Source organism: Dromaius novaehollandiae, chromosome 2 (genome assembly GCF_036370855.1).
Source record: "Dromaius novaehollandiae isolate bDroNov1 chromosome 2, bDroNov1.hap1, whole genome shotgun sequence".
Classification (NCBI taxonomy): domain Eukaryota; kingdom Metazoa; phylum Chordata; class Aves; order Casuariiformes; family Dromaiidae; genus Dromaius; species Dromaius novaehollandiae.
This window is the reverse complement of record NC_088099.1, coordinates 164,402,436-164,544,490: the sequence shown is the minus strand read 5'-3', so window position 1 is coordinate 164,544,490 and position 142,055 is coordinate 164,402,436. Positions and strand designations below refer to the sequence as shown.

Below are 142,055 nucleotides of genomic sequence, written 5' to 3'. Positions count from 1 at the left end.
GTTCTGCCCTTCTTCTTAGATCTTCTTCTGAGTTCAGAGGAAGCCTGCCATGAGCACTGAAGTCTGAGACTAAAGATCCCTTCCAGGAAATGTTTGATATTGTCACTTCAAATAACTTTGGATGTTCTGCATAGCTGCAGAAATATACTTAAAAAAATAAAATAAAATAACTTGTTCCTCTCTTTCTGTCAGCCACTTCTTGGTTATGTGTTATAGAAAAGGGATGTCCTTCTTTTTATTTATTTATTTATTTTATTTTATTTTATTTTTTTTTTACAGCTTCCCGTCTTCCAGTGTTACTGACCCTTGTCTTGCTCATGGCTCATGAGGGGTGCATGCAAGTAAAAGATATTTCTGATTTGTCTTTCTAGGCTCTCTCCTGGAACTTTTTTCTATAATTAGTTACCGCTTATAATTAACTGCTAACTTTTATCAAGTTACCTCCTACTTATCTGTTTTTGAAGAGAAAATACCCTCTCCCTCTCAGAGTCTGCTCACAGTTTTTCAGTTTATCATGGTTCACTTTGATCAACCTTGTCATCTTTCTCGAATTTCCCTCATCTTCTGCAATATCCCGAGTCCCCTTCACTTTGCAACAGTTTGAGATGCAGGACCAAGACTGTAACAATAGTTCAGATGAGACCAGGCCATTTATTTCTATCAAGACATTCTAATACTGTCTTGTCATTCACCTCAGGTAACCTGACATCTTGTTTGCTATCTTCTGTCTGTAGCTGAACTTTGAGCAGCAAGAGGTTTTCACTTATCTATATATGTTGATGCCTCTTTTTCAGTTGGTACAATTCATTTAGCAGGCTGTAGAGCATACAAATAGTCTACATTTTTGCCTCCATCATGTGTTATTTTTTATTTATCCCAATTTTCCCTTGCCATTGCCCATTCATTTAACCCTCTGCTATTGACTAAATAATTTCATGTCATCTGCAATTTGTTTGCTCCCTTTGCAGCTTTCCAGCTTGCAGAGCTGTTTAACAAAGCAGAACCTCATCCAGATTTTGTGGTGCACCATAATTACTTTTTTTTTATCATGTTGAAAATAAACCATTTGGTTCCATCCTGCAGATCCTCTTGGCACTCCTTCACAGTACACTGAACTCATGGTTCCAGTCAGCCTGGTAGCGGTTGGATTAAATTTGTTGGCTCTATATGTCCTTCTACACCTCTATCTACTTGCACTCAGGCGCAGTCTACACTTTTAGTTAAATAGATACCAAGCTTTGTGTCTCTCATTTCTAAAAATATTAGCCTTAAAATATATATATGTATATGTATATTCACTGATTGCAGTGGAAAACTTTATTAGGTACAACATTATCCTGCAGGTAACAATTTCCCAGGCTCAGTTAATAACGCCGGCTACCTCAGGGGATCCTGACTGTTTCTGATAGCAGCCTTCTGACCAACCCCAGGAAAAGAACAATATACAGAAATGCATTTTTGAAGGAAAAACAAGTGAATCAGGCACATCTGTCTTCATAAATTCTACACTGTGAAGAGAGATGAATCTGTGTAACCAAACGCTGCTCAGACCAGCATGGAGGGGATAGGTTCCTTGCAATACTTCTGTGCCCTAAGTATTTTTAAAACGGCAAGACTTTCAGCAAATAGATGTGCATAGGACATGGGGTAGGATTGCTTGCCTTGTGGCACAAGAAAGCTGGTAGCATTTAAAAAAACCCAAGGTCAATAAGATGGTGAAAAGGTGCTAAACCAAAGACTTGGAGGTGATGAAATTAATGGTCAATGAAGTGTTGATTCAAAGAAATGGAGATGACCTCTTCTCTCTCTCTGTCAGGGAACATTTGGCAGGTTTTTCATCCACATCTTTGGATATCTCTTTTATCATGCCTCCTCGGACACGCACACACAGACGCATGTGCACTAAAGGCACGTAGGCAAGACTGGTGCTGCTGGCACCAGCTGAGGTGTGCGTAACGGATTTGGGCACTTCCTCTGATCAGACTGGCAGTGAGAATTGAGAAAATCCTGAATGAAGAAATGTTAGCGAACAGCTAAGCTTGGCAGGGAGGCCAGGCTGCCCCTGAGAAGGCAAATGACGAAGAGGTGGTCGGAGGCCTGGGGTGCCGTAGCAGTGGGCCAGAAAACAGCACCTGCCTACCCAGCCTTAAATGAAAAGCAGTTTCAGGGCTGAGTAAAACTAAAGACATCAGTTCCCTAAGTGTGTTCAATTGTAGTTAAAGTCTCCCGCAAACTTTTTAGAAGCTGACTTTACCCACAAAAAATCCTGGTTTTTTTCTGTTTTTTTTTAGCTGTGTTCTTTCAAGCTAAAAAAACTCCTTAACTCTGATAACCCATGATCATCTTTATCCCATTACACTCATAATTAAACAGTATTACATTAAAGGCTTGCTCAGTACACCGCATTTTAAAATACTGAGTGCCATTCTTTTCATTAGTAACTTTACCACAGGTAGTGGAACAACATTTTAAAGGTGCTTGGAAAAGAAATCAAATATAGATATACTTGAATGCAATTACAGGAGCAAATGATTGTGTACCAGTGAATCTTGGTTTAATCTAAGCTAAGCAATCACCTTCTGCACCCTTTTTAGTATCTTATTATTAACCTCTTGTCTATGGAAAAGCCGCTCTCAAAATGAAGGAGCAAATGAAAACAGTTATAATGTTAGGCTTTAAATCTTAGCTGGGTCTTTATTCAGTTAACAAGCACGGCCAGAGCTGACAGTGCAGCCTATAAAGTTGTCTATCACTTTCACTTATATATGACTTCTCTTTCCAAAAGTTTTGCCAGGCGTTCACACAATCGTGGAATAACTTTAACTGTTCAGGCTAAAATTTTCCATGATGGCTACCTTCCTCCCCCAGCCTCGACCCATGCCTTAATTGCACCAAAAATGGTTTGGCTGTAAGATGTAATAAGAATAAGGAAAATTTTGCTTGTTTCACCCAAATCCTGAGATTTGTTGGGCAGTCTAGCATCCACATATTCCTGAGCAGAGAAGACATCGCCCTAGTGCGAGGTATGTGCTTTTTGCTACTCCTATTAAAATTCATCCCCATTAATCTGAGTTGCGAACTGCCGAAAAATCTGTTTGCACATATTCGGTAGGGGTGTATTAGAGTCTGGAGGCTACATTTTGCTAAGATGCCACCCACCCTGAGTGTGCTGTGTTCCCTCATCATAATTCCTTGTTGCCAGGACTGGGCATATAACTTTCTATGAAACATCTGGCTATATGTGTTCATCTACAATGTAGACATCTCCAGCTCCATCTGAGAAAGCCACAGCTCCTTTATCATTAGTGCAGACCAGACTGGTGTGAACCAGTGGAGTTCAGGACATGCTTTATTTCATCCTACGTTTGGTCAGCTTTACCCAGAACCCCTAGCTCTCGATGGGAACACTATTAGTTCTCCAAGGGAGGTTAGCAGCTCAGGTGCAGACATCTAGAGTGTAGACATGTCAAATTAGCTGAGATGAATTGGACCTGAAAGTAACTGATTAATTCAAGGCTGTAGGGATTGAGCATGACTTGGGAATATGTCATAACTAAAGATATAGAGGGAGGAATTACAGTTGCCTGAACATTTGTTTAGCATAATTTTTGGATGGAATTTTTGACACTATTTCTCCCCAAATTAACTCAAGCTGCTAGGGATCTCAGGATCATTCCACTTTCTTTAATGGAATGAGAATAATAAGAACACCCCCCCCCCCCCATCAAGTATCAAGCTAACCAGTAGCTGTGAGATGCCAGTGGAAGTTTTCATTGTGCTAGGATTAAGAGCAAAATGAACAATGCTATCTGAACTGACGTTTTTTTCAATAAAGAGTAATATTTCTGTGATAGAAAATCTCTCTCCCACAAAATGTATGTAATTTAGAACAAGTAAAGGAGTTTAAATATTTGGAGAATAATAATGGAAATCAATGCTAGGAGGAAATGTGAGACCTGGACTCACATAAACTCTAGTGGGATTGCCTACTGTTAAAATACTTGTGTGACAAGTGACAGCATACTACTGTGACAGGTTAATTCAAGTATCAGGAGTTTATATCGTGGCTCTGGACTTGTTAGGCTCAGATTCTGCTGATATCCTGGTCTAGCAGGCTTGTTAACCTAACTTCGGTCCATCTGACCAAAGATGGAAAAGTCTGCGTGGCCACCCTTAGCACTTGCACTGAGCCTCCCTCCCCCATTTGCTCTCATGAGTAGCATGAATTACCTTCACTGTATTTAAAGCATTTATTGGCACCAGTGTGTAAGCCCAAACTCGCTTTGTAATCACACTGCTAGGTCAGGTGGGTGGGGATTACAGGGCTGGAGAAAGCGTGACCTTACACTCTCACTAGCACATGAGGTCTACTAAGATTGTGGATAGGCTCTGAGTGACCATGGCTGTGACTGGTTGGATAAGTCTTCCACTGTAACCTCCTTTGGGTGTATAACTTAATGCCAGACTTAAGCTGGACACTCTGCTGAGATGCCCTGGTAGTGCTGGGGTTTGGGATTTGTAATGACTAAGCGGCAGGTGCCCACTGGCTTGCAGTAGGAATGGGGACTGAATCAGGAAATACAGGGTAGACCCAAACAGTCACTTGTCGCTAAGTCCCTCCACATTTGTGCTTGGGGGTGGAGGTCACCCTAACAGTTGGCTGCAATAGAAGGAAAATCTGAAGGGCAGAACAGTAGATAGACAACACCAGAGAGCAGAGAGTTTCTAGTTTTATTTATTTATTTATTTATTTATTTTAGCTGGGGAGGAAAAGATGGGGATGAGAGAGAGCAGAGAAAAGGAAAAGTCAGTAGCATCTACCTACAGTCTAGAGAGGGAACTACTACTGCAGTCTCAGTGAGGGAAACTTTTGCAGTTGTCAGAGATATATTCATCTATTTTCTTTTTTTTTAAGGGTTTTCCCCCAAAATTTCCTATAGTTGTTTATTTGTTATGAATCCAGAGACAGGGGTGAAGGAAAAGGGATGAGACCTGTAGGGCATGTTGGGGCATAATCTGTAGTAGTTAGGGGTGACTCTATGACAGACCAGGGAAAATTTGATCACAGCTGGAAGGAGTGTGTCCCACTGACATTGCGCATGGGATGCTCAAGAAGACCATGTTGATTGTAGATATTTTTTGAGACCTGTCACATTTCTAGAGCTCAAGAAGATAAAATAGTACACCAGAAGAAATTAGTGAAGCACAGTGCTCAAGACCCTAGGTTCTCCTTTCTCGCAGACCTGCCTTTTAATTCCTTCCCCAGCTTCTGACCCCTTTGTGAGTTCCAAAAGAAGCCGAACACAGGGTGGATCCTCTCTTCTACAACAAGGAGGAAAAGCAAGAGCTGCAGGGAGGCAGAAGGATTGCTTTCAGTAGAAAAACAAGACAGAGAAGTGCAGCTGACCCATTGGAAGTGGACATCTATTTGCTTCATCAGCGCATGAGATAGCTGTGGTTAGACTTTCCTCTCCAGGAGCCAGAGAAAGGAAAAAGAATGGTTAATCCCCAGTTACACTTCCTAAAGACTAATTAAGGACTAACAGTAAAGAGCAGGCAGTTCTATCACTTTTGTGGGAGACTGAGGATGAAGATGCACAACCAGCAGACTCCCTGGTCTCTTGATATATGTCTTGTGCTTCCCTACTCTCACAGCTGTCATCCATCTGCATTTTTAGTGCTGGACTCTAGCCGTTCAATAGGCAGCGACTGCAATGCAGCGAGAGCCTTGGAGAAGCGAGCTCTGGCAGCAGAAGGTGGGAACCCTGACCAAACCAGTAGCCTCCGTGGCAGCCTCTGAGAACTGCTCATCCAGAAATTTCTCAACTGTTTGTTAGCTACTGCACTTGAGATCATGACAATCCCTGGTGTTGCTGAAGAGTGTGTTTACTGCTACAACCCTTAATGGGATACAGCATGTCTCCGCTGCGTGTTCTTCCAGCCATAACTGCAAGGGGAGGAGGGGAAGAAGGGGGTAGGGCTTTGCTCCCGCTTCCTTTTTCCATTAGGAGCGTTGGGAGGAAAGCAGTCTTCAGTTGTGCATGGATGCTGTGTGGGGATCCTCGGAGCTGGCAGTCCCTTCAATTTGCCCTAAATATATGTATGGAAGAAGAAATTTTAAAGGCCTCTAATAAGCTTTCTCCAAAGTGCATGCATGGGTCAGTAATACTGGCCAATACTGGGCACTGCATTTCCAGCAGCTTAAACAGATTCATTAATAACTTTAAATAATGTCAGTCATTTGAACATTGGTGAGTTTGTACAGAGTGTCAAGAAAGAATTGGAAAGCATCTGCTGATGCATTTTGCTTGGAGATGCCTTTCACCAGCAGCACCATATACCTGGAAGCTTAAGAAGAACACAAGACTGAATGGATTGCTGAAGATAGCAAAAGATCTCACCTATCGATCACCACAAGTGAAAGATGAGCCTTCAGCATCTACTGTTCTCTTCTGCAGTTGTTGCCTCCTTTCAACCTTCACAGGTACCGATAAAGTTTATTTATTTGTTATCTAAAAACTTGCAAAAAATGTGCTGTGTTTTGGGGAAAGAAAATAAATAGTTGTGATAAAGCTTCAATCCTGGTAGGTCTTACAAGCTTATTTAAATACGACACTGAGCGTGAGAAGAGCAAACAGCAGGATGACTAAGGGTGAGGGCCAAAGTGTTCAGATTCGGTGGTGAGTCACTCTGGCACATGTGTGTGTTGCTGTTTTTGTCCGTCAAACTTTTAATAAGACATAAGTGAAAATATATGACAATAGACATGACATGAGAACAGAGGCTTAATGGAAACTGAGTTTGGGAAACAGCATTGACAAAAGTGATCAAGGTTTCTGCAAAGCAACATCTCGTCCAGTAAGAAAATAATTTGAAAGAAGCAGCTTTGCTAACCTTGTACTCTCAAAACGAGTGAAACAGGCAACCAAAACCAATGAGTTTATCTAATAAAGCTGTGTTATATTCCTCTGGTCTGAAACTGGAGGGGTGTGCTGTCCAGTCCAAAAGCAAGAGAGTGCACCTGAAAGTGAAAATAACTCATTTTGTCCATTCACAAGGGATGTCCCTTGTGACATAAATTACATTAAATATGAATCCTCTTCTCTGGCTGTCAAGAGAGGACTTCACTTTTGTTCCCCTAACTGCCATCTGCCCTTATTTTCTGCAGCCCTTGCTACTGTTTTCCTCACCTTCATTCTCCCTCATGTATCCAAACTTTTCTCTGTTCCTTCAGTGTCTCTCTCTGATTTCTTTACATTCCCCCCCTTCTCACAGGCATTTTACATATAACTATGAAAAACAGCAGGAGATCGCAACCACCTTTAATACAGGACTATCTGACAGTAAGGAGGTGTGCTTTCATGGCAAATGTAAAAGGAAATCAGCCCCAAATTGCTAGAATAGCAATAAGATAATGAGTAAAATACAGAGTCTATGCCTATATTAGCAATTGATATGATATGTTATAGTAAATGGTAAATATATTAGCAATAGGAATAGATATGTAGAACCAATGAGCTGACCTGAGGACCTGACATCCACACAATGTAGGTGTTTTGGAGGGTTTTACATCAGATCTCATGAATCAAATGCCCGTTAATGGCTCAAGTACCTTAGGTACATTCCCAGAGGGCATCATTTGGTTCAGTTTAACCCAGAAGTCCATTTCGCCACAGCCAACTCCATGTTGTGAAGGAAGGTGCAGTGTGTATGACTGACAAATTCACTTCTACAGCAAACTCTGATCTAAACTAAACCTCTAATGCAGATAAATCTAGTATGTCTGTCTTAACTGCTGTGGTAGTTTCTACTTACCTCTTGGAAATACTAAACATTGGACTATAGAAGGCACTGGGAAATATATTATGGCTCAGTCTTGAAGTTGCAGGAAGTTGGAACTAGCTGGAGTATGTCTTCCAAGACTGTAAATCAGGTCTCTTGAAAAGCCATCATCAAGGTCTCTCTTCAGTGTTCAAATTCAGGTGTCTTGTGGGCTGGCGGACATTTTTTCCATCCAGAAATCAGTGTTTCCCACTTCAATGAGCTTCTTGTGACTGATGGGATCCTTATGAGGCTTAAAATCAGTTTTCAGGACAAGAAGAAGCTCCAGCCTTCTCATGAACTGTAACTTGGAATGGGACAAGCTGCCAATGATGAGTTGCTTGTCCCACTTGTTTGCTTTCTTGGTCAGAAGCAGCCAAAGAGGGCTACTGAAGAAATCTGCTGAGCTTTCAGCCTCCCTGTAGCTACTGGCCATTACTCTGATCAGCAGGGGATGGGGCAGGAGGGACTAAGAAGCAACGATACCGTAATGGTAGGTGTTTTACTTTTTACTTGATTAGCTTTTCTAGTGACTTACTGCTGCTGTGTTTGTCCAAAGCTTGTGCTAATTTCATTTATACCCAAATACAGTTTCCTCCTGATTCTGCACTAATCTGGTGTTGGTGTGTGGCTAAATATAGTCCACTGAGAGTAGACAAAGCTAATGGTATTGATTAATTTTCTGGAAAAATTTCTGGACATTTCAGTCTGGCTCTTGGTGCTGTTAAAAACGTCTCTCAGAAGCTTCACACAGAGGTGTTACCCTGTGAATGAGGAAGGGCTTGACCTGAGCAGTGTGGCTTTTTTCACAGAAGATACAGTGCTGATGAGGAGAAGGGGGCTCTCTCCAGCTGGGTGGGAAATTGTAGCTCCGAAGAAAGACACCACGTCTCCTCTCTTCCCTGCCAGTGGAGTGGGCTGAAAGGATTTGCATAATTACTAACTCTCACAGCCATCAGCGTGCTCGTAAGGTTATTTTCTAACCTGTTCCTAGCGAGTCCAGTTAGGTGGAAAATATTCCTTTCATACATGGCCTTGAGATAGTCAGCTCATAAATTAACATTTGTGTCGGCAGCTTCAGTATGTGCCTTTTAGGTCTGAGGGCTGCAGGTAGCGAAGAGTGACAGGAAGGCATCAGAGTAAGATGTGTAAAACATACCGAGGCTGTGTTTATTTTTCATGTCGCAACTGGGAAGGCATTTCAATGAGTGTTAAACCATGGTTTATTTAAATGTTTTATTATTAATAGCCATGACTTGGATAGTATTGAAAGCAAGATTTCTGCATGACAGCAAATTGGGAGGAAAGGTAAATAATGAAGAACAATGCAGTTAGACACAAAAGGTCTTAGATCATTTAAGTAATTGGGCAAAAAGATGACAAATTCAGTTCAGTGCAGATAAATGTAGAATAATGAGTCTTGGAGCAAGGAATATAAAGAGGGAATATGCTAACTAGGAGGATGCCGCAGCATACTGACTAGCAAAGAGATCTGGGGAGTTAATGGAGAGAAATCTCCTTAATGCTCAGGATATAACTGCTCCTGAATGGGTGGAGTAACAGAGGAATAAAAAAAGGGTCAAGAATTGAATTTTTCATAGATATAAAACCCTTTTAGGTTATCTTGTCCATCCCCTTGCACCAGATGAGAGACAAGTCTTTCTGTAAAGAACCCTATTATGCTGAATTAAGAAGACTGTCAAGGTGATTTATAAGACAGATCCGGTTAGAGTGTGAAAATTTTTGCTAGCCAACACAAAAGCTGAACATTTTGGATAAGTTTCTGACCTCACTGACAAAGATGTAAATAAAGTCACCTATGCAAATATGAACAGAATGTCTCATGCTGTACGGAAGTATATATGTACTTATTTATTCTCAGAACCTGAATTAAAACCAGGCTTTGCAATATTGGGGTTTTACTTACAGGTGCAGCGGAGACAATGCAAAACCTGTGGATTTCTAACAGGGAAATTCATAGCACCTCTAACTGCCCAAACTGATTTAAGACTGGGTGGCTGGAATCCCATTCCCTGTCCTGCCTGGGTGCTGCATGGTGACTCAGGTCAGACTGATCTGGGTGAAAGCTTATCACTTTTTTTCAAAGGTTTGGATTTCTGCTGGATCAGTTCCCTAAACTAGGTCATCTCATTATTTTGTGAGTGCCAGCACTGGGTAAGGGTTGGGGCTGCAGCAACCCTGTCTCATGCTAACCCAACCTACAGTGGAACTGCATGCTCTGTTTTCAGACTGGATTCAGTTCACCAGTACCAGCTCCAAAATGCTGTTTTTATTGCTGCCTATCCTTGAGATTTGCCTCTGCACAGATAAACTGGTACAACCACAGGGAAGGCAGGATTTACAACAGCCTTCTCAGCAGATCCATTGACTTCAGGAGATGTTATTGGAGAGTGAAAATGGCAGGAGTTCCCTCTTGGAGTAAGAAGATAATCATGACAAGCAAGAATCAAAGTACCTAAGTCCAAATCTGCGAGTTTAAAACCCCGTGATTGGCTCCCACTGGAAGCACACATCTTCTAGTGTCTGCTTATTTGGCACTAATGTTTTCCAGGTACTTGAAATTTTGCTCTATTCACATGCAGAACTGCTGGAATCTGCACCAAAATCCACCTGGGATCCAGAAAAAGGTCCAAATTCTTTGCCTTATCTGGGAGGAGAAGACCTTAGTTTCTGACCTTTCCCCAGGAAGTGCTGTCATGAGCAGGCTCTAGCCCTGTTCCTTCTTGGGCTTCTGCCCTACGGGTCAATGAGGCTTGTGTTCTTTGTTTTTTGGCCCAAGAGGTGGAGACCACCTTCCCAAACCTATCCCTCTGTATCTTGGTGTACAGCATCCTTTTGGGAAGCAAGAGAAGTGGGCGAGATACCCTTTGGTTTGAGCAGGGCACTGATCCCAGCACCTCTGCTAAGCAACATGGCAAGTGTGTGTGGCATGAGCATTTCTCTAAAAAGGAAAGAGCGAGCCCCACTCATGTCTTTCAGAGGATGGACCTATGCGTCTCCCTTTGGGGGCAGCATTCAAGACCCTCAGTTCTGAGGAGATGGAGGAATCCTCCATCCGGGTGAGGAAAGGGTGAGAAAAGATGCAGAGGCACCTGACTGCCCTTTGCGATGCTACAGGGACTAAGCACTCAGTGCTGGGTCCTGGATCCCCCTCTGGGTCAGGTGTCTGCACAGTGAGTGTAATGGTGTCTATGCCTTGCACTGGAAAATGCCCAAGATCCACAAGTGAGCTCAGAGCAAAACTAATAGGGTAATCTAATCAGAGCACTGCCATTTGTTAATTCAGCCTTGGAGAAACTTAGGTAAGCAATAGCTGCAATACCCTTTTTATGTCAATGAGGTGTAAATTCTCCTACTTCATTTGCCTCAGTCAGTTTTTATTTCCAAACCTTGCTGGGGGATCATAAAATGCTTACACTGTTAAACACAAGCAATTTAAGAAACAAACACTCATTTGGAATTTGAGACGTTAATTAAAAGATTCTTTTTCTGATCTCCAGACCTCACTTTCTTGTTTCTTTTCTGTTTGCATCAGGCTGGGCAGTACTTTTGAGGAGGCAAATCTGAGGCTGGGTGAGATGGAAATGTGTAATGCGAGGTGGCATGGAAGCAGGACTGCTATGCCACCGGCAGCAAGCTGGGCACATTGTACCATGGGCATCAAACAGATCCCTTTGCATGAACTGGTCCATTTCAACAAGGATTTCCAAGAGCCACACCTGAGATGTGGAAAGCGGAGGCAACCCCCTGCCAGCTTGCCAAGGTTGCATGGCTTTTCAACATATAAGTGAAATGTTTTTCCTGCTCTTTGAGCTGCTGTAGGTTCCAAATACCTGTTACTTGAATATCAAATGGATGCCAGTATTCAGTTATATAATTATCAGGTACTTGTTTAACCTTTTTTGACACACAAAAATGTCAGATTCTTCCAAGATGCCTACCAGTTTTGAATGCATAGCTACAGAACTTTCTCTTCTGATGTGTCATAACACCCCTAGGATGCTGTTACTTTAAATGCTATATATGTTTATAAAATAAAATGATACCCTGCTTAGTACTAACAGTGTTAAACAGCTCCTGGAGCCTAACAGTTATATAAACTAAGATAAATTCAGTTCTCTTTGATGGGAAATCTCTGACTGTAGCCAACCACAGAGACAACAGGCTGTTGAAGAAGCTTTCCAGTAGGCAGCTCGCATCCCAGCTTGAAAATTTATCTTCTTGCGAAGTGTAAGGAGCAACCCCTGGCATGGGGCATCAACAGGCTATGAACCCCGGATGTTTATTGGCATGGGAGAAAACCCTGACCTGATGAACTAAGGGAGAAATTCTGCATGAAGTTACTGTTAATAATTTATTATTTTCTCCATGAATGAACCCTTTCTGCAGAAAGCTGCATATAACTTCCTGCTTTTTAGAGGAGAGGTCCCGACACACAACTAATCACCAATGCATAACACTATTTATACAGGAACATATCGACCAGCCCAGACCTTGGCCTAATATCACTTTGAGAAAGAAAGTCCACATTTGAAAGACACAGTAAGATTCATCCTGGAAAAAAGCTGTCTGAGACATCTTGGTGGGAGGATATATTGTATTGAGGAAGTAGAAGTAGAGGCACATTGAACACTACAGGGGTGTAAAAGTCACTTTTGCAGATCTGTGCATTACAGGTAGCACATCTTACTAGAAATAAAGAGCATATCTCTACTAAACAACTGTTAGGGCCAGTTCTGTAGGGGCAAGAAGACAGTCCATTTTTTGAAGCTTTTAAATCAACAGCTGATATCTCTCCAAAAGGCATGACCTGTTTCAAAGAGAAAGGAGGAACCGAAAGCAACATTGCCAGATAGAAGTTAGTGATAGGTGGTTACAGTAGTTCCCTCTCAACTTGAAACCCCTCGGTGAAATCCTGGCTTCGCTAGGACAGATGAGGCCAGGACTTCAACATATCAGGCAATGCCTTCTAAAGCCTGAAGGCTTGTGGACATCTCTGCATTTTGTATTAAACTGAACTTTGAAACATAGTTTGTTTGTATCAGCTGGTTTCAGTTTGTATCAGTTGGTTTGTACAGGAAGAACTCAGAAATCGTCTATAAGAGAAAAGCATTACTAATGTTTTGATGAAAAGGTGTCCAGCAGAATTTACAGATGAATAAAGACAGCGGTTGCTGAAATGCTGGAGCTGACTCAAAAATGCCCAAGGACATTACCTACAGGCCTTGCTTCTGAACCTTGAAAATGGAATCAGAGCAGTGGCAGAAGTACCACTGTCACAGAAGCGGGGCAGCGTGGGCTGATTTTTCAAAGAATGGGCTAGGATCAGCTACGCCACTGTATTTAGTGTCAAAGGAAGCCTACTAAGTCTGGAAATGTCAGGGAGCAAACTGCCATGGGCTGGCATGTTTACAGCGATGGAAATGACTATTTAGACTTTACGGAGAGAGTATCAATATGCTTTGTCAATGTAGCATGTGCGTGTGTATAACAGATATTTTTTTCTCCCAGTGGCTTTATGAAGTTTTAAACCCTAAACAGGAGTTGCAGGTGCATGAGGCATTTGGGCCATTGGTGCCTGTTTTGTATCACTGAGTGCATGGGTGTTGTGTTCCAGTGAAGAGGGAACTGGACAGCAGCTAAGGGGACCCGACTTTCTCTACCAGCTTTGTTGAGATAACTTCACCTATGGAACCATCTTGGACAAAACTAGTATAACTGCCTCAATTTTACGGTCATTGAAAAGGTGACATTGTAGCATGCTCTGTGAATACAGTGAAATCTACAGTGACCAAAACATTGATGTCAGAGTTAAGAGGACTCACTTAGTCTGGATTTGTGGCACATGGCCTTATGGGTGAGCCAAAGATACACTCCTCTCTCCTCTCTCAAAAAGAGGATTGGAGCCTTTTCTGCTCTGTACTGCTCTAGCAGGACATGGCTATTGGTGAAGACTCCGATTAAGAAACAGTACTTGAGAGATCATACATTTTCAGTGATTACCATGGGAACCACAAATGTTCTCATAAGGGTGGAGAAATTATAAGAAGTTCTAATTGAGAGAGGATGAGGCTTAAAACAGTTTCTATGGAAACCAGAGGTGGCATCCAAAAAAAGTATGTGTACTAATCTGGTAGTCTGATTGGCAGGTAACTGGTTCAGTGTTAGAGTGGTGGAAGCCTTGGGGTGTGAAATGAAGTGTCCATTGCACAAATATATAAAATACACAGTCTTCTGAAGAAGAGCTGGAACCTCGAACTCTCTCTCCCAGCAGAACACGCTCATCACTCAACTGGTGATTCACTTTCACTCTTGTCTCTTTGCTCCGTGAATCCTGTTTTTTTTTTCCCCCCTTGCAAAGCAGAACAAATTCAACAGAAGGGGTGGAGCTGCTCCCTCACCACACTCAAAGCTTACAAGTCATGAGGATGCTCCTCTGGATGGCAGGAGATGTGGGCTCCAGTGCCCTTCTCAGACAAAAAAAGAAAAATGAAGCCTGGAAGACTTCAGTAAGCGCTCCGAATAGCTGGATGAGATTTTTGCCTGTGTTTTCCAGGATGTCACTTTCTTCTGACTGACTGGCTAACATCCAGCTAAATTTATTTCACAGAATCCAGAATTTCTGAAGTACTTTTACCTGTAGGATCAGAGTAGAACGCCCAACAGTGTCCTGTATGATCTGTGAAGGAACCTACACGTATATAATAAACCAGCTAGATTAGTATTTGTATCTATCAGAACTGTTTGCTTTTAAGGCAAGTAGAAGACTGTAATCTAAAGTTTTGGGGAAAGCATACAGTAAGCAAATCAAATCACTTTATTTGGTGGGGCCACAGCCCAAGTACATTATGTTGTCCTTCAGCTGATGCCTGAAGAAGGAAAATAACATAACAGTATTATCAGTAAATTAGATAAATAACAGGCTGTTGGCCAGCTGCAAGTTCCTAAAGTCCTTGGCAAACTCAGTGCCACCTCAGTGTTTTGTCAGGCATGTACCTATCTCCAGTGTTCTCTGAGGTCACCAAATTTATTTCTCCATTCAGAAGATGTAGACAGAAATGCCTAGCATTTTGAAATATTTTCCAGATCCAAGATATTTTGAAAGAGGATAAGCCATTCTGTTGGAAAAGCCATTCTGTTGGAAAGCCTAGCAGGCTGGTCTGCCATCTCAGTGGCACTGTGGTTCATTGCCCTCTCGCTGACATCCGTAATCAAGATCTAAAAAAAAGTAATGCAAAAGCATCAGGAGTAAAAGCATCCCTTAACTTAGCAAATGTACTTCTGGAGAAGGCTTTGCCCATTTTCTGACCATAGAATTACTACTGCCAGTGTAAATCTCAGCAGAGTCCAGACTGGAGCCATCTCCAGAATGGCCCTCCTTGCCACAGTCAGTGGCCAACTTTTTAGACAAATTTTTATCCAGAATGGCTGTTATATCATGGCCTCTGCACGCTCCAGCATGAAACAAATATAAAGACTGGCACAAAAAGAAAGGTATTCAAGGATATCAAGAAGATTTCTTGCTCCACCTTTGGTCTGGCCATTTTAAATTAATTATTATCTTGCACAAGTTTCATTCTGTGTCTTATGTATAGGACTAAGGCTGGATGAGTCTTATATCACATGTATCACACCTTTACAAAACACTAAAATGTCTGCATAGATAATGGACTAAAGCTGAAACCTTTCAAGGATTCTCTCTTTACAAATATTTGCAAAAGATTGCCTTTCCGTGTATAGAAGGGCTAAGGAAAGCTGTGATGAAGGTGGTGACATCCTTTTAAAGTAGACTAATGTGCTATTAGAATAATGGCACATGACAGCCACCATTCAGCTGAAGTGGCTATCGGGTTGTTGCCCTGCCTTGTGGTTCAGTGAATCCGTCGCTGCTTGTATCACACTTTCTTCATAGCAGCATTTCACAAAAACAAGGCAGTAAACTGAGTAGAAGAGCTAAGGAAAATGATGGGAGATGTAGCTCAGTGCAAGAACATCCAAGGCTCTGGCACACTCACTCACTCGGGATGGCTTTATAGGTGGGTCAAGGATACACTCCTCTCTCAAAAACTGTATATTTTTGAATTTTCTTATATGTTCTTACTTCTATTGCCACTAGTGGGTGAGGAGGCAATCAGAGCAGCAAGTGTGACCCAGCCGTATGTCTGGTAGGGTGTTTAACTTGCACGTGTGACATTTTCCTGGTGTGTTCACCGGTGGTGATGTCTTGGGCCCTGCCTATTATAAGCCCTGCCAGGTATGGCCATTTGGCAGAAATTTCCCAGAGACTGCATTGTTAATCCACATTTCAGTTCATCTCAGATGTTGCAATTGCATTTCTCAGAAATGCATGTCTGTATGTGGGGAGGTGTGTAGCAATCTTATTTTGATACACTCTCAATAGAAAGCAATAGGGAAAGCTTCAGGTTTACACAGGTGAACATTTCTGCCTGGGTTTTGCAGATGGTGCTTCAGCCCTTCAGTATGGCATGCCAAAAGAATTAAGCCCCTCCAGAGGCTCTCAGATCTTTTCTGTATAAACAAAATGTTACACTAGCTGCAGAATTATCTGGTAGAAGTGGGAAATAAGCAGTAATCCTCTACTGTAGTGGACAGAAGACAGCATCTACCACATTTTGTGGGATCAGCATGCAAGAACAACCACTGGGTCAAGACCAGGGGAGCTAGATGAAGGAACTCATCACTCCTGAAACTTCCTGGGGCTTGGACAGGAGATGCTGAGGCCTCTGAGACTGAAGGATGTCTGAACATGCCCAAAGCAGTTGTTTATTACCACTCAGGAGCAAGGTTTTGAGGCTAGGATGATATTTTGCGTATTTTACATAAGCATGCTGCTCAGTAGCAGTCAAAAATATAAATCAGATTTTGTAAAAGGAGTTGAGAATGTGAGAGAGAATTTTACCATACCCCTGTGTAACTAACTCCACACATCCTGAAGACTGTGTGGAGTTCTGGCTCGTCTATCTCAGAAAGATGTAGTAGAACTGAAAAAGGGACAGAAAGGGAGACATGACATGGAACAACTTCTGTATGAGGGATGACTGAAAAGACTGGGATTCTTCTGCCTCAAAAGGGAATAGCAGAAGAGGAATGTTAAAGAGGCCTGTAAAATCTCAAGTGGCATGGAGAAAATGAAGGAGGAGAGTTTTCTTCATGGCCTCTTTCAGTAAAAGAACAAGGGGATAATAATGAAGCTAGCAAGTTGCAGGTCCAGAACAAGCAAGAGGATATAGTCCTTTGTGTAATGTGTAATTAAGCTATGAAATTCCTTCCCATGGGCTATTGCAGGTGTGAAAAGTTTACGTGGGTTCAGGAAGTGATTGGGCAGATTCATACAAAAAGATCTGCTAAGGGCTATTCAATACAAAGACACAACCTCTGGGTCAGGAATTCCTAAATGACAATTTGCAGAAACTGGGCAAGTATCAGCACATGCTGATCTTGTTCTTGTTCTCTTTTGCAGGAATCCACTTTCAGCCAATTTCAAGGATGGTGACATGAGCTAAAGGAAACTTGGATCACACCTGGGAAAGCTATTCTTAAGTGAGAAGAAATGAACCTCTGCAGGAATCTAGCTGTAAGAAAGAGAAGCTGAACATGGAAGAGAGGAAGCTGAGAGAGGAAGACACCAATGATCCCTGGATGAAAAATGCAGCTCGGGGACCAGGTAGGATCTCACAGTACTATTCATTTCTGCCTGGCTCAAAATCATAACACTAACTGCACTGAAAGCCTTTCAGAATATTTTGCAAAGTTGTGAATATACAGCCCCAGATTTTACAAAGTAATCAATAATTTGCTGCAATTTTTTGAGCTCAGCTCGAGACATCTCCATGTAGCCTGAAGTTCAGCCCTGTTAAATAACATTGTTATGCACTGAATAAGCAGGATCCTGTTAGTAAATTCAACTGAAAGCAGTTCAGAAGTAGGTGTTTTTTCTGAACTATATCTTCAATGAAGAAATTTTCTTGGGTTGCATTCTTCTGTTATCAGATCACAGTGCGTCCTGTGTGTCCCAGAGTACAACTTCATGCCTCTTAGCACTATTAAACAAGTCTTGGGGATGGCTGAGTAAGAGAGTTTCTAAGATTTAAAGTTCTCATATGATCACGGCTTTCATAGAACAGCTGCATATGAAATAAAAATAACCTGTTTATATTTTTTGTCAGAATTTACCTGGTATATAGGCCTTAACTGATCTAACTAGACCATTATAGAAACCTACAGAATTTACTTGTAGATTTAAGCTAAATTAGAAGAATTTAGCTTTTTTTTTTTTAAATAGGAACATCTGTGATCAGTATAACCAAAGTGATATAAAATCAAACTTTAAATTAAATAGTGCCTGTTCTATTTGCAGACATGCCAAAATCTACATCAAAGAGAAGTCAATGTGCATGTTCCTGAAGGCTGCTTACAGTGATTTGCTCACTGAGTTTGAAAATATAGTGATTTGCTCATTTGTTGAGTGACAGTTAATATAGCAGCCTAGCTAATATATTAGCCTTCCTTCCTCCAAGCTGTAAGGTAAGGTAACATTAATGGAGTACAGGAAACAGGCAGTCAGAAGTGGGAGAATAATTTACAATCAATAATTTATCTGATAAATGCTACCTTTTCTTTCTTCTGTTTACAAACTGTCCATGAATAGAGGCTGTGACTGGAATTATGTGCTGAATAATTCCTGCCACTGAGTCTCCATCTACAATGCACATTTTTCTCTGCATGTATGATGGGCAAAGGTCAAGCAGCTTTGACAAGACACATATGTTACACGGACTCTTTCTTTTCCAACATTGGACGGCAGGAAATCTCAGAGTAAAGCCTTCTGGAAAGAAACAGTTGTAAAAACAAATTCTGAGTCTGCTTTCTGACTGATTCAAATATATTTTGGTGTTCCTTTAAGCTCTTTTTAAAAAGCATTATGTATTCCCTTCTAAGAGCCCTCTCCATTGGCTATTCACAAAGAATCTGGTAGCTCTTCAATTCAAAAGTGGAAGAAACTCTTGAGCTCAGGTCTAGAGGCCTCCAGATCCATCTTTCGTGCCATATAAAGTGAAGAGTGCTGCTCTTTGTCTCAGTGCTCTGGTCAATAAACTTGTCTCACAAATATATTTCAGAATCAGAGATTAATGTAGGTCAGAAATGACCTCTGGAGGTCTCTAGTCTTAACCTCCTGCTCAAAGCAGGGCTAATTTCAAAGTTGGGTCAGGTTGCTCGTGGTCTTGTTCAGCTGAGTTTTGAATATCTCTAAGGATGGAGACTCCATAGCCTCTCTAGGTAGTCTGTTCCAGTTCTTAACCACTTTATTGTGAAATACTTTCCCCCAAGGAAGTTGAAATTTTCCTTATGGCAACCTGTGTCCAAGTTGCTCTCATCCTTGCTCTCATCCTTTCATCATGCACCTTTGAGAAGAATCTGGTTCCACCATCTCTGTAATCTTCCATTAGGTAGTTAAGACAGCAACTGGATCCTCCCTTAACTTTCTCTTCTGTAGGCAGAGCCAACTCAGCAGTGTCTAGCTCTCTTTCTGCATCATATGGCAAGTCAGTGTAAAAGAAACCTAAATGTGATGGCAATTAATTATTTTTAATATTGAGATAAGTATTCACATCACTTGCCCCATCCCATAGTATGCCTAGCTCTACTGTGAGAGTAGATTGTCCCTTAAGAATATCTGAATGCAACGTCTTCAGCTTTGATAAGGGCAAATGTGAAACACTGGAAGCAATACTTGTCTGTATGAAGTTCTGTCCAAAAGTGAGACACTTATTTATAGAATAAATAATTGAGATATAATCCTTGCTTATAATGGCAAAATTTCTTAGTCAAGAAGCACAGATGTCATTGTGGTAAGTCAAATGAAAACATAAAAATAAAGAAATCAAACAGAGACATATTTAATGAATAGGATAGTTTCCATGTCTGTAGTACTTCTCACTAAAGCAAAGCGTTCTTTCTCCCCTCCAAAACTCCTGGTCCTAATCTGGACTGCCTTCTTGGTGTGTTTATGCAATGCAAACCACCACTTCCAGCATGACATGCCACTAGAGGGGCGTTCTGGATTCTTTCGGATTCTGGAGTTAGCTGCACTGAACTCAAGAGATCATCATTTGTCAAGTGTAAGAATTTATTAGAGCTAAGCAGTTCTACACAGATGAGGGACACTGGGCAACACTAAACAATTAGCATCAGACAAACTACAAGTATAACAAAGCTATAAAGTATAGTAAAGAACTAAAATTAGAATACACATGTTCTACATATATGGCTCTATGGTTAAGCCATGGATGCATGGTACAACGACCATTCTCAGATGCACACTACAATGACCATTCACTTCCCTCGGCTGACTAGGTTCGCTCAGCACTCGTGGGGTCATCAGAGCGCTACGGCACCCCTACAGTGTGGTGACTCCGGCCGTGGTGCACCTGGGGTTCTTTAACTCTTGGGGAGCACCCTGGAGAAAACCCCTCATCTATGGGCTGCCCCATCCTGAGTCCCGCACTTGTCTGTGTGGCGCCTATCATCCAGTTGAAACTGCAGTGCATGTTGTTGGCAAGTAAATTGCTCCACAAGCCATGCCATTCGCAATGTAATGGCACGGTAAACTCAGACTAGTTTACACTAGTCACTGCCACGAATGGGATCACCAAGGAGGATTTTTCAGATGAGATTGCATGGATATCAGGGATCTATGGTTACAGTATTACAGCCTTTGATAGGACTGGTGGTGCAGAGCTCCTGACTATCACTCACAGCAGAATGGCTCTGTCCCCACTGCCTACTTTGCTGATGCCAGAGCCCTGAGGGACAAGATATGTTAATGCTGCTGAAAAATGGGTCTAGAGTATGTGGATAGTTGTTTTCCATTCCCCTGAGGGCAGTATGAGCTCTACATCTATCTGTCCAGGGGCTTTCTCAGCTCTCTGTCTTAGCTCCCCTTTCCCACAGTGAGAACAGCCAGGACCCAACATGGTCCGGTTTCCTCAGTAATATTCAGATTTGCCTATGTAAAACAAGCTTTGCGCTTTATGTGCCACACTTGGACAGAAAAGAATAGCAAATCCTTTGGAAGGCAAGTTAGGTCAATTATTAATATCAGTATTGTGTGGTTCATTTTCAAGAAAGTAAAGTATAAAATAACCATTAAATAATAATGGAAACTTTCTTTTTCTGTGTATGCTAATTTCGCCCTTTAAGGAAAACTTCAGCACATATATGCCACTAGTCAGACCCATTCTCATTACAGCACAGCTCTTTTTGGTGCCTGTCCATAACCCTGATGGAGATCTCCAAGGCACTGGAGGATTCCTATGCAGCACAGAGACAATATATTAATTCTTTATGAGCTGTCCTGTCCAGGTTTCATAGCAGGGATCCTGTGGTAGGTCTTATGGGGATGAAGGTCCTGAACAGAGCAGTGCTGCATGCTGACTATTCTGGGCTGGTGGGATGACTATGACTGCTGACAATCTTGAGTCTGTTTTAATTAACACCATGAGCAGGCAGTCCAAGGACTATCACTGGGACCAGGAGGGTATGAAGGTAAGTCAAAACAATCTCCATGAGATGGCTGTTGTGCTGAAAGCAGATGGTTGGAACAGAGGCTAAGACAAGATGTGTGATATTGTCAAGCCCTGGATACTTGAATTACAGCAACTGGTGTAAAACATCCTTTTTCATCTCAGTTGTATCAAATGACGTCAGTTAGGTTCAGCACTAACTGTGACTGTAACTGTTTTTCCAGCTGATGCTGGCATATGTCAAGTGCTGGGCACATTTATTGCACTGTGCGCTGATGTTAAATTATACTAAAAGAGGGGTTCTGTTAGCAGTATGGCCATTGACTTTAATGAAATAGCTAATTTGATCATTTTAATTATGAAGTTGAGGCAAAGGAAGAGCATAAATGTTAAAATATCATTTCATGCCTGTGGAGAGAAAGGTTGACATTTACCTAAACCAAGGACTAGATTGCTGAGAATGAAGGAGAGAGATAATGAGCAAGTGAAAAGGAAAATAGGTATGAAAAGGTGAGACTATCTGAAAGCTGACAAGACACTAGAAGGACATGACCTGGAGCCAGAGATGGCTGGAAAAGCCTTCTGGCAGGGAGAAGATGAAAAGTTTTGTAAAAAGATTTCATGTGTTTATTTAGTTCGGGAAGAAGAGTCTTAGTGCTGGAAAATGGAGCCTACATTTCCTGCAGTGCTGAACCAAAGCACTGGATATCACATACACAATAATGTCTCTGGATTCTCTTCTGAGTGGAATTATTTCTGCATTTGTAAGGCTAAATTTGATCAAAATCCCACAAGAAGAAAAGCAGGCACACTGATTCTCTCTCTCTCTAAATAAATAATAAAAAAGCTGTATTTTTATTGTGGGAGGCTAGCAACTACAGATGTTAATAAAAACCAGGTTTCTGAGAGAGAAAACAAAGCGGGATTACACAATCACTTTGATACCAGAGGCAGAGTAGAAGTACTGAAGCCCTGCAATTGCAAACCATTCCAGCACCAGAGCACTTTCTCCTGCACAGGTCATCTGAGTTCTGCTTTTGCTTTAGCCATTGATTAGATCTATGGGCTTCATATGAATTATCTAAATTCTCTAAGGGAAATCTTGGCCCTACTGAGAATGTCTCCTCAGTGAGAATTTTAGCACTGGCTTCACTGGGGCCAGAATGGTGGTGTACAAATTTGAAAAGGAGATTTAAGAATGTTTACTGACTTTGCAGGGAAGTTAGTCACTCACTATTTGATGTTTATTTAGCACTTGGATGGACACAGTGCTATGGGAAGACTTCCTATGTTTAAGGGTTGACCAACTCCTGCTTTATGTACCTTGTGTTAGCACCAGATTTTCCAGCCTCTTTTTGGAAATGATTTTTGTCTTCTCAAGAAGAAAATCTATGACCTGTGCTGAAAGCCTGAATAATTGCCATGCTCTGCGTCAATACGTTTGCCCAAAAGCTGAGAGGTCAAAATCACCTTCAAACTTAAGCTAGGGCCTGCTACTCTCATTCCACAGCCAGAGTTTACATGGGTCTGGGGGAGTTACTGTTTATCATCACCCTCATCAGGAGATCCAGGAGAAGAGAGAAGACAGAATGGAGGAGAGTTTCTTCATAAGGAAGTTCTCAGGAGAACAAATTTCTTCACAAAGAAAATTCTATGCTTCTAATAAGTTTAGTAGCATTATCATGAAAAGACATGAAATGGATGTGGATTGGGCCAAATTCTCCGCAGGTGTAAACTGACATCCTTGGCAGCATTGAAGCTGTGCATCTACTCCTGTTTGTGTCAGCTAAAGATCTCAGCCAGGGACTTAGATTATCATATAGTGTTTTGGTAGCTCATTTGTGTGATTGGTTAGGGAACAGTCTCAGGGAAATCTTGTCCCCATAGGTACTAGGGAGAGGCACACAAGGGAGGCAGGTTTGGCAAGTGTTTATAGCCTTTGCGTCTCCATGACTTTTAGTTGAGGTTTCTGATCTGCATAGATTTTCTGTGTGATCCTGGAGAATCCTGTAATTTCTCTAAGATCCCGTTTTCTCTCTGTAAAATGAAGCTAGTAATACAGCATTTTCTCTTCATTTGAATAATGCAAGGAGAAATACATTAACGTGAGACATTTAGATAGTACAATAGTGGTAGCTACGAGCATCACAAATATCTGGGTCTAGTCTTACATAGGGATGCACTCTGTTGTATTTATATGGATATAAGAACCATGTTTTCCTATCTGCTATCAAGCTGTTTGATGTTCTGTGTTGAAAAAGCACAAGGCAGTGAAATAAATATCCTAACTGCAGTTCCAGGGAAGAATCTTGTGAGAATAAAGAACTGAAAACTGGAAAGTGCTGCCTTAACTTCTGTTGTCATTTGCTCTGCCAAGCTACAGAAAGGTTTTGAAAAATAAAAGTGATGTTTTGAGGCTCCTGCTCTCCCTCTGTAATCATTCCCTCTCCTTTGCTCTAAGGCATCATGACAGCCTGGCAGTTAATAATGATATTGCATAGGATTAAATTCTCCCTCCTCCCTGAAGTCCCTCACTCAGCTCCAGGCCTGACCTAGAGCTCCTGACCCATTCCTTAGCTACGCAAGTAATGCTAGGACCAATTTAAAGATACAGTAATAAAAGAATATTTGAGCTAAATCCTAAATTTCTTTTCATTTATTCTCAGTCTCTGCTCATGCAAACTCCCAGTGAAACCACGCATTTCTTCCAAATCCAGACTTCTGATTGACTAGACCTCAAGACACACAGAGAGTCAAGCATCTAGTCTTCACAACGTTTGGGTATGGCATCAGATTATCGGTTGTTCCTTTACCATGCAGAGATGCTGAGGCGTAGAGAAGTGTGCAGAGTTGTGCTAAGCCATGTAGCCAGCCTGTGCAGAGCCAGGAACACAAACCCATGGTGGCATGCCATGAAGGGCATCATGAGATTTTTGGCTTGTGTGTGACATGGCAGAAGTAACTTTTAGTGTGGACTTGCATGAGTTGGTGGGATGGGGGGGTCAGCACACAAACTGAGCTAAGGAAGGCGAGAGGCATGGAAGTAGGCATGGACTCAGGAGAGGAAGAGCAAGAAAAGTAGAGCACAAGGGCCAGAGTAACTGAGAGGTGGGAGTAGAAGTTGGACTGTGGAGGAGGATGTGATAACAGATGAGGCTGCTATAAGAAGCCTCAACTATTAGTAGAGCATCAGTCTTCTGTTTTACTTAGTAATTCAGTCTTGTGTAGCTTGTGGAGAGGCAGCTCTTTGCACATTTGCAATGCAGGAGATACAGCAATCTGGAGTGGATCTTAGCCACTGTTTTATCTTGCACACCTGACATTTACTGTTGAAGGAAACCTGCAGCAGGAAATGGAGTGTGGTTTATTTCACAACATTTATATGAAAAACATTCAATCATATTCCCTGCTGTTCATACAGTTGCTAAGAGGATGAGATTGATAGTAAGTGGTCTTATGAAGCCATCAAGCAGTTTTATATCAAGGACTCAGCTTTCTGCCTTTTCAATCTGCCCAGAACAGGCCTTTTTAGGGCTTTTCTACCTGACTAAGAGGACTTTTCAATCTGCCCAAAATTATTACCCTTGCCAAGACATGATTTCCCAGGAAAACCAAAAAGCCCAGCCCCCTCCTTCCCCATTTCCATTGGCTGACTCAGCAGGCCAGTAATTTGCCATTTTCTCACAGACTTTCGTTCCATACCTGGTGCCTGTTATTTAAAGTGTCTTCAGAGCAGGTTGAGTGAATGAGAGCTCAGCAGTGTCCTGAGCTCACACAGTGCAGAACCAGGGCCACCTCCAGCTGCAGCTCCAGCCACCCTGCTCGGCCTGCACTAACCACAAACTCTTGCTGGCCTAGTGACGTTGACCCGGGGGGTGGAGGAGGTGTGAACCGTGACTATCTAGCTGTGCTGGCACAAAATCCCCAAAGCAGTGTGGTTATATGGCTAAAGCTGTGTGTTTTAATAAGACAGCTTGCTTTGCTAATGGGGGAAGCTGCTAAGCTGGTGCAAAGCAGAACTTTGCAGGTGTCTGTGCATATGTGCAAAGATGCTTTGCCACTCACTGTAGTCTAGCTGTAGAGAAATGCACTTACGGTAGACACAAATTTAGTCCTGGTGAAATTGTACTTAAGCAGGAGATTTCCCTTCCAGGGCTAGTCTGCCCTGAGCAGTCTGTTCAGGGGGATGGAGGGAAGGATTGTCTGGGAGGTGCGTTAGGGCTAACGTCCCTCAGATACCTCAGAGCACACGGGCAATCTCCAGCAGTGCTTGGGAGAGGCTGGGATCAGAAAGCTGAGGCACTGGTGGAGCCCTGGCTCTTTTCTTCACACCATCAGCTTGACACGCAAGCAGAAGCAAAAGTCTCTGCACTGTTATCATGTCTATGCAAGACCAAAGTCTTAATAAGAACTGTGCTCGAAAATCTTCAAGGCATGGTACTTTGGAAACACACCTTGTGTGTCTGAGAGCCCAGATTGTACCACCGGTACAGTGGTAGCTCCACTGAACATGGACATGCATTTCCCAAGAATCCCCTAGATTTTGAACATTGCCAGGCAGACCATCTGGCCCTCTGGGAAATGCAAAACTTGGGTGCTATCTCTTCCCTTCTCTACTGTCTTGCTGTAGAAAACCGGTACTAAATGTGGTTTTGTCTCGACATTGCCGCCGCACCGCCATTTCCTGGCATTGAACATCCTGCCTCGAACTAAAGAAACCATCTTCTTCACACTTTAGAGGTAAACAACCTCATGCGCCTATGCAGGAAAAAAAAAAGGTGCAAAGAGGGCAGAAGAAGGCTCCTAGGGGAACAGCACACCTGGCATGAACCTCATGTACACATTTGCGATCTGCGCATGAGCAGGAGACCCCCAGATGCCCCCAGACCGTTTCTGGAAGGTTCCGAGAGGGTGGACTGCGCACGACAGTTAATCTGCATGGGAAGCGAGGAAGCACCGCCCAGAGGCAGGGCAGGAACCTATAAAACCCGCAGACTGTGTGAATAAGGGGTGCTTGCAACGACTGAAGATCTCCAACGGAGTCAGCGGAACATCATCGGACTCGGAGTGGTGGTAGCTAGCTTCTTCTCTCCTTTCCCAACTTTCTCTATCTCGTCCCCTTGCCCTTGTTCCCCTCTCCCCTTCACCCTTCCCCCCACCTTTTCTCCCCACTTCGTGAAAAATAAAGTTAAGAGGTTGTACGATATTTGACCGGTTATAGCGTCTTAATCTCGTCCTTGGGATCGTAACAAAACCCTCCCGATACTGGATCGGGACACTTGCCTTCAAGAAAAACTGCCAAGAGGATTCAGCCAGAGGCTCCAGACAGCTGGAAAAGCTGCAGACACAGCTGAAGTGGACATTTATAAACATTTTCTGCAGTTCTGACTGGAATTTTTCTGGACAGTTCCAGCTGGCTGATTGCACCAACTATCTCCCTCCCAGCCCCTTACCTTAGCTTCAACATGCATATAGCTTGTGAGCCGTCAGTGGCGGGCATTCCTAGCACAACAGAAGCCTATTCTTTGTTGGTCCTTCAAAATGGTCTAAATGAACTTGATGAGCAAGAGAGCATCTCTAAGCCTACTATTCAGCATGCTTTTTCAAACTCCCACCGGCTGCCTCAGAGAGCTGCCTAGGGTGTGGATTGCTAAGCAGAGCCATGGGCCATGGATTGACGATGCATCTAGATGTCATATCATGCAAGGATAAAGGCAGTAGTGCCATGGCAATGCTAAGCCATCGTTTTTGGTAGTCAAGAGAGGTGAAACTGCAGAAATCCTCCTTCATTCTCTTTTGTTATTATTATAATCTTATGTTATTCAGTCACTGTGGGCTGTATGATGCAAGCACCAGGAGGAAATGCTGTCCCAAAGCACTGCTGCATGATAATTAAGATACAGTGACCTGGGTTTGGTTCATGCTCTGCCACTAATTCATTTGTTGGGCTTGTAACCATGTAACCATGTTGCGCTTCAGAGCAACCATCTGCAGACTGAGTATAGTATTTACTGAATCACGGGGATGCTGTGAGGCTTCATCAATCAATTGCAGTTTTAAAAGGACTCTCAACTCCGGGCCTGAAAATGTAAATCATCATAATTTATGTCCTTGTTAGATATTTTTTATGCAAAGTCTTTGTTGCGTTCTTTTCTCGTAACAAATGTACACCAGTCAGTTCTCAGTGGGTTACTCCTGATTTCAATGTGTGTAACTGAGCTGAGAATCAAATCCCTTTTCTTCAGCCAGAGGAATGCTCTTGATACCACAGCCACTTACGCACCCTCGAGAATGGAAGCTATTTAAAAGCCTTATTTGACTTCAACAGTAGGCAAATGTGCACCTCACTTTCCTCAGTATCAATCCTTTTTTTAAAGCATACTGTGTGTTTACTAGCTGTCTTGAGCACTGAAATTGATTTTAGATAGGGGCAGTTATTAAAGGTTCATTTTCCCTCCCTCCTCCAGTTCCAAATTAAGTGATAATATGAGGTGGTGGGAAGTTCTCTCCATGAGGTGGTACTGCCTTTGCCCTGACTCTCTGAGTTTCTCAGAAAAGGTTTTCACTAGAGTATATATCCTGCTTGATCTCTACAAGTAAAACTATAATCTTCCTTTCAAAGAAATAGTTTAGCCTTGTGTGTATATACAGGCTGGAATTTGTTTTGGAAAATGGCTCTAAGAGACTTTGGCACAGCTAAATGTAATTGAATTAGTGGAGGTTTAACGTATTGCTATGCTTTTACTTCCATAACAATAAAGTCAGATATGGTAATAACAATAATAAGCACCCAAACTCTTTATTGCTAATTAGTCCAGCCAGTGCCTGAATTTGGTGAGATAAAGCTGACACTTCCAGCATGGGGATGGAGAAGAGGAAAGATGCTGCTCTTCCATGCACTTGACAGCAGGCAGGCTTGCTTTGCCCTGGTCTGTCCTATGTAGATTCCAATTTTGCACCCAAAACTGGAGTATTCAGGGATTATTTTGAACTATTTAGGTCTTGGAGGACTGAAATAGGTTTGCTAGAGATGCAATAGTGGGTGCAGTGGGAACACCCCATTAAAGTAAGCTGTGTATCACTGGCGAGATGCACAGTATATCCGTCTTCAGCTAAAGCTGCAGCTGGATACCTCACCTGCTACAGACTTTCTTCATGGCTTTAGTAAATCTCTCTCTTCCTCATCTGAAAAATAGGAAATACCGTATGAGTATGTTGGATGGAAAAAGTCTTTCCATTACTGGGAGGTGGTAAGGTTAAAAATGGTGGGAAGAGAGGCCAGCAAAACTAGGTTAGAACAGAATGCACTCTGCAGTTCTGGAGGTATCCGAAGGGTGAGTGCGTTCATGTGTCCTGAAGGAGGAGAAAAACAGAAGGAGGTGGGGAAAAGCCCACCCAAGCTCTTCTAAATATAAAGAATGTGTATACATCAATCATTTATTCAAAGGAGATAAAAGCTAGGTCCTGCTGCTCAAAAAATCAACACAAAGAAGCCAGGAAGGTAAATCAAAACATTTAATTCATCTCTATATTAAATGTTTCCAACTATAGGGAGTCTTTTCTCCTGACACAACTTTTCCACAGTCTAACAGACTTCAGAATCTGTAAATATTTCGGATAGTCAGTCTCTGTTTTCTCTTTTTTGGTTGCACCCCATTAGTAATAGTTATAGCCAATTCAACTAGCAAGAAAGCCCCCTAAGCAATTCATTTCCTCCTTCAGTGGTGATTTTAATAAAATGCACACTTCCATAAATTCTTTCAGAAGCTGCTGCATCAAATTATGTTGCCCACTGCTATGTGAAGACAGCTGTCTTTCCTGCAGCTCTAGATCTCCATTCTTTGCCGCTCACTTGCCTATGGCGATGATGAAGCCTGTACCAGGACGAGGTTCTGCCTTTCTGCTTTTCCAGGATTCCTCTTGACGACTCACTGTTCTTATTCAGCAGCAATTTCGGTATGCAAGGTACTCATCTGAAGTATGCATCAAATACTATGTTGAGGTGTCAACGACAGTAAATGCAAAAGTGATAGCCACACTGTAGGCAACCGGAAATCTGCAAATAGATCTGGAAGTCACATTGGCTCAAGAAACTTAGGTGAAATCAATTCTGTAATGAATGTGTCAATAATCAACACCTTTGCAGTATTAATTTCTCCAAGGCAGCCTGTTTCTCTACAGCATGCCTACAAGCCTTGCATGTATTACTGTCAGTGATTGACGCTGTCCCCTTAACTGCTCATGTTCAAAGAAACCTTTGTGCCTATACAGAAATTCTGTGTTTGAGTGAAACATCTTCCAAATCCTTCACAGCAGAGAAGGAAGAGACCTTTGGCTTGAATACTGAGGAGTGAACGCACCCTTTCTGTCATGCACAAGCTCTGCAGAATAAAAATGATACATGAATATAAAAATAGAACAGAAGAGGCTATTTAGGTTGGACCAGATGCTCACATTCCTGCCACCTAGGTTGATTAAATATTAGTGAATTCACTGTAAAAAGAAATAAGTGTGGGAAAAATACGAAGTGTAGGTCTGATCCTGTTCATTTTTCTCCCACATGTGAACTTGCTTCACACAAGCACTGTCTTCCGAAGTCAGTGAGACTATTCGCCCATGCTTTCTGTCACCATCAATTTCTTTCAAGAGGACTGTCATGTTGCAGGCAGAGGGGGAATGGAGGCAAGAATTAAAACGTTGTCTCCCTGTTCTGTCTTCTTCTACGTAAACACTGCTTGGGGAAGAGAATACTATCGAAGGATTTTGGACTGGCCTGAGCATATCCAGTAGAGGTTGTACAACAGTGGGAAAAGGTAAAAAGAATAAAATGAGAACTGCACAGGAAAGGTTCCCTTCTCCATCATTTTCCTGAGCTCCTGCACTAAGGACCCAGGTGCATTCACCTGCTAAGCAGAGCTCAGCTTCCTCTTGCAGTCAGCGCAATGAGTCCCTGTGCCACAAACACTTCACTGAGTGTGTGAATGCACAGAGCTGACAGAAACACAAAACGAGAAGAGAGCTTGTGAAGCTAAAGGGAGGTTTGCCTCCTTACAGTCCAGCGTCTAATCCTTTTTGCGATAATCTTTGCATTCGTGGAGAGTCTACACTAACAGCCTGCTCCGAAGACTGCCAGAGCTGATGAGAAAACTCTGACTATGATAGGCAGGCATTGCATTTTTATCTTGAGCCACTTCTCTATTCATAACATTTCAACGTCCTCCTCAGTGCTGCAGCTGCATTGTGAAACACAGTCCTCACTCATGGCCACATCAGTTCCTGAACTGTTTTTTTAAAAACTTACAAGAAAGAACTTTCATGGGGTGAGCTATTCTCAACCCCTGATATTTTTCTTACACATTCCTGATCTTCCAGAGTGTTGGAATTGCTGCAGATCAGAAAAATTCATCCCATGTAAACAGCGTGGTAATAACCATTGCCTGTGTGTGACCACCTTCCGTGAAGAACTGCTTATTGCCGCTTAAAAGAATAATCGTAGCAAATTTCATCACTCATCAGGTGTCGAAATATATCTCCTGCCTGACCATCTAAGCTTCTTTAGGTCATGCAGAGCTGGAGATGACAAAGCTTACCACAGTATTTGTATAGCAGCAATTCAAAGAAATCCCAGATAGGGCCAAGACACTGCACAGGGAGGAACCGAGCCAGGGCTGCACCTCTGTCTTGCTTGCCTGTATGCGAGGAAAGAATTGGGCATGGAGCCTCTTACTGTTATTGCTCGTGGCAAACAGATGGGGAATCCATACAGAGCTGTTGTGTTATAGCCCTGTGTGGGGACACGGACACAAAATGGGGCTGCCTTGCTTGCCCTTCAAAAACTCCACCAGATCATGAGGGGAATGGAGAAACTGCATAGACACCAATTCTTCACTTTCTCTTTCAGTACAGGAGTTGAAGGGACCATCGAAATAAGCCTGATTTGAACTAACAGAAGTGTTCTTCCCGCTGCGAATAAATAGATCTGTTGAACTCCTTGTCAGGGGATGTTGTGGATGCAAAATTTTAACCTGGATTCAAGAAGAGAAAGGATAAGTCCTTGGAGGAGATATCTATTACAGGTCACTTAATAGAGCAACTGCATCAGGCTCAGAAAATCCTCTGAATTAAAATAGTCTGAGGCTGGGAAAGCATTTGGGGCAGAGAAAAGAATCACATATACTTGTTCTGTTTGAATTTCTCCCTACATGTCTGCTACAACCACTGCTGGAGACAGGCTGCTGGGCTGAATGAACCCTTGCCCTGAACCAGTACTGCCATTCTTACCATCTTCTTGCCATTGTTTTAAGAGAAAGAAAATCATTTCCTGATAACCTGTGGAGAAAAATGAATGGGTTTGCTATTTTTCTTTCCAGTTTTGATCACTTCTTTCAGTTGTTTTTTCTGTTCTGATTTTTTTTCCTTATCTGGGATGTTGTGAGGCCAGTGTTTGAACTGGAAGATGGCTTGTGGATTGGAAGCTCTCGGCCACTTCTTGCAGAGACACAGACATTACGTCTCTGTCAAGCAATATCTGACAGGGCAACAGTAGCAACAAGACAGGGCCACAAAAGAAACCAGCAAGTAAGTTCCCCTCGCAGCTAGCATTCTCCTTCACTGCAGAGTAAACTCCAGGCAAAGCTTGAGCACCCACACTCTCTTATCTTGATTATGGGAGAGTTTTACCTCCCTTGGCTTCTTGCAGAGGGAGTGGGGGAAATCTTGGATTAGCACAGCTCTCAGCAGCCATGCAACCACTATCCAGCTCAGGGGTTCTCTTCCAGCCTGTTTGCTCTCCCTCAAGTTAGCTAATTTGAGAGCAGCTAAACTATATGTGGACACCTTAAGTCAACCTTTCTTTCAATGAACAATCAAGGTTCACTCTTTCAGTAGCTCTGCCTACAACTGTGCGGGTCCCTAGATGGTCAAACAGTTTTCCATAGGAGAAAAGATGTGATTTTTTTTAACGGAGAACAGTTTTGGCCAGGAGAGACCTTTTTAGCCACTTTCATTTACAGTAAAAAAGAAAAAGCTTTCCAGCCATCCCTCACCCCTCCAATACTTTCCCTGTCACATTTACACAAAGATATTTTCTAGCTCCTTCACCTTTACAGTTTCCTTTTCTCTCTGTTATGCTGTTTACACCCTTGGGTCCCAATCCTGCAATCAGGGTGACAACACACTTTCTGTTCCAGGGTGAGTGTATCTGTCTCTGCCCTTCACTCCGGTGACTTCAGCTCAGTCTGGCACTCAGGCAGAGCCAGTGAGCTGAGCCATCGATCAGCTTGTTGACAGTCACTCCTTCTCCCTCAGGTTTGACTGACTGCTTTGCTGCAGACAAAAACTTCTCTTCAGATGTTATTTGCACCACGGTTCAAATGTGGAGTTTTACTGGCAAGTCTGGATGAGCAAAGTCTGGGGACACTAAGAAAATAATACTTTCTCTGCAACAAGATCGGCAAACAAGAAGAAAATCCCAAATTCTGGGGGTTCCTGTGGATGCAAACATAGGTTTAAAAGGTGACTGTGGCTTTTATCTAAACAACGATGAAACCTTTGAGAGTACACACAACTACAAATGTTTCCTGCTCCTACAGCCTCACAGAAATACTCAGATATTCTTCCAGAAAGCACTACAACCGGTCTGCAGTTTGACACTGTCGCCTGAGCAGAGGAAGGCTGCAAGCCCGTGACCGTGCGTGCGTGCCTCTGCCCTGCACCTCCGTGACCGTCACGCTACCGTGTACCCGCAAGCACCACGGAGACCTCATCCATTCCCAGCTGCTCACAGGATACGCTTCAACCCCGGGCTAACCACCACTTTCCAGCTAAAGGTTAATTACTCCGGGGGACATTTTCATCCAAGCTGTTGCCCGCAGGTTGCAGTCCCTGCTGGAGCGCTATTTTTAGACCAGCTCCTTCGTTGCTATTGATCCCAGTCACCCTCTGTTAATTAGATACACACAACACACACAGCATTTGCAACTCATTTATCAATTCAGTTCAGCACCTCCCTCCCCTGAGATGTAATTTGGAGCCCTCCTCGAATCATGTTATTGATCTCTCTCAGCAACTTTGCTATAGGATTCTCTGTGTTGAAAACTATTTATAGATCTGTCTTTTTCTCCCGGTCTCCCTTGGGGAATCAGAAATGGGCAACAGCAATCAGACTTCTATTTTTAAGAAGGAGTTGATCGAAACCAGATATTTCCTCTTTTCCCTTTCTTTCCCCTCCTTCCCCCTGTTGCTATTACACACAGGCTTCTGTCAGCCAGCGAGGCTTTCTTGCTCTGTGCGGTGCTGTGACAATTTTGGTAACGCTTAGGTGACGTGATCCAGCCTTTGCCCTGGGTGAAATCTCCATCCCCAAATCAACAGATTGAATTCCCTCTCCTCTGACTGAAACCCTGCTCAGACTGAACCCCCTGAGTCCATGAGTTTCACGAAGGGCTTCACGGGGAGCCTGAGACCTACCTTTCAAAGGGTTTCAGGCTTGGAGGTGGCCTTTTCAGCCCAGAGGTGTGATCCCTTTTGAAGGCCCTGGGTTCCCACCGCCTGCTAACGTCTCTGCAAGGGCATCCAAGGGCCTTAGTGCGTAGTCAGGAGTGAGGCAGATGGAGCTGCTCCTAGGGACAGAGGGATTAAAGTAGCCTTCGAGGGAGACCTAAAACGAGAGATGTCATGAGAGCTGGAGAAGCCTGGAGAAGCTCAGCCTTCACTGCGGGCCGTTGCTTGGGTGGGGATGGGCAGGCGGGGGGAGAAGCGGGCACCCCCGGACGCCCTGCGCACGGGCGGCAGCGCGGAGCCGTGGAGCCGGGCCGGGCCCTGCCGACCGGTGGCCACCTGGCTCCTCTGAGTCACCGTGTTTGCGCAGCGGCTGTGGGGCGGCGCGGGCCACGGGCCGACCCGCGTGGCTGGGCGGGGGGTGTGGAGCAGGACGGGGTCTGTGGGATGGAGGCTGTGTGTCCCGTGTGGGATGGGGCGGTGTGCTGTGTGCGGAGCGGGGTGTGTGTGGGGCTGTGGTGCACGAAGGGGGCTGTGGTGTGTGCTGGAGGCCTGTGTGTGCACGGGGGTGGTGTGTGTGTGTGCGGGGAGGCTGTTTAGCGGCGCTGTGTGTTGTGTGTGGGTGTGTGGGTGGGGGGCTGTGCTGGAGGAGCTGTGGTGAGTGTGGGGCTGCAGTGTGTGGGGCTGTGTGTGGGGGGATGGGATGGGGTGTGTGGGGCTGTGTGTGGAGCTGTGTGGGGGCCTGTGGTGTGAGGGGGGCTGTGTGTAGGGCTGTTGTTGGGGGACTCTGTGTGTGTGGAGCTGGGGTGTGTGTAGGGCCATGTGGAAGGTTGTGGTGTGTGTAGGGCTGTGTGTGGGGCTGTGTAGATGTGGGGCAGTGTGTGTAGAGCTGCAGGGGTGTATGTGGGGGGGCTGAGGTGTATGCAGGGCTGTGTGGGGCTGTATAGGGGGCTACAGTTTGTGTAGGGCTGTGTGTAGGGCTGTCTGTGGGGCTGTGGTGTGTGTAGGGGGGACTGTGTGTTGGGCTGTGGTGTGTGGGGGACTGTGACGTGTGTAGGGCTGCATGTGTGGCTGTGTATGTGTGGGGCATGCAGTGTATGCGTGGGGCAGGCAGTGCGTGTAGGGCTGCGGGGGTGTGGGAGTGGCTGAGGCTTGTGCAGGGCTGTGTGGGGCTGTACAGGGGGCTGTGGTGTGCGTAGGGCTGTGCGTAGGGCTGTCTGTGGGGCTGCAGTGTGTGTAGGGCTGTGGGCGGGCTGTGGCGCGCGCAGGGCTGTGGTGGGGGGACTGTGTGGAGGGCCGTGTGGGGGGGTGCCGTGTGCACAGGACCGCGTGTGGGGCTGCGTGTGGGGCTGCGCTGTGTGTGGGGCTGCGTGTGGGGCTGCGCGTGGCCGCGGCGCCCCCCGCGCGCTGCCTCCGTCCCGCCTCCCGCTGCGGGGCGGCGGCGGCGGCAGCAGCAGCAGCAGCCCCGGGCGCGGCCGGAGCCGGGGCGGTCCCGGCGCGCGGCTGGCGGGGGGGGAGGGGGAGGGGCGCGCGCCACCTGTCCCGACCGTTAACGCTCCGCCACAGCCGGCGGCAGCCAGGCCGCAGCGGGCGCGGCCACCGGCCCGCTCTGCCCCCCCCCCCCCCCGCACCGCACCGCGCCGTGCCGAGCCCGGGGCAGAGCAGCCAGCGCCGCCGCGCCGCCACAGCCCGGCCCCGCTTCACCGCCGGGGCGTGGCCGCGCCCGGGGGGGAGGAGGAGGAGGAGGAGGAGGAGGAGGAGAAGGAGGGGGGCGGCGGGAAGGAGCCCCGCGGCCTCTCCCTGACAGGGCGGCGCCGACGGGGTTAAGGCGCTGCCCGCGGCGGGCCGCCCTCCGCCGGGGCGCGCGCACACACACACACACCCGCGCTCGCACACCCGCACGCGGCGATGGCTGCGGGGCGCGGGCTGGCTGTTCCCCGAGATGATGTCAAGAGCCTGGGAGAAGGAGGAGGAGGAGGAGGAGGACGGTTGCTCTTTTTCTTAACGGCTTTGTTCTAAACCCATCCGAAATAAAGCAGCGCCCAGCCCCGCGCGCCGGCGGAGCAGCCGTGAAAGTAGCTTTTTTTTTTCTTTCCTCTTTTTTTTTTTTTAATTTCTTTTTTCCTTCCCCTCCTCTCCGGGCTTGTGTCCGCGCGGGGCCGAGCCCGCTCCCTCCTGCCCCGGCCCGGCTTCTCCGCTCCTCCCGGCGGCGGAGGGCTGGAGGCAGCGCCCGGCCGCGGCGCCGCCCTGCCCCGCGCAGGTGCCCCGAGCGCCCGGCAGCCGCCTGCCTCCTCGGCGCCCTCCCGCCGCCGCCGCCACCCGGGGCGGCTCCTCCCGCTCGCCGCGGCTCCCCGCCGCCGCCGCCGCCGCCAGGGCCACGCCGGCGGCCGAGCGCGCCCGCCTCCCGCCGGAGCGGCGGGCCGGCCCGCGGCGCCCGGGGATGCTGCCCCCAACTCCCCGCCCGCCGCCTGACGCCGCCGCCGCCGCCGCCGTCCTCGCCGCGCCGGACGCCGCTCCGCTGCCCGCGCCGCGGCCACCTGCAGCAGCCCGCCTGCCCTCCGCACCGCCGCGCCGGCAGTGAGGCGCCCGCCGGCCCCCCGCGGCCGGGCCGCAGCCCGGTGGGTCCCCGCCGCCGCCGCCGCCGCCGCCGCCGCCCCGCCGCCCCGCGGATGGGCGCGCTGCCGCCGCCCGGCCCCCGCCGGCCCCGCGGCGCCGCCTGAAGAAACTTGGGACGGGGACGGCCCGCGGCTGCCCCGCGCGCCCCGCCCGGCCGCGGGCGACCCCGCGCCGCCTTCGCGGGGGGACCCGCCTCCCGCAGCGCCCCGGCCCGCGGCCCCCCCGTCCCCTCCCCGCGGCGGGAGCGCGGCGGGGCCCCGCTGCCCCCGGCCGCGGTGCTGGGCAGCGGCGGCCGTGCCCTGGATGGCCCTGCGCACCGGGACGGCTTGGTTCGGGCACGTCCTGCGCAGAGTTTCCCGGCTCCAGGGCACCTGGTCCCGGCGCTCCAGCAGCCTCCTGTGCCTCTCCTCCTCCCAGGAGCCCGAGCAGGCCGGCGGGGAGCGGCCGCCGCCGCAGCACAAGCTGCCCCGGAGCGGCGGCGGCGGCGGGCGCCGCCGGCCCCCCCGGCAGCCGCCCCCCTGCTGCGGCTGCTGCGGCCTGTCGGATCCCCGGGCGGCCAGGGGGGGACATGGTCCCCTCACTCGCCCCTTGCTGGCGGCCATGAAGAGGCAGAACGTGCGGACCCTGTCCCTCATCATCTGCACGTTCACCTACCTGCTGGTCGGGGCCGCCGTCTTTGATGCCCTGGAGTCCGACAACGAGATGCGGGAGGAGGAGAAACTCAAAGCCGAGGAGATCCGGCTCAAAGGAAAGTACAACATCACCAGCGAGGACTACCGGCAGCTGGAGTTGGTGATCATGCAGTCTGAGCCGCACCGGGCCGGCGTCCAGTGGAAATTCGCCGGCTCCTTCTACTTTGCCATCACGGTCATCACGACCATTGGTGAGTGTCTCACCTCGGGGAGGCTGGCCGGGGCCGGGGCTGAGATAAGAAGCCCCCGCGGCTGGGAGAAAGGGAGAGGGGCGGGGGGCTGCGGCTTGCAAAAGGTTAAGTGCAGGATGAGTCTCTTGGCTTTCCCCCCTGCAGGGACTGTGTTATGCAATTCACTGCTCTCCACGGGCACTTGTTGGACTTGGAGGTGTCCCGCACCTTCTCCCCTGGAGATGGAGCCTGTGTCCCCTGGGTGGGACTGGAGAGGACTGGGGCTGGCCAGGTGGGGGGACTGGCGCTGGCCAGGTGGCTACCAGCAAGCTGAGGCTGGGGTGGCAAGGAGGAGGGGAGAAGAGGCATCATGATGACCTCCTGGGGTCCCCTGCAAGGAGCACGAGGCCGTGTTGCTGTGCACCTCCTTGGACTGTGCATGCACCTTCACTTAAGAGGCACGGGGGAAACTTAGGCAAAAAGCTGTTGGATGAGGACAAAAATGCTGAGGGCAGAGGAGCTGGATCAGCTGTGCAACCCCTTTCTGTAGCCACTTAGTCCCTCTTTCACAAAGTTTGTTTTGAGGTTGACAAGGGCTGTGGTAGGGTTTCCCCACAGCTGTGCTCCCATAGCTGGGCCTCTCCTGTGCCCTCCCAATGTGTTCCTGAAGTTTTCAGTGCAGCTGGAGAGTCTGGTGTGCCAACAGGTCACAGAGTGTGTCTCTGCTTTGTGGGCACACGGTCCAACAGGCAAAGCGATACCTGCTGTCACGTCTTTGTTGCTGAGCGTAAGTGTGTCCGTTCCCAGGACTGTAGAGGGACAGTCAGCGGACAGAGCCACAGACTGTCATTTTGTACTTCTCTGCTTCGCTCAGCTGAATCAGTGTTTCACATAAAGTTTGCTTCTCTGCTGTAAAAATAAATACCACGATAACTAGAGGCTGTAATGTGCCAACAGAACTGTGCTACAGTTGTGCTACAACTTGATGAGCAGGTGTGTTTTTCCTTGTTCTGCATTAATTAGGGTGTATTTGGTGAGGCAGTTGATATATCCTTCTCACAGCACTTCTACATGTGCCCCTCTCACATCTGGGGAGATCTGAAAAGATCTCTCTAGCTCAGGGGATGTTTGATAATGGATTATATTGAACAGGACAAGAAAGACTAGCTCTCTCATTAATACAGAAAGACTCGATCTTTTTACTGCTTAGCACTTGTTACAACAAATTTGCACATTATCACCTCAAGATATTGTTCAGTTTTCAGCAGAATGTCCAATCCACTATCCTTTGTATTTACTTACATTTGTGTTTAATTTTATTACCTGGGGTAGTAAATAGTTTCCTGAGGAAGACCATTTAACAATCTGAAGCCTGTTTGTCCTTACAAAGATAAGATTTTTAAGGGATAATTTCTTCTGTTTATGTTACTGCATGCATAAATATATACATACGTGTATGTATGCATCAATAGGCTAGAGAGTATAGTGCAGAATACAACTTTATAATAGCAAGGCAAATGAATTAGATTTCCTATCATTCATTACGATGTCAGAACTCGACTCCTGCTCTGATCACTAATTCTCTCATCCTTGATATGTGTCTTGTAATTTATTCCTGCTAGGTGAATGCTGGATTATCGTGCCCTTCTGGATTATGTACAAGGTTTACACACACATGCCCATATACTCGCTGTGCCCTATACTCCTGCTCTAGGAGGTGACTGCAATACTTTCGGTGTTCTTACACTCTGTTGGTGACAGGTAGAAAGGGCTGCTTAGCTCTTGGCTGCTTAGACAGTGTTTTACCTGGAAACAACTACAACTTGCTTAGGAAACCCTACAATTTTCTCGTGCAAAGAGCTGAGACTCATTTAGGAAGCTCAGAGCATGTCAGCGTGCAGAGGATGGTGTACATTTCTGTAGGCAGAGGTGCTTCGGGATGTCAGAATTGTTTAAATTTAAAAGGTGTATAGCAACAGGGAACCACTGGGAGGAAGAGTGGTAATAAAGAATGGTGCAGAAACACAGAAATCCTGTAATGATTGTTCATTTAGGAAACTCTGCTCTAGTAGGATACGTGATCAGTCTTTTAAAAGTTTATTAATAGTTACTATCTGCATTTTGCCAAATATACTTTTCTTCTGTTTTGCCTATCTCTTCAGTGCTAGAGCAGCTTAGTGAGGTTATCTGTTCTATTGGTAGTCTGTAGAAGTGAGCATGGAAAGTTTTTCTTTAATTTCTTATTTGTACTAGAAGAGCTTGGTTCACAGGGGGAAAGATACTTTCTATATCTAAATTCTGAGGAAATTAAGAAAGGATTTCCTCTCTATGGTATTGTTTCCTGCACAGGGCAGTGATCTTAAATGTTCGTATTAATCTTCTACAATGATTCTTATTTTCAGTCTAAGCCGGTGTATGTTCTAACATACATTTCCTTCTCCCTCTCAGACCTTCCAGACAGACTTCAAGAAGCACATGCATTGTGTGCATTAGTGAACGTGCTTTAGTCAGTAAGTGTCTTTATTATCTAAATAACCATCTCAGGCTGAATTTTAAAATAGATCGAGTAAAATACTTTGTTGCCTATTCTGGAGTGGTAAATTTATCTCCACAAACTTCTCTTGAAAGAAGTGTAGCAGCAATCAGTCGACCACAAAGTCTGGCAATATGCATATGATAGCAGACTAATTTACGTCTAAGTTAATTGTGCTCCTCGAGATTGCCGCGCTAGCAACATGTCTGAAATGATTACCTCTTTACTGCGTTGATCTAAACTACTGTGGCTTTAATGTAATCAAAAGCAGTTCTGGCTGGCCGGGGAACGCGATCCAGCTGCAGCAGCGGCCCGGTGGAGGCTGCCGTGTTCGCCGAGGGAGCGCGGGAGCGGGGCCGAGCCCTGCGCGGAGCCCGGCGCCGCACGTGGCCGTGGTGCTGAACTGGACAGCGACCGCCGCCGCGCTCCGCCGCTCGCCGCCGCGGCCAAGCGACCGCCGCCGCCCCGCGTTTCCTTCAAACACCCACCACTAAAGAACTGCTTTGGCTGAGCTAGGGAGAAAATTGAGAGCCTTCCATGCTAGGTGAAGCAGCGAGGTTTGGTCAACTTTTACGTTTCCTCCAATCTCTATCATTTTGCTTTTGGTGGTAGGTGGTCGTTGCGAATTTGTCTATCTGAGCAAGAGAAAACAAAGCAAGAGATGATCAACTGAACAGAGAGAGGTTTTTCTCACCTGTAACCCCCCAGTTTTTTTCTGCTCTGCAGGTGCAATGTTCTATCCTACTTTTTAAACTGACCCGGCAAGGAAATTAACAGCTGCAGATGCTACCACATTTGAGGACTCTGCTCTTAAATTCCAGCAGCAGAAGAGAAATGCCCTGTTTTCACAAAGTTTTGGTCATGTTTGAATTCTAAGAAAGTTTTTAGGTGATCAAAATAAACTAATAAGCTGCTCTTGGCTCTCAGCACTTGCTAAATTTATTTCGGGATTCTTCTCACTTAAGAGTTAGTTAGTATCATTTCCCATCCATTTCCAGTTACCCAGCCAAAATGATGACAGGGAGTGAATTAATCCAGTTCTTCATCCAGCTACTTGTCTTTTATGTGATACACTGTAGAATATGCTACTGAGTTAGTCAAGAGGCTGGATACGATGTATAAAAACATCAAATTTTGAAAATAAAATGTAATTCCTGGGATTTCTATTATTTTAATGCCCTTTTCTGCAGATTTATAGGGGTGAACAAACTATTTATATATAAGCAGGTGTTGGCACTGTCAAAATGTGTTATTGGTATGGATATCGCTTCATCATTTAGGCCTTAAAGGGTGATAGTCATACTTGATTTAACACCACCGAGCTCTAGTAAACACTGAATATTTCTGGAGGCTTGTGTAGAATGTAAAGAAATGAAAGCTGTTTATGTCACCCTAAAATGAACTGAAACAACAAACAGATTGAGGATTTTTATTTATTTATTTTTTTCTTAGAAGCGACTGCATAAGAAGAGCAAAATGCAGACAGAGTGTGTGCTGCAAACTGGAGGTCTCTTTTCCTAGCTTTAAGCCATTAATATCAGTTTCTAATCTACTATAAGCAGTGACTGAACTGTTCTGGTGAACACAGAATATTTTTGAAGAATGCGATGCAGTACCTGTAATGATGAATGGAATATCTACCTACTGACAACTGTTTGGCTACTTAGTAGCTAACCACTTAAGAGCTGGCTACATCCAGATGAGAGGATTACTTACTTCTGGCAGATGGTTGCCTGACAGGGAGTTTGATCCTGCATTAATGAACTAAGCAAACACAGGTTTATACCCATTTCAGAAGAGTAGTTAAGTCTCTGTAGCCTTTCTTTGCTGCATCCATTTATATTTCTGTAAAATGGGTATAAAAATACTCTCCAAGCTGATAATGTTGTGATGTCTCTAAATTAGGGTAGGAAAAAAAAAGTGTTTTTAAGTGTGAATTGTTTGGTCAGTATTGCTTCTTCTTTAATGCCATCTCTTCTGCTCTTGACTTTTGATAGATGGCAATATTTAAAGGCAGTCCATTGAAAAGCTTTGAGTCGGGAATCGTGGCAGATGGACAATTTGCAATGGAAAGAATGAGAAGATAGGAAGGAAAGACACAAAAAGGAAAAGAGAGAGAACAAAGACACCCATACTTCAGTCAATGAATTGCTGCTTTTGTGACTTGCCAGGATTGTGAAGGTCATATTTCATTTAAAACTCTCTTATTAATACACTCAGGTGAAAGCAGAGAGCAAGACTTTCTGCTGATATGAATGCTTATAGGTCTACTGAAGTAACGAAGATATTCCGATTCACACCATCTGAAGCTTCAGTGAGGGATACTGGATGATGGGGACTTGTAATATCTGCTGGTGGTATCTTCAGGGCAAAGAGGAGGTCAGCCTCAGTGTTCCACATGAAGGTGCACTCTGCACCAGAGTTTGCTTCCCTGCATTACAATATCCTGCAAGACCTTTTCACACTGTATTATTTGTCTCCTTGAGAATTACAAAACAAAAAAATCCAAAATAGGGTTCTGCTAACACAGAGGGGCCTTGGTATGGCTGCTTTGCTCACATGCTCACAGAAACAGTTCCTGAGTTCTTGAAAACTGGTTTTGCAATGATACCTCACGTTCTTGCCAGAGGCACATTAGCAAAAGCCTTTTAAAAATCACTGATAAGTAAGACAAAAGGATAGCTCAGACTGATGCTGGACTGCAGCTTCCTGCTGTATGGCTTACTGGCAGTGTAACTGCAATATCCAGTAATATGCTGAAAGGATTTTGGGGAAGCACTGAGAAACCCCAGCCACTCAGCTGGGTGATGTTGTCAACAGATTTCCTTAGCATAAACAGCCTTGAGAAATGAGTGTCTTATAGTTTTTTCAGGATTTGATACTCTTTCTTTTCTTCCTAACTTTTCTTAGCTTCCTCCTTAAACTGAAGCATGTGAGATTTAGATTAGGCATTAGGAAGCTCTTCCAACTGTCAGGGTAGTTGCGTGCTGGAAGAGATTGCTTAGGGAGGCTGTGGAATCTCCATCACTGGAGGGTTTTAAGAGGAGTTTAGACAAACATCTGTCAGGAATGGTTAAGTTATAGCCGCTTTTGCCTTTGGCAGGGAAGATGGACTGGCTGACCTTTTGAAGTCTTTACAAGACATATGTTCTATGATTTTTTGAGTCTTTCTTTTTCCATATGTTTTGAACTCTGATAGTTCCTGGGATAGTTTGTTTTTCTTGATAAAGAGAACCAAAGATCTTTAGTGACATTTTCTCCACTATATGGTCTTTGCACATGCTCGTGGATTATTTTTCTATGCGGTAAAATCATGTATGTGCCTTTACAAGCATCAGAATAGAAATAGCTATGTTTGCCCACTGACAATGCTATAAGTTATGGTGTCAGTGAGTCTTTTGGGATAGGAATTAGCTGAAGAAGAAAATGATCTCACTGATAAAAGGATGGGAAACAGAAATTTACAGGACAGAACTGGGAGGAAGAAGAAGTCTTATAGACTAAGAGTAAAGGAAGAGGTATAGCTGTTAGCTATGGGCTTATGCCTGCTTCTCCTAAATAGAAGGAAATATCCCTTTGCTTTCTGTGGGTTCAGCATCAGAATTATGAAGCTCGATGTGAAGGAAAACTGATTAATGGAGAGCTTCCCTTTTGGACAGCATGGGTTTTGGGACAGACTCTCTGAATCATTTGGTCTGGCACAAAGCAAGGGCCAGAAAGCTGTCATCTTCCCTTGAAGGCAATCTAAGCTGAAGTGCTTATTTCCTTCAATGCTGGAGAATATTCCTTCATAAATGATGAAGGCAATGCTCGTAGCTTAGAGCTGGTGTTACACAGCACTTTATATTCAGAATGCTGTACTGACATTAGGTGATTCATCTTCACAACACCTCTGTGTAAAAATTATCCTCAATTTAGAGACAAGAAGGTAAAGTGACTTTCTGAAAATTCAGGTTGGGAACTATTCTAATTGCCAAACAGCTCACTTTGCTGTCTTTCAGACCACATGGCATTAGTTTATAGCCAGATTAAACAGTGAAGATGAACCAAAGGCACAAATTCATAATGAATTCATGGTGATACTAGCAAACTCTTGCACCTTAGGTCTTCTGGCTTGCAATAATATGGATCCTGGAGCCTTACTATGTAAAGAGGCATATACAATTCTGGATTATTATCTCTGTTATTACTATGTGTCCTTTTTCAAAGGCTCTTTAGGGAATTTAGGTACCCGGTTCCTATGGATTTTTACTGAAAATCCTTGACTAGATTCGGATAACGGCTGCATGAAATATCCCTCGCCCATGTAACAGATGCTGGCAAGGACACTTGCTGATGATGCAAAGCTAATCAGGAAGAGACCTTGCTGCTTCTAAGTAGAACTAACAGGTTACCGTGGACTTGCAACAGATGTTTGTTGTGTGTAGCAGACCTGTGTTTTTCATCTCTTTTCAATATGTGGATTTTTTGAATGGAGGTATAGACTACTTTAGAAATTTCACATCTATAGATTATTGTGATGCAAATTTATTTTTTCTTTGTTACCTTCTCTGGATGTAGTTCCTGGAATCCACGGACGCCAGGCTAAAATCTATGGATAGGCTGCTTCCCCCACGTTACCTGTAACTTTCCAGGAGTCTGTGATGTGACCAACTGTAACTAAAGTTGATATCACTGGCAATGTAGCTACTGCAGTTTCTTTAATTAAAGCAAGAAGGTGTATGAATTAGGGAATATTAAGCAAAAAAGGCTGGTTGTAAATAATGGAGAGAATATTTTAACTCACATTAGCTTTGGATCAGGCTGTTATTTGACATGAATTACACAATGCAAGGAGCTATACTCCGTAGCAAACCAAATTCTAGAAAATATATGAAATACGAGACGAATAATAATCATTAGAAGAGAAGAATGCATGTAATTTTCTGAGCTGACACTCTCAGATCTCACTGTACACAACAGTTTTTAGATTTGTATTATTTTCAAATGATAAAGCAAGCAGATTTCGATGAGTTAGGGCTTACGTTGTCTTTGACGTTTATACTGATCTTTTTTTTTTTAACAACCAGACGTGGAAAGCTGAACTACATACCTACCACATACCTAACTTTTAGCAAAGAGAAGTCTTGAGGAAAAATGTTGATGCTTTTTATTCTTTTTATTTATTTTGGTGGTGGGTTTTTTGAATTTCACTTTCTTTCCTTGTTGCCTGACAGTTAACAGCCTCTTCTAATCCACTGAGACATTGTTTTGTTTTTTGTTTTTTCAAGTGTAACGTGCACTTTCTTCTTACCTGTTTCAGGGGAAAATCCTTCGAAGTTTCTTAGCAGCTTTTTTCTTTTTTGAGAGTTATGCGACCTTTTTTTAATATCTGGCCGATTGCCACAAGAGGCTTATGCAATAGTCAGTCGGTTAAAGGTTTCAGTATCCTTTTCAACTGCGTTCATTATGGAGATGATTAGGGCATGTCAGTGAAAGACATATCTCTATTAAGGACTCATGTACAAGTAATATCCTACTTGTTAGGATAATTAGGAGGGAATAGACTATATTGTCCTTTGACTTGTCTGCACCTGCAAGAAAGAAGTGCTTTGGAGAAAGCAGGCAAATAGTGGGGTTGAAAGGTGTCTGGTGGAAAGACGATCGCTCCCGTTGTTAACTGTGTGAGCTTTTTCTGACAGGAAAATTTCATGGAGAGCTTTAGGACACAGATTGATGAATGAAACATACAGCAGCTCTCTAATTGTGTAGTGCAGGAGATTAGCTGCAAGGAAATGTTCATAGACTCCCAATTTAGGGATATTCTTGACATATTGAAGGGAAGATAGAAATAAATCTATTCCCAAGGCAGTTGGCACTGTGAGCAGTTTCTGATATTTGCTACAGAGACATTTTGGGTGCAGGTGTAGTATTTTATTTCCTTCCATCCTCTTTTCTTTTGATGCCATCTAGAAAGGATGTCTTCCTGTGTTTAAACCACCACAGTGGTTCATTGCTATGGGAACTATATCATAAATTGACTGTTGTAACAAGCCTGTGACCACCTGGAGTTTTGAGTTGTCACTTTGCTACATTTCACATCCATCTGGAATTTTTCGGGACCAGACACAGTAGGAAAAGATGTCAAATACTCTTGCTTCAAAGGCCCAGGTTTCTATTACTTGAACAGTTTCTGTTAGCTGTTAATAGCCTGGACTGGATAGTGAAACAGGCCTGACTTCACTCAGTGAAAACACTGCTATCAGCAGTAATAATAATAATAATCACCAATAATTTCTAAAAATCTGTAACTTGGTACTTCCATTAAGTGTGTTGTGGAAACTAAGGGACGTGCAACAAAGTGAACTCCAACAGCAAGAAGTACATGGAGCCTTGACTGTAGTGCTCTGTATCCAAGCTATGTAGTATAAGGTATTGCATCTGAAATGTTATAAAACTTGATGAAATAATGATGGTTGAACTCAGTGCTGGAATTTTACATCAGAGGAATACCTTGTACTCACAGAGGTGACTCAAAGTCTCAGTGCTCCTCCATAGTTGTTCTGGTATGTGAGAACCTCTTGGTTTTCCAGAGGTTGGTGAGGAGTTTTAAAAGCCTACTTTCATGAAAAAATATCTGGTATTTTCTGCTGATGACTGAGCATAATAGAAGGATGTCCTTTCAGCATTATTCAGCATCGTTACATATCCTAGGCTGTCAAAAACCTGGACTTTCCTAGACTCCCCAAGAGGAAAACAGCATATTTTGGGACATGGAAGTTTGGGGACCAATGTTTGGGAAGCGAGATGCTCTCCCAGCATTTGAAGGGATCTGCCTGCCATTACTCCTCCCCGTCCTTTATAAAAGTCCCTGATCTACTGTTTATTTGCTACTGGATGCCAAACATGAGTTATCTTCGTAGTCTTTTTTGCAATATTACACAGGTGTGTTAGAAAATGAGATAAAACTAATTCCGGGCAACAGATAGTCAGAACAGTAACCCTCGATCTGTGCCTGAATTCTTCAGTTGACCCTTGAACTGATATATTAAGAATTCAGGGCTCTTCTTGATCTCACCCCTTCTGAGTTTCTTCCATCCTTTGCTATTTCATGTGGCAATGAACATCCCAAGAAGAAGGAGATGGTAACTGTTCAGTCCGTACTAATGCCATATCAGCTTTTGCATTCTTCTTTGGTATTTTTGTCTGACAAACAAATAAATGAGCATCGAGTCTTTTGGCAGCAAAGGCTTAAGCTCATGATTTGCTCTTAAAACACATCCTGCCTAGTAGTAAAAGGCCTGTTATTTAAAGGGCACTTTTCAAAACAATTAGGGGTTTAGTAGCAATGTGTTTGCCGTAATGAGTGCACTCTGCCAGTCAGAGGAAACAACATAAGCTGATACCTACTGATGTAGGCCAACAGAGGCAAATTAGCAATGTTACAAGTCAGTTCAGGAATGTACTGCACACCCAAGAGGTTTATTTTAATGCTTGAGAAGCACTAGATATGATTCAGAATGGCTTCATTTTTGTTTTCTTCCCAAATATCCACCCCCAATTATATTTTCATTTAGAAGCCTTTGTACAGCCTCCTATGCTTTTGATAGCTTAATCTGTATGGGTTCCATTTAGCTCTGGTTTGACTTCTTGGACTGGCACCAGAGATAATTTTTCATAGCGCCTCACTGTATTCCAGTGTATCTGCATGTAGCTTTTGTTGTATGGAATTAGAAGTCAATGTCCTTACAAGGCAGGTAGACCAGCTGCTGGCACTTTGGTCTTTTGTCATGATTTATTACTCGTAGTTTTGATGGTGGTTTGCCTCTATAGCTGTGCTTCCAAAGCTGGGGAGGATAAGTATTTTCTGACATGGATTTTTTTTTTAAGATTTCAACTACTTTTTCTTTTCTCGAGATGGGACACAGTAAAGGTTGGTGGTGCTAAAGAGGTAAATGCATGGGATGCAAGCTTGATCTGAATATCTAGCTATAGATATCACAGTGGAAGTCGCTGGCTCTTGAGCAATTGTGTTCTCAATTTGGATAACTAATTGAAACTTGACTGCAGGCAGGGTGATGAGCAGTTAGAAATATTTCCACGATAAAGGATCCAGCCTGGGCATCTTTCCACATCTGACCCAGTCCAGGGTCTGTTCCTGAAGAACTTGAATGTGGTACAGTGAATAAGAAAAACTGTTAAACAACAGACAAGGAGGATTTGAAGATTCGGTCTAGACATGGAGAAAAAATCTTTTTAGCAAGGATACTTGTGAAACACTGAAATAGGTTGCCTGGGGAGGGTGGGGGCTCTTCTTTGCTATCTCTTGAAGAACAGGACAGACAAGCATCTGTCAAGAGTGACCTATGCATACTGTCCTGCCTTGCAGCAAGGTATGGACTAGTCCCCTCCTGCCTTATTTTCCATGGTTCTGTACACACACAGGCTGTTTGAAGTTTGTCTTGGATCTTGCCTGGGATCTATGTAAGTTTATCTTGTCCTTTTTTTTTGTTAAAGGTTCCTGGTTCCCTGAGGGATTATCAGTGCTTCCTACAATTTCGTCTCCAGCTGAATATCTGGATAAGAATCAAACCTCTTCTCTTAGCAGCAACTGTTCACTGTCAGCAGTGTCACCAGTTTTTTATGGCTGCTGTTTGAACAGCTCTACTGGTGGCTGTTGCAGAGAAAAGCAAACAAAGTACCTATCTTTAAAAGACGGACAGCAGGGAACATGGGGAGTTAATGCTCAGTCGACCTAAATTTGATACTCAGAAAGATATTTGAGTGAGCTGTTAAACAATCAGTGTGAAAGTACCTAGGTGGTAACAAGGGACAAGCTAGAAGCAACACAAATTTTGGATGAGTAACTCATGTCAGACTTTGATTTTTTTCAATAGGGTAGTTGATCTAGCTAGCAGATCTTGACTTTTAGTAGAGCAGTAGCTACTAGATCTGTAGATCTAGTACATACGTGGCATTATAACACTGAGTTCTCATTGAATTAGCGTGGGTGGATGCAAGGGCTGAACGTGCACATGCTATGGACTGGAGGTTGTGTTGCGGCTGGGCTCTCCCTCATCCCTGGTGCGTTGAGAGCTTACTCTATGCAGGAGGATGGAAATGGGGCAGAAAATGCAACCCCAGCTGGCCGCTGCGAAATCTGCACAGGATAATTTCACAACAGAATAAAAAAAATGCTAAAAATATTTATCAATAGTTTAGTGTCAAACTGGATGAACATAACAGGTAGAGTCTTACTAGGGTCTGTCTTGTGGTTGGTACTATTCAATTTTTCCATTAATGGCTTAGCTGATAGAACAGAGAGTACATGTATTATTAATGGTGAGAGGGGTGGCAAGCACTTTGGAGGGCAGGAGTAGAATACAAAATGATTTTGATAAATTGGAGAAATGGCCTGAAATCAATATGATGAAATTCAATAAAGACAAATGCAAAGTATTACACTGCAGAAGGAAAAATCAAATGCACACATAGAAAAATGATATGAACTGACTAGATGCAAGTACCGCAACCCAAACATCATGGTGATAAAGTGGATTACAGTTTAAATATGAGTGTATGGTGTGAGACTTTCAAAACAGGCAAGTGTTGGATGTAGGACACAGAAAGTAATTATTCTGCTCTGTTGTCATTGGTAATACTTCAGCTTGAAAAGCGGTTGCAGTTCTGGGCACAGTGTTTTGAGAAAGGAACAGAAAAATCAAAGTGTCAGGAGGGGAAAGCAAAAAAATGCCAAGAGAAAACTTGTCCTGCCTTCATTAGTGAAAAGAGATTGTTTAGACTGAAAAAGAAAAGTATGAAGAAGAGAATTGTAACAGTCTTCAAATATGTGAAAGGTTGTTGTAAAGAGACCAGTGGTCAGTTTTTCCACATGCCTACCCAGGCCTTAATCCGCGGCGTGGGGGACGTGGGTTGACTGTCAGCAGTGGAAACATCTGGGTACATGCTGCAACACGATCTGCCAGGAACCTGCAGAGCACTGATGATAGGATATTGATCTGAACAGGTGAGACGGTTGTCCAACAGGCATGGTCTTGGTATGCTTTAGCCTGCCTTAGAGCTGAATGGACTAGATTACCTCTTGAGATCCCTCCAAGCCATGTGTTTCTAGGAGCGTGGGGCTGATAGTGCTATACAGGAGCTGACTGGCTATTTTGAACAGTCTATGAATGATGGGCTGAGGATCTAAGCATCCTGATCCTTTGAATGGTCTCTTGAGGTTTCTCCAAGCTCTCAGCTGCTGGGAGTGTACGCTCCATGGATGTTGCTGAATAACATACTAAATGCACTGCAACATTTGCTGTCTGGCAGTGGACTTCATTCAGTCAAGGCTGAACTTGCTAAGAGGGCTGCTCTGTTAGAAGATGCATCAGTATGGGTATTGCAACCCTGCTCATTTTGTATTTTGTGTTACAAATACTGTCATGCTGAAACAAAGAGGTTTCTCCTCTTTCCCCAGATCCCATGCATACAAACCAGCAAATTGCCATAACACAGACAATCATGCAATCTGTTATCTTGGCAGGGACCAATGCCTTTCTACAGAGGAAGGAAATCTATCCCATAATCCACCTGTGCAATATATGGCAATGGTGATTTTGTTGCTAACCCCTGCAGCAATCAGTCTATGCCCTCAAGCATGGGATTTGATTATCCTTGTCATTATCTTAGCTACAAATGTTATTAGCAGCCATAAAATTGTCCATTAAAGTGAGAGGAATTACTTGCCTGCACCAAAGGGAGAACAGATAATTTACTACACATTTTTTAAGCCTAAAGATACTTTTTTTCTCAGAAGAGGCCTCTAAGCCTTTCTGCAGCCTCCATTTTTTCACAGCTTCCTCCCTTCCTTCCCTCCTTGCTCCTTCCCTTCCTTCCCTCCTTGCTCCCTCCCTTCCTCGCTCCCTCCGTCCCCCTCCCTTCCTCCCTCTTTCCCCCTCCCTTCCCCCTCCCTCCCTTCCTAGCTCCCTCCCTTCCTTCCTTCCTTGCTTCCTTCCTCGCTTTCTTCTCTTTCTCCTTTTATTTTCTTTGTTCCCTCCCTTCCTTCCTCTCTTCCACTCTTTCTTTCTCTCATTCTCTCTTTCTTTCTTCTTTCTCCTTTTCTCTTTTCTCCTTCCTCCCTTCCCTTTCCCTTCCCTTCTTCCTTCTTGGAAAGGTCATTAAGATGGCGCTAAGAGCCATGTTTCAGCTAGAACTCCTGGATGGAAATGTGATCACAAGATCCACACAGTGAGTTGATGCATCTCTTAGACTCCTCCACGTGCATGGCCTGGGAGGCTAGTGAACAGAAATCACTCTGGAGGCCTCAGACTGACTTGGCATGCGTGGACAGACTGTTTAATGCTGGTTGAGTGTAGGATCAGTTGATTTGCTCCTGGAAGTGTCATTTTTGTAGGTTTTCTGGATACTGCAATAGTATCGTTTGTGAGAAAAAGAGCTGATATATAACAGGGGCCAAGAAAAGATGCTGTGGCTGAGTGGGTGAGAACCAGGGTAGTGTCTGAAAAATTTCTTTGTCTTCCCTGGGACTGGCTGATTCATTCCCTTCCCACCACCCTGTGTTAATTCCTGTTCATCCTTCAGTTCACCATAAAGCTGCTTTTTTATTCCCACGTGGTACTCTGTTCCCAGCCCCTTCCATCAACACGGAGTGGGAGAAACCGCCTGCGTCTTTCCCAACAGACAAAAATGGTGGATCCTGGCAGACTGGGACAGATTCTGATTATGGTTGCTCTTTGTAAATCCTGTGTAACTCGTTTGTTTCCGTGGAGCCATTGGCTTTACACTGAGATGGATTTGTTCAGAATCTGGTCCTGAGAGCCTGTATTTTGAAGGAAGCATCCCCTCCTACTCACCCAACAAATTCACACACACACTGTAGAGCATCAATATTAGCTCCAGTAACAAATGTAAAATGTGGCAGCAGTCTGAAAGGAACAGAAAATGTTCCCAAACAGGGCTTAAAAAAGTAAATAAACAACATATAACCAACAAAATCAATACAGTTCCATAATGGCCATTACAGATACCTCTGTCTTTGTCTCTATCACACTGTGCACATTTCAGTGCTGTGGAAAATGTATAACTTGGGGGACCTCATTTAAGAACTTAGAGCTGGTCTTCGTCTTAAATGCAAGGTCTTGGATGTGAGGTGTGACAGAGGTTGATGTTAAATAACAGAAGAGGTTTTCCCCCCTGCCCCCCAAACAGCATTAACTGAACAGAACGAGTGCAAATGTGTATCCAAAATGGATATGTATTCATGGGTGTTTCAATGTTATTAGAAATAGCTCCTCCAAAGCTCTTGTTTCCCAGGTCATACCCATTGACTTAAAAAAAATGACTTTGCAAGAGCAGGCGCAAGTTCAGGATGTCCAAGAGGGGACAGCCCTTTAGCTTTCTGCGTTCTAAAAGCTTTATATTCCTAAGCTGCTGTTCTGCTTGGAGGGAATCCTAGGTGGAGGAATGCCCTTATGCTTCCCAGTCTGTCTCTCATGGTCTTCTGTTTTCACTCTTCACGTCTTCCAACACAATCAGTAATATCCTAGCAATTCTTGTAGGTTTTCCTATAGAACTTGTCCAAGCCAAGTGCTTCAGCTGCCTCTCCTCTTTCTTTGAGGACTGGATGTCCCTATTGATCCAGTAAGCAAGAAACAAGACTATGGACTAAGCAGGTGGCTGATGACTATCCCAACCAGAAGACCATGTCATCAACTCCCTCAGTAGGAGTTATGTTAGATTTAAAAGGAAGAAATGGTCCTGTGACACAGACGTTCTTTGGTTGTTTGCATAATATACATATTATTTGGGGAGCATCCTGTGTCCTTTGAATGGTGACTCTTGCTTCCATTCACAGTGCAGAGCTCTTTGCCAAGGAGAGGCTGGCAAGTTTTCCTGCACAGCACATTGGTAGAAACATTGAAGATGACGAAGAAGCTGGAAACATCTATTAGGACAAAACGGACCATTGTTGGAATCGTTCATTCAGGTGATTTCCTGAAACAGAAATGTCTGGTTTGTTTGATCTTCAGCCTCCTAGTATTTTCAGTTCTGTATATCAGAAAGAGTGTGCATGCTCACTGAAGCTGTTGGAGAGCCCACAGGAGTTGTGCTTCACTGTGTTTGCTTTTCTATTGGAATGATAGCGTTATCTGAAACAGAGAAAAAAATATACACCCATCTCTCTCTCTCTCTCTCTCTCTCTCTCTCTCTCTCTCTCTCTTTTCTATGTAACCTTTAAATGTGACGTGCTCCAACCCTTTTGCAAATCTCCAAAGGCTCTTTGGGAGGTCCACAGCCTTGAAGGGGAGACAAAAGGCTTTTGTCTCTCCTGTGGCTTCCCCTTCACCTCCCAACTGCAGTGCTTGATGTCAGTCTCACTGCTGAGAGTGCCTGCAGCATGAAGGAGTCCTGGGGGCCTGGGTTTCTTGTCTCTTTAACAGCTTTCTGTGAGCTTGTGCTCAGAAGAAGACAGAAAGATCAAAGGCTGTACAAGTGCACTGCTCTTGATTTTGCTTACACCAATATGAATCGATTGACTTCACTGAGTTATGAGAGATTTACAGCTGGGGGAGACCAGATTCTGACCTAATGGCTCCAAAAGAGGCTTTTCTTGGATGAGTAATGTAATTAGAGCACTGAAACAGACAGATTTCATGAGTCATCTGTGGGTCTGAAGTCTTTTCTTTGCTTATAGTAGGGTGTTCACTAATGTCACCACACTTTCATTTCACCCGTGGGCTGATCTAATGAAGGACCAACCTTTGCTTGAACAGAAATCCCTGTTCAGCTGCAAAGCATCCTCCAGTCTTCATGTCATCATGCAAATTTTATTTACCACTGAGTAGCCTAGGCAGGGATGCAGCAATCTTGGAGCTAAATACTGAAGCAGAGAGGAAAATTCCCAATTTCTTCCTTTGATGGAGGGCTAAAAGAAATAAGTAGGGCAGGGAGAATGGGTTAAGGACAGGATCTATTTACTAATCCTAAATAAGTGTCTTAACAAGGGGCAAGATGGTGGAGCACATGTGCCAGTGTGGACTTGCTCTGTATATCAAGCTGGAAAGCAGTATATGGATTTTGAGATCAGTAAAAATCCTTTTCAGAGCTGGTTGGGAGTCTGAGGATGAAATATTTTTATTAGAAGATACCGATACACTGAGATTGAAAGTCATCAATTTGGGAAACTGCTGGGAACATTCCCCAGGTTTGGGGAGAGGAGGTAATGGCAAGTATAAGGGGGACTGAGCATGTGTTTGTAACTAGTGAGGTGTGAACACACCAGTCACAAGGCCTTGTCTTGTCTTGTCTAGGTGTTTAGAGGCCATCCTGGGCACAAGGACTTGATGGAGAGGTGGCAGCACTGAGGAGGAGGATGTGGTGCTGCTTTGGCTGCCTGTTCTCCTTCAGTCCCACTGCAACAGGGATTGGCAAATGGCTGTGGCAGTTTGGCTATTGGCCATGACCATGACAACAAGACCATCGCGGTTGTGCCAGGGTTGAGTGGGCAGTAGCTCCTACCCTGCTGCTTACATGGTCCCACCTCACCCATCTCTCACTTGAGCTGTGCTGTCATACCTCTTCAGTGCCTGTGCTATTGCGATGGTAGCAGTAGCCTTGCTTGGGTCCACCAAAGTAACAAGGAGGTAGTAGTTTCAGGAAAGAGTAGGGAGACTGTGATGCAAAGAATTCAGGCCCAGCACAGGGTGGGAGGGGTGAGGCAGAGACACTGAGGGTGGCATCATTGAGGGTCCCTTCCAAAAAGACGTGAGGTCAGTGATGTAGGGAACCCAGCTGCAGGTGCCTCTCTTGTGTGCAGCCCTCACCTTGTGCCTGCGTGTTATCTTCTGAAGCCTTCAAGACGCCAGGGTACATCTGCTCTGAAATCACAATGTACTGAGGCTGTACTTGCGCTAGCTTTGGCCTTCCTAACTGGGCAAGCGCTTAGCACAGGTTGTAAGACTTGCCTGTGAAGAAGGTGAATTGCCGTGTGCTGAATTGTGTGCCTCACTATTTGGCAGTGACAATAGCATAGCTATATCTGCATTTGGACTTGATGTAGGTTTTCTTCTGAATTGTTGCTCACTCTGTCTTAGAGCTAGTCATGATGATTAGTCCTGTCCTTGGATTCAAGCCCCACTGCACCGGGCTCAATATCAGCATGAAATTCAGGGTAATTTAGAAAAAGTGTCTATAGAAGACCTCAGAACTGAAGCTCTATTTTCAAAAGTAGCTTTTGCACTTAGGAGGCTAGTTTTCAAGCCAAGTAAGCTTGTACATGCCAAATATGAGTTTGGAAGATAGGCTGAGGTGTGAAGCCATTGAGGAACATGTGAAAAATATGCCTTTTAGGGTAGTTTGAAAAAGGTATAGGTGCTTGGTAACTCTGAATCCTCTGGTAATCCCTCTACACAGCTCTCTGTTACACAAACTCCCCTTGGAAGATTTTGCTCTCCTGTTATTCCTGAGGGAACAAGTCACCACCTGAAGTATCAATGAAAGCTGCGGTTGGTGCTGCTCTGCCTGTATAGGGAATGCCTTCTGCATTCTGACCTGTGAGGTACGAGCTTCCATTGATATTCACAGGAGCTTGGTGAGTACCTTTAAAACATGGAATAAGTAACTGCCTGAAGAAATTTCAGTCTCTTTGAAAGAAGACAAGAATAAGTGAAAAAAAAAATAGGACTGAAGGGAAAGAAATCATGAAAGTGATAACAGTTACATGATATCCTTTTACTCCCAGCCATTGGAATTTTTTGTTCAGGAGGTCAGTATATAAATCCAGCTCCTCCTAATTGCTCTAAGTTGTCACTGTCACTAGCTAGCTGAAGAGTAAGCTCAAGAAAAGCTTACTCTTTTTTCTCAAGAAAAATACTGTCCTTATGGGTTAGATCAGGGAGATCTTTCGTGTCCAAGAGGCTATGAGGAGATATTTGTGGAGATATGTGTGGAGATATTTTTGATGAGCCAACAGATGCTAGTCACAGCAGGCACAAATGATGTTGCAGATGGGGAAGTGGGTGATGAGATGAAAAATGGGAGCTGGGAAGGATGGAATAGGGTCACGATCATGAAAAAGTTGAAGACGATGTGGTGAAAAGAAAAGCCAACAGAGGGGAAAGGGTGAAGTTCTCAGAGTACTCTGCTGCTCAGAATGGAAGTATTGACTTAGGTTTCCTTTGATGCTTTTTCAAGATAGGTGAGAATTTCCCACTTGAACGTGGTAGCCTGCAGGTACATCACAGCTTGTGCAAGTGTCATTTCAAACAATTCTGACTTGCTGACCTGCCCTGGGCTGCCTGTGGGAATTGTACCTGACTGAGGGCTTTCTTCCTTTCATGGTCATGGGGATCTGGATGCAGGATGCACTGTCCCTTCTGAAGGAGTCTGAAGCTACAGATGATTTTTTAAGCCTCTAGGGATGAGCGCTACCATAAACATTCCTAGGCTATTTGCACCACAGAGCTAACTGTAATATAATCTAATACAACACAAGAGGCTCAAAAAGCTCACAAAGCTGCAATAGAGAGGGGTTCAAGCATGTTAGCATGGTGCTGCCTGAGCCTTCAGGTTTTATGTGCTCTGCACTAGGTTTAGCACCCTAGAGAACTGGCACTGGGTCGGCATCATTGGTGCCACAGCTCTTCTTAATGGTCACCAACACTTTTCAGCAAACTTTGGAGTAAAAAAAAAAACCACTGGTGAGAGAGCTGTAACATTGTTCCCACTATGTTGGTTTGTGGAGGTATTTGGTTGTGGAAACAGCCGTATCTCAGCAGGGTTAGACAATGCTGGAATAGGAATGCTAGGCCTAAAGTCAATGGCGTAGAACCCAGATCCTCAATCAATAATTCGCAATCCTAATTTTCCAAGGCCAGATGCTGCTTTATGAATTCAGATGGATTTGTGGACACCTTCCAGTTTTGCGTATCTTGAAAACAGACCTCCAAGGAGGGAAGTTGCCGTGGTAAATGTGTGGCAGGTATGTTGGTCCTGGTCTGGAAAGTGGGGGCAGAGCTATTTAAACCTTCCAAGAGCTGTTCTCTGGTTAAACCATGCTCTGGGAGTACTAAATATTGTTGCTATTATTTGTTCCACTGAAGAGAGCAAAATTACCTCAGGAAAAAGGAACCAGCCAAATCCACTCTCCTAGCCAGGTCACCCCAGAGAAAAATTTTGATTGTGAACAGCTCAACACCAAGCTGTTGTGATGTTCAGCTGCCGTCATTGTAATGCTGAGATGTGCAGCTTCCTTTCTAGATTGTGTATTTTGAGCACGTTTCAGTAGTGCTCTGAGTTAACATTTTTTTTCCCTTCCTCTACAGTGCCAGTCATTGCCTTTTCTTCATTTTAGTGATTAATTGCTCTAAATACTCCTGCTCCTGGACTGCAGGAGTACAATTTCTGAGCTGTATTTCATTTGAACTTGCTATGCAAGTACAAGCGAACTTGGGGGAGTGCACACACCCACGTACTGCTAGGTAGAGATGGTTGCCAAAAGGACACCAAGTAAAAGAACAGTTAGTTCTTAAACAAGGGTATAATCTAATAAGCCAAAAAAGAGAAAATTACATATTGGAATCTTCAGTTCCTTCCCCTCCCCCCCATTTGCAAAATTTACAGCTAGTACAAACCCTGACTAGAGCAGTGATTTAAATATATATAGGCATCTGTGCTTCTAAGAAAAGGAAATGTGTCTGTTTGGGGATCTGTGTGGAATGAGTTGGTGGATCTCAGTCCAACTTCTGGCAGCCAGGTTTTCAGATCACTCAAAGCCACCCCCTCACCCACCCCCTGCAGGGCTCATGCCAAACTGTTCATCTCTTCCTTGTCTGATGCCACCTGTCTCAGCACCTTCTGCAGGGAGACTGTGTTGGAAGGAGTGTTTCTCATTCCTGGTTGTGGTCCTTCTGAGCTGGCACCGAGACATGTTGCAGGCCTGTCAAGTCCCACACGTGCAGTGAGAGACTTGCAGAACTGGCTTTCTTCTCACTCTCTCCTCCAGTGAGACCGATTCTGCACATGTGGGAAGCCAAGTGCCTTGGGTTCTCTTCCTCCCCTTGGTCCTCATGTATTAGACACATTTAGCTGGCCCATTCTTTGAATTCTTGACCAGTTTTGCCTGGCTTGTAGTGTCATCTTTTCATTATGGGCTGAAAAGAGCCCAACTAGAAGGCATGGTGCCCTCTTGGGTTAGCACCGTGGTGCAGCCACCTTCCTAGGGCCGACATGCTGACGTGCACCTCTCCTGGGTCTGGTGCGCCAGATGTGTCAGGAACGTGGATGTGGTTTGGGATGTGTTTGGGATGTGGATGGGACGTCTTCACCTTTTCAGTGCTGTCGCTCTGTTTTATTACAAGGAAAAAGTTTCAGGACCTGCAAAATTTCAGCAGTCCGGAAATAGAAGGTTATTTTGAGCTGCCTGGAGGTTACAATTTCCTCTCTAGTTCCTAGGTGGAAAATCCATGGCTTGCTGCTCTCCTTCTTCATCTGCTCTTAGGATGCCCATTGCCAGGACCCTCAATCTGGTTTTGTTTATACGCTGCCTTCCAAACCTCACTGTGCAAGTTGTTTCTTACAAATCTGTCACTATGCCTGGGTGTATTTAGCTGTTTAATGATCATACCGTGCACCTTGAAAAGCACAACAGCCCTTTCTGATGAAAGTGGCACTCTGCAGGCTGAGTGCTTTTACCTTGCCTTGACTCAAGAACTTAAAAGAAAATTTTAATTGCTTTGGTAGTGTTATTGTTGAAAAATGCATGCCAGGCAGACTAGCTTGAAAAGATGAGTCCTGGTGCTGATAAGGGAGAGAGCGCAATCTATGCAAGCCTATGAAAAGTCAGTAGTGCCCAGGGCAAATTCAAAAGTGGAATGGAAATATCTCAGTGATTTGCTTTCTTGTTGCTTTTGTGTGGAGACGGCAGAACCGACTGGCATCTCATGGCTGTGTTAGCTTCTGCGTTATTTTATCACAGGCTCTGTGCTTCTTCAGTGTGCTGCCTATGCTGCTTTTTCCTTTTATAGAGAGTGGCCAACTAGAATGCAAAGGGGAGAAGGAAAAGAGACTCTTCAGGGAATGAATTAGTTACAGGAGTCATGAAGGATACGGGGATAGTGCGTGTTTGCTCTTCTAGCTGTGGGGATGCTGTGGTTGCAACAGCAGAATCAGATCCAATAGTTGTTCACACCCAGGGAATTGAATAGGCAGGGAAGATGTGACGTAGCTCTCAGAGAGCCTTTGTTCAGATCCGGTGGATACGACCCCAGAACTGCGAGGATGTCCTGGTTAGTTCCCTTTCCCAGGTCCTGTTGTAACTTTTGCTCTAAAGCCGAATCAACGTGGCCTCGTAGTTGCCAGTGGTTTGGGATGCAGGAGATAGGTTCTCAGGTGTCAGGCTTGCTCTCTTTCCAAGTACTGCGGTCCTAAAGCCTCTACTCATTTGATGCCTCTGCCTTTTTCTTAGTTTTACTTTTGTACTCTCCTGGTTGTTACAGCTTTCCATGTGCCCAGAACTGCCCCTCTCTTAACATCTCAGCACCTAACCCATCATTAGGCATGCTTGGGATCAGGAAGAGAGGTTACTCTGGAGCAAGAGGAAGTAGGGAATGCCACTTTCTACCCTTCTTGTTAAAACTGAGCCATTCTGTAGGAAAGGATCCATATGGAGAGCAAGAGAGACTCTAAGCGAGAGAGTGTGTGATGTTGTAGCATGGTGATCGGGCCAGATACTCTGAGGTGGAGGAAGTCTTTGTCTCTGTTTTTTGTTTCCTGCACTGATTCTGGATTTTATATTTGAATAAAATACTTTAGCAATCACGACAGCGACATCTCCCAAGCCCCTAGGACAAGGTTTTGAATTTCACTCTGTGAACCAGACACGTAAAACAGAGGCATTGCTATGGCTCTATTGTTGGTGCCAAAGGACAGTACTGCTTCTAGTCCTTAATCTTACTGGGTCTCAGTTTCCTACAAGTGGAATAGGTATAACAGTGCATCCCTCTTCCCCTCTTTGTGCAGTCTACACTGAGAAAGAATTCTTCCTTTGTCTCTTACTATGTGTTCGTGCAGTATATAATGTATAGGTGCTCAGCTGGGGTTTTAAATGCACAGATTGAATCCAATGAACTAGTGCATCATTTCAATTTCTGTATGCACCTGTCATCATTCTCCAGATTCCTGGAAAATTCTTTTCTTTTACACATTCATGCTCATTCTCCCCAAAGAGCTTTTAATGGGCAGAGAGAATTAAAGTAAGGTAGATAGCCTGTAAAAATCTAGACACTTAGGAAAGTGCAGCAACCTAAATTATCACCTCAAGTTATCACTGTGCTGTGTTACTGCATATCCTGCAAAGTGCTTTGAGCTGTGATGAAGCAGCTGGGTCGTAATAATGGAGCTGTTTGGTATCAGGTAGAATCAGAAATGTCCCATTGCATGCTAAGTGATAATGGTGGTCTTCCATACCAGTGCATGATGATGCATTAGTGAAAGGCCAAGCCCCAAGCTGACTATAAATTGCATTTAGTTAACAATATCTACAAGTCATGCTACAGAATACCCACAAAGATAGCTTGCAATCAGCTAATCTTAGTGCTAGCTGATGGGTCAGGAATAAAACAACCTAAAAATTGTCCTGGTAGACAAATGGGAAAGGTAAAGAATCTGTACGGTGTAGAGTGGGAGATAAATTGGCCTTAGTAAAATTTCCTTGTTACTAACTAAAGCATGTGGCAAGTGCTATTGCCTCCGCGACTGGCACAGCAGCCTCAAATTCAGCAAGAGAGCTGTAATACTACTGGGCAGGGTGCAGAGAGCAGAGAAATTTTTGGCACACCTTTTCCAGTGTGAATATGCAGGGAGGACATGAACATTTGGTTCAAATATGTCACAGATCCAATCCGACCCTTAGAAAAATAAGCAGCCTCATGCCCTACAGACTCCCAGTCAGCCAAATCATCCTGTATTTGTTTTTTCTTGCTCTGTATGTCATTCACTGATGGATTCACTCCCTTTGCATTACTCTGCTCTTTTGACTATATCTCAAGCCATGTCCCCCATTTATTTTCTTTTTTCCCTTGATCCTTAGCCCATGTTATGTCTACTTCATGGGATTTCTACCTAGCAGATGCTGAAGAGTTATATGGCAGGCAGCTGTTAGGTATCAGAACAGTGTTTGCTAGGTGAACAGCGATGGCTAAAATTAAAAAGTGCCAATTAACGCTTGTCTGAGCTATTCAATAACCTACAAAACTGAGCGCTAGCCTGAGACATTCAGAAAATTCTCAGAAAGACCTGGGCTTCAGGCTTCACTGGGAATTGAGAGCATTCACGACCTTGGCACAAGAGAGTGTTTTTCTTGTCATGTGACTTTTTATTTGGGGCTAGAGGGAAAAGAATGACTGTGTCTGTGCGGTAACAGTACTGTGGTAGAATGTGGATACTTGGGTTCAACACCCCAGTTGTCCCTTTGCTGGTGTTTGCATGGATTTCCTAGGGCTTTCCAGTCAGTCTCTTTTTTGGGGATGGGGCTTGTCCTCGCTCTAGAGAGACTGAGTAGTCAGGAGATGGACTGACTAGTGCAGTAGTCAAGACAGGCCTTTGGGATGTGAGTGGGACTCTTGGTGCTGTTCTGCTAATGCATACTTAGAGAGGAATGGGTCCAAGGGAGGGGGAAAGGAGGTGGTGTTATCAGAGGCTTGGTGGTGTGAGACCAGGGTTCAGGCCCATCATTAATTGGGCTGTGTCACTCACTCTAATGACGGTGCTTTTCAGCCTGAAATTCCATCCTGCTCCTAAGAAATGCTGTATGCCAAAAGTGGTATATCCCTAAGCAAGGGGCCAAGGGCTGAACTGAAACTTTCAACCAAAAATGTAGGAAAATTAATGTATTCAGTATCTGTTCTCATTGCTGCAAGGGAATCCAGCTGGACTGTGGCCACTAGGTCTCCCAAAAGGATCAGAGGCAATCATCTCTCCAGAGCTTAAGTTGAACACAGTCCTGATACAATTAGTTCTGCTTCTGATCTGAGTTTTGATATATCCGTACAACAGGGCATAGGAACAGGACAATAGACAACAGGAACCTCAGAAGTGCACCCTTATATTTTGGTCCTAAGCAGGCAGAGAGGAAAGAGAGAGGAGGGAATGTCTTGGTCAGCTCAAGTGATGGAGACAGTTCAGTCCTCGCAAGTTCACTTCGGTTTTGTGTTGTAGGCAGGAGACTGACTGCTCCCCACACTTGGGAAGAGTCATTACTGCCAGGCAGCACCTAAAGGGCAATCTGAATGTCTCACTCTGATGTACTTGCACCATTGTGGCCGCTCGAGGAAGTTACCTTTCTTGGCCGCTTGTGAGCCAGGCAACCATGACAGGAGCCTATGAAAACCGTATGGTATTTTAAAAGCTGTGGTTGCAGTCACAGGGGTCCTGGACATCTGAGAGGGCAGCTGTCAGGTGGGACATGGCAAGCGGATGCATGTTCCCCTGGCCTAGGAATTTTGATACAAAAAACTTCAGAGAGCCTGGCGTTGTGCTACAGCCAATTCAAAGTCATCTAATATGTTTTCCAATATCCTGTGAGCAGGAATAATGTAACTGTGATGCTTTTTCTTTTATCCCTGACATTCATCATAAAAACGAAAGCAATGATGTTGTGACTCAGCCAACCTGAACGAGCCTGACAGTTCTTTTCTCTGATGAGCTGGGACTGGGTTATGATATGGAGTCATTTACTCTTAGTTGGCTTTCAAGCAATAAGGACTTCAGAAATGTCCCTGGTGAGGTAAGGATGAGGGCACTTAGCAAAAGCCAATTCTTATCTAAGTGACAAAAAGAAAAGCTGTAAGAAGCTCCTTACTCCTGGTTGAAACATAACATCAACACAAAAAAAGGAGTTGGAAAAATGCCTCATTCCAAAGTGAGCTTTTCCATGGTAAAGCGCTTCTCCAAAAGGCATCTTGGGACTCCATGTTTATTTCCCCTCAACGACTTCTAGACTGGGTTTGCTTGATTTTCAAGTCAACAGTTTTTTTCCAACTGCCACTCGTATAAACTCAGCTGGATTCTGGAAATCAAACAGCGTTTTCTCCCTCACGACTGTCATCTCCAGTAATATTCTGCAATCAGCACATGGGAAACAGCTTTATTGGTAATATGTGAGCCAATTTAGAAACCAGTTCATTCCACAGTGCAGTGACCCTATCATGCTCAGAGCAGTAAAAACCTGTTCCTCTGTACGAAATAGGAAGACCTGATTCAGGCACCTGCCACCTCGAGAAAGAAGGGGCTGCTTTTTACCTCAGCGTGGTGGTAACTGCAGACTTTTACCTTTTATTTCTGGTTCCCACATTCATGTTTATAGTTCACTGTGGTGATAAGCTGATGTCACTGTGCCTGAGGTGGGCCTGAAAAAGAAAAGCTTCTGTATGTTTATATTTTCCCCCCTCTCTGGAGGGTCACAGGGAAACTGCACTTGTTCATTACAAAATCTGTGGCTGGGATGTGCTGTTTCCTGAAGGTAGCAGCTCAGACAGTGATTTCCAAATGTAGGGGGGAAGGCATAAAAGTGGCAGTAGGTTGCCTCTTGTATCTCTGGGGTTTTGGGTGGATCTCAGGGCCAATTTAGGTCTTGAATAGTGGGGAGAGGGAGAATGAGAGTGATTTCTGTGAGTTGTTTCTGAGGCAGCCCTAAATTCATTTTGCACTCCTGACAGCCCTGGCTCCATGTCTTGCTCCAAATTTTGGTTCAAGGGAGCCCCTTACATAGAATCACAGAGGATTTAGGTTGGAAGGGACCTCTGATGGTCATCTAGTCGAACCTCCTGCTCAAAGCAGGCTTAGTCCTGTGTTAGATCAGAGCCTTGCCAGTTGAGTTTCGATCATCTTCAGGGAAGACTTTTAGCAAGCTGGAGACTGCACATCCTCTCTGACCCTTGTTCCAGTGCTTGACTGCCCCCGTTGTGAAGATTATTTTTGTAATATCAGATTGGAATTTCTCTCTCTGCAGCTTGTGACCACTGCCTGTCATTTCACAGAGCATCTCTGGGGGTTCAGCTCTGTGTGTGTCAAATAGAGGGGAATAATCTCTTCTCCTGAACTGCTAGCTACACTCTCACTAATGCAACACCATGCAGTTGGTCCTCATTGCTGAAAGGCCACACTGCTAACTCCTGCTCAACTTGCTGTCCACCAGCACGCCCAGATCTTTTCCTGCAAAGCAGCTCTCTAACCAGTCATGATGATTTGCACTCCCCTCATGTCCAGCACTTGCACTTGCAGAGGATCATGTAGTGGCAAGAGCAATAGAATCTGGAATCCATCTAGATGAATATTAGAAAAAAGGAATGGAAAAAATTCATCCCCTGATCTGTCACCAAGGAGCAGAGCAGAGCTGCTTCCGTCTGTAGCTGTGCTGATGCTTTTTCCTCCCTTAGCGTAGAAGTCCTTAAAAATTGCACTGTTTCAGTTGTAACGATACCATTACAGCTTGCAAACATATTACGCTAAACTGTTGGTGTGAGGCTGCACACTTGACCCTGAAGGTTCCTGGAATGATTTCTGCTGAATCCTCACAGATGTCAGAAGATTCTGAAAGGCTACACCTGTGTTAAATAAAATCTTTGTTTTTTCCATAAAAGATCACTTTCCTTGAGAAACTGTTCCACAGATGTATAGGCCCAGCATTTGGGATGAAGTCCTAGTTTCTAGCCTTCATTTCTGTTTCTTATCTTCCTTCAATTCTTGCTAGTTTTACTACCTCAGATAGAGTGTTTATATCCTTTCAGTATTTATAGACTGTTATAAAGTCCTCACCATAGGTTATGTTTAGTCAAACTGTATATTTATTTGACTGTTTTAATCTCTCTTTGTTAGTTCTTTCCAACATTACAAAAGTTTCTTATGCTTTCTCTGGATTTCCTTATCTTGTACAATTAGTTATCCTCTCTTTTTGGTACTGGCAGTTCTGTGGAAAAGCAATCACAGGAGAGCTTTTCTCATTTTTTCATCAGAACATTCACTTCAATTATATTTCATCAGTGATTTTAGTTTTTAATTTTGCCACTTCTGATGCAAGTGTAAACGCAAGATCTGTGCAACTGAACACACAGACTTCCCTGTGCAGAGAAAGCTCCTCTGAAACAGGGTTGTCCCCAGCTTCAGCTTAACTAGCGTTAAGGACCACAGCAGCTAAAATCATGACCAAAGACAGGCCTGCAAGGGGGCTGGGGAGAGAAGGGTCACAGGTTCACCTCCCCGCACAGGGAGGGGATGCATAACATATATCCCTCAGCAGAGCAATGTGGTGAAGCAGTGCCACGTTCTTTGCAGAAGCATGACCACTCCTGGTCCCACCTTGCCGGGGCAGAGCGGGACGTTTACAGTTTGAGTGCTCAATCCAAAATGGAGGCAGTGTAGTTTCACCATTCAAGAACCAAGGGAACATCTTCTGGGGAATTCACCAAGTTGCTTGAAATTGAAATACTTGCTGTTAAGTTTGTCTTGTGGCAGTTGGATGTAGCTCAGTGTCTTGACACCCTTGCAGGGTCCTTCTGAACAAGGGGTTTTCACAGAGCTGTATTTCACAGGACATATACGAACGAACTGGTCTACTCCTTGTGATATTACTGATGGCGACGGTTAGGAAGGACAATGAGTGACCAAGGTAGAACATGTTGCTAATTGATTTAGAGGCCGTCCAAAATGCCTGAGGCTCCTAGAGATCACACAGGAGCTAGGGGAGAACGTGCCACCTGGGAGCAAGTGAAAACAACTTCATCATCGCTGCTGATACTTACAGTAGTGTTCAGCTGCCTTGACATGGGGTCAGGCCCTCCTGCGCCCAATACTGCACACACGGATAGCTGGTGCCACCCCCAAAGAGACACTGTTGTTGAGAATTACACTTCAGGGCTGGACATGCTTTTGCTGAGCCCTGTTTTTTCTATTTATTCTCTTGAACTATCCAGCAAAATGCCTGTAAAACAGATACCTGCATTTCCACCCTGGATTTCCAGGGGGAAGAGGATGGTTAGTTTTCCAACCAGCGAGAAAGGGCAGAGAAGGCTAATTTAACAGTACCGAAACAGAAACAGAAACAGAATAGAAAGCGAAATGGAAAAGTCCCGGGGGCGGGGGGGAACTGTGATTTCCGAGCTCCCCCCAGAGGCCCGTCGGGGCGGCGGCACCTCCGCGCTCCCCGGCCTCCCCCAGCGCCCATCGGCTGCGGACCAAACCTCCTTTAGCTATTTTCATCCTTGTTTTTTTTTTTTTTTTTCTTTCCCTTCCCTAGGAAAGCCGTAGGTAAAGCGTTTATCTTTTGCAGAAATGATTCCCGCTCTCCCCCCACCGCCCCCCTGCCTTTTTCCTTCCTTGCGGATGGATTTTGTTTGTAGAGTAGGGCACGGCTCCACCACCATCTGCTAGGGGAAAAAAAAAGAAAGAAAAAAAAGAAAGCACCCTCAGAAGTCAGTCATTAAGCCTGTTACAGACTCCAGAATTAAAAAAAAAAAAAATAGAAAACCCTCCAAATTTTATTTTGAACATTTTTAACTGCTTTATTTTTGGCGTTGGCTTTTTAGGAGCCACTTCAGGTTAAAAGAGATTTACAGATGGCTGGGTATGTACAACGTTTCTCATTCAGCCTGTCCATTTATGCCTGTGCTGTTCAAGTATGAGCCGTCATTGGAGCATGGGTAGAGGAAGGAGAAGGGAAGCTCATATGTGTTCCTTCTAGGGACTTCACTGTACTTGTTTTTTACCTCGTATGAGGTTTTTTACCTCACTGTTCCTACTGACTGTGGATTCCTGGCCAAACCAGACTCCCACTTCTCAGGAACCCGGTTTTGTGTCTCTAGGTAACGTTCGGTCCTGGCTGAGCTGTGAGGACTTCTGCAGGCTTGGGGGATGTGCTTGATACGCTTGTGTTTTTCTCCCCGTTTTGCTGGGGAATTTTGGCTCGATTACTCCTCCCACCCCACTCCCCTTCCTTTCCTCCCCAAAATAGTGGTTTATGGTGGTGAAGAGAAATGGGTAACAGAATAGCAACGTCAGCTAGACTGCAGTGTAGGGACTGTTTGTTCAACCTTGTGGGTGGGTGCTGTGGAGAAGAGGTAAAGGTATTAAGCTGGTTTTCTGTCAGGACTCTTTGAATTACATGTGTTTCATGCAAGAGATTATAGAAGAAGGTGATGCTACTGCTTTGTCAGTACTCATCTCCTGTGCTTGTGTTTGGGTGTCTGGTCAACATTAAGGTGACATTTGCATGGTCCCATTAGCCTCCATAAGATGATGGAGAAGGCAGAAATCTTTGCACTGTCAGCCAGGCCTTGGCCATGCTTTAGTGAACCAGCAAACTGGGAGGGAAGTGCAGCTTGGGGGCAATGGGCATACCAGTTTCTTTGTTATGGGTTCCCATTTCAAGACTGTGGCTTTTTGAATATCCTTCTCAGTTTGTATTTGTTTTGTTTGACGCTGCACATGCACACAGTCTTCCCCACTTTAAACCTATGTGTTTGGCTGGGACATGCACAGACTGATGAATTCTCTCCTGGATTACTTTTTGGCACTTGGGTTAGGATTTCCAACCGGCTATGTGCTTACTAAGGATTATTTTCTGGCATTTCCCTCTTCTTTTTATGCAGTCTGTGAACTTTCTGACTGTACCTGTTCTGTCTGAGCAAAGGCTTGAAATCACTTGTCCAGTGTGATCCAAGTCCCTTAACTGCCTGTAACGGGCAGGGAGTGGAGTGTGAGGTGGCTTTTCCCTTTCCAGTGAGGAGTTTCTTCACCTGTTAGCAAACCTCTTATTCCAGACTTGAGCCAGAGTGGGAGCCAAAGTATAAGCAGTGCGACCACTTGGGAAGTCTGGGCTCAAGCCCTGAGTAATCCTGTCAGTGAGAATGTTCTCAGGGTTCTTACCTGGCTGGAGAAGATGTTTTGTGGTGGAGATGGCTCCATGCTGTGCATATCACCCAAGGTAAATCCCTAAGCTGCTGTCAGGAGATTCCTTATCAGCAAGAGAGACAAGGGTAGGTACATTTTTAAGCATTATGTTTTTCTAACCAATGGGATTTATTTAGGATTTTTTTTTTTTGTCCCTTCATGGTTTGAATATAAAAGACTGCAACATGTTCTTCAGAAACTGCATTTGACGTCAGTCGAGTTCTCCTGAAGAGTTGTGCCCCAGGGTCATGCAGCTACTGGTCAGCAAAATAATACCATGCGACATCAGAGAGGCTGTGGCACTTGTTTACAATAAAACATCTGCTGGAGCAGACCTGACCTAAAATTGGCCTGTTTGGCATTTCTTATCAAGAAACCTGCCTTCTTCTCTGTAACCATAAAGTTCAATGGGGATGGAGTTGGAGAGCCTTTCTTTAAGTAGTTTAAATCCAAAATTTTAGGTAAATGATAAGAAAGTTGACAAGTTCTTTGACTGTTCCAGGCAGTGATGTATAAACAAGAAATAAATAGCTGGTGGCTAAGTCCTCAGCATGCCATGAGTAATAATGCTATGGTAGATTAAAAGGACAATAATACTGTGTAAAATCATTTCATCATGTGAGGATCTCATTCACAATAAAATATTACATTCAAAATGTGCTGTTTCTTAGGCTGTATCCAGTTAAATTTGACCTGTTTATTGGCTATGAAACACCTACAAAATAGAAAAACTGAGCCTCGTTGAATGTGTCAGTGAGTAAATACAAATCATATTATGTTTGGGTTAACAGACATTTAATAAAACTCAGAGGCTAAGAAAATTCTGCTTTTATACTTTTCTTTTAGAAGATTGTAAAAGAGCATAAAGCACTATGGAAAATATACATGGTTTTTGGACAGATGCACTGCCTCTAACTCAAGGAGGTTTTAATACCAGAAGTCTTTAGAAAATGTACAGCAAAGTACTTATTTTAAGTATACAGTCAAATATATGTTCATGATAGCCAAAGAATTCCACAGAAATGCTGCAGAATTAGGTCTCTGTTGGTATTTTGTTAAGGTAATAATTTTTTTTTTTTACTTTCCAGATCATAAGGTTTCAATAAAAGAAAATGAATTTTAAGAACAACACTGACATTCACATTCTGATGGAATTGACTCAAATAATCAATTCCCTTGTCTGAATCATTCAACTTTTCATCAACAGATTCATTTCTCTTCTCTTTCCCCTTGATTTGAGTATTCAGAAGTGCCACTGCTTTGTCATAATCATAAGAGACCATTTTTAGCATCTTCAGCAAAATGGTGTTTGGTGGGAAGAGGAAATGAAATAGTGAATCCTAGTGAAGACAAACATAAGAATTCATTTTTCTTCTAGCCAACATGCTACTAAAATGTTTAGTGAAAACGAAGGAGGATTTATAATTGACATAATACTTGCTGTTTGCTTTCTCAACTAGGCCTATCAGTCAGTCACAATCTGACGTCCCTCCCAAATCCTCAGTGCTTACCACCTCTGGGGCACTGTGGTTCTTCTCTACCACAGCCACCTCTAAGCTCTCACAACAGGGTAAAGCCCTTCAACTAAAATCCACATAACTCCATCTAATTCTCACTTATTCTTTTAGACTTTCCTCTGCTGTATCTAGTGAACAATGTCGGTCGAGAGTTATCCAGCAAGAGGGAAGGTGGACTCTTATTTATGGTGTTGTTAAAAGGGTTTAGGGTTCCTATTACACCTCAGACTGTGGGATTCAGTTCTCCACATGAGAAAGGAAGGTAATACCTGCCCCTGAGGGTGCTATGAGGCTTTCACACACGTGGGATCAGTAGTCTTACAGGCACCTGTGTTGACATCATTGCTTGTGATACAAAACTGTGATTAGTTCACTGCTGCCTTCTGGTCTTCATTTGTTGGTGTCATCCACCCAGGTAAGGAAGTGTCCCAGGCCTTATGATTACATCCCATGGGACTCTCTCTTAAGACTGCAGGGACTAGTGATGGAAACAGGGGGGAGGCAGAGCTGTGCTGTGCTCCTGGAAATCCACGTTTGATTGTAACAAGAGCATCTTGTATCTGCAAGAAAATCAAGCAAGTACTCAAAAGCTGGAATAACCGGGTTACTCCTAGAAGCCACATGAGATATCAGAACTGCTGGAGTAGCTACGGTGGTGGTATCATGGGTTTATCTTTTTCTCTAGAGATATTGAGAGGGACAGACAAACCTTCCTGAGAGGGCAACTCGTCCGTTTCTGCCCCGTGGCAGATCGTGATGAAGATGGGCTTTAAAGAAGAGGGAAAAAAAGCGATTTTCAACAAGTGCAAAGCTATCTTTCAAACCTGAGCTAACAATCTGGTTTAGTGTGTAGATTTGAGGTAGACAGCCTGTTAGTTTTGCTCCTTCTCTTCTTTGTTTCACTGGTTCATTCTGGCCAAGTGGCTTAAATTTTCTGCCTCAATTTCCTCATCTGACTATAACAGTATCCACTTCCTTCTTTCCTGACTCCTTGATGAGGATGATTTAGTTAATACTTGTACAGTTCTGTTGAGTGAAGAAATACCTCTAAAAGTGTTAATTATTAACCCAAGTGATGAAATGCTGTTGTGCACAATAATTCATTTTTTGCTGGATGAATTGGTTAGTGGCAAATTAGCTAATGTTCAAAACAATTCATTCCGAGGTCCCGCTTAGCTGGGCTTATCAGCCACTGAATTATTAGCCCAGGATATTGTTACGTGTTACACAATGAAACTATCGAATATGCATCAGCAAAGTGTCTATTAGCAAGACAAGACGGGTGTAATGCTGTAAGTTGCAGCCAAGCCCAATTACCACACGAGAACGCTTCTGATGTTTGGTGGCTGCCAAACATTTCAATTGCATACTAATGGAGTTAACTCCATTTAAGTGCTTTTGCCATCCTGTCCCTGGCTCCTTTTTCTCTGGCAGTTCTGCATGTAAGCAGTGACAGGCATGTTCAGAAGTTGTTTCAGCCTGGAGGCAGGATTAATTGCCCTTTGAAGATGCTGTGCTGCCTCCATTGACTACAGAGGGAGCCTGATGTGATCAGATGTGTACAGTACATTGTGGCTCAGTCTCTACTGTCAGGGTGAAAGGGGCAATAGCAACGACAATTTGCATCATGCTTACAAGAGCCTGTGATCTGCCCCAAGACAGGGAAAGCGCAGGCACATCAGGCCAGGCAATTTCCTAGTGGTTTGAGAGCTGCAGGATCAGATCTAATGTCCCTGTGGGAACAGGTTTTGCCCTGGCTTACATTTTGTGTACAGCAGCGGAGGGTTGACTTTGGGCAGAGGCAAAGTAGACAGTCTCTTAGACAGCAAATGGCTATGATCTTGTTGCCTACTTTCAAGGGCCTGGTGAGCCAGGGTTGCTCTCCTGCCAAGGGGGGCTGTAGGCTGCTGTGGAGCATGGCTGAGGTTGGAGGTTGGCCATGCTCTGCAGCTTGGGTAGATGCCTCTACCATCTCCGTTGTTTTGGTACCAGCAGAGGTAGCAAGCCTGCTCTGCAGAGATCTCCCCACAGCTTTCCTTCCTATTCTTCTCTATTCCCAGCTTTCAGTTTTGCTTTTACTTCTGAAAATCTCCAGCTTGACCTCTGAAGAGAGGAACTGGCACAGTCGGGCTTGCCCATATCAGCTGTTTCAAGCCAATGTTAGGTGACCCTCATGATGGGATTTCTTCTATCTTGGCCTTCAGGCTGTTGGTACAAGAGAGAGATTAGGCCCCTATCTGATCTTCCCGGGTAATCTGGGCCAGACACAGTCTTTTGTTTCAAGAACAGGCACTGAAGAGATTCGTCACAGCTGCACTCACAGGCAAAGGCAGCAGTTTGGCTGCTTTAGGCTGTGGAGGTATAATTGAATTCTGAGGAAAGGCTTGAAGCTGAATTCAGTCTTGTTCTGATGGAGAGCAAGGTCTGCTGTAAAAAAAAAAAAAAAATGCTCCCTGTGTTTGCTTTCCCCCCATCTTTGCCATATGAACCTAGTATGAACCTAGGACCAGCTCTGACCCAATCCAGAACAGTGTCTGTGCTGAGAAAGGGAATATTCCCCTTGCTGAAGTTACTTTCCACAAGCAAATTCCCCATTGTATGCTCTGTTCGGCATGTGAGAAAAACACTCAGAAGAACTGAACGGCTGTTTTTTAATTGCTGCTATTCTGTAGCTAGAGATTGAGAGATTTGCAGGCTCTCAGTTGAAATGTCATAGCAAGATTGCTCTTTATAAGCTTGTAAGAAGAAACAGAGTATGTGGGAGAGGTGGGCCAAGAGAGAGAACAGTTTATCTGTTTTCCTTAGTAATATAAGGATGGCATGTGTATTAATTTGGGAGTGGACTGTGGAGATTTGTCACAGAACCTCATGGGTTTTACTTCTGAATAAATAAATAACTCTAGCATACTTTGACTCTCAGGCCAATTTCTCGGCCTTTTTACAGCCAAAGGCACCTGATTCTTCCCTGCCTGTAAGGATTACATTTGGAGATCCTAAGGGACTATTCTGATGCTGGTGACTTAGAATCAGTTTGCCTGGATTTCTGCACAGTGAAAACCTCTTGAGATGGCATTTAAAAAATGCCTTCAGCCATGTGTGGCTGTTGTTAAGTTTGTCAAATCCTCAGCAGTCAAGATCCACTGTTAGAACATGGGTTTGTGGGATCCTCTGGAGATGGACCAAAGTTTAACTTCTGGACCTCAAAGATCCCATGACTTCTTTAGGGATATGGCCAAATATGCTTCCATCCATACAGATTTGCTTCGTGGGGCCTGTGAATGGGATCTGCATGCAGACTCTCATCAACTGACTTAGATTTGCCTGTGGCTTGTGAACAAGAGAATTTGGGTTATTATGCAAAACAGAATGTTTTTGTTTGTTTGCTTGTTTGTTTTTAATGAGGAAAGAAGTACTGAAAATCTCTTTTAAAGACCTATTTCTTTTGGGCAGTTCTGCAAAACCAAGAGGGTGAGATAATTGAATAAAGAGCAGAACTGCAGGATATTGATGTGAATGAAACATTTGGGGATTTATGTCAGTGCTTCTTTTCATTTCATGCGGACAGACAGTGCTCAGAAGATCTTTCCATAGTCACACAATCTCTTGCATGGATTTAACAGGAATTCTGAGAGATCTTCTGGTATTAGACCAGTTCATTAATATACTCGAGAACTGCTAGTCTATTAAAGACTCTCTCCTTTTTTTTTTCCCAGAGATCCTCACTTCTTGTGACACGTCTGAAAATGTTTTCATTAAAGTTCAACTAACATGAGACCAACACTGAGATGCCAGAATTATTTAAACTAGCAAAGAGTTATTACAGAATTTAACCTTGAACTACCTGAGGTTTCAGGAAAGCACAGAACTAGGACAAATAATGAGGAAATAGATGTGAGATGAGTGAAAGGTAATACTCTTGGAGGCTTTATGATTCCAGAGAAGAGGGAAATGTGAAATGGAAGGTGAGCCAAAATTAGAGACCCCTAAGACACACTAATAAATCTAAGGGGGGCTGATTATGTGAGGCTTTTGAGTAACTTCCCATCTCTTCTGTGATCAAGGGAGAATTCTTTGTAAATCAGCACATGCTAACCTGATCCTTACCTTGTACCATCATTTACATAGGTGTAAACTGTGACATAAATCACAGAGGTGATCTGTTTTGGTAGCGTTTTACCAACACTCTGGACAGATGTGAAAACAAAAGTCACAGAGGCTATACAGAATTTTGCCTTATGTTTTCCCTTTGTGACTGTGGGGCTTCATTGCAGAGTTCTAGGTTTTAATTCTTTTGCATTTCTCTGATGTGATAAAATGAAAGGGGTCTAAAACAGTCACAGCCTCATTCGTACCAGAACTTGAGCCAAATGTAGTTCAGAAGCAAACAGGCTGACCTCTGGCTGAAGCTTGTGAACACCTCACCTGCTTCCCTTTCCTATGTCAGAAGAGCACTGGGAAGGGATTACTTCCATGGTAGAAGATCTGGGGCCCCGCTGTGCTGTAATTCCTCCTGAAAATTTAGGTTCTGCTCCAGATAATGCTGTATGTAGCCTATTGCTAGTGCTAAGGCTGTCTGTGACCTTGGTGAGGTGAATCCTGCTTTGTGCTAGTATGAAAACAGAATTAAGTCCATATGTTCAGCCTTGCATGTGGTTCCAGAAGTAGCATAGATAGGTTCGATATTAGAGTCATATCTCTGTCTCCTTGGGTAGATGGAAGTTTGCCAGGACTAGAGGGGAAAATGTTAGCCGATATTCGTAAAAGCAAGGACATTTATAATTTTTCCTTTTCCCCTTCTCTCCTTCCACCTAGGTTAGACACCTGGAGAACCTCAGGACTTTTGTTTTCAGTTTTGTTTTGTTCAATGAGTGAAGAGATGGAAAGACTGATTTTGATTTAAATGTCAGATGATAGAATTATAGCCTTGCCAGTGCCATGGGTGCCCTGTTATTTAAAAGAAGCAGCTGTGCAAGAATAAGTACCCACAACAAAGCCAAGGTCCCAGACAGCAAAATTAAAGTGATTCTAGCCATCCAGTAAATATAAAGCACAAGTATGCCTGAACTTGTCTCAGAAACTTCAATCTTTCTTCAAGCTGGAGGATAAGGGTGACAGGTTTTCCCAATCCTCTGACTCACATACCAGATTGTTCTTCAGCAAAGTGTGTGAGCCACAGGATGCATCAGTGTACCAGAGAGTGTGGGGGGGACAGGGAGCTTCAGGAATAGTTTTCAGTGGGAGATGATTGTGCTTTTTCAAGGGTCTGTCACTCATTTGGCTCTACTGGATAATCGGATGGGGCTTGTCTCAGTAGTCTTGGGTTCTTTGTAAAGCTGAGGGTTCGACTTACCCAAAAGCTGTGGCTCACCTGGCCCAGTGTCCGAAATGTGAGTGGCCCTTGAACTATTTAGTCTGTATGCTACTCTCCTTTTTTGAGATATAAGTAGACTTCACCGAAACAAAAGTCTCGGCTATTCTGAAGTGTGAAGGAGAGCAAATATCACACCTGGCAGCCCTTGCAAGGACTGCCTTCGCCAGCTCCAAAGAAGGAAATACAGGGGACATCCTTCTAACCACAGCTATATGACCACACCAATATCTTTGTTAGATAGGTCTCTAGCACAGCTTAGCTCTGTTTCTAGAGCTTTACTTGGAAATGTGAAGTGAGCCCAGACCGTGGGATATGGATCTGCAGGCAGGGGTGAGGTACATGATCTGAAGCATCATGTCATTGTGCGCCTGATTTGCTCCCATAAATGGGCTTTGACAGGGGAGTTCTCTGCTGCCAAGGAACCCGGCAGCACTGGTTTTGGGTAATGGCAGTGTCCTTATCTGAGAGGTGAAGCTGCAAACTCTCAACCTCTGTCCCAAGTGGGCTTGCTGAGAGGACAGACAGCACAACGTGTCTGACTCACCTTATGCACCACTGACGCGCCGTGCAGTGTTGCAGGTGACCCAGTAGAAGTTGAATAATATCCACAAGCCTACTGATGTCTCATGGAGAGGTCTGAACTACTGGCATCAAGTAGTGCAGTAGAATAATAGGAAGTGAGCTCTGATGGAAGGGAGGGTAACAGTAAAGGCAAAAATCCCTTCTAGATCAAGAGGTTAATATGGGCCAGAGCAGTGAAGTGTTACTGATAGAGGTGTAGGTAGGCCATGAAAAATTCACAAGCTAACATCTTCAGCCTCTGTCAGACTGCAAAATGTTGACTTTAATCCCCTGAGCCTGTGATGTCATTGCCAAGCAGCAGATAGCAAGCCCTGCAGAAGAACAAGAGCTGGAGCTGATGGTCAGGCTGATTTCCCTGCAGCATTATTCTAGGATCTGCTGATTTCTGTGTCTCACACGGATTTATTATGTGGCAGGAGGTCTGATGTGTTTGCTCTGAAAATGCAAAGCCAAAGTCTTACCCAAGAGTTGGCAGGAACGTGTGTGCGAACTGGACTCAGTGCTGGACCCACTGAACTTGGGGATTTTTTCTTTTGACTTCTCTGGAAACGGGAAGAATATGTCTAATCCTAAAAGGTCCTAAATATCTCTCATTCCAGGGCATGCAGGGGTCTCTCTGGCATAGCAGTAGCATTGTAGCTGCTCCACATCTCTTAGGGTTCAGACTAACAGTGCAGGGTTTTACTTCATGACACTTTTTCTTAGTTGTAAAATTGCTGAGCATCTTCTCCTCTTTTCCTGAAGTCTTTTTCTTGAAGTCCTCAACTCCACTTGATTATGTTATATGAATACTAACCTAAAGTGTTCAAAAGTTGCTGTCTTGAGGATACAGATTTAAAACTTCATACCTACTCTTAGCCCAGGGTGATGTGTCCAATGGAAAACTGAGAAACCTCCCACCATCTCAGCCTCAAAGTGGAGAGATGGTGCACTCTGAGAGTCAGAGAAGCAGGCTAATAATTAACTCCGATGTGTCTTTCTCTGCGTTCTGATCCTGACTCGCCGTGAAGGTTGTGTAAGCAATCTCCCTCCCTCTCCAAAGCAGATAGCTAGCTGTCTCGCCGGTGTCAGAAGGTCTGATTGCCTGGTGTTTATAAAGTGATGGAAATCCTACAGTGAAAGGCTGGGTGCTATTTCACAATCGTAACAACCCCCATCTTGCATAAGCTGTAACCCCAGTGACAACAATATGTCACTCTTATTTTAAATCTAATCATATTTAAACTTGTTTATACAGGAGCAGAAACCATGGTGGAGGGGAAGAGAGTTATAGTCACGTACATATCTACTCAGCTTTCCTGTTTAGAGACAGAGTAAGTAAAGAGTAAAATCTGAGCAGGGTTTTCTGAGTTTGGCCCCTAGGGAACCTTTTTTCTCCTCCTGTAGAAGAAGTGTAGCAACAGTGGGATTTCCCTATCTTACGTCCCTGGACTCAGGTGTGTATGTTCTCTTGGAGACACGGCTTGTGTTCCCACCTCTCTGAGATGCAGCCCTCTCCAGCGTGCACCATATGACTAGCATACCCATGCACCATGCAGCTGTGACAAAAAAAGCCAAATCCAGCTGACCTTTTGGGATCTGTTAGCTGGCTACTTACACTCACCAGTGCTGAAAATGTGATAGCAATATAAAGGCTGGTGGCTGTAAAAAAAGAAAAAAAAAATCACCGAGGTCTGTGTGTCCCTTCTGGAAGACAGGACCCTTCCTTTTGCATCTGGGGGTATCTCAGCCTGATGGTGACAGATGGCCTTTATGCAGCCATCTGGTGTGCAGCACCAGGTTTGCAGCCCTTGTGCTCAGATCACCACTGCTTTCTACTGTTTAGGCTCTAGCAGGTGTGCAAGGCACTAGCACTGGTGTGACTGGAGATTTTTGGCAGAGGTGTAAATAGCAGCAAATGAAGCAATCGAAGCCACCTGGGGCTCTTTTTTTAGCCATCTCCAACCCTAATAGTGATCAGGCTGCTATTTGTCTTGTAAAAGCCAGAATATTTACTATGACAATAAACTGATGGCTGTAATATGCTCCACAACTTAGTGGTAAATTTATGTATAAAATGAATGTGAAATACAGCATTCCTATTGCTGAGATATAGCACAGTAGCAATACTGCCAGCATCCATAGGTCCTCCTTTCCATACAGATGGGGACCCCTCCTATAGGTTTCATTCATGCAGAGGTATTTGGGCTTCTGATAAAGCTTAGTGGGCTTCCAGGTGCTACATCATTTCAGATTCATTTGCTGCTTGAGTTAATAAACAATTGATTCATCCTGTCTTCCTAGTTGCAGTGGTTGTAAGTACTAGACCGTTGAGGTCAAAGGGAGGCAATCATGGGCAATAAAGAGACCGTAGAGGAGTTCAGTTACTTGGTTGCCTCAGTCTTCACTCCAAAGCTGTGTTCACGCTGAATTGGGAAGAGTTTGGGTGGCAGGGTGAGAAGAGATGTGTGTGAGGGAATTCCTTTCCTCTTCTGTATGTTAGTTTCTGAGTGCCATGGAACAATTCCTACAGGCAGAGTTCTGTGCCTGTGAGCACAAGTACATCTGATATAACTGTCACCCCTATGAACACATCATGCCAAAGCAAGTGGCCTAGAAGGCTACGCCAAGACCAGGATTGCAAGTCATCCAGGATCCCACTTCAGAGGATTTTTTCCTTCTTTGCTCATGCTCAGATCGCATAGAAGAATCAGGGGGAGAGGGCAATGCAGATGCTGAGAGAGGGAACCAAAAAGCAACATAGCAATGGAGAGAGTAAGGGTCCAGTGCTGTAAGGACCATGTCATGGACAATAATCCTGCTGAAGCTGGCAGTTCTGTTCCTATAGCCCGGCTCCCAGAAGAGAGGCCCAGATCAGAGCAGTGGGAAAATGTTAAAGGTGTCTTGAATGAGCTGAGTAATTCAGTATTATATTTGAGATGCATAGCTGTGCTGTTTATCATGAAAAACAGCTGGAGAAATGGAAGAATCACACAATTTAAATATAGTTTTTGTGTTTTGTGACTGAGCTGTTGAGTTCACTTTGCCTTGCTCAATTCACTTCATTCACTGTATAATCAGAGACCCAAAGGATTTGTGAAAGCATCCTCCACTCTCTGAAGTCCGCTGATGTTCATCTGGAAATTCCTATCTGCAGGACATTATACTCTATCGATGATTTTCCAGTGCACTGTGCTGCTTCTCTAATAGAGCTGTTACAAAAGATCATGGACTTGGAGAACCAACTAGGCACCATTAAAAGTGAAGAGTCAAAGAAAATTGTTTGCAAATATCTTAAGGTCTATTTGCCAAACACTTATAAACAATCGATACAGTTAAAGAAAATCAGGATGGTTCCCAAACATTCTGCTAACCAAAATGGGGCTTTATTCATAATAAATACTATTTATGATGAATAATTTGACTAGGGAGGACTGGAGAGAGGCCAATATATCCATCTATTTAATAGGAACTATGGGTGATCCAAAGAATTATAGACTTCTCAGTCTTATTTCAGTAGCTGGAAGAATAACGGAGAAATTAATTAAAACACAGGCAGTAAAGCACCAGGGTAAGTATAAGCGGAAAACAGCAAAACACTGTGGATTTTAAGGGTAAGATTCAGCATGCCTCCACTCCTGTTTTCTAGAGTAGAGGTAACAGTTGTTCTTTTCACTGACTTCTCTGTATCTACTAAGATCATGAGCAAACAGGGATGGTGACATTCCCTCTGTGTAGACAAGACTTAGCACATTGCCACCTAATCTTCGCTGATGTCTTTGAACACTACTGCACTTGAATACAAATGATAAGTTATGTCTCTAACATTAATAATCCCTTCAATTTCTTTGAGAAGATTAACAGCACAGCAGATAAAGGACAACTAGTAAATACAGTTAATTTAGATTTTCAAGATGTTTTTCAAAAAGCATCTTACAAGAAGCTGTTAATGGCATTTGGTGACTGTGGATGGAAAGGGAAGGCAGAAGCACAGCTTTGGCAGTGGTTAAGAGGAGAGAAAGAAAGAGGAGAGCTAAGAGTTCAATTCTCAGCACGGGAAGAGGGTAATAATAAGGTCTGCCCAGAATCAGGTTAGTGAAGAGTAGTGAGAAATAAAAGCAACTCCGTAAAGGCTTGATAAACCTCAAAAATTGCCAACGTGAATTTCAATATAGCCAAGTGCAAGGCAGTGCTGCTTGAAAGGACTGACTTAAACACCTCGTACGCACCAATGGGTTCTGCATTCGTTCTTGCCCTCCAGACCTCTGGGCATCATTGTCAACAGCTGAAAGAAGGGATTTGCTCAGTGCACAGTGGGGGCTTGGAGCAGTGAAAGGACCACTCAGCTGAAGTAAGAAATGTGTGGAGGAAGCTGTGGCTAATAATAATGATGTGGCTAATAATAATCCGACGAACTAATGGCTCATCTCTACCACCTGCTGTATTCAGTCCTGATCACCCTTTTGTTGAAAAGAGAAATGATAGCACAAATAGGAAAAAATGAGGGTGATCAGCAGCATGTGGTTCCTCTATATGATAAGGAGGGAAAGTGATGGGGTTTAATCCATATAGAAAGGATATAAATAAGTTAGGAAGTATTTAAGAGGGTTAACACTCATAGGGGAGGGCTCATCTGCCACTGTCCTGTTTTGTTTTTTGTCTTTTAATCCTTTTCCTGGAATGCTGTGTGTGTAGAAAAACCTGGAACGTTAAAGGCAGTTCATTTCAGAGGGGAAAACTGTTTAGAGGCTGCATGACAACTGTTCCCAATTTGTGGACCTCAGTGGGAGGAGGATTTCTTGGGGGAAGCTGTGTATTTTAGTAACGTGATATACATATCTATCTATCTATCTATCTTTTTTTTAAACTAAGACTCTAATACCATTAAAGGAAAGAAAATTACATGGGCTGTGAATATTCAAGTTTCATACTGATGTGGAACTATGAATGGGAAGGAATGTCACCCTGTGGAAATATCACCCTTTTCAAAAGGGCTGGTATACACAGAATGCCTTGTGCACAGCAGTGATTGCAGCCTGGGTTGCCCCCTTCCAAACTCCAAATCGTTCCAGTTTTATGGTAGTTTTGAGTGTAGTTCAGGCTACCTAGAAGCTCCTGGGACCCAGTATGTGGTGTCCTGGACCAATCTGAGATGACTTGGGCAGTGGTGGGAAGGTCTTGCCTATGTATGACTCTGCAGCTGGGAGAAACCCAGCAGTTTTGGTTCAGTTTCAGGCTCAGTTTTTGGGCTCATTTGAACCCCAGGAATGAAGTATGGGCAGCTGTGTTCACCCCAGGTCTTGGGCAGCAAAAAGCCTGATCAGTTTTCCTGAAGAGTAGCAAAGTGAAATCCTTCCAAAGCTGAAGAGTGCTTTGAGAAATTGCCTGAGACCTGAAGCACTCATGTGTGGTCACACTCCCCTGGCACAGGCTATGTCACTGTCACTGGGCACACATGTGCTGGCATGGGAGACACTGAGTTACAGACAGCTGCAAGAAGATGCTTGCCAATGGGGAGGATTGCTGAGATGTCTCTCCCCCATGCCAGCGATGGGGAAGTGGTGGCTGAGGGACTGAATGTGCATTGTCTAGTCTTTTCTTGTTTCCTGAAGCCACTTGAAGTGAAGCTTAAGACCCAACGTACCTGATAGGTCTGTTTTGCCCATAACAGTGTTTGCTGCCCCAGCCTTATGCTAACTAGGCTTTTCCAGCTGGTGTTGAGAGGCCATCTGCTCTTCTCCTGCCCCACCTCATTTCCCTGCAGGACTATTGCTATTGCTGTTATCCACAAAGGTGGCAAATGGGATGAGAAAGGAGGAAGGGCCCCTTGTGCAAAGGAAATGGTAGTCTGATGTTAAATAAGTGCTTAGGACACTGATCAAATGTGACACAAGGATCATGTCCTGGATTCTAGCCCTGGGTGTAAAGTAGAAGCTTGCCCTTCCCTTCATCAGGACTACCTTTTCTTCTCCTTCCTGTTTGTCATCATCATCATTGCATCATGTTTAGTGTAAGTTATGGACAGTTCAGTTCTTTATGGGGTATTCTGTGGGGAATGAGCCTTGCTTCAGAGCTGCCATACAAATTCATAACAACAATGAACCAGAAAAATTAATTCTTAATCATGGGTAATTTCTAAAATGAATTAGACACATTCTGTTCTTTCTAATGAATAATTCTCTCAATGCTAAATATCAATAATCGTAAGATCTCTCTGATCTCCCTACAAATATGTTTTTTTAAAGGCATGGGTTTCTACTTTTAATAAATCCCCTTTGGAAATGTTCTGTTTAATTTAAAAACCTTAGAAAAAGGAGGGTCTGGGTCAAAGGCAGTCACTGCTGTTCAGCCTTAATCTCATCATGATGGTTTTCATCTGCAGACTTAATTCATGTGTGTGGGTCTGTGGCTTAGACCCTTCCTTAGGCATGCACTGACTTGATAGGCCTTAATGGCCATGCCAGTGATCCACAGCTAATAGGTTGCTGGGAGATGGGGCTTTTTGAAACTGCACCTTTCAATCCATGTTGCTCTGCCTCCAAGGGAATTCTGAGGCAGTCACAGGAACCAACCAGGAGCTAGTGATTATATACCCATCACAGAGCATCCTAGAAGCACCCTGGGCAGTGACTTTCATGATATTCCTAGCCTTTGAATAGCTCTAAACAATGGCTCTAAACAGCAGGAAGTGGAGAAAAATCAAAAACCCAGAGAAGGTAAGACTGAACCACATTGCAACGCGCTGTTGTTTGTCTTCTTGTTGGGGATAAAGCCCCTTTGGGCCCACTGAATAAGGCTAGAAGTAAATGCCTGTGCATAGTCTGTCCTGGAGTCAATCTGTGGAGTCAGTGGAGGGATGCCAGAAGTTATCCGGCCTGCAGTGTCTGTTGTGCAGTGTTTAGACCCTAAGGGACATATGCTGGGCTGGAAGGAGACAGACAGTCACACATGTGCAACATGGGCATATGCTCTCACTGAAAGCAATGCCTTCAGCTAATATCAGTCTTTTCTTACTGCCCTTCTACTGTTTCTTTGTGCCAGTCTAGACACTTTCCCCCCAACCCGATCATTTCCTTTGAGAAGTGACAAGGAAAAACTAATTGAGGAGGGTTTAATGGATATCGTCAGGGTGGAAATGCAGAAGGGCTGTCAAGAGAAAGCACAGATGCCTGTGGCTCTGTAGATGATTTGGTGACTGCATGTTCAAAATGCACATTCAATGTGCCAGCTGCCCTGCTACAGGAGGAGACGTGGTTTCATGCTATTCTCCACTGATGTGCCCAGAGGACAAGTTTGCGAGTGGTGCGGTTGTGAACACTTGGCCTGAACACGGAAAGACTTCAGGAAAATGTAGAGTTACATTCAGGAGTTCCTGTCACTTTTATTCATACTTCTCCCACAGGATCTCCTGACCACCTACCAGAGTAGTTCTTTTACCAAATTGTTTTTGGTAAATCTGAAGTAAGAAGGCATAGAATTAACAGTAGAAAACTGTTACTACTTTCAGAAATGTATTTTGTCAGGAATCAAGAGATTGCCGCTGTATACAGTGCCTGAATCTTAGAAAACTATTGCCAAACTTCTTGCTTGTGCCTTGTGATGGTTGCACTAAATACACGAGTAGCTGATCTCGTTTCTTTTCCCTCTGTTGCTAAGACTGTCCCACAGACAGCAGTGAGCGCTCTACATGCAGATGCAGCAAAGTAGCAGGGCTGCCCATTAGACTTGAAGTCTTGCAATGTGTCACTATATAGTTTACTCCAACATGAAGAGTATGTAGGTAGGAAGGATATGGCCTCTTGTTACAGATCACAGAATCATTGAGGTTGGAAGGGACCTCTGCAGATCATCTAGTCCAACCCCCCTGCTCAAGCAGGGTCACCTAGAGCATGTTACACATGATCGCATCCAAGCGGGTTTTGAGTATCTCCGGAGAAGGAGACTCCACAACCTCTCTGGGCAACCTGTTCCAGTGCTGTGTCACCCTCACAGGAAAGAAGTTTTTCCTCATATTCAGATGGAACTGCCTGTGTTTCAGTTTTTGCCCATTGCCTCTTGCCCTGTCACTGGGCCCTGCTGGGCACCGCTGAAAACAGTCTGGTTGCATCCTCTTGACATCCTCCCTTCAGATATGTGTATACATTGATAAGATCTCCTCTCAGTCTTCTCTTCTCCAGGCTAAACAGGCCCAGCTATCTCAGCCTTTCCTCATAGGAGAAATGTTCCGGTCCCCTAATCATCTTCATAGTCCTCTGCTGGACTTGCTCTAGTAGCTCCATGTCTCTCTTGTATTGGGGAGCCCAGAACTGGACACGATACTCCAAATGTGGCCTGACCAGGGCTGAGTAGAGGGGGAGGATCACCCCCCTCAACCTGCTGGCAGCACTCTTCCTAATGCACCCCAGGATACCATTGGCCTTCTTGGCCACAAGGGCACATTGCTGGCTTATGGTTAACTTGGTGTCCACCAGTACTCCTAGGTCCTTCTCTGCAGAGCTTCTTTCCAGCAGGTCGACCCCCAACCTGTCCTGGTACATGGGTTTATTCCTCCCTAGGTGCAGGACCCTGCACTTCCTTTTGTTGAACTTCATGAGGTTCCTCTCCGCCCAACTCTAAAGCCTGTCCAGGTCCCTCTGAATGGCAGCACAGCCCTCTGGTGTCTCAGCCACTCCTCCCAGTTTTGTATCATCAGCAAACTTGCTGAGGGTGCACTCTGTGCCTTCATCCAGGTCACTGATGAAGAAGATGAACAAGACTGGACCCAGTATTGACCCCTGGGGGACACCGCTAGCTACAGGCCTCCAGCTAGACTGCACCACTGATCACAACCCTCTGAGCTCTGCCATTCAGTCAGTTCTCAATCCACCTCACTGTCTACTCATCTAACCCACACTTCCTGAGCTTGCCTATGAGGATGTTATGGGAGACAGTGTCGAAAGCCTTGCTGAAGTCAAGGTAGACAACATCCACTGTTCTCCCCTCATCTACTCAGCCAGTCATTCTATCATAGAAGGCTATCAGATTTGTTAAGCATGATTTCTCCTTGAGGAATCCATGCTGATGACTCCTGATCACCTTCTTTTCCTCCACATGCTTAGAGATGACATCCAGGATGAGCTGTTCCATCACCTTTCCAGGGATGGAGGTGAGGCTGACTGGCCTGCAGTTCCCTAGGTCCTCCTTCTTGCCCTTTTCGAAGACTGGAGTGATGCTGGCTTTCTTCCAGTCCTCAGGCACCTCTCCTGTTCTCCATGACCTTTCAAAGATGATGGAGTGCGGCCTAGCAATGACATCCATGAACTCCCTCAGCACTCGTGGGTACATCCCATCAGGGCCCATGGATTTGTGGGTGTCAAGTTTGCCTAAATGATCTCTAACCCGATCCTCCTCAACCAAGGGAAAGTCTTCCTTTCTCCAGATTTTCTCTCTTGTCTCCAGGGTCTGGGATTCCTGACAGCTGGCCTTTGTAGTAAAGACTGAAGCAAAGAAGGCATTCAGTAACTCTGCCTTCTCTGTATCCTTCATCACCAGGGCACCCACCCCGTTCAGCAGTGGGCCCACATTTTCCCTAGTCTTCCTTTTGCTAATGGTGTATTTGAAGAAGCCCTTCTTGTTGTCCTTGACATTCCTTGCCAGATTTAATTCCAAATGGGCCTTAGCCTTCCTCATTGCATCCCTGCATACTCTGGCAGCATTCCTATATTTCTCCCCAGTGGCCTGTCCACATTCTGTATGCTTCCTTCTTCTGTTTGAGTTTTGTCAGGAGTTCCTTGTTCATCAATGCAGGTCTCCTGCCCCCTTTGCTTGACTTCTTACTCATAGGGATGCACCAATCTTGAGCTTGGAGGAGGTGATCCTTGAATATCAACCAGCTCTCTTGGACCCCCCTTCCTTCTAGGGCCCTAACTCATGCAATTCCTCCAAGCAGGTCCCTGAAGAGGCCAAAGTTTGCTCTCCTGAAGTCCAGGGTTGCAATCCTACTTATTGCCCTGCTTCCTCCTTTCAGGATCCTGAGAGGATCATGGTCACTGCAGCCAAGGCTGCCCCCAACCTTCACATCTCCAAGCAGTCCTTCTTTCTTTGTTAGTACAGGGTCCAGCAGCACACCTCTCCTTGTTGGCTCCTCCACCACCTGTGTCAAAAAGTTATCATCAGTGCTCTGCAGGAACCTCCTGGACTGTTTGTGCCTCTCTGTGTTGTCTTCCAAGCAGATATCAGCATGGTTGAAGTTCCCCGTGAGAATCAGGGCCTGTGATCGTGAGGCTACTTCCAGGTGTCTGTAGAAGGCCTCATCGACTTCCTCTTCCTGATCAGGTGACCTGTAGTAGATAACCACAACAGTGTCACACATTTTAGCCTGCCCTTTAATCCTCACCCATAAGCTCTCAGCTCACTCTTCATCTGCCCCTAGGCAGAGCTCAATACATTGCAGTTGCTCTCTCACATGAAGAGCAATTCCACCACCTCACCTTCCTGTCCTGTCGTTCCTAAAAAGCACATAGCTATCCATGACAGCATTCCAGTCATGCGAGCTATCCCACCATGTCTCTGTAATTGCAATGACATCATGGCCTTGTGACCGCACACAGATCTCTAATTCTTCCTGTTTATTCTCCATGCTGTGTGCATTGGTGTAGAGGCATTGCAGAGAGGTAATTGAGCATGCAGGTTTCCCAGGAGGGGTGCAAGAGGATCCTCCAGAGTCATGTCCCGTACGCACTTCCCTGGCTGCATGCACGCGCTGGAGGCATCCCGAGTTGAGCTGTGTTTTGCTGACTACCCTGTCTCTGTAGCTCTCCCCTTCTCCCATCTTTCCTAGTTTAAAGCCCTCCTTACCAGGCTGGCCAACCTGTTGGCAAAGACAAGCGTGCCCTGCTTAGTGAGGTGGATCCCATGTCTCCCCATTAGTTGTTGATCTTCAAACAGGATCCCATGGTCATAGAAACCAAAGCTCTATTGCCAACACCAGTGATGCAGCCAGTTGTTAACTTGGAAAATCTGTCTGCTCCTTCTCCCATCCTTCCCCCTCGCCGACAGCATTGAGGATAAAATGACCTGGGCTCCCAGACCCTTGATCACCATCCCCAGAGCTCTGAAATCCTGTTTGATGGTTTCCAATTTGCCCTTGGTATCATTAGTGTCCACACAGAAGAGCAGCAGAGGGTAACAGTCTGACGCATGGACAAGCCTTGGCAGTCTTTCCATGACATCTCATATTCAAGCCCCTGGCAGGCAACAAACTTCTGTGGACAAGAGGTCAGGCCAGCATATAGGCACCTCTGTCCCCTGCAGCAGGGAGTCACCCGCAGCAATCACTTGCCGCGTCTTCTGGGTGTTCCCACATGGCACAGGGTCTGTTGGACCAGTTGATTCCCTTGAAGCTATGTCCAGCTCCTCCTCAGCTTGGAGGGCACTAAACCTGTTCCTCAGTTGAGAGTCTTCAGGAGGAGCCTTTCTCCTCCTACAAGGAGTGACCAGTTTCCAGCCTTCTTCTACAATGTTATGATGTACCATTTCACAGGACACAGAGCCCTCTGGCCACTCCACTGCTGTGGGGGGTTGGGACTCCTGGAGCTATATGGTCTCCGATAATACCCCATCTCTCTCTTGCTCATCTTCTCGGATGCTACACAGCCTACTGACTTCCTCCCATAACGCCTTTACCTGACGACACAACTCATCAACAACAGCACACCTTCTGCAGGAGAGCTGACCGTCAGCCCAGGCCTCACGGAGAGGCCCCGAGCACTCCCTGCAGCCTGAGACCTGTAGAGCTGCATCTGCTGTCAGAGGGTCTGTCTGGGTTGCAGCCTCTGACACAGTTGATACAGCAACTCCAACAGCTACTGGGGAATGCGCTCTGCAGCGTGCCATGACCATATCTGAGGAAGCGTACACTACTAGGATTGGAAACAAAGGCACCTTCTTGCACCCTTCTGCACTAACTGCTGCATCTGTTCATTGCCTCTGGGAGTTGAAGTCTAGGCCTGGCTCTTATATAGGCCTCTCCTTAGCACTGACTCAGAGTGCCTGATCCACCCTAATCAAGGGCCACCTGGATCAAAGGCCCCAACTCCCTCTGATCAGGGGCAACCAAGAGAGCTTGTTAGCAGTGGCTACACCTAGCTAGAGCTTCTCCCAGGCCCCCTATATTTGTCCTTGCCTAGCTCCCCTTTTCTGTTAGCAGCAATCACCCTCTAGTTCCTTGGGGGTCCCCAGAAAGCCCCCGCAACTTCCAACAAGGTCCTCAAAAGTTCTAAGCAGAGCCCTGACACTGCTGTGTAAACTGCTGTGTCTATTTGCTGCCTCTGTTAGCTGCGCTCCCATTGAGTTTGAGCTTCCCTCTGCACCCCCTAGAAGTTATCAGCCCAGCAAAACATGTGTCTGCCCATTTGGACTAGAGAGTTAAACTTGTCTGGCTATGATGGTTGTTGTGTCTCTCTCCTTTGCTACAGGAAAGGTGGCAGAGTTTGGCCATGCTTGCACAATTGTGCCTAGATGATTGGTGTGGTAAAGCACTGGGTTTTTGGAGCAAAGGAGTCTGAGGTCCCTCAGTTTCCTCTTTGCTTTTGTGGCCTTGGCCATTCCCCAGGCAGTAGTGCTTCCCGCTGGGTGCCCTCCCCTCACTGTGACCTTTCATTTTGGCCTGTGGAGTTGCCCCTGGTGACTACCCCATAGTGTATAAAGGGTGTCACTCTAGCAACAGGCTAAGCATATTAGAAAGCAGCATGAAGAAAGAGTCCATCATTTGGGACAGCATTCAAAGGCACTGTGAGGGAGAGAAACGAACATCCAAACCAAGAGCTGGGCAGATAAGTCTACTGCCCTTTCTAACCTGTCCAGTGTTGGCTGGACATTTGTTTCAATGCTTAGGTCACTGGAACTGGTCACCTTTGATTAGTAAGACATAGGAAAATGGTAGCTAGCTAAAAAAAATATATATCACAATGTTTAAAGATGAGGAAAAGGCAAGTACCTTATGGTGAGGTTTCTTGAGTTGACTTATCTGCCTTTTTCTGTGAACATTTGCTTTTAAATGGGTTACTGTTGGATGGATGAACTGTGGATCACATGGCAGCAGCAAATGGGGTGGAAGGAGGCAGGCAGGAATATATGGCTGGGGGATGGGAATCTTTTAAACTGGATTTGCCACTGGAGATGCTGGAAACTAGACCCTTCAACATCAGTGTGTCAGGTTGGTTATCCTCGTTCCCTGGTTCCTTTGGGCAGGGAGGACAGACAACTCAACTGATTTTGCAGTTGTTTGCTGCAGTTAAACAGCAGCTGCTCCTTTGCTTTCCAATTGCTGCTCAATTTTCTTCACAGAGCATGTGGATCATGCAACAGACCATTACTGGGCAATGCTGTGACCTCTCACTCCTCTTGCAGATCTATTCCCCTTGCTCGGGATTGAAGTCACCTGGATTCATGTGGGATTTCCACCTGGGTCTCCCTTCTTCTTGCTTTCACCCTGACTATGAGGAAGAGGCCCTCTAGCTATGAAAATTTATCATCTATCTGATTTGGGTGTCATGCAAGACCCACAATGGGCCTAGTGGATGCAATAGACAATTAAACTAGTTGTGGGAATCCTAGATTCAGTAATGCATGGAGGTCTAGAATTGAAGAAGGCAAAACATTTACTGACAAATTCTTCCTATCCTGTCTTCTAACATGTGTTTTTTTATGTGCCATCTTACAGAGAAACTCTTCTGCAAATATTATAGAGAGCTGTAGTACATTAAAATTAGGCCTAGATTAGCATCCTCCCACCTGGAAATCCAGGTGCTTTACTTATCATGAGTTAAGCTCTCCAGAGCTTGGAGACAACCATAAAGCTTCTACGAGCAACTTTAAATAGCTGTTCTGCACGTACAAATGCTGCTCCTTGGAAATCAACTATCTAATTTCCAGAGCAAGTGATATATACTGCTGTGCATAACTCCCTCCTTCCCTGAATATGACTTGCCCTAGTCTTCTGTTGCAGAGCATGAACTAGAGCCTAGAGTGGCAGTTTAGTATTATGTACTTCTGTCTGGTCTAATTTCCCTTCTCTTTTTGGAGGAGGGCATGAAGGAAACAACATGTAGGATATCAGTTTTTCTCTTAAATTACTGATAGGCATTTGGATGTGTCTGGGATGTTAAATGTTAGCCTGTGTGGCAAGGAAGGTGAAGCAGAGGGATCACACAGGCAACACAGTCAAGGGGAAACATCACAATACATCAGTGTTGCTTGCAATGATCAGTTTTACCATAAACCAGAAAATCTAAGGCATATCTTCAGCTGGTGCAGAGTGGCAGAAATGCATGACTTCAGCAGAGCTTCATGGATTTATTCCAGAAGTCTGGCTTATTGTCTGGCTGCAATGAAAGGCCCCACACATCTGTTCGAGATGGTGAGTACAGAATGCTGTATTCAAGGGAAGTTTTAAGGCAAGCAGAAATAACACAGAGCTCGCTCACCACAGCTGGAATCCTGCCAGGCTGCTGGGATTAAGTCTGTGAGTGCTTAAAAACAGTGCAGTGGGGTATCGAAGCTGCTCACATGGTCGTGGATTTAGCTTTCCCTTAATCCGAAAGGCAGCACCTCTGTTAGTGCCATGCCTCTTGAGCAGCATCCTAAGCCATTAGGTCAATACCAGTACTGAGGAAGAAAAACTTTAAATGAACAGGCTGTTGCCCAATGTCCTTTTCTTTTGGTTTGTGTGTTGGGAGGCTAATTGTAGAAAGTTCCCATCTTGGCGGGGGAAAAGTAAAAAGGACTAATGGGAAAAAGATGATTGGATTTTGCTGTTAGCCTGAGGAGGTAGATTGTTGCAGAGTGTGAAGCTGAAGGACTGGGGAGCTTACTGTGGAATGGAGGCTTAACCCAGTGGTCTTTGAAATCAATAGAAAGCCTCCAACTAACTTCAGTGTCTCTTTGTTCCAAAGGAGGGGAAGTTCATGGAAAGAGAAAAATGAAATGACAACAGGCTTTTGACTTGCACAATGCTCACTTGTCCTGGGTTATACAGACAGAGGCTGATTTATCGGTCATCTAAGCTCCTGGAGAGACATGATAGTGAGGTCTGCCTTAAGAGAAATGACTTCTTTTCTTTTTTTTTCTTTCTTTTTTTTTTTTTGGTAACAAATATTACATCTAAGGGAACTAGATGCAGGTGTGTGCATAGGATAGGAATTAAAGGCTTGGTTCTGCCCATCACTCTCCTGTCCAAACTTCAGTGCAGAAACAACATAAAATAGTACAAGGAGCAGAGGCATCAGTTAGTTACAGTTCTACAAGGAGATGGTGGGTACAATTAGCCAAAAGAGAAAGAAGACAATAGAAGACAAACAATAGCTTCCTAGTGTAGAGTCAAAGGAACCCCATGGGTTGAAATGATCTGTTAAAGAATGTTCTGGATGGAACAAACCCAAGTTGTCAATGAAATGAGTATGGATGGGATGTCCTGGAATTCTGTTTAATCTACTGTGTTGTCTATGCATGTTTCTGCTATCTACCACATTGGGCATCCCATAACTAAGAAAAGTAGAAAACCAGAAGGGTCTAAGACATGCACTAAGCATGTTGCTTTGCATATTTAGGATACCTATACCTAGTTACTATGGTGATAGGCACTATAGAGAGCTCTCATATGGATTCCTTGTAGATCCATAATCCAGAAGGGAGACAGGTCCGAGAGGGAGACTTTTCGAGATGGATAACCTGCAGAACACCTCCCTACAGAGAATAATGGGTCTTCACTGGAAACCCTAGGCCAAGGGGAAGGGCTGTGATTCATATGTTGAATTTACATTCTTTAAGAAAAATGAGTCGTGAACATGAGGGGCCTGACCTCTGCAGCTAGAGTCTTTTGTGGGGCATGGCTAGATGTTAGCTCACAAGCATACAGGTACCTGAATAGGTAAAAGTACCCTGAATTGTAAGTTTACTGAGGCCTGTTAAGTATTTAAATGTTTATCTGCCTTTAAATACCTAAGTCCACTATGTAGGTGATATTAATATCACAGCCAGCGAACAGCCAGCGAACTGGGGTGGGACTCACAGAATTGCTGAGGTTGGCAGGGACCTCTGGAGAGTGTCTAGTCCAACCCTTGCTCTGAGCAGGATTACCTAGAGCAGGTTGCTCAAGGCTGTGTCCCATCCGGTTTTGAATATCTCCAAGCACGGAGACTCCACAATCTCTCTGGGTAACCCATTCCAGTGTTCAACTAACCTCACAGTAAAAAACCCATTTTATTATGTTTATATTTCCTGTATTTCAATTTTTGCCCATTGTGTCTTGTCTTGTCAGTGGCTACTACTGAGAAGGTCTGGCTCCCTCTTCTTTACACCCTCGCATATACATTGATCAGATCCCTCCTGAGCCTCCTCTTCTCCAGGCTGAAGAGTCCCAGCTCTCTCCTCACATATCAGATGCTCCAGTCCCTCAGTCATCTTTGTGGTCCTGCACTGGACTTGCTCCAGTATGTCTGTGTCTCTTGCACTGAGGAGCCCAGCACTAGCACCTTGGTTACAAGCCAGCTCTTCAGGAGTTTCAGATCACGTTGGCATGCCCACCTGAGTATTTTAGGGGCCATGCCGAGGCACTTGGTCTTCCAAATTTTGGTCCGGCTTTGTCCCGTATCAGTCAGAACATGAGCAACAGTGGCAGGATCTGTATCTGTGTATCCCGGCTCCCCACTCTGACAGTGAGATTTTCTTCTAGGCAGGCTCAGAGACGGTTCCCTTCCCTGGCTTCTCTTTCGTGCTGTAATGAATACCCTGCCTGAGTGATTATCAGAAGTGGAGAATTTGATGAGTCACTGTCTTGTAGAGCAGCGCAATTTTGTGTGGAGTGCTGCACCAATCTGCCTACCTATCTTGGGCGAAGATTTATTTATGGCACTCTCCAAAGTGATACTGTAATATCCTTTCCTAGCCCACATTCCCTCTGGTGCCTGCTCACTACAAGATTTTTTTTTTAATGTGTTAAATAAGATTATAGCGTAGTGAGGTTGAAGGGAGCAGGATATTGTCAGGATTTTTATCATCAAGTTACTACTTTAAACAAACTGGAAGTCTCTGATTAATCATTTAGAGCTCAATGTGCTGGTCTTGGCCTTGATGTCTTCTCCCCTCTCAAAGCCCCTGCAAGATTCAGCAAGGATCCAGAGGTTACCCGAGGTAAAGCTGGAAAACATATTGGTATGAACAGCCGCTACTGGTGCTGGCTCCTTCGCTCTCATGGAGAGTTCAGAGGCAGTAGATTTGTCTCAGTGAAACATTTCTCCTGCTTGGTAAGTCGAGCTTCACTAATGTGCTCATCTACCAGGGGGCTATTTTCAGTTTATGCCCGTTCTAAAAACGAGAGAGCACATTTTCCCAGTCCAGCCCAGCCTCCTTGCCCTGCCTTGAGGGGCGTGAGGGGCTCAGGGGAGGCATCTAACGTTTGTGGGAAAAGTGAGTATTTGCAGGACACAAAGAGCTTGTTCTCCACCCTGAGTCCATCCAGCTTAGTGCTGCGTCTCTGTCAGTGGGTGGGACCACATACCCGAGGACAGGAGCACTCAAGGTTTTGCCTGTGGTCCAGGGGAGCTAAGCGTGATTCATAGCTGTCTTGTCCTTCCTTAATGCCATGTAAAAAAAGTGACCAGCTGAAGGTTTTTAGGGCAGGTAGACCTGGCCAGTCACCAGTTTCCCTTTGTCTGTCTCAGGTGCAAAGGTGGTCAAGTTACATTCAGATTTGCTATAAAAATAGGTTGCATTTAGATGCAAGTTCAGGCAGGGCACCTGTGTTGCCAATAGTGTTGCTAAATTTAGATTGCTAAGTGCAAGTGATAAAGTGTTATCTTCCCTGCTTCAGAAGTCGTCCAACCTCTCCCACTCCACAGTGGGCAAGTGGATGCATGCCGCTGGCGTTCCTCTCACCTCCCGAAACATGAACTTTGACTTGACGCTGTCCCTCAGTCAGTATATAGTGGCTACTGAATCTGAGTATCGTAACAGTTAACCCAGAGGGGCAGCAGTGAAATGGCCAACAAGAAGGCCAGGGGGGCCAGAGAGAGATGAACAAAATGAAACTGGATTATCCAGGACAAATTGTTTCAGTTTGCTGCAGAGGGCTGAGTCACTCTGGTGATGGTGGCTAATGTAGATTGCAAGAGAAGTGGGTCTTTTCTCTGAGTGAGATTTTCAATGGCAAATATGGTTTAAATGGGACTAATGTCAAACAATGCATTGGGGACAGTAAAGTGCATATGTTAAATGGAAAAGCTCTGCAGCCTGCCACCCAGTGAAAGGATTGATGGGTTATTTATTACAGATTATATGACAGGGGAAGAAATCTGGCTCATCAGGGGCTAGGGAAATTAAATGTTATTCTCCTGTCACGGTAGGTGCTGAAATCAGACTATTACCTCCTGTTACCTCTTTTGATGATAATGCAAAGCAGCCTGTTGCTCGGTGGATGAGGCTGGCTTTTTAACATTGTAGCTGACTAATTTTGAGGGCAGTGATAACATTTTTGATTATGAATTTCAGAGCATAAAATGTTTTCTGCATAGATCAAGAAAGAAGACATCCTTGCCAGGTAAAATATCAATGATGAGTTATGGAAGAGCTTTTACATAAAGAGAGCTCCTCTTTGAACCAGTAGCTAGTGGTATTACTAGAAGCATGATACTGAACCAGACCTGCCATGTTTTCCTGTGATGGGTGCAAAATTGAGACTTCCACTGGCTTCCGTAGACATCTACCAGTTTACACCTTTGCAGGGCTTGACTCTGTTTCCCTATCACATAATTCTGTGCCAGGGCAAATATGGTCCTGTGCTTAGTATCCAGACAGTGAAACTGCTCCCGAACTCCTTAGCTTTTTAAGACTGGCGGCGGTAAGGGATCTTCATACACAGTCAGTGCCTGTGCTGATTGATTTAGTTGGCACAGTAGATGTTTCATGCTTTGAAAACAGTAGTTACTTCTTTGCCCACCTGCTCTGTTAGTGTGTCCAAATCACAACTTTTATTTCTTAAATTGGCCCTAATTCTAAACATCCCATGCTCCAACACCTACTAAAACCCAAGCCTAAAGGAATGGGACTTGGAACATGCCCATGGGATCTTTGGGGACCATTGCTATACAAATGATTAATAGCAATAGCATATATGCTGTGGCCCTCTGTGGCCATTAACCCCAACATCTGGCAGATTATGGCAAGTGTACTAAGCATGGATTTAAATCTCATGGCCATCCTTGATGCATTAAGTGGAGCAGAGATAAGTGCTGACAAGTACCTAAGAGAAGGGAGAGCTGAAGAGGTGTTATTGCTGCTTTTTTAATGGAGGAACAGACTCCAAAAATATAGATACATGTCTACCCTATGGTAACAGACAGTTAAATTTTTCTGTGGACTCTGTGTGCTGTTTGATTGCTTTTTCCTGGAGAGACATTGGTTTCACTGTAAAGAACTTGGTGGCTAGCACTGAACAATGAGGTTCATTACATTTGGCTTATAAAAATGTTTGTTATATATAAGCAAAGATTAAGGACCTGAGTCCCTTCCTACTGAAGGCTGTGAGGTTACCATGCAAAGAGCACTCAGCATAACAAAGTGATTTGGTAAATCTGAATGAGATCAGCAGTCCTTGCTGAGAGCAGCCTTAAGAACACAACAAACGAGGCAATCTAAATGCAAGCTGAGTAGCTAGAACATATTGCTTTATGCAACAGACAATCATATGGAGTCAGGACATGGGCAAAAAGCAAGGCTAACCAGCTTAGGAGACAATTAGGCTGTGGCTGCGAGGAAGGATAGTCTTGTGATTTAAATGCCGGCATAGCTGTCAGATCAGGGTTCTGCTCCGAACTCTGCCGCAGGCTCGCAGCCTCTTTCGTTTGCTATTGATGCTCTCCCCTGGATAGCCTGGTTTCTGCTTCAGAGCTGCCAGAGTACACTGGTGGCCATATGGGCAGCAAAATGTTTTGCTAAAGACTTTGAGCCCATTAAAAAACAGTCAAGTCTTGGCTGAGAGAGAGATGCTGGTGACAAGGCTGGTTAGTACACTATGTATAGCTGCATACAGCTGTGAGGCTATTCTTGCTTCTACCTGCAAACAGACTTGGAAGTGCTTTCTAGCAGGTGTCAGAGAGGTAGGAGCATGGCTGCACTCACGCCTTCTCCCCTCTGCTTTCTCCTGAGGTCTTTCATCAGTCACGGGGAGCAGATGAAGAGGGCTACACAGGCAAAAGCTGAGACTGTGCCTCTTTGTAGAGAAATATATTGTAAGACAATGACTTGGTGCCCTCTTGGGTGCAGGAAACAGCTCACTGAAATCATCCAGTGGGATGGGGGCCCTTTTGAAATATCACTGGTACCTGGCACAGACTTGCATTGGGAAAATAGATCAGTCCCCTGCTCAAAAGGCATTATTCGCCAGCAGGTATTATGCCAGTGTGTCTGAGTCGATGCACGAGGAAGCTTTGGGTTTCCTGATGCAGCCCTGGTGGCTGGTGAAGCCCAGCGGTGTGGAAGACAGTGCAGGCCACTGGTGGGGCAGTCTTGCTCTCTTATTGCTCACCAGTGCAATCTTCCCTCTGTACTGGGAAGGGATGCATCCTTTCACACAGTGACCTCAGGAAGCTAAAAGACACTCGTATTTGTCTTGTGCCAACAAGCCACATGGAAAACTCTTTAGGAGCAGAGAGTATGTGCTGCAGAAAGGGAAAGGGAGGGTTAGACAGGAGAAAAAGAGCCAGGCAGAAGAGAAATAGGGTGAATACAAAACAGACTTGGAGTCAGTACTACCCAGATCTTCCAGCCAGAACTTGCTAGGAGGAAGCAGAGATCGTGACCTCTCATACCAGCCATCAAAATATCCTTGATATCCCTTGCCTGGTGAGACAAAGGTAGCAGGAGGCTGACCAACCTCGTCCCAGGAGCCTCCAGTCCAGCTGCATCAGCCATAGCATGGCATAGGCTGGCCTTTCTCTACCCTCAGTCGGACTTTGTCCTCTCTTCATCTGGAGCTTCTCTCTCTCGAATGCACCAGAGAAGATCAGACTGCCACAAAGCCAAACTGTAACAGGCTCGGTATGCCATGACGGCTGTGTCTCGCATGGCCAGGAGCAAAAGGGGAATGTGATGTGGCTCTCCAGTTGAAACAAAAGAAAATGAGAGGAGCACTGTCCCTAATTTGCCAGTCAGCCAGAGCTCTGGTAAGGTGAGGAATGGGAAGTGGCGCCCTGTGGCACAATAACCATTAGAGAGGAGGCTGTGGGGCTGTGTGTGCCTGTTCCCAGCCAGGCACTGCAGCTTGCTTCACATCAGCAGGGCAGTTATTTCCTGCTGGTCCCCCCTCCCGCAGACATACAAGAAAAGAGCTGCCAAATTAGCTGAATAAGCTGTTTCATAAAAAACAAAAAGCAAAAGCTAATGAAATAGACAGTAATTCTGTCAAGGAGCAAATTTTCTGGAAATCAATTATCTAAAACTCAACCTCTGGCTGGTAAGGTCCTGCAGATCTGAGTATAGCATTTATATTGTCTGATGGATTTCTTTTGGTCGGGATTGCTCTCTCCTTGTAATTACAACAACTTTCAACAAATGCAGCAAAGAACACCCTGTAAAACCGAGTCAGGCAGCTGTTCCTTATGCATGTTTCAAATGTGGTCAATGAGGCTGTTGATATTTCCACCTTGTTACATCCAGAGATCAGAAAATGAGGCTCATGCTTAAGTGGATTATGCAGTTTTGCTCAGTGGCTTCATATGGAGATCAGAGACCAGGAGCCAAGATTTCGGGTTTCCTGCATTGCCTCTTGGCAATGGCTGCACTCTTCCACCACATGTGACGTTGCCACCTGTTTTATTATTTGGTACAGAGCTGGGGCTTCCTTTTAATGCACCTTCTTAGGGGCCTATACTGGATCCTGCCCACAGAGCTGGGTTTCTTTCCCGTTTATTACTTTCCTGTTTTCTTCAGATGCTTCAGTCTTTTAATCTGCAGAATGCCAGTGCAACTGGAAAAATGTTAAGTAGACAAGCTTGGAGATTGCTGATCGCGTGTGAATCTCACTGGACTCTTAGCATGACCTCCAAATAGCTATAGATGCTAGGAGATAAGTAGATGGCTTCATGCCAGGAAATAAAATGTACACTTCCTGCAAGTGCAAGCATAGGAGGGAGAAGCAATCAGCCACTGGGAAGAAATGGGAGGCACTGAATGGGTGGTTCTGTCCTGTTGGGAAAGGAAAGTCCCCTTCTCATAACTTCAGTAAGGGCAGATATTCAGGCTTGTTACCAAAAAGACATGGACTACTAGGAAGCACGCAAAAGTCAGTGGGAAGGTGATGCAAAATACTAGTGGAGGGCTAAATCTAGAGAACCTATCCAAGAGATGAGTAAAAGGGCTTATGCTACCTAGCTACAAAAATAAAATGGGTGTAGAAATGAAAGAAAGAGAGGAGTGATTTGCCTTAGTGGAAGGGCATAGCACTTAGCAGTAACAGGGAGAAATTAGGGAAGGTTAAAATGTAGCATTGAGTACAGTACAAATTTGCAGTCAGATGTGTTAGTTTAGAGAATAACCTCCCATGGAGTTGAGCGGCAGTCGATTTGCGTTTTGAGACTAGGTGAATGCACACAGGATACAAAGGCATCTGGAGAAAGGAATGGTGTATGAACAGGCCTGTTGACATATGAATGCATGTAAAGCTGTGTTGTGAGGTCCCATAGATATTTTGCTTATGAATAACAGTAATAGAGAAGCTGGGAGAATCAAGTGAGATGGCTTTCCAAGAGGCAATCCAAAGGAAGACTGGCACAGGAAGAATCAGAAATGGGGAGAATCAGAAATCAGCAGAGGTTGCTGGCATATTTTTATGTGCAGTGCTTTCTATTCAGAGATCCCACAACCATTTTCACTTATTGATGGACAGACGCCACTATTCCCCATTTACAGAGGTATTAAAGGGAAGGTTTGGATGACCAAGACTGTAGTCACTTAATGGATCAGCAGCTGAACTCAAAAATTCTTATTTTTTTTATCATTTAGCCTTTCCTTTTATCCATTTTGCCTTTAGTACCATGCTCATATTTTTTTCCTGTTCCTAATTCGTACTGGAGCCTGCTATACCAAAGTGCTGCTGGGAAGATACCTTTTTTGGAAGGGGGGGTAATCTCCAACTGAATCATGAGAAAAACTGTACTTGTCAGATTGCCAGCACAACTTCTGAGACATTTTTAAATGTCCTTTAACAATATTTGAAGTTGTAGTTAGCTCTCCAGTCCCAAAGAGAAGTTTGAGGCCCTTTCAGCCATCAAAATGGAAATTTCATCCAGGGAACCACAGCATCCTCAACTTGTTATTGTACTTCTTATACCCAGTGTGAAGGAGCTTCTGTAGTCTAAATTTACAGGATGCCACAAAGTTCATGTGCTCATTTATATATTTTTCATCCATCCAGTGAGCAGAAGGCAGCTAACAGCTGTTGCATCAGGATCTGGCGAGGGAGGGAATGATAGCAAATCAAGGATTACAAGGAAGTCCCTCATCCGGTTGGAAGTGTGGCAGAATTTCTGGGTGAACACGTAAGAAATAGTAACATCTGTCATTGTTAAGAAGCTGATCTATAGCTAAGGAATTGGTCTAGTGAAGAGTCAGTTTGGATCTCCAAAGAAATGTCCAGAGAATCATAACCCTTTTAAGGCTACAAATTTTGGAGCAGTTGTGAATTGCTCCTGAGACAGAGAAGTCCAGCAGTGTCAAGAAATATCTTAATTTTCTTTTCATTTCTTGCTCATTTGATTTTCCTATTTACTTTCTCCACGCGAAAGCCACATTCATTTTCCCAGACTTTTTAAAGGTGCAGGATCCAGTTCTGCTCCTGAATGAGGCCATCACAGGAGAAGATGGCTTATTTTCCCCCCTGATGACAATTCACATAAGTAGGCAATGACTCCTGCAGGATTTTGCATTGAGATCATGGAGTTACAGGCAGCTTTCTTCTGTGGTTCCACTCCAATCCTCAACCGTGCTCCTTTTATATCGTGTTCATACATGCTTTGACCTCCTGGCACTGATCATGTTACTCTGTGAGGTGAACTCAAGACTTGGAATAGAGCAGCCAGGAGGGACTTGATGTTCAGCGCTTACATTTTGATGATCAGTCCCACAAATGGCAGTAAAAGGTTCTGCTCAAGTACTGCATCCCTAAACCTAAACAGAGCCATGCAGCTGCTGTGCCCTTCCTCTCAGGATGTGTTTAGTGTTGTTTGATGATAGCAAGGGAGGTAAGACGTTACTTAAGCCCATGTTTGAGGCCAGTAGTCTCCAGATTAGCTATACTCTTCACATGTGTAAAGATAATGCTGCCAATTCCACGAGCACACAAAGGTGCTAACATGATGTTGGTGTGGTGGTGGGACTGCACATAGGTACAGTCGCCAGCCCAGGTTTCCTGCTGCAGTGTGATGGTTTCCGTCTTGGCTAGAACACTGGGGTTTAACCAGCTATGCAAGATTAGGCTAAAGAAAAAGCTGTGTAACGGTAAGACTCATACTCCCTGGTTTGGCCATGGATGAGGATATATAACATACAGTGATACCAGATGTCCCCGGATTTGTACCTGACTATATCTGGCACCATTTATTGCTTAACTTACAGACTCGCTGTAGCCAGTATCTCAGGCATGCAAACAGTAAGAACTCCTTCCTGTTTGAGATGGGATCTTTTTCTAAATTGGTTAATACCAATTGTCTGTGCTTCCTGATAAGCTAAATAACTGCAGTTGGGATAATCTTCATGGAAATTTCCATATCCCCCTTGCGGAGAAGTCAATAACCAGCTGTCAAGCAATGAACCTCAGACCAAACACCCAACCAGGACTGCTGCTAAATGGGAGTGGAGGGAATGGTGGAGGGAATGGTGGCTATTTGACCCCTGACTGTGCGGTGGCAGAGGGGCTGCTGCCTATGAAGGGCTGAGTGACTGCTTGCACAGTGGGCTTGGACTGCTACTGAGTGGCTGTCCCAGCTATGGAAGACGTTTCCAGGCGGAGATGTGGGAACTGCTGCTGTTGGACTGCTCATAAATTCAGCACAATTAGGGATGGAAAGATCTCTTTCTCTTCCTTGGAGGCCAGCAGTGTGCAAAGGGGGTCTTACCCCCTCCAGCCCCTGTAGAGCTCCTGTGAGTGACAGAGGGCTGAGCTTTGCCTCTGTCACTGATCAGCTCTGCAACACTACAGCGTTTATTGTAGCTTTGTTCTTTCTTTCCTTGAAATGTCGGCTAGTGTCTTCTATTCCCTTACACTGCTCATAGTGTAGTAGAGATGGTGCATTTGGAATATTTAGAGTAGAAGTTTACAGTTGTCTAATCTGCAGCTTGAGAGAAGTAATGTATGTCATTCAGGAGTACAGAGAGTTTTTTGTTGTTATTATTTTATTAAAAGTGCATTTTTTGGTAAAGGGGATCCTTAGCCAATAATCAAATAAGAGAAGCTGCAGATCATTAGGAAAACAATAAAGGATCAGACTAATGACTCTTAGGGCCTCATTTGCTCTCCAGTTAATTAAACAGACAACACAGATGCTGCTGCTGTTAATAATATCATTCAATTACTGTGCTGCTAAGTATTATAGTCCCTAGGAAACCATTACCCAGTGCTGATTGAGAAGGGGAATGGTGAAGGGCTACTTAGGGGACAATAAACCATGTCTCTGTTGAAAAGGGGGCTGAAAGCAGTGTTTACCGGAGACACTAGGTGCTCCAGAACAAGTAGGGGCAAGGTTGTTTGAGGTGATGGAGGAGCTGAGGGCTAATTCGAAAAGACACACGTACCCAAGGTGTGCCAGCGAAGCTTAGAGCAGCTGGTCCTGGGTCAGTAGCAGGACTTTTGTGAAGAAGGAGCTGGGGAGGAGGGCTCTTTGCTTGGGGAAACAAGTGAGTATGTGTGCAAACAGCTGCTGGGAGATGGATTGTGAATAAAAGAGATGTGGAAACGGAAATGAATGTGTCTCAGTATCCCAGTGGGTACTAAGCATCTCTCTCAGGGAATATCAGAAAAACTGCATTTAGCAGTGCAGGTAATAGATTCACTTGACTAATATTTCCACTCTCCCAGTTTAAGGGCAAGTGTAAAATAGAGGGCTGGCAGTTCAAGACCTCATCTCAGCACTTAGGGCTTTATCAAACTCAGTGTTCTTGTTGCAGTGACAGGGACTATCAAGCTTAAAGAGCACAACACAGAGTGTTCCCAAGCTCCTGCCTCCTGGGCTTTCCTGCGTGCTCATGGCACAGGCCAGCTCCCCGGGCACCTTGGGAGAGCAGAATGTGAGGGTATGAAAAGGGAAAGGATAAAAGGTAGGAAGCAAAAGCACCAGAGAGGCTGATGTACCTCCAGGTCTCCTGCCACCGAGGACCACGACCCGAAGCTCCCACGCCTGCTGATGGACAGCAAATTCACGGGGTGATTACAAGGACGAGTGTAGCCTCAGAAGCTGCTGAGGAACCCTCAGCCAGTGCTTTTTCTGAAACTGTGGCTATGCTGTAACCCCTGGAAGACTGTAAAAGGGGTCTTGGAAGGAAATCTTCCCTGGAGCCCTGATGTCTCCTTGCACCCCTTTCCTCTGTCCCAGTCATCCTGCTATTCCTCTTTCCCCCACAGGGGCCAAAGGGAGCTTTCCTCTCATTTTTCCTTCCCACCGGTGGCTAATGAGTGGAGAGCTGGCATTTTCCCATGCCCTGGTTGAAAGGTGATGACTTACACCCCCAAGCCCCTAACCTCCACCTCTCCCTTTTAACTCTTTCATCTGAAGGGAGATTGCTTCCTAAAGGAAGCGAAGGACAGGTTAAAATCATCTGACTTAGGGACCGAAGGCGGTCTGAAGCTTTCTCTCCCTAGCTACATTTGCCAGCCAGCCAGGGCACTCCTCTGGGCTTGCCCGTGCAAAAGGAGCTTTCACAGTATTTATCTGTATTATGGCAGCAGCTGGGGACCTTGACCAGGGATGTAGGGGGACTTGTATGCTGTGGTGCTCAAGCTGGCAGGTAACAACAGTCCAGGGTTAATGGTCTGTGTGCATGGTACTTTCAGCTGTTGTTTGGTCCCCAGGAAATACCTTGGGTCATGATCATAATAGCTTAAGTAATATGAAGAAATGTGTTGGAAAACGCTTGGCAGTAGCTTTGTGTAGGAAAACTGCTCCTGCATGGCTGCCTTGACATTTTGAGTGCATTGCTGCTTAGTTTGCTTCTGTGTCAGGCTATATCTTTGCAGGTGGTGAGGGTAAGCAGGCTAATATTAAGGGTTTGAGGCACTAATACTCCATCCCTAAGGAGGAATTGGCAGTATTAGGGGCTGTACTGCCATGTGGTGACATCAAAGCCGTGTTACAACTGGCTTCGCCTTGGCTCAGCAGGGAGATCCTTTACTGGCCTCTCCCAGAGCACTGGGCCAAGATCAGGATTTCAGTTTTCATGTTAAAGGTTAAAAAATGTTGTATATTTGTGTGTGGATTTTCCCACTGTGCAAAATGCTTCACCAAAAATCCCAAAGGAGGGAATTATACTCACTTCTGAAAGCTGTTCTGGTGGAAGGGACAGCGGTTTCTGTATCTTTTTTTAAGATCAATTAAAAAAAAATCTTCATAATTTTTATCCAAACTTGCATGTATTCATTCAGGTTCTCACTTGTTAGTATTTCAATATGCTATGCCAAAATGATTTTGAGCAGCTTTCATCCCACATACATCTGTGCCCCTACTGAATTAATCTCTGAGCACCTCAAATACAGAAAACAAAGACTATTTTGGCCTTCTGAGACTTGAACCTTGACCTGGCAATTTGCATTTGTTTGCTCTCTGGCTACGTCTCAGGTTCGGACTTGGGAACGTGCTGGGATCTGAGCGTGCACCAATGTCCCATCAGCCCTTGGGCTGGAAGGGGGCCATGGAGTACTAAGGGCAGCCAGGATCGTGTGGTGTTGCTGTGGGGTGGACCTGCTGCTTAGTCCTGGCGTAACCTCAGACTGGGTTCATCCAGAAGTCTTCAGCAGCTCCAGCTCACTGGGGCTATGTAGCACGTTGTTCTGGAGAGTGGGAGTTTCTCAGTGGCTGACCCAAAACAGTGGGCAAGGAAGTGCAGTATAGAACTGAATCTTTTAGGATGGTTTTTAGCACCGTGACAAACTCAGGCAGAGAAAAGTTAAACAAGGACGATACAGTGGAAGCAGCAGCAAAGAAAATTTGGACCCAGTTCTGCACTTATACACAGAAAGCTGGGAATAACTTTAATCAGTGGAATTAAATGCATGGGGGAAGAACAGCCCAGCCCCTTGCTATAAGCACTGTTAAGGAAGGAGATTTATTGTGAGTGAAATCATTCTCCAGGCCTTCTTTGGTGTAAGCAAGGCATCTCCTCATTTCCATACAATTTGTCTCTGTTGGCACTGACCTGGTGAGAGGCAGCTCATAGTGCCTCTGGATCTCCTTCGAGTCGGCAGGAACCGAGCTCAGCCTTACAGAGTGTGCTGCTGTGTTTGGTCATTTGCTGGAACAGAGCTTAGGTTCAGGGTGTGCGAGAGGGGCTGCACCCTCTCAGCCACCAGGTCCATGCTGGTTCAGTGCTCTGTATTTGGAGGGGTGGACACTTTTCCAGCATAGCATTTTCCTTGCATTTCAGCTCTTTCCCAGTCCTCAGGCTGTGTTATGCAGCAGGAAGGGGGCTGCTAGACTTCCTATGTTATCGGGGAGCTGAATGTACAAACCTTCCAAATGCTCTCATTTTAGGTTTTGACGATGTTAGCCACAGACCCACCTTTACTGCGGATGTGTTTGTGACTCTTGCTAGCTGGCATGTCTCGTCACTGGAATCCCACTTCCAGTGCCAGGAACACAAACAAAAATACTAAACAAAATCAGCCTCACCTTGAGGAGCTCCACCTGTGCTTGCTGGGATGGGACCTGTTTCAGGCAAGGCTTTTGCTCTTGGAGCCTCGGCCAGTTGCCCGGCCAGTCCCATGTTTGCAGCCTGCCGCAGTCTGTGGACCTCTGCTGCTGCCCCATCTGCTTCTTCCTCTGATGTGTGTTTGCTTACCCAGTATTATACTAAAGACTTGCCTCAGTCATAAGCTGCTACTCAGACATCTCTTAAACCACAGCGACAAAAGATGTCCGTTAACTCCTTCTAGGTCAATTCTTTCCCTTTCCATACAACCTGTTGGTATTTCTTATTTAATCATTTAATTTTCACTAAGGATTTCTCATTTTCACTAAGGATTGTATATGTGGGACATATTAATTATCTTACTGGAGGGGCATAAGAAACACACTGGCAATTTCTTTTCCTGATTTATTTTTTTTTGAGAGAGAGTTCTGATATAGGGATATTTTACATTTAAGGACACAGGTCTCTTCATGAGTTGTTACAGGCTGTCTATCCCAGATACTGATCTCCATTTGCTCTAGCATCTAGTAGCTTCCTTTCTGTTGAAGCAAAGCAATGTTTTCTTTTATTGTATGGCTTGTCCTCATCCTACCCTTATTCTCGAGATACCCCTTTTTCTTTATACAGCCAAAGAACCCTTTTCTATTTGTTTCAATGTTCATTAGGTGGTTGTCATCTTATCTTTACATATACAGATCTAGAAGACATGGATTTGTTGATTTTGTCCTTTTCCTAGTCCTTATAAATGCTTCTCTTACTGTTTTTATTTACTTATTTATTTATTTAACCTTTTTCTTTTTTTCCTGAGGTAGTTATCACCTAGGTGGGGAGTGCTTTTCTCTCAATTTTTCCCTTGCAGAAAAAAATGTAGTATTGTTTGCACATTTTTCGTGGAGAAGTTTCAAGCTTCTTTTTTATCATCCCCAAGTTCTTCACACCAAGTGATTCACTAACTACTTCCTTTAATTCTTCACCGTTTGCCCTTTGGAAATTGAGGACCTGGGTTGCAGACCTGGTTTTTGCTTCCTTCTATCCTTCCATTTTGTTTAAACAGTACTAGTGAACAGTTGGTCAAAGTTATTTCTATGATCACTTTTTCCCATGGTGTCCTCACTGTTCATCAAAACCAAGTCTAAAACAGAATTGCTTCTTGCTGCCTCCAGTGCTATTTCTCTCTCTCTCTCTGTGTGTGTGTGTGCGTGTGTAAAATCTATTGCCCATTAAATGCAGGAAGGACTGAGCTCCAGTATTGCAAGTAACAATAATTCTCCAGTTGCTATCTAGAAAATTGAATAATGACACATACCCAGTATTATTCATCTTTCTAATAATTTCCAAGAGATCTCCGGTCATGTCTAGATCCAATGGCAGAGATCTGTAGCAACATCCCAGGAACTGAATTATGGATCTATATTCTAGTTTCTTAATTCCTTACCAGCACTCATATTATTCACTTACACTGCTGTTTTGCCATTATAGCTTTTCTTTCTCTCTCAGATCATATCCCCCAGTCCTGTGCTCTAGACAGAATACTGATCCTATCATGTTATTGTTATCACAGAAATAATCTATTTCAAATCTAGCACCAGGAGCTCTAGTTCTTCCAGACACTTACATTGTGTATCTATCATTTTCCGCTGGCAAGCTTTTCTCATCTCCTTTTTTTTCCTTCTCATTTTCTCATTTTCTCACCTTCTCTCTCTTCTCTCTGCATATCCTCTTTTCTCTTTTTCAACTCTTCTTTTCTTTGCTCATCTTTTTTTCTTATCCTTTCCCATCACATGTCTTATTATGTTCTTTTTTTCATCTCTTATTGTGAAATAGCTCCCAAGTACTTATAAATCCATTTGTGCTTGTATCTCTGCTTTAGATTAGCCTGCAAAGAGTAACGGGGAACTACACTTTAAAGGCATTTAAGATGTGCTTACTCTATAAAATATGGAGAATGCTCAAATACAGTGAATCTGTCTTTGCTAATGTCCCAATATGTCAATGAGAGTTAAACAATCAAGGTCAGTGCAGTTCAGAGCTTGTGTGCAGACTGGATTACTCAATGCTCATGCAAATAGTGATACTTATCTCTCTTGGCTGCATTTAGCTGACTGTTTTGCTTGTGTTGCCAAATACTGCTGTTTTTTACAACAAGCTGCCCACTCCAGGCCACCAGTGGAGGAGGGCCCAGTCTGGGAGATGGGGGAGAGGGTGTAAGAGATGAGAAGTGATGATGAGAGGGAAATGAGAAGAGACTGGAAGGTATTGAGGATGAAGAGGAGGAAATGAGAGGGCAAAACTGACAGGGTTTGGGAGGAACCATTATTGTCAGAGGTGGGAGGAGAAAGGACATTCGGCCACCCCTCAGCTGCTCCTGGAGATGGTGTGCTGGCCCAGATGCCTTCTAGATAGGAGCTCTATTGCATTTCTACATCAAGGGAGAAGGAAAGCAGGCAGAAAGAGAAGGGATATGAAGGGAAGGGTCTGGAAAGGGACTGAGAGCTTTAAAATGAAAAGACTAAGCAGGAGGCAGAAGTGGGGCATCTCTGATCTCCCTCGCGCTTCTCTTTCATAGACAGAAGCCACTGTTTCTTGCTCCCCAGTCCTGTTTGGTCTCTGGGGGAAGCCAGCACTATTTTCATGCAGTTTGCCCACTGCGACGTGTGAGCACAGCCCAGCCACGGCTTCAGCACTCGCTCCCCGGATCGGCATCAGCAGTGCTGTCAATAACACCAGAATAAGAGGGTCAGCTGCTGGCAAGCTGCTATAGTTAAAAAACCAAACAACAAAAAAATTATATACATAAGAAAAAGAAAATGAAGCAATGATGGGTTGGCCAATTAAGCTAAAAGCATTTGAGAGTGTAATCCAGCTTTCTCTATCAATAATTCAGGAGTCCAAGATCAGTCTAATTGATTGAACACCTTCCACAGTAGTCAGCTACTAATAAGACAAATGAAATGTCTTTTTTATTGTCAAATCTTCATTCCACATTCATGCAGGCAAAATCCTGCAGGGCTTTTCATTTGAGGAGCTTGGGTATTTTTTCTCTTGATAGAGATAAATTGAAGGCCAGTGTCTCTTTTTAAAGAGCAGTAAAGTAAGCTGACCTGCTCCTGGGTTTTGCTCCTTTGGCTGTGGGTAGATAGAAAAACAGAGCTGTGCTCAACAGGTTTCACATATAAAGCTTGTGCGGGTTGTGAAAGGTTGAACTTAGTTCCCAGAGTACACGTTATCATGGCATACTGCTTTGAATGTCCAGGACACTCGGCATCACCATGTCTTGACAGACTTCAAGGGACTACAGATCTTACCATAAAACCAGGGTCTCTTATCTCCTTACCTCTAAAGGAGGACCAGAGTAGGATCCTTGGTTCACTACTAGTAGTAATACTTGCTTTCTCACATGGAATAGTTGCTTATAGGGGGTTGGACGAATGTTTAACTTTTCTGAATTATGTGAGCAAACCAAGTTCCAGGTTTTGTAAAATCTGGTGGATTGAGCTCTTCTCTGTGTGTGTAGCCTTCTTCAAAAATTGTGCCAAATTCAGTCATTTGGGGGACTTCTGTGGTGGAAAAGTGGGGCATGCTGAAAAAAATTGGCTCAGTTTTGTTTCCTTTGGACTGTAGCTTGGTGGGGAGAGTGCCTCAACAGGATGGAGCATGTGGGAACAGCTCTGGAGTTACTGTCCATTGCTAATCAAAAGCTGATTTGGAGGAAAGGTGGGGCCTGAACTGTTATTGATGTAGATGTATATGCAAGTGCCTAACCTCACGGTGAAAATCCGTGTGTGAGCAAGGCTTCTTAAGACTCAGATACTCACCACAGTTATGCTAGTATATACTTTCCTACACACGGAGGCCCTGGGATTGGATTTTTAGCCAACATAAATCAAAGTCATGAGGCATTCTGCTGACTTACATGAGCTGAGGATGCAGCCCTGGGGTGAGGTAGCGGCTCTCGTTATGATGTGTGCACATGTGTTTAATTAGGAGAGACCGCAGGCTGTGTGCATGCTCCAGAGTCCCCACTGAGTTAACCTTTTCCCTCATGCAGTGGAAGTTACCTTCTGAGCAAACCAAAAGTCTGGAGATCTGGTGGCGACTTCCCTCTGCATTTCATTTGCTGTTACTGCATGTGCTTCCCTGTGGCTGGGTAGGGAGGGAAGAAGGGAGGGCAAGTGCCTTGGAGCAGCTCCATTTTGCCTGTATTACCTCTGAAATGTTATATAATGTGTTCAAACGCTTGAGCTAACCAAGACGTGGTTGTTTTACTTCCTAATCTAATAACTTCATGATGTCTGTCTCCTCTTAGCTTTGCTCTAGCTTGACTGTGCAAATGCCGTTTAATTGTGTTCTTGTGGAAACTACAGGCCAGTAGCTTTGCCAAGGATGGCTAATTTTATAATGCACCATGCCAGAATTAATCCTGTCTGCAAAGATAAGGCTGATGGTTTATAGTTGGCTGTTATGGTCATAAAACAACTGCTGTACAGAGTGGTTATAGGCTATAAAGTTCTCTAAACTGTGTGTGTTGTTTAAGGAGGTAGGTGTTTGCAATAGTCAAGATAGAAGAGAATGAGGAAGAGGCAGATGGGAATGAAAGAGAGGAATGTGGGCATGAGTGAGAGTAGGGAAAAAGGAAAAAAGAGAAGGGGATTTCAACAAATCCAGACAAGTAGGAGACAGGCAAGAGAATGGCATGAGACTAAGATTTAGATGGAGCAGGGGAAGAAGAGGAATGCCAACAAGCCAACAAAAAGGAAGAAGGTATGAAAAAGAGGTAGAAAGAAACTGATGGGAGAAATAGGGCAATGGATAAAGCAGTCTGTATCTGACATACAGTGCTGCCAAAGCAGATTTTTTTCTTTTGAAGGATATTTTCAGCTTCTCTGTCTTTAGGTCATACACTACACATTGGCCTAATAAGAAAAGCAGCTCAGTTACCCAGTAGATGTGCTCATGCTTACTGGAGTTTTCTCTCTGAGACATGTTCTTTCAAGCTGAGAGCTGGTCCTGTGCAAAGACAAAGAAAACATTGCCCACTTTACAATTCTGCTGCTGCTACTCAGTCAGGAAGTCAAGAGATCTTCAGGACTCAGAAACAGCACCAGTCTCAGTGTGAGCACACGTGGCTGGAACAACAGCTTCATCAAACTGCTTAGGGCTCTGCAAAGCCAGTGGAGACCCCACAGCAAATGAGGTCAGGAAGTGAAGATGTCACTTCCAAGACTTACAAACAAACAAATAAAAAGAAGCTGTTGTTTATGTATATTGATTGTAGGAAACGTGCAGATGAAGAAACTTGACTTCTATGAAATTCCACTAGGGTCCTTACAGGGAAGCCAAGCTTGAGCGTGTGTCTGCAACTCCACTCCCAAACTGAGGAGTGTTAAATAATATACTAGAAATACAAGGCATGCATGAGAGGGGTAGTGCAACGAAGGAAGGGTCATTATGTCTTATGGGCAGAAACTCTAGTGGACTGTCAGAGGCGCTGCTCTCCCCATATTTGTATAAGCTTCGAAGCTTAGGAGTGGAGCTGAAACCAAGACTTAAAGTACATTGTGCCAGCTGGACCAGAAGGGAACCTCTATTTAGCTGGTCTGGTCAAAGCTAAGCTTTGCTGACATCAGTTGGAAGCCAGACTTTCATATCTTGCAGGCCCTTTGCTTTCGTATACTGCGCAGGAGGGGAATTAGCTCCATCACTGAGCCAAATTGCACTGGCAGTTACTCTTCCCAATCCAGAGTAAATGTGCTGAATTCAGCAGAGTTACTTGGATTTACAGGGAAGATTTACAGAAGAATTTGACTCGTGAAAATTTAAATGGCAAGTAACTGATCTCCATGTCACTGCGGAGTGGTTCTAGAGAATGTTAGAGAGGGCTTTGTCCAAAACAAACTTATTGCTACTAATATATCCAAACCAAAAAATATTCCTACTAGTAAGTTTTCTCCCTTGCTGAATACATTAGCAATTCTTTTCATAACATGGCCTTTTTTGGGGGTGTCAAACTGTCAGTCTGAGCTATATTCCTCATGACTAATCCCTCTCTCTCTCTGATATCCCCATTGTGTAAAGTGCAGATGGTAGTCCTCAATGTCACAGAAGAGTTGTGAAGAATCAGGAACCATCTCATGTTAATCCATAATTTACAGAGCCCTTACCACTGCGGGGTCTTGGGCGGTAATGGAGGTTCTCAGGGATAAAAGCTGTACAAAGAGCAATGATTAATGATGATTACGAGTGCTCAGGAATGAAGTACTTTGTCAGTCTGAATTCTGGAATTACCTTGTATGGAGGAAAACACTTGGTCATGATACTAGAATAATATAGTAGGAGACGGATTTTGACCCTGCAAAAGAGAAATGGTGAGGGGTAGCAGTCCAAAGAAGTTTTGGTAAGTGGCTTCTCATTTCCTCCCCCTCAGCTGGGCTATTTCTATTGGCTGGGAATAGAAAACTGAAGTGATGGATTGCTCTGATTATGCCAGGTCAGGTACACTAAACGGTGTCTCACTCTGCTGCCTCCTGCAATCTTGCTGCTCCATGTGCTTATCAGGGCTGACGTGGAAAAAGGTGGGTGTTCGTAAACAATAAAGAAATAAAAGAGGAGGTAAAAGACCTCAAATTGGCCTCAGCAAAAAGATTTGTTGGTAACTGAAGATGTGTTGAGGAGGTTAAACTGAGCCACGTTTAGAATAACTAATTGGGATATGCCTGTCAGCTTCAAGATTTCAGTAGTGCGCAAAACCCGTCCTGCTTTTCATGGGTGATTTGTTAGAGGGCAGCTTGCAGCATCTGGAAAGTTTCTTTTTAGCATCCACTTGTGGAATGCTAACATGGAGCTTAGCTCAAGCACCAGACGTTAGTTAAGCCATAAACTCCTGTGTACTGGAGTTAGAGTGCTGTGAGTTCATGGTTACCAAGGAAGGTTACTCTATTTCTATCAGTGTGAGACAAAATAAGGTCACATGGAGGTTTAGTGCTGTGATCCAAAGACAGGTAGGTTCAAGACTCAGTACTTTATCTCAGCTTTCCTGTCAGTGCTGTCTCTGAGATCTGTCCAAAATTGTACAAAGTACTATTGTAAATCTGTACAAATGGAGCACTGAACTTCTGTGTTTCTGGATCTAAATTTGGGTTGTCCATGCACAAGAAAATTGAATTAAAACTGGAAAGGTGCAAAATGCTATGAAAGCAGTTAGGAAAGCAGTTAGTTGGCAGTTCGGCAGGAAACTAGAAGAGGCTGGTTTATTCATCCGAGGAAAAGAAAGACTCATGGAATATGGCTGCTCTTTATTAATCTATTTGAGTAGGGGAAGCAAACTGGGAGGAGAGCTGTTAAACTAAAGGCTTTATTTATATGAGAACAAGCAGACCATGAATAAATTTGGGCTGAAAATAGGAATATTTTTAGCCATAAGAGGAGTGAGTTTAGGGACAGCCTTTCAGCTGGATTAGTGGAGACAAAAATCCTAACTGAGATAGAGCTCCATCTTTTTATGAAGGGGATTTCCACTGTATGTGAAAGCAGGTTCTGGCTTTAATGTATCTTGGTCTCAAGTTCCTAAAATATTTGCCTGATCTTGTACAGTTTCTGCTGATTGGGACAGGATCACATGAGAAAAGTCTCTGGTTTGCCTTGGTGGGGAAAGGTACTGTCAATCTGTATGTGCCTCCGGTGGGCTTGCCCTTTTTTTATTTGAGATGAAGGCTGCTATCAGAAAAAAAGGATGAGGTGAGTCCAGACGAAAGTGCCAGCCCAGTCAGTTAGACCAGTATAACTGTGGCAGCGTAATTATCTTGATACTGCAATTCCAGCAAATCTTCTCTCACGTAACCCTGAATAATGTGAAACTTTTGCTTCACTTCACATTTTAGCTTAGCTCTTCTGTCTTCAAAGTCCAAGGATAAATCTAAGCCAGATTCAGTACTGGCTCAGTGGGCAACTGAACTGGACAGTAAAGCTGAGCAATATATTTCCATTAACGTTTTTGTTTCTAAATTCCAAAAAAGCATTCTCAGTCAAAATTGAACTTTTTCCTTCACATAAGTGTTTTGGTTGAATTATTTCAGTTTTTCAAAGAGTGAACACACTTGAAATTTTAAAAGGAAACTTGAGAAATCTCTTTTTGCTGGCCTTTTCAAGCATAGTTCTGTTTAGGGAGTATGAGCAACAGAAATCAAAAATCTTACACTGGGAAGAAGAAGCCCAATTCAAAGTATTTGAACATAATGTTAGTCTTTTTTTAAATGAAATACACGTACCCCTTTAATCAAATCTGTCTATAAATCAGATTGAATCACTGCTTGGTCTATATGTGAAGTAATGGCGAGGGAATTATGACGGACTTCACTTGGTCTGGCCATCAGATCACTGAAGCCAAGTTTCAGCTAATAAAGCTGCTGGAAAATTAGAGTGTCTGCAGGGAAAATATGCATCCAAAACTGCAGCCCGCCCAAGTGAGAATTCGTGTTTGAGAGCTTTTTTTCAGAGGAGGGTAAAATAAATGCTGGGACTGATGTAAAGGAGTATGTGATTGCAAGGATCTAGAACCAGGAAAACTAGCATTTAGAAGCATTACAGAAGCTGCAAAAGACCCTTCAAACTGCAGAGCTGTGTCCAGCTGGCTTAATTCCCATATTGTAATCACCAAAAAAAAAAAAAAAAAAAAAAAAAAAAAAAAGATAGAGACAGAAAAGCAAAGGAGAAGGAAATGCAATCGCTAGTTCCTCCACGCTCGACTGTTCACCTGCTGACACAGAAACTGCACTGGAACAAGCACTTGTAAATCTCTGTAACTTTGTCCGGAGCAGAGCTTGTATCAGTTTAACTGTATTAGTAAAAGTCATGTCTTCTCATTGATATTGCTGGCATGTTTTTCTAGTGTGGACCTGTTAAACGTACTGAGAATCACTAACCCATTAGCTGCTTTTCTGAATAGTGGAAACCCTCATTCCTCTAATGGCAGAAAGGAAATAACACGTGCCAATTAGTGTTTTCTAAAAGTTTGCAAAATATCCTTTTTTCTCCCACAAGGGAACAATCTTCAGCAGGAAATAAAAGCAGATACGCAGGCAAACTCATAACAAATTATCTGTGCTCTCGTAAGTCTCTTAGTTTCATAGAGAAGAGGGGAGTCATAGAGGCAAAATGTAATTGCTCCAGTGAAATCACAGCCGAACTGCTTCTCTAAATGCCATCCTGTGCCTCTCCGAGGGCTCCTCTGGACGTGCTGTGTTTCACCAGACGAGCTCTAACAGCGATTGATGTCACTCCGATTTGCAAACAAAGCTCTGTGGACTGCAGCGGATAATGACATCACGGGTTCGGAGGAGGTGATTACTATGGCTGGAATGATTTGTGGTTGATGTTTCCAGCCACTCTGCTTTTTGCTGGCCTTCAGTAATGCTTAGTTAGCAGGGGGGTTGTTAAGAGTCAGCCTCCCAGGCCCTGGCAGTGTCAGACTGAGAGAGGTCTCAGGCATTCAGCAGGTCTGAAAGCCGAATCCTGTTAACCCTGCCAAGGCTCAGACTTGGTACATTTTTAGCTTGAAAACAAGTAACCCTCTAAACAAAAATAAATCAGAAATTTCTCATATCCCTTTTCTATCATCAGAGCATAATAAAGGAAAGGGAGAAGGAACCCATTCAGTTTTGGCCTCACATTAAGACATGAGCCCATGCCCTTCTTCCTGACTGATTTTTCCCTGATCCCCTGGAGTGCTGGTGGGATAATCCTAAATCCTGCAGACAGAGTCCTTCACCCTTCCACCCTCACTGAGAGTTCTTAGGTCATCATCAATAAACTGGTGAACTGTCCACCAGTAGCCTGTCTGCCAAAATCCCAATTAAAGGAGAAGGGCAAGAAGGCCATTTATGAAGAAGACTGGGTACTACGGAATAGTACTTAATGACATATGTGCAGTAGAAGGAAGCTTTTGGATGTGAAGAAATGGCAGCATCAGAAAGAGTTTGTAATGCAATGAGATCATTATGTTACAGCGATGGCCAGTCAGAAGTGCATACTCAAAGGGTACATTTGGCAAAGGAAGGGCGACTGATAATCCTGCTTATCATGGTCCTGCTTCTTTGAAGACTGTGCACAATTCTAGCAAAGATCCTGGAAAATTACTGAAGAATGGGAAGGATCTCAAAGAAGTACGATAAAAATGTCTACATTTTTAGCAGCTCCTTAGCTGCTCCTTCAATGTTTCTGAGGAAACGTGTAAAATCTGAGTCTATGTATAACTTGTAAAACATCTCTTGTCTTCCATGCTGCAGGACGCTGCCCCAAAAAGGTCCATATCTAATATTGACTAAGGGATGAAGCTGTGACTGTCTCCAAGCCGCGTAAAGGAGTGAATAATGATAGAGAGAAATGGGGTGTGTTGGAATGAGTGCTATAAAAAAGCACTGTGCTACAGCAGAGTAGAGAGGAATACAGGTTGTGTATCAAAAAACTTCCTAACAGCTGGATCTGTTAGACAGGGGAGTAGTTTCCTAAGGGAAAGAGCAGAAACCCTGTTATTTCAATCATTTAAACAGAAGTGGACAAAGCCCTGGAGAATATTTTGTAGGGAGCAATCATGTGCCAGCCCCTGGGAATGAATAACATGATCTGATAAGTCTTTTCCTAGTGGTTGCTGCAATTCTCTTCAGATTGAGATCTTGTTCTGGGCATGATTTGTCTTGGGACTAGATGTGATGTGAGCCTCAGGTCAAACCTGACTGTTTCAGAGAACAAAACGGAGAGGAGGAAGTGGAGACAAGGCGTGCAGGGGCAGAGTCAGAAATAGAGAGCTTGGGTTGAGTGGGAAAATGTTGACTCAGAAATGCTACAGGGCTTTGTGCAGTCACGTCTCTCAGTGCCAAAGAGATATTAAACACACCCTGGTCCAAATGGAAAGCTTTTATGCTGCACATCCCTAAAATACATGAGTCTGTGGTGTGCAGGGACCAGAGCACCAGATCATTTGGTGGTTACTGTGAAGCTCCTAAGACTTCTGAATCCAAAGAGTCACTGTCACCCTGCCTGTCCTTGGATTTGGAGGTTTGTTATTCTTGCTGTTATGAGAATCCAGGTAGTCTTTCAGACTTCCTGTGATGCTCAAAAACTCTTTGAGTCCAAAGTGAATTTATCCTGCTGGTGTATCTGGCTGCTGATTTGTACCGTTACTGATTTCTTTAGAAAGCTGGCCAGGCTCAGCTGCAGTCCAGGGAACTGTCAACAACTGACCAGCTGGAAATCCAGAACCAAATCACTGTTGGTTTAGGAAAGAGTTAGGGAATGGTATTACTAGAATAATGGCCCAAATCTGTGCCCTTTTCAGTGCCTGTCTCCTCACAGAGCTGGAGAAGGGATCTTTTCTCTCTTCCCAGTCTCTTTTCCCAGACAGAGGAAGCTGCATAGCTTGTTCTGCAAGCCAGGAGCACTGTAGGATCACTGAGAGCCTGGGGGAAGAAGGGGAGGCAGTGGCTGCATGGAAGGTATAATGCTCTTGCTGCTTTTTTTTAACTCAGGAGAAAGAATAACTAATTTCTCAAGGGTATGTTCAGCATCAGCAGCAATACAGCCTTTATTGCCACTAGAGTTGTGCCCCATTTCAGTGTTTGGGGCTAATGTGGAGACTGTTCCACTGCAGATGTCACTGCAGAGATGAGTAGAGATGATGTTGTCATGGCTAGACAATATCAACTAACAAGTATTTGTATCCTTGACTTCCTGGGACTCTGGGGATGTTACAGCAGGTAGCAGTTACTTTGGATGCTCTACCTTCTTATGCAGAAGGATTGTTAATGATCACAGTTATCTCTTATCTAAGCAGTACAAGTAGAAGCTGTTTAACAAATATGTTCAACAAAAGCAGGTTTGAGATGATCAAGTCTTCTGTGTCTGCAGCATACAGACAAGCAGAAAAGACTGTCAGTGGTTTCTTGTGGCCATTTGAAAATTTCGTCTTTCCTTTAAGGACATTTTTTAGTGAATTAAACTTTTACAGAGAAAAATTGAAAAGTTGCATATGCCCCCCCCCCAAAAGCAGATGCAAAACTCTCAAATCTTGTGTTTTTTAAAGCAACATTTTCCAAGTTTTAGCTTTTGACAGAAACAAGCAGTTCCTTGAGCAGCAGAGCTAATGACCCCTGTTTTCCCGTGTTCTGCAAAAAAATGCCCCATTTCTCTTGAACCCTTATCTACATTCTCCCCTTTGTAAGGGGACAGGCATCACATCACAGGATGTCTCATAAGATGGAGGAGACACCCTATCCCTCCAGTTCTCTCCCATGGCCCTACATCTTGCCCCACCTTGCAGGACGCCCTGCTCCTGTTTGTTTTTCTATAACTGGCCAGACAGGAAGCTGATCGGTTTGTAGCAGGATCTGGACTGTGGGTGTGTTGATTTTTTTGGACCCTTTGTGTATATTCACAGATTGGCCAGATGGCAGGACCAACAGAACAGATTACTATCAAGTTCACATTACAACTTCTTGTAAGTGGTGGCAATTGATGAGTGACTTCAAAGCAATTGGGGAGGAAAGACAGATGGGTAGAGAAATATATATATGTGGCTCAGCCTTATCAAGAAACAAAGATAAAACAGGATAAATGAGGATAGGTTTTTTTTAAAAAAAGTTTCTTATGCCTTGGTTTAGACTTGTCAGCCTGTCTGTTCTTGCATTGTCCCAGTGGGTATCTGAGAGGGCCAAATGTTGTGACCAACTCTATGCTTCCCCAGTAGGCAGAAGCAATACGTCTCAAGATGGGGGAACAGTGTCCCTGTCAGGGGTGTGGGGGTCAGGAGGAGCATGAAATGTTTCAGAGGGGAAGCAGAGACTCCCCCATGTCTCTCCAGTTGTAAGGAAGGTGGAAACAGCCTGGGCGTTCACCTCTGATGGCCATATGGCTGAATGAGCACCTCTGTCCACTGCTATTCTGCCCCAGCAAAATGAATGGGCACCCCTTTCCCCCTCCCCTCCCCCCAGTAGCAATCCAACAGGACAGGAGAGAGGTCATCCCTTGCCTTTCTCATCCTGGCTTGAGAGCCTCAAGGATGTATTTATATTGCTGTTGGAGGAGCTAAACCAAATCTAAGCAGTTTGAGAACCTCAGAAACACAGTTCTCCAATATCTGCCATGGAGGTGATCTTACTGACAGCCTTACTGGGACTGAGACACACTGTTTGCCTTGATCCCCTAAGAATCCAGGAGAAGTCTCCTCGAGAGGGGCACCATCTTACAGGGAAAGCGTGAATATATTGCATGTGATCCCCAGCTCAAGCCAGCCAGACATGAAGTCCTAACTCCTACCTTGAATCAGAAATGAACATGGCACTGTGTGGCTGTTTCACAGAGCTGAGCCTTTGGACCACTATAACTTAAGGTAGTCTCAGAAATGTACTGTCTTCGCAAGCTATGCTCACAGCAGGACTACACAGAAGGTTGTCTCAGCTGATGGCCTCAGTTCTTGCTCCTTCAAGGCTGTAAGAGTTCATGGCTGTGTTCTTGAGCAGGTGCCCAAGCACACTTCCATAGTCATTTTCCTATGGTTGCCTCTTCCACTGGGATATGGTTTAGCAAAATCTGCTGGTAATAGTCAGGGGAGGGAATTGCCATCAGGGCATTTGGGCAGGGCAGACATTCACTGTGTTGGTAGATACTTGCAACTTGGTGTTGCTGGAAGAAAAGTTATAGGAAGCAATTACTATCAGTGATGTTCCAGAGTAGGGAGTTCAGTTTCGTAAAGCAGGAGGTTTATGACAGGGAGGCAATGCACGATGACTGTAGACCAGACCGCAATGTAAAGAAACAGGAGGCCAGAGAAGCCAGCATTGTGGAGGGATGGGTGGTGTGGAGGATGGCGTTGCTGATTCAGCAGTAGTTATCAGTCTTTTTGAGGAGCCCTTCAACTTGGCTGCTGGGCTGCTGCTGCTCAGTTTGCTGACAAGTAGTTCATTGAGCCTGATGTGCTGAATGTGCTTATAGAAGTCGCTGTTCCTGGGGTAACTTCACAGGCTGAGGCAGTTGTCTGTCCTGATTCATGATGTGCACAGGTCAGGGCTGACTGCCCACCTGCCAGAAGAAAGGCTTCAGCTGCCACCTGACCTGCAGGTCAGTGGATCAGAGAACCAAACCATTTCTTCTCCTCCTTATTTCTTTGCTGGGCCCCATGTGTATTTGCGTGTGCCTGCCTATCCAGTCAGAGCTCTACTGACCTTCATTTGAAGTTGTTTTCCCTGATCATTTTGAAAGCTTGATTCCAAGATCAACAGTACTCATGGCGGGGATAATAAAGGTAGAGAAGCCTGCTGCATCCTTGCTGTCTCTAACAGGAGATTTGTGTGGGTCTTGATTCAATATGAAGCGATGAGTGTAACTTCCAAGCAGGCATGGCCTTGTCTCTGCAGCCAGGACTTGGAAGCAGTCACAGCAGAGCAGGGGTGAGAGGCTGTGCCACCCTTGTCAAGGGATTTTTGATTTGAGGGTGCAGCTGGTGCTGGTACATCCTTCCTCCTCTTACATGCTGTTCATGTCTTTGCAGCACTAGATGATATTGTCCCATATTTCTTCATCTGCCTCTAGGGAGCTGCAGTGCCACGCTTTGACCTGACATTAGAGACTGTCTTTTAAGCAGGTTGGAGGGACAGTGCTATGCAAATCAAAGGGACATTATACAGGTGACTTATGGGAGTGAGATGAACTGAAGGGCTGGAAAGGGAATTGAAGGAAAAGAGGGGTCTTGCAGACCCCTCAGGGAGAAATGCAGCAGGTTTTAGAGAGAGCCCAGATATGTGGGAGAAAGAAGAGAGAACAAGTTAAAGATGTTCATTTTTCAGGAGGCTGAAGTATTAACGTGGCAACTTACGTCCAGATAAAGCAGAATCAGACTATGGTATTACAGGTGGATAGAGATCAGCACTTTTTCTGACAGAGATGTGATTTGCTCTCTGATTTCCTTACAGAAGTTGTCTTTGTTCTGGTAAATGAGTTACTGGTAGCTACCAGTTAGTTAGATGAAATATCTGTCCAGCTCTCAATTAAATGCAGCCACCACTGTGGTGGATCTCTGCAGCTGAATAACATTGCCAACAGTGGTGTGCTGCAGTTTGTGGTAAGAAATGAATGGGAGTGACTTTGACTGAAATTTATGAATGGAGATATAATTAAATAGAATATAATCACCCAAGAAGGAAGGAACTACTGATGGTGTTCTGCTCTTACAAAAAATTTAAGGGGATGTTTAAACACACGTGGTCAAAGATGCGTCCTAAAGGTGGGGTCTGCAAGTATTCATTGCTTTCTAGCACCTTGCTTGGTCGTTCATACACGTTAGCATGTGTTATTGACCAGCTATGATGGGGCTTTTTCCCCCAGTGCTTGGGAACCTGAGCCTGGCAGCTTGTCACGCGTGTCCCTGAGTCCATGGCAATGGCTTTCTATTGCTAGGGTCAAATAGGTAGCAGAAACTCCTTTCCCGATCCCTCTTGAAAGCTGTTTCATTCATACCATGAAGAGAGCATCATGTCTTCTCTCTGCTCAAAGCACGAGCAGCCCAGGCTGTTCTTTGTGGCAGTTTCTCTGACGTAGATAAACCTCTGAAGTGAGTGTGTGACATCAGGAAGATGTTTTAATCTGAATTATGCTTGTCCATCTGAGTAACAGGTGCCATTATCCTCTTTTCATTATCTCGCACCCAGAGCTGCTGCCAGCATGAGTAAGAAAGGTTTGAGTCACAGGAATGGAGTAGCTCATTTCTTTCCAGAGGCTGTTGTCAAAGAAGACCAGGCCCAAATGTCCGTCACTGGGATGTACAACATATAGATGAAAGATGGGAGAAATCTACTCCTGAGAGAAACAAAACGTCCCTCATGAATAATGCAGAATATCATTGTTTCAAGATGTCTAAAACCTGTTGTAAATTGAATGTAAATGCGAATGAGGCTTACCGTTCTGCAGCCACACGCTGGCTTGAGCACTAACTATAAATAACTTATCACTGCCACATTTCATTTTTATCCTTTAGCACTGACCATATATTTGGCCTGGTATCAGTGCACATCTAGAGACAAACCTCTCCCAAACCGCTGACAGCATAGAGCCCTGTATGGAGAAACACCCTTTGCCTTGCCCTACGCTGACTACATCTGTGCTACTGAGTAGAGCAGGTCCTGTTTTTCAGAGGCCAACAGATATGGCATGGAGAATGTGTAACAGCTAGATCCTCATACTGCCCCAGGGTAGTGCTTGGTTGGAGTGGTCCCAGGCTGGTGCTAACCTCCATGGGTCTACCGTGCATGGGCATTGCCTGGGACAGTGCTGGGACAGGCCAAAGCTGTGATAAGAACTGTTCTTTAACAGTGTGGACAATCACAAGCTGATGCTGGCATCCATCCCTTGGCCCAATTTAGTTTGCTAGCGTAGGTATTGCCTTGCAATCTTAAAGATGTGGTTACTATGTAGTTGCAGCACACTGGGAACCTTCAGGATTTTTCCTCACGATGTTTTATTTTTGTTACAAATCGACTTATTCTGGGCAGTCTGCATCATTGCAATAGCATGGCATTGTTTTTTGAGATGCTTTTTGTTCCAGAAGCAAAGTGTTACTCAGGAGGATTCATGTTGGAGGACAACTCAAACTTTATGGGCATGCATATACCCTGCAGCTGAGCGTGGTGCAAAGATCACTGATGTAGAGCTAAGCAAGCTGGCCTGTCCACATGAAGCAGTGCACTGCCAGAGATATTTGCTCAAGGCCTGAATGTGGACTAGCAAAACATTGCATCTGTGTTGATAAAATGTCTAAAAAAGAGAGAAGGTGAGCAGGAAATAATTGTTCCTGATCTCTTCCATACAGGAGGTATGGACATGAAATGATACTAGCTGGAGAGAGATTCAAAATAAAAAAGTGGAGGTGATTTTTTAAAGAACTTGGGGTTGATCTATGGAACTCCTTGCCACAGGATGCTGTAGATGCTAAAATTTTAAACAGATTCAAGGAGAGAATGGCCAAGGTCATGGAAGAGAAATCCTTTGTTGGTTACCGAAAACAGTGAAACCATATCTGGGTCAGGAAGTCCTCGAGCTACAAATGATTGGGAGCTGGGTACCTGAGTGCTTGGGGGAAATATCATATATACTCTTGCCATTCTCATTCTCTTCCCTAGCCATCTGCTTTTGGTCACTTTTGGATTCACTGTGCTTTATTGCATGCTACAGCTGTGTCCTGGTACCCCAGCACACTTACTGCGATGTCCCTTCAGAAGCAAGAGGAAGCTATCTGTGCTTGTCCTCCTGAGTGGACCTCCCATAAACTCTAGTGAAGGGTTTCCCTTTGGGTCTCACTTGAAAAGCACCGTGGAAAAATAAGCTTTCCATGGGAGAAAGGACAAGAAGGGGAAAAAATGAAAGACAGAGAAGACAGCAACAAATTACCCATTTAGTGTAAGCCTCTATGGTTGATCCTTTGCCTCCCTTGCCTGAAACTTCCTGCAGTTCTGCCTGACATCTGTAGTGCAGCCTTTTCGATAGCTGGGAGGAGGTGGCATTTGCGGTGGACTGGTACTTTGTACTCCAGAATTGGAATAACACTCTGAGACATGACATTTCTTCATGCCAAACTATTCTTGTTGCCAAACTAGACGAGTTCTGTCTTGAAAGCTTAGGCAATTGAGAGGGATTATAAAAGAGAGGGGGCACTAATGAAATCACTTTCAGTCAAGGTGAAAGTTATTTAGACTCTCCTTGATCATTCCAGTGTTATCTCATTAAATATCAGACAAGTCTGCCTGATGTGGTCATGCTGCTCTATTGCGGGACACAGCAAACTGGATAGTACGCTAGAGGGAGGCACAGGTGCTTACCTAGATGTGGACCAAGGTAAAACTCTATCTATATGTACTCCATCTATACATACTATTAGTGTAAGCTATAGAGAAGGATCAGCTGGCCTTCTAATGAATTCTGTTAGAAGAAATAAAAAGGCTTGACCATTTTCCCGGAAGCTCAGGGATGCTCTGCTGTTCAATCCTAGTGCTCTGTAAGCAGAACAGCCTCTCCTGGCTTTGAGAATTTTTCTCATTGCACAGATGGGGTGAACTATCCACTTACAAAATAAGCAGAAATCTCTCTATTTCCAGAAGAAAGAATTGGCCTGAGTGTTTTGCTCCCTGGCACACAGCAGATGCATCCCATTATGGATGTCTCCCCTTCGGACACACAAGCAGGCTTTCTGACTGTTATCTCAGTCCCTTGGCGTGTTAGGGGATGCATTCTCTGAATCTAGTTGTAATCACTTGTTTCTGACCTTTCTTCCTTCAGCACAGAAGAGAAAGAAATATCAATACCATGTTTAACCCAACACTCTATTTCTCTTTAATCCTGGTGTTCCTCACTGTTCACATGGAGCCCTCTCCTTATATTCTGTGAAAGGACAGTGGCATTTGTGTGGAGGAGCTTAACAGAAGTCCCTAGGCTGAATGTTGGTAGCTGAAATCTGCTACCAAAGCAGTTGCTTTTGCCTATTCAGGCCTGACGCAAGTGAAATCCATCTACTTGGAAAATGACCTCGTCCACCGCAGAGGACTGTTTCCTGGGGAGAATAATTCTCTGTGCCCCTCTTCCTCTGGCAAACACTGACCTTCTCTTTCATCCCATGGGCAATCTCTGATGTTAAAAAGGCAGGGTTTTGTTTCAAATTTTAGCTTTGCTGAATTTCGGAGAATGTGAACTATTGGAGTTTGCTTTTCACATATTACTGGACAGATTCTGTAATTCTAAAGTAATTGAGAATTTAGTCTGTCTTTGGGGTCTTTTCAAAAGACTCATTTTAGAGTGCTGAAGTCAATGACTAAGGTACCTACTCTTTAAGGACAAGTGACTGGAGAAATATATCACTCTGATCCCCTACATGTGAATTTATTTGTAAACTCTACTTCCAGCTTCATGAATAGGCCTTGTCTGTCCCCCAGCTTCATGATCAAAAGGTGGTAAAAGGCATATAATTTAATACTGTGGAAACTGAGCATGACCTGGGGCAGAATAGAACTCAGAATTTCTGGATCTTTTGTATAGCTGTGTGAGTTGGAGAGAAATTATAGTCTGTCTGTGACTGTACTTTCCTATCTGCAAAACAGGGATATGAATATATTCCTGTCTTATGAGAGAGCTGTGAGTCTGAGTTAATTACAAAGTCTGTGATGAACTTTAGAAATTCAACTGTGAAATAGTATGTAAGCATACAATATTAATGTTTTATAATCTCCTTAAACTATCTTTGTGGATATCTTTAGTAAGCGGGATATAATGATATCAAAAGAAATCTTTTTTCACCCCAACAATTCTCTTTAGAACCCAAAGTGAAAGCTGTTTCCACCAACTGCCATCTTTGTAACCATCTGGAAAATCACATTTTCTGAAGCTTTCTTTCTCTTTATCAGCTGTAACTAAAGCTATAAAATGGGAAGATGTCCCTGGTTTAATTAACACCCCTGTAGTTCAAAAGCTGATCTTAGTAATGAGAGGCAATTATAGGCTTTATTGAGGGACAGTCAGGTGGAACAATTCCAGCATCAATCTATTGGAGGCATTTCCTCTTCCAGGTAATTTGGAAAATGCTTTTTACAATGAACAGGCTACCTGAGTGGATGCAACAGGTGAATCTATTTGTTTTGTAACATGAAAAATAATGTCTTCCTTTTTAAATTTATCTATGGCTTTTGTAAACTGTTTTTACATCTCATCTATCTGACAATAACTAGCAACTCAGCTAACAAAATGCTTATTGCCTTTTGGAGGGCATTCTTACTGGTTTTCTAATTTTCTTTCCCTTGTCCAGTGTTGCTTTTCATTTTGGAGGTTGCTTGGTGTTCACATTTTTATTCTAGCAAAACCGCAGAATCAGAGGTGTACCCACATCTTGAGGCTAGGCAGAGCTCTGGTCTCTGCACCTCAAAAAAGATGTGGCAAACCTAAAAAGAGTCTAGAGAAGGGAATTAAAATGATCAAGAGCATGGGATATCTGCTATATGAGAAGAGGCTAAAAAGGCTGCAGCTTCAGTTTGGACAGGAGACAGCTGAGGGCACGAATAGAGCTGAGGTTCACAAACTCATGAAGGTGGTGGGTAAGGTGGATGTAGAAGTGAAATGAGGAGATATCTTTAAAATTATGAAGCACATTTTTACACAACAGGTAGTGAACTTCTGAAATCGGTTGCCACAGGAGTTTGTGGAGGTGGGCAGTATCAACAGGTTAAAAAAAAAAGAATTAAGCAAATTCGTGAGCATCAGGTCCATAACCAGATTGTGAAGGTGATGGGCAAGGTTGGGACAGCATGAGAGAAATGGCCTTCGGAGAGTGACCATGCTCACCTGGTCTGCCTAATAGTATCTGAGATGCTTTCTGGCCTCCAGATTCTGGTCTGTAGGAATGTGGATCTGCTGTGTGTCCTGTGTATCATCTGCCAGATTATACACACGTATCAGATTATCAGGGGTTACAAATGATGCTAGGCAGCTCTGTCTGGGCAACTGCTTTGAACCTTCAGTGTCTACAATGCAGGCATCTACATTGGAGCTAGTCACAGAGAGCAGAGCTCTACTCATGATTAAGACACCTGCATTTAGGTGTTTGTATATTGGATGTCTGCTTGTGCAGCAGGTGTCTACATTCTTTTGTAGTCAGCAGAGATCTAGTCAGTCTAATGGGGACCTAGTCAATACAGTCAGTGGAGCAGTCAGTACAGTCATTTCATCTTGCCAAAAGGTAGACAGGTGCGTGGGTGGTCAGTTAAATGACTCTCTTGCCTGTTTTCATTAAATCTCTGTTGACTGTAATAGAAGCTTTGACATCTAGCGCACATGTAGATACCTAAATTTAGATATGTTAATCTTGAACTGAGTTCTGTCCCTACATTTCTGTTATAATCGCTGTAGACAAATAGGTGTCTCCTGAGAATAATTCATGTATCTGTTTTAGATCTGTAGGTATAGATGACATGAACTGCACTTGCGAAGTGCTGATTTCTAATCTGACTTTAAGGGGGGTCTAGCTAGTGGTATAGCCATTGTCAGCTTCATGGCAGGTGAGTCCCAGCCATCCTGTTTCAGGAACTTTGGTACTGTCACTTACCATCTCAATACAAAATGTAGATTTCTAAAGCAGTATGATGTGAAATTACAATTTTTGAAACAGAACCTTGCACACTTGTGGTGTGATTTTGAATGAAGGTTTAGCTATGATTTTATTCTCTGTAAACTATGCCTGGCTGTAAAAGCTGTAGAACTGTAAAAGGAGTTGGTAAGTTCTTCATTCTACAATAATTAAAGATAGAGCAGGCATTAAACCCCTAAAATCCCATGGTATTCCAGCAGCGAGTGGCTTTCACAGGCTGTCTAGGAAAAGGGTTGCTTCTATATGAAGGACAGTTTGAAAAGGAGTTTCTTCAGTTGTTAGCTCTATGGATTTTGTTGACTCCACTTTGCCAGCAGATACAGCATTTGGATGTCATCAGTGTACTCTGATTTTGGGACAGGCTAACGCCAGCTCTTCTTCGTTTGGGAGACTGCGTGGTTACTTAAAGTAGAATGGATTGCCCGTTCTTTCATCTTTCTCACTCTCGTGTTTTTTGTGTCTTATTTGCTTTTTCTGGATACAGGATGTGGGCATGGAGATAGGAAGATCCTCTGAGCATGATGTCCTCAGAGCCGCTGCAGTTTTGGTTCTACTGCAGTGTTCAAGTTACTGAGATTCATGTGACCTGCGTGAAGGAGGAGCTGTGGTAATCACCCACCTTGCTGACTGTCCTATCTTTTCGTTCCCTCTCCCAGGTTATGGACATGCCGCCCCAGGGACTGATGCGGGGAAGGCCTTTTGCATGTTCTACGCAGTCCTGGGGATCCCACTGACACTCGTCATGTTCCAGAGCTTGGGCGAGCGCATGAACACCTTCGTCAAGTACCTCTTGAAACGCATCAAAAAGTGCTGTGGGATGAGGAGCACCGAGGTCTCCATGGAAAACATGGTCACTGTGGGTTTCTTCTCCTGCATGGGAACACTCTGCATTGGAGCAGCAGCCTTTTCCCAGTACGAGGAATGGAGCTTTTTCCATGCTTACTATTACTGCTTTATAACATTGACTACAATAGGGTTTGGAGACTATGTGGCCCTGCAGACCAAAGGGGCCCTTCAAAAGAAGCCTCTCTATGTGGCTTTTAGCTTTATGTACATTCTAGTAGGGTTGACAGTCATTGGGGCATTTCTAAATCTGGTTGTTCTCAGGTTCTTAACCATGAACAGCGAGGACGAGAGGCGGGATGCCGAGGAGCGGGCATCCCTGGCAGGGAACCGCAACAGCATGATTATCCACATCCAAGAGGACTCCCAACACGGTCGGCCACGGTACAAGGCCGAAGTAACAGACCTTCAGTCAGTTTGTTCCTGCATGTGTTACAGGTCCCACGAGTACACCAGCCGGGTGGTGTCCCACCAAAATTCGTTCAGCTCGAAGCTGAACCCCCAGTACTTTCACTCCATCTCTTACAAGATAGAGGAGATCTCGCCAAGCACATTAAAAAACAGCCTTTTCCCATCTCCTGTCAGCTCCATCTCACCTGGGTTGCACAGCTTTACAGATAACCACAGGCTGATGAAAAGGCGAAAGTCCATTTAAAGTGATTTGTCTTCTTTTGCTTTCCTTGTTTTCCCCAGTTCTTCGTTGTTTTGTTTTCGTTTTGTTCCTTGAGTGAGACGGAGCGAGGCCAAAGGGAGTAGAGAAAGCCAGTCCTCCTCTGAGACTCAGCTCTTGAGCATGAAGCATGGATTATTACTGTTCCAGCAAAGTATGCCTTACATTACCCCCTCGGTGGATGTCAGAGGATTCAAGGTGACGTGAAGTGGGTACCAAATCCAAAGTTGCACACACAGCTGGGAGCCTTCATGTGCCACTGGCACTCCTGACCTAATAAACTATTTTCCTCACGAGCAGGTTGCTGCGTGCGTGCTTGCGTGCGTGCTGGGTGTGGGTGTGTGTGTGTGCGTGCAATTCCACAACTAGTGCCATGTGACAGAAATTAAAGCATCAGGTATTATTTTTCTTTTTTTCCCTTGAAGCAATTGTGTTCCAGCCTGCTTTTAACTTTTAGATTGCTTCCAAAAGGAATGGGGCAGGAGGGGAGGCAATTTGTTTTGGTTTTTGCCAAGTCAAGCATGCGCCATAAGCAGTCAATATACCAGGTGTATCATGATAAATTTTTTAATGCTAGATTTTAGATTGTATTAACATAAAAAGGCAGGAGAAGATGGATCATTTTAGCTTGCCAGTTCAAAATTAAAAAAAATAAAATAAAGCATGCACTTTGTAAAACTGGTATGCGTAATAAAAACACAAGAAAAACTAGCAATGGAATTAATAATCAAAAGCAAATAATCCTGTTGATTTAACTATATTTACTTTCACCATTTGCAACTGTTCCAACAATTTGCTGTGCAAGCAGAATTTTTACGATAAATTGGGAGAATTGTTGAAAGTAAAGAGTGTCTATTTTGTTATTTTTTATTTTATTTATAAAATTTTTATTATTATTATTAATTATTATTATTACTACTATTATTTTATTGTGCAGCAATTACCTGCATGAATAGGAATTATATTTTTTGGAATGCTTGGATTAGGATGGGTATAAATAGGTGGATGTATATTTTTTTCTTATATAACAGTGACAGGGCATTCCTTGTTTTAAATAAAAAAATAAAGATGATTGTCTCTAAATGCTTTTGATTTGTAAATAATGGAAAGCCTTTGTTGGTCTCAGGAAGAATTCAAGGGACAGTATCTTGTGTTTGGCTCACTGGGAACTTGTGAGATTAGATGTGGTACTGCTTTTTTGCTTGGCGGAAAGGCAAAATGCATGTAGCAGTACTGGGCAAAAGCAGTTTTACTCCAGTATTTAGAGGGTGACATTGGGAGTGGATCGCATTGGCAAGTTTTAGTGAGGGATGTTGACACCACCTAGTAGAGTTGTTCCTTGGAGATTGTCCATCGCTCAGTTGTTGATCTGGACCATACACATTTACAGAACCTAATTAGAGGCCTAATCCAGCTCCCATTGAAGACAATAGGAATTTGCAAAGATTACATGGGATTTAGTGCTTTGGGAGATTTATCTTTGATTTGACAGGGCCAGGACTGGGATTTTTACAAACCTGCACCATTGTCTCTGAATTAATGCTATCTTTCAAATTGCCTTCCATGTTAATTCGCTGTAAAAAAAAAAAAAAAAAAAATCTTGTTTTTGGCACTAATCGCCTCCTGCTGATTCTGCTGTTTTATACTTTCAGTGTGAAAGCAATAATCCCCCATATTCTTTCTTAAGTAGATGGTGTGTTTCCATACAAACCTCAGCTCTGAGCTCTGTGTGCTGATGGATCTTGATATCCTTCAAAGAGGCATCTGTAAAGACCACTAATAGGGAGAAATAAGGAATGTCCTCCCTTCTCTATTCTCTTCTCCCTGGCTTTAAATCATTAGCTATAGCAAATATGTTTATGTTCTCCTATTTTCCATATTTGTCTTTCAACAAGTTAATGAAAAAAAAGTATCCATAACTTTGACTTCCCTATGCAACTTCCTTTGGGAATTTAAATCGCTGTGGCATGAAAACCTCCGTTAAGATTAGTAAAGAAAAAACCCTAGGATTTTTAAAAGGAAAATGGACATTTTCAGCCTAACATGTGGGTATAAGAACCTTCAGCATAAGATGCGAGTATGCTGGCTACAGTGATTATGTGCTGCTGCTATCACATCCTAAGGCAGATGTTGATGGCAAGAGTGTTGAAGCAAGTATACTTAGAAAAGCAGTTTTGGGATGTTGTACCCCATCTCCGTGATAGCCACCTAGAAGCCAGTGTCTAGGAGGTTGGCGCACAGGGCTCACTGTGTTGTCAAGATTAACCTTCACAGACTTGGCTGATAGCATCCCCAAAGTACAACTAATTGCAGGTCTCCTCTCCTGCTAGGGAGATAAGAAAAAGATGTGTATTCCTGGAATATGCATGTCCATAGCATGTATATCTACTGGGTATATTAGGCACAGGAGAAAAACAGCAAAAGTTTGTATTTTTGCAGAACTCAGAAGTATGAACCTCTGTCTGCCTTGTAATGGACAATATTTGTCACGGAACTTTTAGCAGTCACAAAAATTTTAAGCAGTTTTGTGGAAAAAAATACATTAGAAAATGTTGGTTAGCTTTTTCCTTTTTTCCCTTAAGAAAAGAGGAAAACACTCTTTCTGTTCCATGTGAAAATAATATTTAAATGTCCTATATATGGTGTTGAACTCCAGAAGTTCAAAGTTGATACATATTCCAGCTGATTTGCTACAAAATCTTCCTTCAGGAACCATAAACTAAGAGTAAATTTTAATACAGGAGGTATTTAACCAGGGGAGCAACTAATCTAGGTTATCTAGATATCTGTCACTTGAAGTCTTTGCATTAAAACCCAGTGGCTTCCTAAAAACTCTGCTTTAGCTTAGTCAAAGTTTATGGGTATGACTGAAAAAAAATCTATGCATGTTGGTATGAAGGAACCGGAGTAGGTGCCCTCAGTGATAATTTTGAGTCTAAAAGCTATAAAAAGTGTGTGTGTGGGAAAGTGCTGCGGTAAAATGTATCTGCATTCCTTAGGATTTTTAAATATTTTATTATTTTCTGCATGAAGAACCTGTGATTCTGTCCAATCTATTTTTTTGGTATACATGAGATTTTAAAGTGGCCAGACAAGTCGTTTGCAAGGCTTGAAGCATTCAGACATTTGCATTAATTCTTTCAGGACTTTGTGAGTAGCCACAATACAAGGTTTGTCGTGTACACATCAGTAAACCAGGCAAAATATGCTGAAAACACCTTTCTTTTCTTTCCTTCTTTCTTTTTTTTCTTTTTTTTCTTTTTTTTTTTTTTTGTGCTTCTTGCCTGATGTTACGTGAATGAATGACTTGGGCTGTCTGGAGTTGGAACAGGCAGAAAACTGTAAAAGAAAAGCTTTTATCCTAAGGTTAATCACATCTTTTCAGTAAAATATGCAAAATCGGTTGGTGAAAGGTGAGCTGGTTTGTCTGCTCCACCTCTGACTACTTATTGTCCAACATAAATACTGGCTTTCTTGCCACAACTCTGCTTTTCACAGAATATTGTCTGCTACATTAATAGTTTTATTCCACGTCAGACATTATTTCTCTCAAAACAGCCTCTCTGGTTCTCTATTTGTTCTTTTGAAATTCGGCTAGACGCAGGTAGTATGGGTGTTGCTTATGACAAGGCATCCTAATGTCGAAAATGCCTAACGTGTTTCAATAGCACACTGACTTTCGCAATCACTTTGCGATGCATTTTCATTCTCCAGAGTCTCGTTTCCCCTACCGTTCCCTATTATTAAGCATTAGAAATAATAATAATAAATCAGATTAGTCTATTTATGTCACACTAATGTGCTCTTCATCAAAACAACACAAGTTTAGCTCCCTGCTGTCGACTTTGATTATATAACAACCCTATTATCCTATCATATTTCATATTATCATCAAAGGAAAAAATCAGTTTGATCAGTGAAGCACCAAAATAGCTTTGACTGAGCATGCTGTGATATGGAAAATGAAAGAGGAAACTTAATAGAACAATGCAGGCACAACTCTACGCTTAGTCCTTATTACCGTGTGAGGAAGAACCTGACTGATCTAACTGGGGCTGCTTTGCCAGAAGTTTGTACATATATATGCTTTACAGGGAGGACTTTAATGAGACAGCTCCAGAAGGCACATTTGGATGTTACTTCAAGGCTCCGCGATAGCCTCTGGGTTGCTAATGAATGGAAAAGATGCACAGTCAACTTGAGCAATAGACTTTCTTGTGTTTGGACTCCTCTCTAACAGCTCATTAGAACAAAATCAGCAATATAAGGAAAGAGGGAAGCGACCAAGTTAATTCGCTGTGTTGTAGGTCATCTCATTAGTTTCCTAGTGCTTTGACTGAAGGAATGCCTGGACGGTAATCAAGAGTATCATGAATCAAACCCAAGCAAAGTAATTTCTTTTTCACTCTGACAGATTTGAAAGCCTTTGCTGGGAAAAAAGGCATTGTTTTTTGCTAAAAGCTTAAAAAAGAGCAATCAATGGAACCAGGATGGAGAATGAAAATGTTCCAGAATGATCTGGTGCATGGAGACCAGAGGGCAGAAGCTTGGGTGGAAGTAGCCTTTAGTGAAGTTTATATCTTCATTTAACGTTATGTAATATTCCTGTTAATATTAGGGTCTAATTAAGATAGTCATTTAAAATCTTTATGAGGAAGCTAGACTGCAGAGATGTTCTGGAGTGTGTCCATTACACTAATGTTATGGACTTTTTAATGCATATTTCCACAAGACACTCTTACTAACTGGAATATTGTGCAAATTACAATGAGAATCACACTACCACTACTTTCACCAACTAAAGGTGAAATATTCGCCTGTATAATACTCACAGAACTGAAAAAGAAATGTTGCCTGTTTCACTAGCCTGCCTGTCATCTAGCTTCAGTATCAAACTTTATTTTAGGAACTTCAGCAAGATAAGCTATATGAAAAGGGTTAGCCATTGTAATGATACACCGAGATCAAAACAAACAGAATAATGACACTGGATGAGGAAAAATTGGTTACAGATGGAAGGTGATCTGGGACTTTTATGCTAGTTAATCTGAACTCAGAGACTGAATTAAGGCCATGAAAACTGATGGTGCCCATTGCCAAAATGCAGTTCTCATTTATTTAAGATGTAGGTAACAAGTATAGCAGAGGAACTTTCACCCGAATAAGTAGTAGCAAGGCAAAAAGAAAGACAGAAAGAATGAAATTCTGCTCAACAGCTGGAGTAGTTATGGTATTTCCAGATGAAACCACCATGAGATGATTCTGAAAAGGCAGTTGTGTTTTGATCCAGGTAGAATCAGTCTGGGAGATGTCCTCTTCTCAGACATGGTCTATGCTTATCCTTGTTAACCTGAGCAGAAATTAACTTGCAGATGCTTCCTGCTCACCATACCCACTTCCCAACCCACTTCTGAGTGTGTCAGGAACAGGCAAGCTGGTGTGACAGAGAAAAGTTAAAGGAAATGAAATAGGGCTCCATGGTGGGGTCTGGAGTCCTGCAGACCCCCCTGGCCTGCTGTGTGTTGTGCAGCTCTTTACGCACAACATTTCACTGATTACTCCTAATAGAGAAATCCATGAAGTTCCTGATCTTCCAGGGAGATTTTTGCTGCTTCCTTCATAGAAACTGAGACTTGATTCATCCAGCCCATCCTGAGCAGTGCTGGTCTCTGTGATATATTATGCTAGGGATGTTATTTCCTTTAGTGGTTGTCCTAAGTACAAGGGCTCAGTAGGTTGTAAGGAAACTCTTAAGTACTTAGCTAGTCTAGAGCCTGGAGTGACAGGACCTTCCTCTGAAGGCAGTGGAAGCTTTACTGAAGCTAAACTTGTCCAGACTGGCCCTAAGTCTTTCATTTCCTTGGAAATTGTTTGGCGGTTGTTCTTATTTTTTATCTTTTCCCCAAAGAGGCTTCTCCAAAATCTCCGACTGATTCTTAGTCAAACAGTGTTATCTATTGTATAGTTTTCCAAGTCATGTACACATATACATCAGTATTCCTCTAGGGAAAACTCCAGCATAAAGGTTGAAACAGAGGAGCTTTCAGCATTTGTGGCCCCTTTACACTGGGAGCTCCATTCACTTCACAGAAGTCACTTTCTGTGTGCACTGGAGAAGCAGACATGGGAAGTGCGTGATGGTTGGGTCTGCACATACCCTAGGTGGATGTTGCAGCTCTTAAGCTGGCCCTTGCTAGTGCATTCTCTGAAACCAGTGGCTTTATGCTGCTGTGAATGGATAAGCTAAAGAGAAATGTAGGGCACTAAAATAACAAAAAATTAGCACTGTAGGGCTAATTTTTGTTCATGCAGTTTTCTAGTATTTTTTAACTGATTTTGGTGCAATGCAATGAGTCCTAATTTATATCCCTCTTACTGAAACTGGAATGTGGACCTGTAGCTATTTACTGTTAGATATTATAATGTTATCGCCAGCTAGTGATTGTCGTGAACAAACTTTACTATATATAATGGTGGGAGCAGAAAAACCTAAAGACAACAGTCAACTTGTATAACTCATGCTACTGTATTTTGCTTATGGAATCCAGGCAACCAAAGCTGCTTAGCTAATTTTAGGCTGGAAATATTATCCCTGGAGCATTCAGTTGTCTTTTCTTCTGTGAATATTGTAATTAACAAATATCCCAGAGCCTTCCCCCCACCTTGCTTTCTGACCATGTAAGGAGTGCTGCCATACATCAACACCCACAACAGATCAGGAAAAAAAAAAAGGGAAAGGAAAGGAAAGATTAATGCTGCAATTTTGCTGGTAATTAATATTCACAGTTTCAAGCTATGTCATCTTTGGTTCACTTTGAGAAATGCAGAGCAAACAGCAGCATGATAAAATTTATCATAGGTGGCTAATTCACAGGTGGAGCTAGCAAATATGATAATTGAAACTCTGCTCTATAATGCATCTTCCTCATGCATGAGTTCTGATACCACTAGCCTGCCTTTGATTCACTGTTTATTTGGCCTGTGGAACAGCTTGCAGTAATTGCTCTATCCAGAGCACTATACTTGCGGCTAGAAGAAAGATCCATTTCACAGACAGTGGCCCTCAGGCTTTCTCCATACGCTCTCCCCCTTTCCTGCCCTGACATTAACTCATTAGCCATTTCATAGACGTATGTTCAAGTCCAAGATCACCACATTCTGTACTTTCCCCCATCATGTTTTAATGAAAAGCGGTATATTAAAGAACTGCACCCTGGGGAAGAAAATGTTCCACTCTAATTACTGCTGACAAAAGAAATCTACAGATTGATTAAAAACAATACCCAGGGAATCAAATAGGAAATGTAAAGTGCACAAACCTGCACGTGTGAGATCCACTTCTTGGCCAAGATGCAATGGGTCAGCCCAGGAGGAGAATTTGGAATTGTGCTTGCCTGGGAGAAGGCCTGGGCACAGGCAGAAGGGGCAGCACAGAGGGAATGAGCAAAGAAAGCAACACAACGGTTTACTCATTGCCTGTAGATCATTGGCAAAGTCTGTGGTGTGATTTCAAATTGAAGGAAGAGCTGTGGGTCTTTCTGGTTTAGTCTGTTTGCTGTTTTGCAAACTTCCTCTTACATCCTCCCATCATCCCATTCCTCCCATCTTCCTCCCACAGCAGAAGCAGCAGGAGGTGCAGGAAGGATGAAGCATGTCTGGTTCATGGTGGGGTGGATTGTTGGTGGTGAAACCACATTACCAATCTTGAAGGAAAGCAGGAAGCAGGGAAAAAGTTGTCTTCTAGAGGCCTCTTTCCTCTACTTGTCCTGATAGAGGTCAGTTACATCATCTCTCCTACCTCCTGCTGCAAACCCACAGTCTGACCATTGTGGGTTTGAGGGATCTGGACCATCGTATCCTTACCCATCTTGATAGTACCTCCCAACAGTTCTGCCATAAAATTTGTGGGAAATGCTGAGCTACTCCAGCTGGGTGCAGGAAGTCACCATATAGCAAAGAAACATCTTTCTATTGACAATGTTTGAACAGTTCCTACATGTAGAGCAATAATCAGAACTGACCTTTAGAGAAATAACAATAATTCATTATTGTTGGCTCTCCCTACAGCAATGGTATGCAGCTTCTTTGTTCTAATTACTGCTAACAGACTGATTAATCTGATAAGACTATTTAATTAGATTAGCTGAAGTAGAGTGTGTAAAAGCTTTTGGCCTCCCAGAGACTGAAGTCTCAAGTCTACAAAATGATTTCCAAAGGGCCTGCTTGGTGATATCCCTGCTGACAGGGGAGATCATGCCACAGCTGTCCTATTGACAAGCATCATCTTGGCAAGTTGCCTGGCTCCCGTGATGGGAATTTCTGGGAAAAAAGATTTGAGGCAAGGTCCAACAAGTGGAGAGAGGACCTTAATTCCCACTGAATTAAATAGGTGCTTAAATAGCTTTGTGGAGGTAGGCTTTGGACCTGATTTTGTGTTACCTGTAGATGAAGAAACTAGTGCTGTATCATAGATGACATGATCCAGATGGTACTGAGCAAGGGGCTGCATTTCAGGATGACACTAATTTGCTGCATGGCAAATGCATCTCAGTTGTGCTGTCTGGGATAGATCATGCTTCTAGGACAGAGCCCAAAGCTGGGGGCAAGACAAGGGTGAGCCTAGAGAGGGGTTGCTGGCTACATGTGCATGTTGGGACCCCTTGGGGAATGGGGAAGGCACAGCCATGTTTCTGTGTCACAACCTGGATTGATGAGGGAATACATGCTATTGACATACCCTTCTCCCAAACCCTATCTAAACCAGCTTAAAAAAGGCAGAGCAACAGGGTGGATTTTTGCCTGGAGTCTGAGTGAGGGTAGTGGAGGGCAGGGCTGGTTTCTAACACTTGCCTTTGGACTGCACGCTGGGCAAGAGCTCGGCACAGCACCCTCCTTAGGGACCAAGGCTGGAGTCAGGAGCCATCTGCATTTGTTTCGTAGAAGACGAGCAACTTCACTTACCCTCTTCACAGGTGTGTTGCAAAAGATTTACTAGCAAGTGTCAGTCCAGGACCATGAAACTAGTGTGTGGTGGGTTTTATTCCTGTGTATTCCACTTAAAAAAAAGAGTTGCAAGACTCTGTAGGGAAAAAAAAAGGCAACCCTCAAGCAATCTTTACTTCAAAAAAGAAGAGAAGCCAGATTGATTGGCACCTTTCTTTTATTTTTATTTTTTTTTTACATTTTTCCATTTGAGTTTGGATTTCAGTAACTCAGGGGAGTCCTTGGAATAGGTATAATGGGACTTCTCTGAAGGCATTGCCTCTGTTGGGAAGAACCAAAAACAAATCTACCAGAAGTCACTAAGAAGCCAGACTTTCTTTTGCATATTGACAGAGCTTCAGACTGTTCCATATCCATTGCTTATATTTCCTTTAAACAACTTAATATGTTTCTCTGATCCCTCTGATTCAAAGCTGCTCTTCTGAGAGCCTCTTGTGAATGGTGATGTGGGTGAATCAGAGTTTCTCACTGAGCACACAGCAGTGGAGCAGATTCTCCTATCTGCTTTGTGCAACTCATCCAGATGGATCTGTGGGACAGCTTTCAGTGATTCATTGAGCTACCAGAAAGTGGCCAAATTCTTCTGTTTGCCTTGGAAAGCTGTCCTTTTGCCAAAAGATTGGCCAGGCATGCACACAGAAGTGAAGACATAGCACCTCTGTGAGTTCCTTTTTGGAGTGCATAGTTAGCCTTTTTGGTTTTTTATCTTTACTCATCTAATTTTCTTCAACATCTAAGCCCCAGTTGCTTCACAATGACATCTCTTTCCAGGTGAGAGGACTTCTCTTGTCATTGTAGAATTCCTCACTGTCAAACACATTTTTCCAACAAAGATCGATATCAACATTGTTCCTTTTTAGCATATCTTTTCAATTTCCAGCCTGAAGAAATACTGCAGTCAGAGGTAACAATAAGAAATTTCACCTCATCCTTGATACCGTGCAAATTGTATACTCCTGGGAAGACTTGTACTGCAGAATCTCGGTTTTTACCACCGAGAACTTGCTGGTATGCTCAACACAACTTAGTGATCTCTTCATGACAGCTTTTCTTCTTTTTTGGCTGCTCGGCTGCATTTACATTGTGGCAAATACTTTCTGTACAAGTTGTTAATGCAGGAACATTATTCCTTTTCTGGTGGAAGAGCAGACTATCTGCATAACAAGAGAAGGATCCAAGTGTCCAGGTTACAAAGACACTTGACACTCCGTGACTCTAACAGTTGGCTTTACTGTTAAGTCATTTCCTGGGTACCACTCTGAGGACCTCTCTTTTAGATTTTAAGATTAGCAAATTGGGTTAATCCACCTGAAGTTAGTTTGGGTGTATGAGTACTGTTGGCTTTAACCCTGCATGAAAGAAGACTAGTACATGCTACAGAAAAAAATCTTGTCTACTACAGTTTTTTTTAACAATTAACAAATAAGCAGAAATGATGAGAGAGTGACTCATTCTTAGAAAGCAAGCCTAGTCTGTATTTCTTCTACAGAATGTAAATTTCCTATAATATGCTATACAACCAATAATCCAGCTGTTCCTTTTTTGCAAGGTCGGGAGTGAAATGTGGAAAAAAAATCTTTTTCCTCTTCCCTTGGCTTGTTAAGATTTGTGTGGCTGTTTGTTGCCATTGAGAAGTATTGACTAAAAATTTTGATCCTAGTGATATGATGGCAAAGAAATTATTTGGAGCTGGATAGGTCAATGGGGAATGGGAGGGGGGCTTAAAAGTTGTTTCCAGTAGGCCAAAAGAATGTGGATACTGTCTCTTCAAGGTGCAATTTCTTACTTCAACAAACTGTTCATCTATGAGAAACAGGGATAAAAGTGTTCAATTTGGGACCTAAGGAGTTTATGTGGAAATTCTTGGATTTCTTCCAAACACACGTACATGTTGAAATTAAATTGTGATGCCTACTTTGGAGACTGAGCCTTCCCGCTCAGATAGAAGTGTGCGTGTATGTGTGTGTTTGTGAGTGTGTGTTGATGCTATGTCTCTTTTGGATCTCTTGACACTTTTTGGTGCATTTTTGTACTTCTTTGAATGTGCATAAGAGGACTTACCGACGGTATATCGACGGCATTCTAAAGGCCCTCAACAGCTTGAGACAGAGCAAAACTCTCTAAATTTCTACCCTGGTTGATACATTTTCTGTGCAGCACACGGGGAATTAGGAGCATGGTCATCTAGAAAGAGGAGCAGGCTAGCTGCTTGGCTGTGGACTGCACTGAGAATTTACCTCCTGGAGGCTGTTTTCTCTGCTCATTTTAAACCATTTAACTTCAACACGGTTGTTGAGCTGGTCCTAGCAATGGAGAAAGAGCAGGTCATAAGCATCAAGATGCAATTTGTTAAACCAGTGATAACTTGATTGCAGAGAATCAAATTAAAGACTCCTTTGTGTTTTCATTTCTTTTCCTGGCCTTCTCCGTAGCTGGAGAGGTTGCCTTCACACATGGCCTTAGAATGCCGTACCAGAGTTAGAATGCAACAACAGTCAAATGAAAATAAGATGTATTGCAGCTTACATGAAGAATGAAAACTGTATCACACAAATGTTTACAAGTCCAAGTAGACAGCGAACCCCTGTACAATATGTAATTTATGCAAGGGATTGCATCTTTCTTTTGTAATGAATGCACTAAGCAACCCTGTATATATTTTACAATGTCTTTACAGAGAAAAAAAAAAGAATCATTTACTGTAGTGTTGTAAAATAATGCACTTTTCTAATTTTTTCATTAAAAATCCTATGGCACGTTTTCAAATGTATATTGTTTCTTTTATATTGAATGTGGAAATGTTAACTTCCTGTAAAATTGCACTACAGAAGTAAAATCCACCGATGGAACCTATTTTGTTAAAGAAAAGTCCCTTGGCAACTAACAGATGTTTATGATTTTACAGTATGTATGTGTGTGGATATATGTGTATATAATGTATATATAATGTGTATATATGTATACGCACACACATACATATATCTAGTACTATGTGTATATATATATAAAATTATATAGGTTCAGATTTATATACAATTGTATTGATATAATATCTATAGATTGATAGATATGTATATATATTCATACATACACACAACAATCACAATGTACAAAACCAGAAAGATTTACTCATTAAATTTAAGGCGGGGAAAGAGAGATGTCATATACAGAAGATATTTTGCATTGCAATAAAAGCTTTTTTGACAAAAGTATGTGCTGAGTGAAATATGAACCTTCATCAAATACCCAACCATGCTGTGCCCAAAAGATTACAGTGCAGAATAAGGAAAAGGAAAGTGCTTAGGGAATGCATTAGAGCAGAACAATATATGGTGGTTTGGAGTTAGCTATGCAGACAACACCCACCTCACCATCAATAGGATCAACAATTTCATTATTTCTGGAGTGGTCTTTGCCACCTCACCACTGTGAAACTGAAGGGCAAGGTCTTAGGATACCAAAGCCACCAGCATAACTTCCCGTGAATTGAGGCGATCAGAGCTTCACACACAAAATTATTCCCCTAGTGCTTCCTAACCATAGAGGGGAGGAGGTTCTTAGTGCCAATTTTAGGTGGCCCCTGTTGCTATGGGACACAAGCATGATTCCTCATTTACAGTGGAGTATTGGGCAATTTTTACTGTTTTCCCCTTCCAGGTAAGTCTCAAGTGACATCAGGTATAGGACCATTGTCTGTAGGATATGATTTCTGCACACCGCTATTTATGGAAGAATTCTAAAAGTTCCCAGATCTAATATCCGATATTCCATAAAGATCTTGCCTCTTTCTTTTGATGATGATGCTTTGGTCAGAAGCTGATCTCAGCTGTGCAGCAACACAGAACGTGGGGTTTTATATTTCGCTCCATCAGCATCAATGAATGAAAGAGAAATGTCCATATGAACAGTGAGAATAATTAACCATTAGAATAAGTAACTGGTAGAAGTGAATTTGTGATGACTTGCAGTGATTAAACAGAGACCAACTACCCAGTGCTCTTTCTCGGGAAAAAAATTTTACCTTGATGCAGAAAGTACTTAGTAGAATTCACTGGTCTATGTTATACAGCGGGTGAATCTAGATTATCATGATAGCTTTCATCTGTTCTTGCTGTGTATGGGACTCATTTAAAAATGAACAAACTGGGCTGACATACTCTGTGCAGTGGAACACAACCAGTTTTATAGTCACGCTATATATTGGTTACTGGCCTGAATTAAAATGAATGAACAAAATGTTTATAAATGCTTCATTTTCTGGTGGTTAAGACAGGAGTTCTCATGGCACAGAAAAGAGAATAACAGCTTTAACAATAGAGAGAAATACAGTCGAGCAATCTCACATACATTTTATGTGCTGCATCAGATAACGCCTCTGTTAGCAATTAGGATCAACAATTTCATTATTTTTGGAGTGGTCTTTGCCAGCATATTTTGTCATCTCAATTTATCCAGCATGCACCGACAAGCCAAAGAGTCGTTGAACTCTGTCCTCCCCTTTTGCAAGCAAAAAAGCCTTTTAGAGTAATTAATCGAGCAATCAATAACATAGACTGGAAGACCACATTTCAAAGGGATCCAGGTAGTGCAGAGGCACACCCAGGAGAATTTGAAGAAGAGCTCATGTGCTGAACTTTTCTTAACAACCATAGGAAAGTGAGACATCAGGAAAAAAATTCTTGGAGAAGAAAATTCCAATTTTTCATATATAGGCATATAAATGATCTTTAGAAATCTGGATCAGAGTCATGGATGCTTGATAGTTCAGGACTTGGCTGCTGCCATGTGCCTGGGTCTTGTCTGTGAATGCCTCAGAGGAGGAAAGAAACTAAGCATCCTGCAGCAAAATGCAGGAGCCTGCTCAGTACACATCAATTGCTTGGTTGACAGCAAACAAAATATTTCAGTAGCTGAAATATTTTGTGTTTGTGTCTATAATCATGCTGTGACCAAACCACCGCATCTTTCTCACCTAGGGCAATGTCTTCAGTTCTGCTTGCCCCATTGCAAAAGCGGTGACTTTTGAGAGGGAACAAATGAGAGAACTGTGCTGGAAGTGTACAAAATAATGAGCAGTACAGAAAAGGTAAATGAGCTCTTCCCTGTTGTGCTTTCTCACTCTCCCAGGACAAAGCAATATCCAATTAGACAGAAAGCAAAACATTTAGAACTGAGAGAAGGAAATATTTTTAGCTCGGTTATTTAAAAAAAAGAAAGAAAGAGTTTTTCAGGAAAGAAGCTACATTTCTAGGGTCTTCAGAACTAGGAAAAACTGTTCTTTGATTAAAAGGCAGACAACACAAGCTCGGGAAGGCTTGCAATCAGTGTGTCAGTCGAGGGCTCAAGGTCAGCCACTGGAAGGCGTATAAAAGACTAGTTGCTGCTTGTATTAGGACTAACCTTGGCTCCAGCATTTTACTGCTGGGAAATGTTGATCACGGAAGGAAAGGAATATAATGTTCCCACAGATGAAGTCAGTGTACTATGCTACTTACATAGTGGCTATTAATGGAAATTCTTGGCTTTAACACTTGACATGGGTTCAGACAAGCTGTCCTTTCCTAGCACTACGGTTGTGTGTTCCGGCTCTGGCAGGGGCAGGAGGGTGTTGCTTGGTTTCTAAGAGGGTGGAAATGCCAGATACAGAAACTATACTGGCATATACAACCAGTCTGGATACCTTGGACTTTATTTGGAGGCTGATCTTTCCCTTCTGCTTCCTATTAGAGAGTGTGAGGAAGAAAAATCTTTAATAGCTATATTGCTTCTACATACCTTATACCCGGGTTGTATTGCAGCAGGCTGCTGTTTCACATTGGAGGTTTGGGTCATATCAATGCCGGTGTGGCAAAGAGGCCCCATCTGGAGTGCTGTGTCCAGTGCTGGGCTCCTCCATACAGGACACGCACTGGGGCAAGGCCAGCGAAGGGCTGTGAGGGTGAACAAGGGATGGGAGCGTCTGATACATGAGGAGAGTCTGAGAGAGCTGGGACTGTTCAGCCTGGAGAAGAGAAGGCTCAGGGGGGATCTGATCAATGTGCATAAATACCTGAGGGGTGGAGTAAAGAAGATAGTGGGGGGCCAGACTCTTCTCAGTGACAGGACTTCTTCTAGTGACAGGACAAGAGGCACAAATCGAAATACAGAAAATTCCATTAAAACGT

At 43.9% G+C, this 142,055-nt stretch overlaps 1 protein-coding gene across 1 annotated transcript; it reads left to right on the top strand.

The window, feature by feature from the left end:
* The first annotated feature begins 36,778 nt into the window (after positions 1-36,778).
* On the top strand, positions 36,779-138,651 carry KCNK9 (potassium two pore domain channel subfamily K member 9). Its single transcript, XM_026113608.2, has 2 exons — positions 36,779-37,383; positions 126,032-138,651. The coding sequence occupies exons 1-2, from the start codon at positions 36,804-36,806 to the stop codon at positions 126,871-126,873; spliced, it is 1,422 nt and encodes a 473-aa protein (XP_025969393.1). The 5' UTR covers positions 36,779-36,803; the 3' UTR covers positions 126,874-138,651.
* The last annotated feature ends 3,404 nt before the right edge of the window (positions 138,652-142,055 follow it).

Excerpts from the sequence above, each read along its gene's own strand:
- KCNK9 (XM_026113608.2), top strand. The coding sequence starts at position 36,804 with ATGGCCCTGCGCACCGGGACGGCTTGGTTCGGGCACGTCCTGCGCAGA. Across the intron at positions 37,384-126,031 it reads CACGGTCATCACGACCATTG|GTTATGGACATGCCGCCCCA; the intron begins GTGAGTGTCTCA and ends TCCCTCTCCCAG.